General features: G+C 45.9%; 1 protein-coding gene across 5 annotated transcripts; it reads left to right on the top strand.

The window, feature by feature from the left end:
* The first annotated feature begins 45955 nt into the window (after positions 1 to 45955).
* HRH2 (histamine receptor H2) lies at positions 45956 to 94898 on the top strand. 5 transcript variants are annotated; one of them, XM_053567333.1, is made up of 4 exons: positions 45956 to 46082; positions 46163 to 46379; positions 68577 to 70153; positions 92330 to 94898. In XM_053567333.1, the coding sequence occupies exons 3-4, from the start codon at positions 69078 to 69080 to the stop codon at positions 92520 to 92522; spliced, it is 1269 nt and encodes a 422-aa protein (XP_053423308.1). In that variant the 5' UTR covers positions 45956 to 46082; positions 46163 to 46379; positions 68577 to 69077; the 3' UTR covers positions 92523 to 94898. The 5 variants fall into 5 exon arrangements, 2 of the variants coding, with proteins under 2 accessions (XP_053423308.1, XP_053423307.1); XR_008375283.1 differs by lacking the exon at positions 45956 to 46082 and adding an exon at positions 76364 to 76499 and having other exon boundaries at positions 46119 to 46379; positions 92330 to 92454; XR_008375284.1 differs by lacking the exons at positions 45956 to 46082; positions 92330 to 94898 and adding exons at positions 76364 to 76499; positions 80309 to 80400 and having other exon boundaries at positions 46119 to 46379.
* The last annotated feature ends 49281 nt before the right edge of the window (positions 94899 to 144179 follow it).

Genomic DNA, 144179 nt, shown 5'->3' on the forward strand with positions numbered 1-144179 from the left:
GTGTGAGAGTCCAGGCCCTGGTGCTGAGGATGGTGCTGTGGACACTGGTAAGGTTACCAGGAAGCCGCCTTGATCCCCCGAGGGCAGATGGGTGTATTTGCGTCCTTGCTTGCTCTTGCTTGTTCAAAGGACTTTTTAACAATTGAGTGAAAGAGGCATCTAAGGGATCCTGTGCTTTGGGCCAGGCAGCCTGACAGCTTCCTGATCATGGAAGATGATGCTTTGGGGCCCCAATTGGCAAACTCCCAGGGCGAGACTCCAAGTGCTTGGCACCGCAGAAGACAAAGCACCGGGAGGACAAGTCTCTATCCCTATTTTAGATTTTGGAAACTAAAACAGAGACGCAGTATGATTTGCCTGAGGTCACGAATCCCAAAAGTGACAGCATCAGGCCTGGAACACCCTTCCGTGTGACTGCACTGCCGGTGACATTTCCGCAGCATGTGGCTGCCCCAAGGGTGGCATAAAGTACCAGGGTCTGAGTGCCTTCCTCTGAAGCCACAGCCTCTTTGATCTCTCACTGCAAGAAGCTCCTGCAGGAGTGACGATTCTGCAGCCTCTGCCTACGACTTTTTCTATTCTGGGTGCGGGGTGTGCAATTAGCATACATCTGAATACATTTTCCATTTTTAACAGGAAATAGAAATACATGAGAAAAAGAGATAAAAATCTCCTGTTAACTGGCAAAGCTGTGCATCACCCCTCTTTAGATTCTGCCTCACGTTCCTTGCTCTGCCTCAGAAGCCTTCCTCCCAGTTGCCGCCTCATAAACTCCTCTCCACCCTTCAGAAGCCCAGAGAAAAGGTCATGTCTGCTGGGCAGCCTTTCTGGGGCTTCCAGGGTAGAGTTGAAGACTTCTCCCTCCAGCCTCCTTGGACTGCATACATCCTTCCTCCCTACCCCATCATGCTGTGTTCTACCACACCCGGAAGGGAGCTTCCTGGGCTTCTGTCTCCAATCCATGAGCCTCAGGGGACTTGCTTGGCTGAAAAGTTTTAGAAAGTTTTTTTCAACACTGCAGGTGCCTTGACAGTCTGCATAGAGCATCCAGAGGAGGGAGGGGAATCACCCCCAAAGACTTTAGGGCTAATTTCAGATGTTGTAACAACTCCATTCTGGCTTTCGAGTATATTCTAATGATCCCCCCAGCCCTGGACTGATTACCCCAACACTGTGAGGACAGCATTTTGTCTCACCACTAGGTTGATGGTTAACCTAAGCTGCACAGAATTCTCCATGGAGTACGAAGCTACCCCCAAATGTAAGTCAGATGGCCGTCACCTGGAGGCCCCAGGTCCCTCCAGTCAGCCTGGCTACGCCTATTCTTTGATAGTTAAACAAAAATAGCTCGCACCCCCATTCTAGATGTTCACCTTTTCCCCAGCTAGGCTTGGCTTTCTTCTCCCACTTCCTCTGAGTTCTCACATCCACCTGCATTTGCTTCCCACATCTTTCTCCCACGCTGGACACTGGACTGATCATTTCCCTCCCCCAAATTGCCAAAAACACAAGCTCTGTTTGTAACAGAACTTAACTAAAGTTTTAGGGAGGTGGAGGATGGCTGTTGTACATCACACAGCACAGGCATCAGCTTCAAATTGAATATTATCCTAAAATCCATTAATATCCTAAATCCATCTGCCACTTGCCTACCATGGGGATTCTCTCTCTGGCTATCCTCACCCTTATGTACCAGTTCATTGCCACATCCTGAACAAATCCAAACTCAAACCCAGCTGAGCCACAGCTGCCTAGAAGATCAATAAGTAACTGCTGTAAGCCCTTGAGATCTGGTGGATGGAGGGGGATTTTTACTTAGTACAAGCTAATACAATCATCAGATCCAACCTCCACCCAAGGCATAAAGCCCCTCCTCACCATCTCTGTCAAGTTGAAATGACATCTCAGCTTGCATGCCTCCAGTGATGGGTAGCTCACTACTTTGCAGGGCTGCCCAATCCTATCTCTGGACAGTTTGATACTAACCTATCTCCCACCCAAGTATGACCACTAGACCCAGCTCCCTCCATCTGTCTCTTTTCCTTGGCTTCGCTCTAGTAAAGCCTGGCAGAGATTGAAACAGCAACTGTGTTGTGGCCCCCACCCCTGCCTCCTCAGATCCCCAGCTGTTCCTATACAACATGGTCCCCTGTGCCTGCGCCTGTCTTCTTACTCTTTGTCTACTGTCCTCTACAAGTATAGAATCTGGAACAAAGCACCACAGCCAATGAGGGTAGTCAATAAACAGCAGCCATACTTTTCTTTGTCTTGGTTAAAAGACCCTGGAACAGACAGGCCTGGGGGACAATCCTGGCCCTGCATCACCTGTTGTGTCTCCTTTATTTTTCAAATCCTTAATTTTCCCATCTGTAGGATGGGGGTAGTAAATGCCTTCACTCCACCTCCTGTGTACTGAGCTGCAGTGCCTGCCACATGGACAGCACGGTGCATGGCCAAGCAACCCAGTTATAACCTAAGAATATGGGGAAGAGGGAGAGGGAGGGGAGGAGGGGGGAGGATGGGCGGAGGGAGGGTGATTGGTGGGATCACACCTGCGGTGCATCTTACAAGGGTACATGTGAAACTCAGTAAATGTAGAATATAATTGTCTTAACACAATAACTAAGAAAACGCCAGGAAGGCTTTGTCAACCAGTGTGATGAAAATGTGTCAAACTGTGTATAAAACCAGTGTATGGTGCCCCATGATAGCATTAATGTACACAGCTATGATTTAATAAATAAATAAAAAAGGATCCTGTGACTTAAAAAAAAAAAGTGATTGTTGACCCTTGACACCCATTGGATTTATTGTTACCTATGTTCCTTGAGTAATGCATTCTTTTTAAAATGGCTTTCTTAAAAAAATTATATTGTACTCAAACAATACTTGAAAAAACAAGGAAGAAAGCAAACCTGATCACCCAGAGAAAATACTGCTAAAACATTAGCTAACACCCCTTAGTGTTTAGAGAGGGAATACCACCTGTGCCTCCTACCTTGTCCTTGGAGGTGGCAGCACAGTGGAGAGGAATAGAACGGCCTCTGGGAGAATGTAGACAAGTCTCATTCCCAGCTTTGTCACTTGCAGGTGGTGACCCTGGATCTGTGACTTCACCTCTAGGAGTGGGCTGTGTCTTTGGTATTTGAAGGGATATTTTTCACAGCTTACAGAGATTAATTTAAATGCCATGCAATTTACCCAACTCAAGTACACCATTCCATGGCTGGGAGTGCATTCAGAGTTGGGCATCCGTCACCACAATCATGTTTGGATCATTTTCATGGCTCCAAGAAGAAACCCTGCACCCCTTAGCCCATCTACTTTCTGTCTCTCTAGAGTCACCTGTTCTGGACTTTCATCTAACATGTGGGCTTTTATGACCGGCTTCTTTTCTTGGCCCAGTGTTTCAAGGTTCACTCATTCTGTGTGGAGGGATTTTTGAGAAGCTCATTAACCTGGGTTCTTTATACCGCCCACCACTGGCATAGCGAGCATTGGTTTTGCCTTCTCAGCTTCTCCTTGTCTCGCGAGAGCTTCATGTGATTCAGGCTCAGGAAAAAGGGCAAAGAAAAGAGCACATCAGAAAAGAAAGGCTCAGTCTGTGGTCTGTGCCAGGAGGAGCGGGGAAGGTGGGAGAGAGCGGGCGTGCTGAGCGTCTGGGCAGAGGAGGGAGATGTGTCGCGGGAGGAGCCCAAGCCCTGTGGGCTGCAGGGAATGGAGGGAAATGGCACCAGCAGGTGTCTGATGGATTATGAGTCCCAGCCTCTTTAGCTTTTTTCTAGTGTTGCATGTAAAGTTTAGAACTTTTTAAAATCTTCTAGTATTGGGCTGCACTTCTCTGGAAGCAATTGCTTGCAGAGACTGGGTCCGTCTGGAGTCCCTGAGGTTTCTCCTGGTGACCTGGCAATCGAGGCTCTGAGCTGTGCGGGCGGGCCCTCAGGCCCTAGGTTAGTTCTCACAAAAATCCATGAAGCAGGTGCATTTTCCTGATGGGAAACCAAGGATGCAGGGTGATCCTGGGAGGATGCTCGCTGCCTAACTTCTTTGCCCACAGACTAGACATGGTCTGCCTCCCAGTCACCAGACTCTTGGCTCTGGACATCTGAGTCAGAGGGCACCTGGATGAGCTGACATCATTTTATATTTTCACATGTTTCTTTGGCTTTTAAAATAGTCTAGAACTATAAAACTCTTAGAAGAAAACACAGGGGAAAAGCTTTATGACATTGGATTTGGCAGTGATTTCTTGGCTATCACCCCAAAACCACAGGCAACAAAAGTAAAAATAGATAATTTGGACTACATCAAGATTTAAAAGGTCTGCCCACCAAAGAACACAAGCAACAGAGTGAAAAAGACACCCTATGGAATGAGAAAATGTATTTGCTTTATCTTACATCTGGTAAGGAGCTAATATCCAGAACATATAAAGAATGCCTACAATTCAACACCACCACCCTGCTTTGAAAAAGAACAAAGGATTCGAATACACTTTACTCCAAAGAAGATACCCAAATATCTCACAAGCACATGAAAAGAGACTCAACAATACTACTTATAAAGGAAAATGCAAATAAAAACATAAAAACAACGTCCATTAGGATAGCTACTATCAATTCCACGGCCCCCCTCCGACCCCCGGAAATGTTATACTTGCAACAAGTATTCACATGGATAGAGACAAACTGGAACTCATGTGCACCATTTGTGGGGTCAGAAAATAGTGTCGCCATTGGGGAAAACAGTATGGCAGTTCCTCAAAAAATTAAAAAGAGAACTGCCATATGACCCAGAAATTCCACTTGTGGGTATTTATTCAAAAGAACTGAAAGCGGGAGCTCAAAGTAATCCATGCTCCTAACAGTATTATTTACACCCATGAAAAGGTGGAAGCAAGGCAAGTATCCATTATAGATAAATGGTAAAACAAGATGTGATATACGTATGCAATGGAATATTCTCCAGCCTTAAAAAGAAAGGAAATTATGACACGTGCTACAACATAGATGGACTTTGAGGACGTTATGCTATGAAATAAGCCAGTTACAAAAGGCTTAGGGTGGGCGAGGTTCCTCATGGATGTGGGGTTCCCCTTATATGAGGGACGTAATGTCATCAAATTCATAGACAAAAAATAGAATGGAGGTTGCAGAGGGCTGGGGGAGGCACAATGGGAAGTTATTGTTTTATGGGTACAGAGTTTCAGTCGTGCGAGATAAAAAGAGTTCTGGAGATGGATGGTGGTGATGGTTACACAATAATGCAAATCCACTTAATGCCGCTGAACTGTACACTTTAAAAATAGATGAGATGGTAAATGTTATATATATTTTACTGAAACTAAAAATGCAGATAAATAAAGTAGAGCCCAGAGCCCTTTATGTTTTCTTAGAGGCCATGGTCTCAAACTCTAAGAAGATCCTATGTGGAGCTGTACAGGACTTTTTAGGCAGCTGTGGCACCTGCAACCCCGGATGACCTTTTGACCCAGCCCTCTGGGAAGGCAGCACAAGGTCTGGGACAAACAAGAACACTACTATCTCCACGCCCTCATCAGCACCTTGATCACTCACAGTCACTCACCAGAGTCTCTTAGAATACTGCCCACTTGAGTAATGATTTCACTGATAAAGAAGAGGCTCAGAGAGTTTGAGTCACTTGCTCAAGGTTGCGCAGCTAGTAAAGCATAGCGCGAGGCCTGAAAACTGGGCACCTGTTTCAAAAGCATGCAGACATCCCTCATACCCTCGGCACCTGGCTGGAGCCTGAGACACACTGCCAGCTCCCTCAAAAACGCTCTCAACATTACTTCTCCTCTCAGGCCTCAGCCTCCCCTTGTAGAAAATGAAGCTCCAGTTCTGAGATGTCTGTAAATACCACTCATTCAGTCCCTCAGCAGGGTTCACTGACACCTCCTACCAGGCTCTGCCCTGGCCTTGCAGCTGGAGCTGACAGGATGGACAAGGCCCTGGCCTCATCAAACTACACTGGGGTGGAGGGATAGACGATAAATAAACACGCAAATTGCAGACTTCCAGTAAAGTCTCAAAGAATATGAAATGAGGTCAAGGGTATCTGGGGAATGCTGATCCCAGAGCGGGTAACATTCCAACTGAGAGTTACAGAATGAAAAGGAGCCAGTCATTACAACAGCGGTGAAGATCATTCTGGGAGGAATAACAGGGGAAGTGGTGCAAATAAACTTGACTTCTCAGGAAAACAGACAGTGTGGCTGGCACATGGTAAGTGAGGGAGGGGGCAGGTGGCAGGTTTTGCCAGCTAGAAGCCAGGGAGCAGGTTCACACCCTGTTCCTGCTGAAAAGGAGGGTCCCTAAAGAGTTTTGAGAAAGGAAGTAACATGAAAGAGCAGGCGTCCTGGCTATGAATGTCCTTTGGAAACCGTAGAGCACTGTGCACCTATGGGCTATAATGTACTTGCTCTTCTGGGGTCCCCTTTGTGTCAAGTGGAGGGTTAATCTCCAAATTTATACAGGGTTCTGCTTTCTCCTCCGGACAAATGGACATACCTTAGTGGTGAGTAAACAACTTCATGTTCTTCTCATTTCCTTTCCTACTTACCTTCCCGGCTCTGCTAGGCTCTGCCCCTGGACTCTGGCCTTTCCCAGGAGCTTCCTGTCTGGGCCACCTGCAGGCAGAACATGGGGAATTCACCAGGTGTGGGCAGCGGGGCCACAACACAGCCTAGAAGCGAAAGAATTGTCTCAGCTCCAAAAAAGGGAAAATTCACCTTGGGTGGAGATTCATTAAGGATTGGGTGGGGAAACTGAGGCTGGGAGAGAGGAAGGGTTTGTCTACGGTCACATGGCTAGCCATAAATGGTTGGGACTTGGTTCCAAGTCTTTAGCAGACCTCACTGTAAGTGCAGCCTTCTCCCCAAGCTCAGTAATCTGAGCAAGCCTGGTGCATGTTAATAATGACAGCAACAGTAGCTAATAATCATTAAGCTTTCACTCAGTGCAGACTCCGTTCTAAGGCATTTTCCTGTTTAGCACTCCTGCTTCTCAGAGCTCTAGGAGGTAGGAGCTATTAGCATCTCCATTTTATAGACTAGACACAGACAAAGTTACACAGCAGGATACAAACTCCGATCTTTTGCCTCCGGAGCCCACTCTTAATAACCAGGTTAGTTGTGTTATTAGACGGGCAAACTGAAGCCTAGAGAGAGGGAACAGGGTTCGGGGTCACCCCAGCCAGCACTAGCTCCCCTGCTATAGTCACTGCTTTGTGTTAGTCCTCAAGGATGTCTTGCTTATCTTTATATTGAGAGTCCCAAGCGCAAGAACGGGGTAGGCACACGGAGTACTGTTGCAGCTGAAATTTATCATGGTAACCAAATTTCCTTAAATGTTGCAGATTCATTTAGCGTATTTACTAAGATAAAACAGCCTCTTCAGGAAAGAGGCAAAACAAACAAATAAATACCCTGGTTGGTCCTGGTTGTGGTAGGAAGAATATGAGCTTTCTGTAAAGTCAAAGCTTCCTCGTTGCACATGTGTGGGATCTGTAGCAAGTCACTTAGCTTTGAACTGCCTCAGTTTTCGTGTCTAGAAAAATGAGGATAGAACACCCAGCCTCCCAGGGCATGGATTAGCTCAACTAATGGATGGAAATCAGCAGTTGGCATTTTTTTTTTTTCTGCAAAGGGCCAGATAGTAAATGTTTGCAGCTCCGTAGGCCGTGTAATCTCTGCCACACTTTCTCAGCTCTGTCTCTGCAGCACAAAAGCAGCCACCAGCAATGTGTATTTACAAAACCTGGATTTGGCCTGCCAGACAGGGTGTGCTGACGCCCGGCAAAAATTACCTGGTCTGAACCAGGCACGCACAGGACTTTGTCATGACCTTCATGGGCACTAGGTGCTTTTCATTCATGGGTCCCCCTCACCATAACGGATGTTTGTGGGCCCTAGAAGTTTCATCTTATGAATGTGAAAAGAATTAACTGTTTATCTTATGATTCTTTAAAAGAAATTAAAACATTTTTGTGGGTCCCTGAAAGTTTTGTGGGTCCTAGACGCTGTGCCCATGTGCCTGATGGATGGGTCAGCAGTTGGCTCGTGGTAAATAGGTACCCAGGAAATGAGTCTTCCCTCTCGCTCCCCTGCCCTTTGCTGGGTGTACATGTGTCTAAGTCTGCTTGGGCAGCTATAACCAAATACCGCAGACTGGGTGGCTTTAATAATAGATATTTGTGTTTTCACAGTCTGGAGGCTGGAAGTCTGCAATCAGGGTGTCAGCATGGCCACCTGACTGTGAGATCTTCTGGTGAGACCTCTCTTCCTGGCTTGTAGGTAGCTTCTGTGCACACCTATCCTCTTCTTTGTGTGTATGGAGACAGGGTAGGGAGGAAGCACACTGAAGTATCACCTCTTATAAGGACATTGATCTGATAGGATAGGGGATTAATGATCAAGACCTCATTTAACCTTAATCACTTCCTTTTAGAGGCCCCATTTCCAAATACAGCCACACCGGGAGTTAGGGCTTCAACAGATGAATTTGGGGGAGACAAAAACAGTCCACAACAGCCTGGAATTGGACAGGGGAGGGCAGGATGACCTCTGCATGGCAGCTTATAAGACAGTGCCTATGAGCTCTGTAGTGAGGCAGCCTGGGTTTTATATCCTGCAAGGCTCTTGCTGGCATTTACTAGAAAAGTCGTGTCACTTTTCCTATCCTCGTGGTCCTCAGGTAAAATGGGGGTAAGGATAGCTTCTGTCTCACTAGGCTGCCACAAGAATTCAGGGCAGGACCTAACACATGGTGAGCATGAGGTCAATGATAGTGATACTGATGGTGGTGATGGTGATGGTGATGGTGATGGTGATGGTGGTGATGGTGATGGTGATACTGATGGTGGTGATGGTGATGGTGATGGTGATACTGATGGTGGTGATGGTGATGGTGATGGTGATACTGATGGTGGTGATGGTGATGGTGATACTGATGGTGGTGATGGTGATGGTGATGGTGATACTGATGGTGGTGATGGTGATGGTGAGGATAATGGCAATGAAAAGGACCGTGCTGGTGGTGGTGATCACTATGTTTTGAATATTTTACTCTCTCCAAAATTCATGTTGAAACTTAACTCTCAATGCAATAGTATTGGGAGATGTGACCTTTAAAGTGATTTAGTCATGTAATATAAATGGTAGGTGCTCTTATAAAAAGACCTGATGGAGGCTTTGCCCCTTTCTACTCTGGAGGATTCAGCAACAGGTGCCGTCTTGGAAGCAGAGACCAGAACCTCACCAAACACTGAACTACTGGCACTTTGATGTTGGACTCCTCAGGCTGCAGAACTGCTAGAGGTAAATTTCCATTGTTATAAATTACCCAGATTGTGAGAGTTTGTGACAGTAACACAAACAGATGATGGTGATATGATGGTAAGGATGATCTTACGAGGAATGCACAGAGAGTGACTGGATGGCCCCATCGGCTCGGGTCTTCCAGCTGACATAAGTCTTTCCCATTGACAATGCAAGCAAGACCAACCAAAAGGAGCAGATCGTGGCTTCTCTGGGTGAAAATACTGACACCTAATCCCTTTTTCTTTTTTTCTTTCTTTCTTTCTTTTTTTCTTTTTTTTTTGTAGAGACAGAGTCTTACTTTATCACCCTTGGTAGAGTGCCGTGGCATCACACAGCTCACAGCAACCTCCAACTCCTGGGCTTAGGTGATTCTCTTGCCTCAGCTTCCTGAGTAGCTGGGTCTACAGGCGCCCACCACAGCGCCCAGCTATTTTTTTGTTGCAGTTTGGCCAGGGCCGGGTTTGAACCCACCACCCTCGGTATATGGGGCCAGCACCCTACCTACTGAGCCACAGGCGTCACCCTTAATCCCTTTTTCTGGGCTCTTTGTACACATCTTTCTATTCAGATTCTTCTTCCAGGTGGACATGTGGCTCTATTTACTTCCAATGCTTTGATACCAATTCTGACACCAGCTAAATGTCTTAAAGTTAGCTTCAGACTTCACAGGCATTAAGAGCTCAAGACTCCACTTCTGATACCAGCCATAACTTTCTGACCAGCCAACTATAAACCCATGGGTTCACATGACCCCCTCAGGTCTGCTAATTCTCTAAATGACCCACAGAACTCGCTGAAAGTACACTTACAATGACAGTTTTATTAAAAGGATATAGATAAGGACCAGCCAAGTGAAGAGGCACACAAAGTAAGTTCTGAAGAGGGGGATGCAGAGCTTCTGTGACCTCTCCCTGTGAAATCTAAACACATTCTCCTGGCACAGAAGTATGTTCATCAACCAGGATGATCCACCAAGTCTTGGTGAGTTTCTATTGGGATTAATTTTGTAGGCATAAATCACTAAATCATTGGCCATGTGATTGAACTCAATCTCCAAACCCCTTCCTTCTCTAGAGGTGAGGTTGGTCTCAAATACCAACCCTCTAATCCCATGGTTAGTCTTTATGGTAACCAGGCCCTATCCTGAAGCTATCTAGGGACCACCATGGGTCACCTAATTAGCATAACAAAGACATGTTTATAACTTAAGAAATTCCAAAGGGTTTGGAGCTCTGTGCTAGGAAGGGGTGGGGAGTGGGGGGTGGTGGGGGAAGGAAGACCAGATATATTCTTATTATAGCACACCTCCCTTGGGCAGCTCCCCCTCTTCTCCCTCCTCAAAGCTTTGTTGAACTTCCAGGCTCTGAAGTTTTTGTTTTCAACCTGGAAGACATCTTGTCCCAGGAAATGACCTCAACAAGAGTTAATCTTATCTCTTAGCCATATGGGGACTCATTTCTGCTCACATTTAGATAACCACAGATCATCTCTAAACCTCCCTCTGACCTGGATCTTGAACTTCAAGTTTGAACCCCACTTCTTGGGCTGAGGCTGGGGCCCTTCACTTATTATATCATCTAATGTATTTGTCCTTATTCCCCTGGGTGTGCTTTGATAACTCATCCTACTTCAGATCCTGAGCCAGAGAAGCCTTAAAAAAAAAAAAAAATGCAAGTCCAACTGCCAATAACACATGCCCAGCTCTGCCATTTGCCATTTGGATGACCTCAAGGAATCACTTTCAGTCCAGAAGATAGACTTTTCCTCATCTAGAAACAATAAAAATAACCTTGTATCAGTCAGGATTACTCTAGGCTTTGCTGGAGTAACAGATAGCTCCTAACATCATAGAAGTTCATTACCCCTCACTTCCTCACTCACCGTGAAGCTCTGTCTTATAACTGGTCACCTAGAGGATATGTTCTCACCAGAGAAGGGGAAGAAAAAGGATGAAGAAAAAAAGTATATTGATTGGCTTTCAGTTGTCTTGGCCCAGAAGTGACCCATGTCACTCCCATTCATGCACTACTGGCCAAAAGTAGTCATGTGGCTCCCACATACCTGCAAGGATTGCTGGAGACATCTATGTGCTATCTGGGGAGCCCCAATTCTTCTTCTCCACGGGTCCTTTGATTCAGTGGGTGGTTGAGAAAACAGAGAGAGCTTGTGTATAACAAAACTCTGGCTATGGAGAAGGTGACTGCTAAACCAGAGATTTCTGTTTTCACAATGAACCTCTGTTTTGTTTGATAAGCCCTTTGGTTTTGATAAGAGGGGTGGTTGTCCCTGGAAATGACCTGGGAATGTCACATTTATTGACACTTGTGCGATTTCACGATGGGGCTTCTTTGCTAAGTGGTTCTCAGGGTAGGACAGGACCCAGTGGTCTGGGTGCTGTGGCAGTTTGGGCTAAGTTGACATAAAGCAGGCAGACACAGCGTCATTATGTCTCCCAACTCCTCCCCAAAGTCAGAGATCACCATCTACATCAGGATCCTAACTGACTAGCCCTCAAATCGAAGCCATGGATAGGGCTTATCTCAAATGTCACTGACCTTTCCCTTCCCAGCCAAAGGTCAAAAACAGTCTGACTTAAGGCAGTTGCTTTCTATCTTCTGGCAAAGTTTACTTGATATAGCTGTCACTGAGTTGGTTACTGGTGCAGCACGCGAGATACAGAATCAAGATAACAGCAGCAGACATTCATCAAGCACTTGATAGTAACACCCACCAGACTTTTTGCTATGTGTTTTATGAGAATTCTCTCACTTAACTTTCTTAACAACCCCATGAGAAAGACCTATTATTAACCCCATTTTACAAGTGGAAAAACAGAGGCAAAGAGTGGTGGGAGACCTGTCCTGGGATCACAGTTGGCACATGGCAGGCCCAAGATTCAAACCCAGGACTGCTGGACACCAGAGCCTCAGCTCTGGATGTCCACTGGAGGCCACATCTGGGATCAAACGGCACTTTCGCTGCTCACCCACAGTAATCACAGCTCCCGAACAGAAGAATCTCTGATTTTTAATTGATTAAATCAATTCACCTGGAAGAGTGAATCTGCAAGTGTTTACTCAGCCAGGCCCTGCTATGTCCAAGGACCTGGCAAAATTCTGGGATTTGAAAGACTAATAACACACGGGGTTCCTGAGGAGCTCAGGATTGAGGGTAACGGTGATTCCCAAAACAGTGTGATAGAGGCCAGAGGAGAATGGAGGGAGGAACTGGAAATTGGGGCAGGCAGAGCAAAGAAACGTCAAGAAAGAGCTGAGGCTGGACCGACGGATAGAAGAAAGTTTGCAAGACGGGCGGCGCCTGTGGCTCAGTCGGTAAGGCGCCGGCCCCATATACCGAGGGTGGAGGGGTCAAACCCGGCCCCGGCTGAATTGCAACAACAACGAAAAAAAAATAGCCGGGCGTTGTGGCGGGCGCCTGTGGTCCCAGCTGCTGGGGAGGCTGAGGCAAGAGAATCGCTGAAGCCCAGGAGTTGGAGGTTGCTGTGAGCTGTGTGAGGCCACGGCACTCTACTGAGGGCCATAAAGTGAGACTCTGTCTCTACAAAAAAAAAAAGAAAGTTTGCAAGTCAGGAAAAGGAGTTGGTTCTAGGCAGAGAATAGTTCTAGAAACCCATCAAAAAAAAAAAAATTCAATGACCCCTGTTTAATCTCCTTTAACGAACTAATTGAACTGTGAGTTCTTTCCCAGAAATGGTGGAATTTCTCCACAAAAAGGTGCTAAGATTCTGAAGGACCCTGACTCCTCATCCCCTACAATCAAACCCCAAGACTCTTTTTTTTTTTTCTTAAACTCTTTTTTTTTTTTTTTTTATTGTTGGGGATTCATTGAGGGTACAATAAGCCAGGTTACACTGATTACAATTGTTAGGTAAAGTCCCTCTTGCAATCATGTCTTGCCCCCATAAAGTGTGACACACACCAAGGCCCCACCCCCCTCCCTCTGTCCCTCTTTCTGCTCCCCCCCCATAACCTTAATTGTCATTAATTGTCCTCATATCAAAATTGAGTACATAGGATTCATGCTTCTCCATTCTTCTCTTCCACTTCCATCCAGGTTAATACGAAGGATGTAAAGTCTCCATTTTTTTTAATGGCTGAATAGTATTCCATGGTATACATATACCACAGCTTGTTAATCCATTCCTGGGTTGGTGGGCATTTAGGCTGTTTCTACATTTTAGAGAATGTAAATTGAGCTGCAATAAACAGTCTAGTACAAGTGTCCTTATGATAAAAGGATGTTTTTCCTTCTGGGTAGATGCCCAGTAATGGAATTGCAGGATCAAATGGGAGGTCTAGCTTGAGTGCTTTGAGGTTTCTCCATACTTCCTTCCAGAAAGGTTGTACTAGTTTGCAGTCCCACCAGCAGTGTAAAAGTGTTCCCTTCTCTCCACATCCATGCCAGCATCTGCAGTTTTGAGATTTTGTGATGTGGGCCATTCTCACTGGGGTTAGATGATATCTCAGGGTTGTTTTGATTTGCATTTCTCTAATATATAGAGATGATGAACATTTTTTCATGTGTTTGTTAGCCATTCGTCTGTCGTCTTTAGAGAAAGTTCTATTCATGTCTCTTGCCCATTGATATATGGGATTGTTGGCTTTTTTCATGTGGATTAATTTGAGTTCTCTATAGATCCTAGTTATCAAGCTTTTGTCTGATTGAAAATATGCAAATATCCTTTCCCATTGTGTAGGTTGTCTCTTTGCTTTGGTTATTGTCTCCTTAGCTGTACAGAAGCTTTTCAGTTTAATGAAGTCCCATTTGTTTATTTTTGTTGTTATTGCAATTGCAATGGCAGTCTTCTTCATGAAGTCTTTCCCCAGGCCAATATCTTCCAGTGCTTTTTCCTATGCTTTCTTTGAGGGTTTTTATTGTTTCATGCCTTAAATTTAAGTCCTTTATCCATCTTGAATCAATTTTTGTGAGTGGGGAAAGGTGTGGGTCCAATTTCAGTCTTTTACATGTAGACTTCCAGTTCTCCCAACACCATTTATTGAATAGGGAGTCTTTCCCCCAAGGTATGTTCTTCTTTGGTTTATCGAAGATTAGGTGGTTGTAAGATGTTAGTTTCATTTCTTGGTTTTCAATTCGATTCCAAGTGTCTATGTCTCTGTTTTTGTGCCAGTACCATGCTGTCTTGAGCACTATGGCTTTGTAGTACAGACTAAAATCTGGTATGCTGATGCCCCCAGCTTTATTTTTATTACTAAGAACTGCCTTAGCTATACGGGTTTTTTTCCGGTTCCATACAAAACGCAGAATCATTTTTTCAAAATTTTGAAAGTATGATGTTGGTATTTTGACAGGAATGGCATTGAATAGGTAGATTGCTTTGGGAAGTATAGACATTTTAACAATGTTGATCCTTCCCATCCATGAGCATGGTATGTTCTTCCATTTGTTAATATCCTCTGCTATTTCCTTTCTGAGGATTTCATAGTTTTCTTTATAGAGGTCCTTCACCTCCTTCGTTAGGTATATTCCTAAGGTATTTCATTTTCTTTGACACTATGATGAAGGGAGATGTGTCCTTAATTAGCTTCTCATCTTGACTGTTATTGGTGTATACAAAGGCTACTGACTTGTGGACATTGATTTTATATCCTGAAACATTACTGTATTTTTTGATGACTTCTAGGAGTCTTGTGGTTGAGTCTTTGGGGTTCTCTAAGTATAAGATCATGTCGTCAGCAAAGAGGGAGAGTTTGACCTCCTCTGCTCCCATTTGGATTCCCTTTATTTCCTTGTCTTGCCTAATTGTATTGGCTAGAACTTCCAGCACTATGTTGAATAGTAAAGGTGACAGAGGACAACCTTGTCTGGTTCCAGTTCCAAGAGGAAAAGCTTTCGGTTTTACTCGATTCAGTAAAACATTGGCTGTGGGTTTGTCATAGATAGCTTCAATCAGTTTTAGAAATGTGCCACCTATGCCTATACTCTTCAGTGTTCTAATTAGAAAAGGATGCTGGATTTTATCAAATGCTTTTTCTACATCTATTGAGAGGATCATGTGCTCTTTATTTTTGCCTCTGTTAATATGGTGGATAACGTTTATGGACTTGCGTATGTTAAACCAGCCTTGCATCCCTGGGATGAAGCCTACTTGATCATGATGAATGACTTTTTTGATGATAAGCTGTAATCTATTGGCTAGGATTTTGCTGAGAATTTTTCCATCTATATTCATGAGTGAGATTGGTCTGAAATTCTCCTTTTTGTTTGGGTCTTTTCCTGGTTTTGGTATCAGGGTGATGTTTGCTTCATAGAATGTGCTGGGGAAGATTCCTTCTTCCTCAATTTTTTGGAATAATTTCTGCAGTACAGGAATAAGCTCTTCCTTGAAGCTTTGATAGAATTCTGGTGTGAAGCCACCTGGACCAGGGCATTTTTTTGTTGGAAGATTTTTTATTGTTTCTTTGATCTCAGTGCTTGAAATTGGTCTGTTCAGGAGCTCTATTTCTTCCTGGCTGAGTCTAGGGAGAGGCTGTGATTCCAACTATTGATCCATTTCCTTCACATTGTCAAATTTCTGGGCATAGAGTTTCTGGTAGTATTCAGAGATGATCTCTTGTATCTCTGTGGGATCAGTTGTTATTTCTCCTTTATCATTTCTGATTGAGGTTCTTAGAGATTTTACTTTTCTATTCCTCGTTAGACTGGCCAATGGTTTGTCTATTTTATTTATTTTTTCAAAAAACCAACTCCTTGTTTCATTAATTTTCTGAATGATTCTTTTGTTTTCAATTTCATTGATCTCTGATTTGATTTTGGATATTTCTATTCTTCTACTGAGTTTAGGCTCAGATTGTTCTTCTTTTTCCAATTCCATAAGATCTCTTGTGACATTGTTGATGTGCTCTCTTTCTGTTTTTCGAATGTAGGCATCTAAAGCGATGAATTTTCCTCTCAAAACTGCTTTTGCAGTATCCCACAGGTTTTGGTAGCTTGTGTCTTCATGGTTGTTATGCTCAAGGAAGTTAATGATTCCCTGTTTTATTTCTTCCTGCACCCATCTGTTATTCAACAGAAGATTGTTTAATTTCCATGCCTTTGTGTGGGGTAGAGCGTTTTTGTTACAGTTGAGTTCCACTTTAGTGCCTTATGGTCTGAGAAGATACAAGGTAAAATTTCAATTCTTTTGATTCTGTTGATATTTGTTTTGTGTCCCAGGATATGATCAATTTTGGTTAATGTTCCATGGGGTGATGAGAAGAATGTATGTTCTTTATCTTTGGGGTGTAGTGTTCTATATGCATCTATCAAGCACAGTTGTTCTAGGGTCTCATTTAAATCTCTTATATCTTTGTTTAATTTCTGTTTAGAGGATCTGTCCAGCTCTGTAAGAGGAGTGTTAAAGTCCCCTGTTATTATGGTATTATCAGATATCATATTGCTCAGACTGAGTAAGGTCTGTTTCAAGAATTTGGGAGCATTTAAATTGGGTGCATAAATATTTAGAATTGAAACGTCTTCTTGTTGTATTTTTCCCTTGACCAATATAAAGTGACCATCTTTGCCTTTTTAGACTTCAGTTGCTTTAAATCCACATGTATCTGAAAATAAGATTGCAACTCCTCTTTTCTTCTGAATTCCATTTCCCTGAAAAATTGTCTTCCAACCCTTGACTTGGAGCTTTAATTTGTCTTTTGAAGCCAGGTGTGTTTCTTGCAGACAGCAAATGGATGGCTTGTGTTTTTTAATCCAGTCAGCCAATCTATGTCTCTTCAGTGGGGAATTCAAGCCATTAACATTTATTGAGATAATTGATAAGTGTGGTACTATTCTATTCGTCTTATTTTGTGAGAGGCCATTGCTTAGTTTTATCTTTTGCATCAGTGTGGAGGTTAGGTTCTGTCCTTTAATTTCTGAGTTCTTACTTTGCTGCTGATCCATTGTGATGGTCAGTGTGTAGAACAGGTTGAAGTATTTCCTGTAGAGCTGGTCTTGTTGTGGTGAATTTCCTCAATGTTTGTATATTCATAAATGATTTGATTTCTCCATCAATTTTGAAGCTTAGCTTAGCAGGGTACAGTATTCTGGGCTGGAAATTGTTCTGTTTAAGTAGATTAAAGGTAGATGACCATTGTCTTCTTGCTTGGAAAGTTTCATTAGAGAAGTCTGCGGTCACTCTGATGGATTTGCCCCTGTAGGTCAACTGGTGCTTACTCCTGGCAGCTTGCAGAATCTTTTCTCTTTTCTTGACTTTAGACAGGTTCATCACAATGTGTCTTGGAGAAGCTCAGTTAGAGTTGAGGCGACCTGGGGTCCGAAATCCCTCTGAAAGCAGTGTGTCAGAATCTTTGGTGATACTTCGGAAATTTTCTTTTATAATATTCTCTAGTATGGCTTCCATTCCTCTGGGGGCATTCTTCTTCCCCTTCTGGAATTCCTGTAACTCGTATGTTGGAACGCTTCATAAAGTCCCATAATTCTGACAGTGAACGTTCTGCTTTCTCTCTCTTCTTTTCTGCCTCTTTTACTGTCTGAGTTATCTCAAGAACTTTGTCTTCTACCTCTGAAATTCTTTCTTCTGCATGGTCTAACCTGTTGCTGATACTTTCCATTGCATCTTTAAGTTCCCTACTTGACTGTTTCAGTTCCTTCAGCTCTGCTATATCCTTTTTATATTCTTCATATCATTCATCTCTTATTTGATTCTGTTTTTGGATTTCCTTTTGGTTATTTTCCATTTTTTTAGCAGTTTCTTTCATTGTTTCCATCATTTCTTTCATTGTTTTCATCATGTGTATTCTAAATTCCCTTCTGTCATTCCTAACATTTCTGTATAGGTGGAATCCTCTGCAGTAGCTACCTCATGGTCCCTTGGCAGGCTTGTTCTGGACTGGTTCTTCATGTTGCCTGGAGTTTTCTGCTGATTCTTCCTCATGGGTGATTTCTTTTATCTGTTTTCTTGCCCTAATTTTCCTTTCACTTCCTCTTGCTCTTTAAGTTCTTGTGCCTGTGGACTAAGGGTTACAGGACCAGAAGGGTGAGAAGGTTGAAGAGCAAACAAGGGATGAAAGAAAGGAGGACCGAGTGATAAGAAAAAAAAAAGAAAAATAGAGAAAGGAGAGGGGGTGGGTAAAAGGAATATTGACAAAAAGAAGAGAGGCACAGAAAGAGGGATACAGAGCAATATAGTTGTACAGTAGGGTACTTTGACACAACCTTAAAAAAAACCCACCTTCTGGGGGTGCCCAGTTGGGTGGTTCCCTTGAGGTCAGCAGCTCTTTACTAACCTGATGAGACACAGTACCCCACCTCCACCAAGTAGAGAAGAAAGACAAAAATGCTATAAATCAAACCAAAACAAGCAAACAGAAAACTTTATGGGATAAAATTGGGTGAAAAACCAAATGATAGCGGTAGAAACACTAGCAAAAATGAAGTTCTAGTTATTGAAAAAGGCAGCAATGGGAAATTATAATTAAACTAGAAAAATTGAGAAAGAAAAAGGATCTGTATGGAAAGGGTTGAAATTAAAAAACAAAACAACATCAACAACTTCAAAATAAACAAAAAAACACAACCAAACCAAAAAAAACACACACACAACCAAAAACAAAGCAGTATGTATGTGTTATTGAATATTGTCTGGGCAACACGTGGTCTTCTGGGGTATGAGATGTTAATCACAGTTCTGATACGACTGGAGGCTGCTGATTTCTCAAACCCCAGCAGGTAGACACCCTAAATCTCTCTTCAGCACACTTAAAAGGCACTTTGAACTTGTAAACTTGCTGAGCAGAAGCTTTCCCAGGGAAGTGCTTGTCGCTGGAATCACTGCTGAAGTAGCTATCCACTTACCCAGTGTGCCAAAACCGGTCTCACTCTGCCACTGAGGGTTAGGGCTGCAAGGCGGCTCAGACCCCACCCTTAGGCTACTTGGTCGCTGGGTTACCAGCTCCCACCCGATTCTAGCTCTGCGACCCTGAGGGCAGAGCTTGCCGGGGCAGATCACTCACAATGGCTCCCTGTGACCCACAGCCAAACACTATTAGCTCCGTCTGGCTCAGTGACTCAGACTGGGGCCCTAGACAACAGCCAAAGTTCTCCACACTCCCGCTCAGGCTCTCCCCAAGGCAGTTCAACTGAGTGCCAAGTCCAAAGACACCAAAACAGTTCACAGGCAAGGCCTTTCTGGTTTGCAGTCTCGCTGCTACTGAACTTACAGTTGCGGGCGGGTTTAGACTGATTGAACACACGCGAGCACTTGCCGTTTTTCCACTGTTTTAGTCCTCTTGGGGTCCAGAAGTCTCTTGCTGACTCCTTGTATCCTCACAGGGGTGATGATAGGCAGATCCCACCAGCCAGAGATGCCTGGAGTCCTATTTCCCCAGACTCACGGTGCCCAGATGCAAGGAAGCTGTTACTCAGCCACCATCTTGCTCCGCCTCCAAACCCCAAGACTCTTATACTCTTGTTAGTTACACCACAACTGCCCCAAAGCACATGGCCCCTCTTTAAAATTCCTTGATCTCCCTTGCCTGAGAGAGATGGATTTGAGGCAGTTCCCCTGTTGTAATAAGGTGTCTGTTGTATTAAAAATTCCTTTCTTCTTGACAATCCTTGTTGCATCAATAATTGCATCTTTGTCCAATCAGTAACTGGATCTTGACCAAAAGCCCCTTGCAGTTTTGACAATAGTGTGGGCAAAGGCAAGGATTGGTATGGCTGGACCATAGAACCCAGGACAGGCAAGGTAGGGGCAATTTTAGAAGATGTTCTTAGAGAGGTATTCAGAGGACAAATGTTTCATTCATTCATTTATTCAATGAATATCCATTGAGCATCGAAAGACTCCAAGCATTGCTCTAAGCACTATGGATCCAGCAGGGAACAAGGCCCAGAGCTTAGAGTATGGAGGAGGCAGATGACAACAAACAAGGACACTGGTGGACAGGTAAAGAAGAGAGTTTCGTAGGACAATGAATGCCAGGCCTCGGGATCTGAGGAGGTGCTAAGCCCAGAAGAGTTGTGGACAGAGGAGAGATGGTATTTTAGAGCCTTCTCCTGTGCCAGGAAGGTGGAGGCCAGAGGGAGCTGGTGCCATGGGCTGGGCAGGTATTCTCAGCGCACTACTGGGCACACCATGGGTACTCAGATAGTGCTATGGAGTCTGGATCTCAGTATGGTGTTCCTCCTGATCAGCCTGCAGCCTCCCTGTTACAGTCACTTTGTCCCTAAGGACATCTGCAGACAGGGCTAGACGCCTCCTAATCATGGCTGGCTCCATGCCCAGGGAGAACTGGAGGAAAGGGACATCTTGATAAGCTGAAAGCTCTGGCATTGACCCGCAACTGACACTCTGCTGCTGGCTGGCTGAGGATGGCTGAGGACTCTACAGAGTTTCCCCAGGGCCTCATCCATCCCTAAGTGATGGACAGCTCTGGCTAGGAGTCAAGAGCCATGAGCAGGATGCCCGCTGCTGCCCAACTTGCTATGTCCCCACAGGCAGGCTGCTGCCCCACTCTGGGTCCTGCTTCCTTCTCAGAAAAATGGGGGGCAATGATCCCACCTTCCTACCACACAAGGCCATTGTGAGCAATGATCCTACCTTCCTATACACAGGGCCATCGTGAGCAGCAAGAGACATTATCCATTTGTTCCTCACCCAGCAAATTCTTTCTGAGAACCCACCACACTGGGCACTTGGTGAGAGGTGGGAAGGATGGAACAGCCTGCAGAACAAGAGAAGTCGGTTGTTCACCATTATTGAGAACTGCCTGTGGTCCAGGCTCTGCTCCAATAATAGCACATGGATTTTCTTCATTTAATTTACATAACAACACAATGAGATAGATTCTCTCATCATCCTCTTCCCACATACTAGGACAGGCCCATTCCCATGGGATGGGCCTCCAGTGAGTAGTAAACAGGGATGTGAACTTGGTCTGAGTCCAGCCCCCATCCTTTCACCCACTAAGCTACACCACTTCCCTATCCACACAAATCCTAGCCCAGGAGGGGGAGAATGTGGACTTAACAACACCCCCCAAAATCAATGGATAGTTACAGACAGAAAAGTTCTGTGGCATGAAGTTACAGGGACCAGAGATGGAGTAGTTGGCAGAAGCAACAATCTAGCATGACCAGGAGACAGTAGCTAGCCCACAGAGAAAGAGAGGAGTGCTGGCACGTGGGGAGAGGCTTTGACTGCACTGGGAGGGTCACCAAGTGCAGCAGGGCCCAGGCTGCAGGCCTGGGAGGTGTGGGCAGGGAAATTATACTTTACTCCAAGAGTGATGAGAAACCATTGGAGGGATGTCAGCTTGTTTATGTTCTAGAAAGAATCTTCTGAACTCTGGGAACCCCAATTGGATCCAAGGAGGCCATTCAAGAGACACTGTAGTGACCTAGTGAGAGAGGATGGTGGCCTAGACAGAGTGGTGGCCATTGGGATGGGGAAAAGTCAGCTTTGGCACGATGTAGGAGAGCAGAATTGACAGAAGTGCACAGATGAGAAAGGATGGCCTTGGGAAGAGTGTGCGTGGTAAAAAGCATGGATCTCAGAGAGAGCTTCACAGGCTCATTGTTTCCATTCTCAATGGAAACAAGGTAAGAATCAGCATAACCTAAGGCTGAAAAGGCACAAGTGGACTCAGCCAGACCTGGAAACCCTAGCTGCAAACCCTGCCAGCCATGTGACCTCTGGAAAATAAGTTCACTTTCCTCTTACTTTCCTCTCAAAAACAGACATAAATGCCCACATCTCACAGAATTGTTGAGATCATAAAGGTGATAGCTCTTGTCATTTGGATCATGGCATGCTGTTAGCTAGAATTTACTGAGCATGTACTACGTGTCAGGTTCTGTCTCATTGTTCTATACAGAACATGTTACCCCATGAGGTAGGCACAGTTTTTTTTTTCATTATTCAATGAGGCTCAGAGAAGTGTAGTGGTTTGCCCAAGGCCACACAATGATTAAATGTGGAGCTAGAATTTAAACACGGAAGGGTCTTGTTCAAAAGTCTGTGCTTTTAATCACATACTAGTCAGAATTAGAATGCAGTCAGCTGCCAGTAACAGCAGGCAGAGGTGCTTATATAGCAGGGGTTTATTATTCTCACACATCAAGAAGTCTGGTCTCAAATGATTGCAGAGTAAAGGCTCAACCACATTATCAAGGACTCAGGTGCTTCCCAGTTTCCCACTCTGTTCTCTCATTCTATCAGCAACATCTTCTCTCATACTTGCAATGTGGCTGCCACAGCTCCAAGCATCCTGAATGTATCCTGAGAGAGAAGAAAGGGAGATAGTAGAAAAGGAGTATCCTCTTATTGTTCAGGGAAAATTTGCCTGGAAACCTCCAATAGACTTTCCATTATGTCTCATTGGCCAGAAATAGGTCACATGACAAAATCTTGACCAATCACTGGCAAAAGAGACTAAGGTTGGCAGGTGTGGTAGTTTTCAAGCATATCCTTATATTTTTATCACTCTTATCAAGAGGTGAACTCCTCTTGAATTCGAGCCAACTTAGCTCAATAAATCCCATCAGAAGTGACACCAAGTGATTTCTGAGGCCAAGTCATAAAAAAAGATAAATGTTCCACCTGGTTCAAGGAAACACACGTGCTTGAGCCGCATGCTGTGATGAGGCCCCCTCAGAAAAGCCCTACATGTTGAGGGGGAGAGATGTTTGTTTGATCAGCCCCAAGTGCCCCCAGGTTCCCTGTTCCATCTCAAGCCATGTCTCACTAAAACTGCCAGGACAGCCCATCCAAGGTGATTATTGCTGTTTCAAGCCACCATGGTTTGGGATAATTTGTTACTCAGCTGTAGTTAAGCAGACCACTAGTGCCATGACCATGGGACAGGCAGCTGCAACATCTACCACCTGCCAGAAGTTTCTGAGTTGGGAGATTTTAGCACCAAACTCTGAGAAACCAGAGAATAGCAGGAGATTTTTCACAATCTATACATAGCCTGTTTTTCTGTTTTAAGTAAGAGTTGGAAACACTAGGGCTTTTTTGATGCAGATTCCTACATTATTAACATGCTCTGCCCCTTCTGTGGGCAGCCGATTAAATCATTCAATTGACCCTGAGAACTTTCCTGTGCGAGCAGTCTCCAGCCCCAGAGAAAAAGAGATGAAAACGCAACCCTGTCCTTGGCCAGGGTCGAGTGCATAAATAACCAGCAGATCAGGCAAAAGGTATGTGGGGTTCATGAGAGAGTGCAACTCAGATGCAGAGAGAATTTAGAACCTAACGGTCTTCTGAATTTGAGGAGGTGGGAGATGGGAAGGGAAGATCTTTATGGCCGCCACCTGCTATACCAGCTGCAGTATTGCAAAGCCAGACAAGATGGCTCCCTGTAGACCTTTCCTCCTGGTCTCTCCCTCGCTCACTGCACTCCTACCACATGGTCTTCTTTCTGTTCCTGGAACTCCTCAAGCTCATTCCTGCCCCAAGGCCTTTCCATTTGCTGTTCCTTTAGTCTGGAATGCTTCCCCCCTGCCCTGCAACTTTTATGCGACTGCTTCCTTATCATTTAGGTATCAGGGCAGATTATCGCCTCTTCAGACATGTATCATTTCTTGGCCACTCAGTGTCAGGCCAGCCTTTATGTCAGGGAGGCCAAAGAAGGGTGTATATCCTCCCTCATTTACCCTAGGAGTTTGGGGGTAGGCCTGTGACACAGCCTCAGCTTCTCTAATAGGACAGTCAGCCAGAGGTGAGAGCACTGAGGGCAGCAGTGAGGGTGCCAGGGGGAACTGGCAGCCAGCTAAACTATGGCTGGTCTGGCTGAGTATCCCTGGGTCCAACCATCTTTCTGAGTCTAATTCTCCATTCCTGGAGGAGATTCAGCCAGATACCCAGTGGCCTCCACTCACTCCTATTCTGCATTCCTAGCCAGAACTGGCTTCTGTGGTTTGAGACCATCCCTCTCCTCTCTTCCCAAAGCAGGTGACCGCACCCCTCTGCACCTGTTACACTCTCCAATCACCAGGGTGCTTCCGCCGGTATAGTCACCTTCTGTTAATGTCTTCATTTCTCTCCCCTTTCAAATAGAAGCTGCATGAAAACCATCTTGTTCACAGTTGTATTCACAGCATGGTGAACAGAGCCCCACACAAAATCAGGGTCAGAAGGTCAGCAAATGATTGCTGAATGGGCATGTGAAGAAATATGGGGGGAAAGATGTGCTAGTGGAGGGAACACAATCAGCAAAGGAAGGAGATGTTGGAGAACAACAAACCCAAACCTGAGGAATATGGAAACGAGGGAGAGAGGGGTGTGGGCACTCAAGTCCTCTTCCCAGTGGAGCCATAGGCTTCCTGTTCATCCACACGTGTCTCTGGGACAACAGCAGGTCTACTGGTGGCGCAAATGGCAGAGGAACAAGTCCAGTGTATTTGACCGGCGCTGCACTAGAAGTTTACAAACCTCCTCTCATCTCCTCCTAATCTACCCTGTGAAATGATGTTGACATTCCCTTTGGTACAAATGAGGGGATGGTGGCCTGGGGTGATCCGTGAGTGCCTTGTCCACAATCCACAACTTTCTCTACAGGGCTTACTGATATCAGCAATGTGGGGGCCCCAGAACTGCAGGCCCAGAGTCACAAAGCGAGCCCCCTCCAGCCTCTGCTTAAACATCAGCAATGCCAGGTATTTAGCTCACACCATTCCCAAATGCTCCCATCCGGTAGGTTTGGGGAAAAGAAGGAGCAGCCAGTCCTGGGAAAAGGTGGTAGCAAAAAGCTGAAAGACCTTGGAATGGCTCTAACAGGGATCCAGGGACCAGATACAATTTGGGCTGTGGGGAAATTCCCAGGTGCAAGAGCAAAGGCTGCACTTGGGGGCCTGGAGGATCATAGGCTAGAGTGTGGGGCACCCGCTGCTGGGAGGTGATGGGGATTTGGTCAAGGTCAGGGAAGACAGGGACTGTGGCTGTGTTGGCCCACTAGGACTGTGTTCTGTGTGTGTCCCAAAGGAAATACAACTGCACAGTGGGTACCTCCTGCTGCCAAGTAAGGTCACAGGGAAACCTGGCAGTCTAGGGTTCTGGCAGCTACACCAGTTGCTAGCTGGCAACAAGAGGCCTTCAGAAGCTGTGCCCTCTTGGCAGAACCACCTGTGCCCAGTGACTTCTTATGCTGGCTGACAGTCTGACAAGTCTGCCCAAGCACCACCGAACCTCCCCTCAGGAATCTTGGGCCTGTGGAGGCTTCCAGCTGTGGGTTTGGAACAGCTGTCTCTCTACCTTCCTTGGGGCACCACAGAAGATCATTTGAGTTGCCGCCAGTGAATCTGATCCTGTTACATAGCGCTGGGGAGTAATGGTTTATTATTGCCCCTGGGGTGCCTTAACACAGGGAAGTGTCTAGCTCTGGTTCTCTTGGACCTGCGTTCAAATCCTGACTCCCCTACCTCTTGGAGCTTCAGTTGCCCTCTCTATCAACCAGAGAAAGAGTGTGCTAATAAGATATGCCCTAATATATGAGATAATATATGTCAACATAGGAGCTTCATAGATGATGACCTCCATAGGATGTGTGTGAGAAGGAAAATCCCACCAAGTCATCTTTATTCTTTTTTCATCACTCAGTTGGGTGTCCATTCAAAGTGCTAGGAGCTGGGGACACAAAGATGAAATATATGACCATTGCCCTCCAGGTCAACAGAGGCACTCATGTGAATAAATAATCCAATTACCCAGACAATCACTGTCACTGATGTGTGAGCCATATTCAGTGGGAGCCCTGGAGGAGTCCTGCCTAATTCTACCTGGAGTTATAAACTGAGAAATCACCATTGCTATGCTCCAAGTTTAGAAGGGAAGCAAACATGTGAATAATATAAATATAGTTGACCCTTCAACAATGGAGGAGTTAATGGGCACCAGTAAAAATTCTGACTATAACTTTTGACTCTCCCCAAACTTAACCCCTAATGCCTACTATTGACCATAGAGGCCTTACTGTAACATAAACAGTCAATTAACACATACTTATTTTGTCCCTATATTATATAGTGTATTCTTAAGGTCTTCATCCTCGTCTTCACAGTGAGTAGGATGAGGAAGAGGAGAGGTTAGTCTTGCTGTCTCAGGGGTAGTAGAAGCAGAGAAAATCCGTGTGTAGGTGCTCAGTTCAAACCCATGTTGTTTAAGGCTCAACTGTATACCCAGTTCATAGCACTTACAGACATGTGAGAAAAGTTTAGCAGGAGCTCCAAGAAGAACCAGCTAAGGACTGTGCCTGTGGCTCAAGGAGTAGGGCACCAGCCCCATATACCAGAGGTGGTGGGTTCAAACCCGGCCCTGGCCAAAAACTGCAAAAAAAAAAAAAGGAAGAAGAAGAACCAGCTAGTTCTGCCTGGGAGAGTTAAACCAGGCATCTCAAAACAAAATCTAGAATAGCAGGGGTCATCTAAGCCCTCTGAATGCCCGTGACCTCTCTCTTGACATGCAGGGTTTCTGACACAGGCTTTAGCTCAGGCTGCTCTGACTATCCTCACCCTCACCCATGCACGCCCCCACTCTCAGCACTAGAGCCTTCCCCTCTCTGTTCCTTGGGAACCTCCAATGCTGTCCTCCACAATGTTCCCTAAGGTATCCATTGGCACTAAGCCACCCCAGCCTTCCAAGAAATGGGGTCAGGTCCAAAAAACCTTTTGGTTCTGTGCCCATGGTTCATGTGGCTATTTTTGTTTTTGGGGTTTTGCTTTTTGGCTTTCCCCCCTCTGTTTCTGGGAGCTGCTAGGTCATGCACCACACCTACTTCAAATTTCACAAATACAGAAGACATCAACTTCCTCTCCCCCAAGAGTGGGTCAGCATCTCCTATGGTTAGTTCATTTCTCACCTTTTAGAGAAGAGGTAACTGAGGCACAAAACCATCAGTCAAAGAAAGAGCTCCAAGTTTAGGTCTTCTCAACTGGGCACAGCATAGTTGCTATCCCTCTACCTCTGAAAGGTCAATTAGGGTCATGGGTCTCTGTGAACTGGCCTTTAGGGAAAGGGTTAAAGGAACTCATTCAATGAACAGTCCCTGAGCTCCTGCCATGCACAAGGCATGGCTTTACACACTGGAGATTCAGCAACGAACAAGACAGACAAACAAGGAGATCGGATTCTAGTGAAAAGAGATAAACAGTAGATGAACAGCAAATAAGGGAATGAGCCAGGACATTTCTCAGAGTGGTATGTGTCAGGAAGACAATAAAACAGGGAGTCAGGCCAGAGAGCCACTGGAGTGTAAGTGGTTACTCCTTTAGATAGGTGGTCAGGGAAGACCAAAACTATGAAAAGGATTGAGCCATATTCGAGCTGTGGGAAGAGTGTCTCAAGTGCAAAGGCTCTGAGGTAGGAATGAGCTCAGCATGTTCATGAAGCAGCAAGAAGACCAGCGTGGTTAGAACAGAGTGAGGAAGAAGCAAACATTGCAAGATACAGTCAGGGAGGTGGAGGAGAGTTTGTGGAGGATCTTGCACATCTGGGAAAGAGGCCAAGGCTGACCACACCAGAGAGAGTTTAGTTGGGTACTCATCATGAGACCTAGATTGGTCATTCATTTGCTGGGGCAAATGAAATATAGAAAACCCCAGGAGAAAACCCCAGAAGGCTACCTGGCTTGAAGCCCTGGCTATCAGCTTAGTGGCACCATTGGGTCTGCTTGCCGGAAGCTTCCTGGCCTTCTGATCCACTTGTCTACTGTTAGGCCTGGTACTACTTGTTTCACCAGCTTAAAACATCTCTCTTTTACTTTTCCACTATGCATGTGAACACTAGCTTGCCTTTAGAAGACTTTTTATACTCCTTGAGCTGCCCAAAGACTGCGAAGTCTTGCTTAGTCCAAAGGCAGGTGACAATTTCCTTCAAAACACCTTGGGAAGAAAGAAATGGGAAGATTTAATCATCCACAAATGCTTCTTCTTCTGTTAGTGCCACAAGGTGCACTGTTGAACACTGGCCATGCACAGTCCTGTGGAAAGGTCTACTGTAATGATGCACCCTGGCTGGTCCGAATCTCCTTGTTGATGCTGCCCCTATACTCCATTCTAGGCACCAAATTTCAGCATTCTTGGTTCATATTTCTATCCTCAGCTCTTCTTTCTCAAGCACCACCCCAAGTCAGGGTGGCTGGTCTAGAGGGACTCTAAGCCACACAAGCTCAGCCCAAGAACTCAGATTCCCTTTTCCTTGCTGATGAATTCTTCTTTGGGGATTACTAGTAGATCCAGGTCAGAAGCATCCCATTGAGATTTTCTAATTTTAAATAGTAGAGAGCATGAATTGGGAGGTTCCAATGCTTCCTTTTATAGAAAACCCCAGTATATGTTGTTTCAGAAAATAAATTGGTTTAAGCCCAATGTTGCTAAATCTTCTCATTTTTTTAGTAGAAGCCAGAAGTACTTATTTTTGTGTGAAGTATCCAGATCTTAAAAATACCACAACTCTGTCAACTACAAAAAACCCCCACCTAATAAATCATTGATTTAATTTCTGTCATACACATATACTTATATACTTGTGTGTGTGTATTTTTACATTTCCCAAAATTTGAAATCATTGTTTTTTCTTTTAACAATGAAAAAGTATAAAATGGTTCTTCTGCTGGCAGCCAGACAGTGATGTTCCCACATGAACATAACCAATGCTCAACGCTTACAGAATATAAACTGAGCCCCATTAATATGGGGCTTAGACTGGGCAATGCTGCATTGAATAAAACAGAGAGAAAGCTATTCTGTGGCCACAAAAACTACCAAACATCCGTCTTTTCACTACTGTGGACCATTGCTTACAATGCCCAATCGTTGAATTGCCCCTGTTCTTTGACAACATCTATTCAGAATCTGGTTCCTTATTCTCACCTTAGAATCATCCAAGTCAAACTCAAATTCTCTAAGCCCCATTACTAGAACACTCCTATGGGTCCTCTGGCCATTCTTCCTTATTGCAGCAAACTAAATGAATCTGCTTCTGACCACAGCTGTGCTCCTGGTAGCCTTTGGCAGCAGCATATCTCAAGCGTGTTTCCATACCAGTCACAGAGCTATCAACACTTTTGAGGGTGAGTGGGGAAAAAGATCATGCTATGTTGCCCAAGCTGGTCTCAAATTCCTGGACCCAAGTGACCCTTCCACCTAAGCTTTCTAAGTAGCTCGGGTTAAAATTGTGTGCCACCACACCCACCTCCACACCCTTTTTAGTGGCTGTACAACAGGGCATTGCTTGCATGGCAACATCTATGTTACTCCCATTTATTCACTATTCTCATTCGTGTATTTTCTCATCATAATATCTCACACAATCTGTAACTCTTACGCTTTATTGTGTTTATTTGTATTATTTATTTGCCTTATAGTAACTATTGACTTGTATCCTGTCTTCTTCCCTGGACCATAGGTGTGTGGGGGTAGAGACTCTCCAACTCCCAATATCTAAATACCCCAATATCTTTCTCAGGGTAAGAGCTTGGTGGATGATAAATCAACTCAGATAGGGACCAGAAAATTGGTCATCACCAAAGGAAAGGGAACAAGAGGCATGCAACCACAATCTGGAGTATCTTCTGAGCATTAAGCACTCAGGAGGGAAGTTGCAGCCTTCTTAAGAAGAGAGTGAGTGGCGCAGGCCTTGGCTAGCTGCCTAGGTCCTCCCTGAGGGGTCTATGAATAGCCTTCACAGAGGGGAGCCAAGCAGTGCTGGAAGTCCTGGGACCAAAACCAGTGGTATACTTATAAGGACAGCAATATGATTGAGCCAGGAGTAACATTTAACCCCAGGACTGGGCGTTTCCTTAGCACTTTGATCAGAAATTCTAAAATAGATTGAATTAACATTCCATCTGTCAGTTCAGGGAGGGAAAAGAATCAAATAATGCCAGGAGTCTCCACCCTTCATGCTTTCTCGATCCAGTTGTGCCATTAGACATTCTGGGAAGCTAGAGAAACCCTCTGACTCTGCCAGGAAAGGAATCCAGGAAGAAGGCTACTCACAGATTATCAGGCACTGACCCCCATGTGGAGTTGAATCTGCGGGCAGAGGGATTTTTGATGCTGGGAGAATTTTGGGTGAGAATAAGAAGGGAAGACCCCACTTTTTGGATGCTGTGATGAGGGTAGAATCAGATAGGGAAGCTCATGCTTTTCCTCTGGGAAAGACATGAGCCAGAATTGGAAAGAGATTTTGAGATACCTGGGCACAAGGTTCAGATTCTGAGAGATTTTGTAAAGAATACTAAGAGAATCAATTTGGAATGTATTTGGAAGTCTGTTAGTTTTTAAAAGCCTCTTATTCACCAAGGGAAAAGGAAGCACCTTCTCAAATGCCTGAGGAGTTTGAGGCCAGTGAACTTGGATAATAAATGCAAATAGATTCATCAAGGGCTTGTTTATACAGGATTTAGAACAGGGCCCTGAGAACAGCCAGAACTGCTCCCAGCCACCCTGACACTGCTTCCACTCTCTCCCCTGCCTTCTCCTTGGATCCCTTCCCTTTTGTTAGCTATTTATGGATTGGCCACTCTAGGCTGTGAGCTATTTGATGCCAGGGAACCAGACTTTCCTATATTCACTTTTCCAGCATCCAGAGCATGGTTCACATTAGATGCTTGATAGATGCAGAGGAAGTAAAAACATGTCTAAGCTCTTAAGGTGGCTCTTAAGTGCCCTCCTCCCTACCACAAAAAGAGATGTAGAGATCCTAGCCTCTAATGCTGGTGAATGTGACCTTGTTTGGAAGTAGGGTCTTTGTAGCTGATCAAGAGAAGATCATTAAGGAGTGCCCTAACCCAGTATGGCAGTGTCCTTGTAAGGATGTGTATGGCTACCAGAAGCTAGGAGTGAAGCACACAACACAGTCTCCCTCACCACTCTCAGAAGGAACCAACTCTGCAGGCACCTTGACCTTGGACTTCCAGTGTCTGGGATGGTGAGACAATAAATTTCTGTTGTTTAAGCCATCCAGCTTGTGGTACTTTGTTACACAACACTCAGAAATGAATATAAACAGAACACACAAATCTCCAGTTATGAATGGAGTGCTTTAAAGGGCACATGTGTGCCTTCATTCATTCCTCCATTAAGCAAATATTTACTGAGTGCTATCCACATGCCTAGACCTGTCTGAGACAGTGGTTGTGGCACTTATCATGTGTGTTCTGCTTTCCTGTTGTTCCATCAACTGTTTCCCTGCCTCTTCTCCATACTGTAAAATGTGTCCTCAGACCTTTCCAAAGTCATTCCCCTTCCCTCATGAAATATACCCTTGGTCTCAATACTCCTTACCATGGTCCACAGTCAAATCTTCCTCTTGCCCTTGCCTGGACCCCCACCCCAGAGATTGTGATTGAGTGTTCTGGCACGGGTATCCCTAAAACATCCCAGTAGCTCCTAATACGCAGCCAGGGTTGGGAAGCCTTGGACTGGAGGCCAAAGATTAGAGGGCCAATCTCTGTCTAATAATAGTAATAATCATAAATACCAGCAACTAGTTAACACAGAGGACCTACAAAGTGCTGAGATCTGTTCTAATTACTCTTATTTATTCTTTTAACCTCACAACAATCCTGTGAAATGGGAACTATTATTTTTCCCCTTTGTAAGGGGGAAGAGTGAGGTGAATAATAGCCAGAACAGGATGGAGCTGGGATTCAAGGCAGGGGGTCTGGTCTGGTTGCCTGTCTCACCCTGGTGTACAGGACCGGGGCTGAGACCTGAGATCGTTGCTGAGACTAAGAGCTGGAAGGCTGCTTCGACATGTGAGACCTCCACACCAGCTGACACAGCTAACTGATTATCCTTTTCATTTGCCGTTGGTTTGATACTTCTCTATCTGCTCATCACCCACTCCCCCCATGACATTCTCAAGCTGGACCTTATCCTTCTTGGGGTCCTGCCTTAACACTTGGGTGCATCTCAGCCTTAGCACATTTCACAGAAGTGCTTCATGGGAAGGCATCAACCATGTGAGTCACAGGAGGTGCTCCCCTGGGGCTCCCAGTGTGTGGCCAGGATGGTGCAGGGCAGAGCTAGGCAGCCTAGATCCAGGTCCCCATTCTACCTCTCCCTAGGTGGGCAACTTGGACAGGTGCCTACCCTCTCTGGGTCTCAATTTCCCTGTGAGCAAGATAGGAATATTCCTAGTAAAGGCACTTACCTCAAAGGGTTGTGGTGGGGATTACACAAGTTAATACAAATAAAGTGCTTTCTACAGAACTGGCACGTGTTAGGTGCATCTGCCGTTCTCCCCTGGAGATGGGTGCAGCTTCCCCAGCATCCCTGCAGTGGCATGTGAATTCCACCTGTCCCACCATGCCCTCACTCTGCATGCTATAGAAAGAGCTCCCTTGTCCACTGGCTTCCAGCCACATTCAGCCCATGGGGAATGCTGCAAGGAGGGCTCAGAGAGTGTGGGTAGGAGCAGTTTCCCCACTTGCCCCCCACCCCCGGTTGGAGTTGGCTGATGCTCCTGCTAAGCCTCCTCTGTGGAGTTGCTGAAACCTGCTCTCTCCCCTCCCACTTTAGCCCTAGGGATAAAGATGCAGGGCTGTGGCCTCCAAGGGTACTGTCTTCTGTGACTCCTTTCAGCTGGCCTGCCGCTTTGCAGAAAGCCCCTTTCCAAAATTGCTCAAATGGCCTCCACCGATGGACTACAGGTAGCTGCTGCTCAGAGGGCATCCTCTAGCTGCTCTGCCTTGAGGATCAATAGCTTCATGGAGAGACTGAGACTGAGGTCTAGGGTAACGGGGGTGGTGGTGGTGGTGCTCAGAACTTCCTTACTTGGCCTTAAAAGTCAGTAGAGGTGGTGGGAAGGGGTGGGGATCTCCCTCCCAAATCCTCATCACATGCACACATCTCTGCTTCTTCCCCCCACCCCACACTCTCTCTTTCCCTCTCCAAGAAGCTTTCACTTCCCCTCTCCCCTACGCTCCCCCTCTAGGATTTCCTATCCCTATCCCCAGTTCCCACCCGGTCTTAGGCAGAGGAATTTCACTCTCTCTCAGCATCTCCACATCCAACATGAACATTGCCTTTCAGAATCTGAGCATACAACACGTGATTAGAAAACAGTGTAGCCCCTTAGCTACCAGAGAGATGGGGTGAGGGGTGTGATGTCAGAAATACTTTTTGTATATATTTATTAGTAATAAAACACCCAGATAGTACATTCTTAGAGTTATAAAATATTGACATCAGTAACACTCAATAACCAGAGTAGCAGACATGTCTTGCATATTTGTACCTAGTCTGGTACCAGCTTAAATGTTTTACCCACGATATCATATACAATTTAATATTCACAGCAAGGTTGTGGAGGAGATATCACTTCTTCTCTGTCACAGACTAGGAAACAGACACACAGGGTGGTAAGGGGATTTCTCAAGGTCACACTTATTAAGTAGGTTCACGGGCTGGTCATGATGGGTGGCTCATGCCTATAATCCCAGTACTTTGAGAGGTCCAGGTGGGAGAGTCTCTTGAGGTCAGGAGTTTGAGACCAACCCGAGCAACACGATGAGACCTGTTTCTACAAAAAATTAAAAAATTAGCTAGGCATGGTGGCACATGCCTGTAGTCCCAGCTACTCATGAGGCTGAGGCAGGAGGATCCTGTGAACTCAAGAGTCTGAGGTTGCTGTGAGCTATGATGATGCCACTGCACTCTAGTCTGAGCAACAGAGTAAGATCTTGTCTCTAAAATAAAATAAAAAAGATAATGATAATAATAAGTAGGTTCACACACAGATCTGCTGGGCTCTAAAGCCAAGTGCTTATAACCACCGATGCTGGCGAGGGAGAATGCAACCCAAGTTCCTAAGTGCTCAGTCTCAACAACGGAGAAGAGACATCTTTCAAAGGAGCAAGAGAGACAGCAAAGTACCTGGGCATAAACATGGGGCCAACAGGCAAGGCCAATAACAAAAACAATGTTGCTTTTTCAAAGCTCACAAAGGAAGGGCTGGGTAAATACTGTGCAGATCATGTTCCTGGGGCTGTAAGGCCAATTCTCCTCAAATCATCCCCATTAATTTGTTGTAATGCCAATAAAATCCCATTAGTGCATGGAACAAGATACTGACAAATTAATTAAAATTAATTTGGGAGAAAAAAATGCTCAAGAGTAGCTGAGAAAATGTCCAAGTACAACGAGCAGTGAGCTCATCTTACTCATTCATCTTTCAGTGGATAGACACTGAGGATCATGTGGTACATACCAGGTACTGAGAATATAGACTCAATCCTTGTCCTCAAGAAGCTTATAGTCTGGAGGTTACTGGAATATGCTGTACAACTGGGGGATGTAAATGGGTTGGTTCTGGGGCAGAGTAGGCAGAAAAGGAAACAATGAGAGCCAAGCACAGGTTCTTAAAATAGAGAGAGAGGAGAATTAGGAAATAATAATCCTGAGGATGTTTCTTGGCAAGGGTTGCATCATTCCAGTCCACAGCAATACCATGAATCAGGAATCCTGATGATCCTCATTTTACAAAAAAGAAAACAAGCCCAGAGACATTAAGTAACCTAATCAAGGTCACACAACCAGTCAGTGGCAGAGAAGGGTCTACCCAGGTCTGTCCAGCTCAAATGCCCCTCCTGTCCTCATCAGGGCACCTCAGGGCAGTGGGGAGAGGATGGCCTAGTCAAGTAATTATGTTGGGTTGATTATTGGACCAATGACCAATTTGACTGTAAAAACAAATTTGAAATTGATATTGGTAAAACAAAAATCATAGAAGTCACAGGAAAATTTTTTTTTTTTAGTTTAAACAATAGGGAAAAAAAATTTTTTAAAGGTTCTATAATGTTGAGTTGAGAAAAGTCTTTCACAGAACGTTGCAAAGGTCAGTAATGACAAACAAAAGGGCCAATAGATCTAACCACATTGAAATTTAAAACTTTCGTGTAGTAAAAGGCATAGAGGTAATAAGAAAATACAATTTGCAAAATAAATGAGAGAGAGACCTTGACATTCAAGGAGTTTTTATAAGTTATTAAGAAAAGAGGAAACTCAAATAGAAAAAGAATGGCAAAGGGTAGGAACAGGCAATATTAGAAAGAGAACTCAAAGAGAGTGTTGGAAAAGCTCTTGTTCTACTCACTGTTCCTTGGAAGGACCTGCCTTCCCTGTGGCTTCTGGAAGGAGCAGTCAGACATGCTCATTTGCCAGCCTGGGATCCATCAGTTCCTCTCTTGTGAAGACCTGAATGACAGGCTGTCAGCTGTTAGGCAGTCAAACTGAAATCCATTTGGATAAGGACAGAGTCACTGCCATTAAGTCAGACATACTTCATGAAGGATGCTGTGAAATGGCAAATCAGGAACTAAAGTATCCATCAATAGAGGACTGGCTAAAGCAAATTGTAGGTCATCCTATAAAGGAACACCATTCAATGATTACAAGCAATGAGGTAAATCTTTGTATAGGGAAAAAAATGCAGAAAATTAACAGTAAGATATTATTTTTTAAAACTACATTTTGGGGGCAGTGCCTGTGGCTCAGTTGGTAAAGCGCTGGCCCCATATACCGAGGGTGGCAGGTTCAAACCCGGCCTCGGCTGAACTGCAACCAAAAAATAGCCGGGCGTTGTGGTGGGTGCCTGTAGTCCCAGCTACTCGGGAGGCTGAGGCAGGAGAATCGCTTAAGCCCGGGAGTTGGAGGTTGCTGTGAGCTGTGTGATGCCAGAGCACTCTACCGAGGGCCATAAAGTGAGACTCTGTCTCTACAAAAAAAAAATAAATAAAATAAAAAAACTGCATTTTGGTACCCTCAATGATCACACATTCTATTCCTATAAAAAGCATTCACGAATACTCCAGAAACATGTAAAATGCTATGTATAAGTAAATGAAAAATGTATTTTTGAAAATGTATATTTATGGTGTGTGTGTGTGTGTTTAGGATTCACTCTGCTTGGGCTTGAATTCTCACATTATTATCTGTATTACTTTGGGCAAACTACTGTATGGCTCAATTCTATCATCTATGAAATGAAGATTAATTGTATCTTCTTCAAATGGCTATTTTAAGGAGTATTAAAGCATGTGATACCCTCAATACAATGCTGGAAATGTACTAAATACTGAGTAACTTGTAACTACCATCGTCCCCATCACTATCATCATCTCAGTCTTCACCATTGTGACCTTCATTGCCACCATCACAATCGTCATCACCATCAGCATTAGCTGGAGGGAAAAAAAGACCTGGATGGCACATGATGAGTTCTCAGGTCAATGCCTCTGAGAACAGAGGTGGGGGTGAGGATTACACGTTTACAATTGACTTCATGTACATCTACATTAATGAAAAGTCATAGAGTGGGTATGTTTTGTATGGAAACTAAAAGAAAGCCATGAGGAAACTTATTCCTCTGAGTAAACGGAAGAGATGATCAGTAAGGAAGGAGAGGAAAGTAGATGGGCCAAGTGAAACAGAGATGAGGCTTCCTACATCCATGAAGGGAGTGGCTTCCAGGAGCTCGGAGGGATGCTGTTCTGTGCCCAATGAGGCAAGGCAGTGACTTGTTCCATAAAGGTGCTCTGTGTCCTTCAAAATGCATTCTCTTCCATGGTTTTTATACTTAAGCTAGTTCAAATGGCTTTATGGGACCTGGTAACCAAAAAATACTGACCAAAACAAACTGTCGTTAACCTAAATAAATATACTCATCTTTACCAGGAAATAAAGAATTGCAAACTGAAGCACAAAGTTAACAATTTTTGTCTGTCATATTGAAAAATATTTAACAGATTGTTAAATGTTCAATATTCGTGAAGGGAATGGGTAAGAGCCTCCATTCATATGCTGCTATTGAGCATACACATTTGGTCAACCTTTGGGAGACCGCTCATGAATTCCCTTAGAATGAGAAATTCCACCTTGAATAATTTTCTGGAAAAAAGAATCGTGAACCAGTTCACAAAGACACAAGTTGAAGGATAATGACACTTTTTGTATTGGTGAGAAAACTAGAAACAACCTAGATGTTCATCAATCAGCAGGAGAATGGCAGAGCAGGTGTGACGACATGGCAGACAGTGGCTCCTGGAATGTAGGACTTTGTGTAACGCCTTCCTCTAAGTGGAGGTGGATCCTACAACTCCCTTCCAGCCAACAGAATACCTCAGTGTTGAGCAGATTACAAAAGGATCTGACTTCCATGCTGCTAGTGGATTCTTTGCCTTTGCTGATCGATGAAGCAGGGGAGGGCCGAGTGGAGAGAAACTGAGGGAAGCTGTTTCCAGTCAGCAGCCACTGAGGATCTTAGGCCCTAGCCCAACAACCCTAAAGGAACTAAATTCTGTCCACGATGAAAGTACGCTTGGAAGCAGATATGTCACCACAGACAGCGTATTTTATAAAGAAAAAAAAACTTACTTCTCCTAGTTCTGGAGGCTGAGAAGTCCAATATTAAGGTGCCAGCGTCTTGCAAGTGCCTTCTTAATACATCATCCTGTGACGGAAGGTGGGAGGGTAAAAGAGAGGGAGTGAGCAAGAGAGGCCCCAACTTGATTTTGTAACAACCCACTCCCACAATAACAATCCCACTCTCACAAAAACAACCTTAATCCATTTATAAGAGCAGAGCCTTCATGGCCTAATTATCTCTTAATAGTACGTCTGAATACCATCACAATGGCAACTAAATTTCAACAAGCGTTTTGGAGGGGACATTCAAACTATAGCAAGATCCTTTCCCAACTCAATCCTGGCCAGGTGTGGTGGCTTGCATCTGTAATCCTAGCACTCTAGAAGGCTGAGGGGGTGAATTGCTTGAGCTCAGACCAGCCTAAGTGAGAGTAAGACCCTGTTTGTACTAAAAATGGAAAAAATTACCTGGGCATTGTGGCAGGCCCCTATAATCCCAGATCCTCAAAGGCTAAGGCAAGAGGATTGCTCAACTCTAAGAGACTGAGGTTGCTGTGAGCAATGGTGCCAGGACATTCTATCCAGGGCGACAGAATAAAACTCTGTCTTTAAAAAAAGAGAGAGAGAGAGAGAACTCAATCCTGGCAGATACTTGCAATCCAGTGAGAGATTCTGAAACAGAGGACCCAGTTAGCAATGCCCAGATTCTTGGCCCATAAAAATTGTGAGATAATAAATGCGTGCTGTTTTAAGCCACTAAGATTATGGTAATTTATTATACAGCAATAGTTAACTAATACAGAATTATTTCACTGTTAAAAAGGGTTAAGTCCTACCTATTTGTACAAGGGAAGATATCCACGTTAGTCATGTAAAAAAAGTAGATGACAGAGAGTATGTGTGATATGTCCCATTTCTACAACTAAGTCCCTAAAAATATATGTATGCTTAGAAAAAAGTCTGGAATACTATATAGATCAAATTGTTCATAAGATTATCTCTAAGGAAAAAGACTTCAGGAAACTCAATCTGTGACCCATATGGCTTGAATTCTTACAACACGCACGGTCTGTTGCTTGTAGAATAAAAAATATATATTTCCATTTAGAAAAAGGTAAAAATAATATTATTGTTATGACATCAAAAATTTTAAAATATTTCACAATTTGTGGTAGATGCTATTTGTGGCCAACTTGGGCCTCCATTCCCAGCCCTTTTATTCTTTGCCTGCCTTCTCCTACAGATGCTGGAGGGGTGAAATTATCACTTCCTAAGTCTTCCTTGCAGCTGCGGGTAGCCATGTGGTAAGTCTGGGCAATGAGATGTAAGTGGAAGTCAAATGAGGGGAGTAAATTACTGGCTCCCCTTCTTCCTCCTTCCTTCCTGCCTTCACACAGCTCACGTCTTGTGAGGAAGTTGCCATGATGAGACCATGTGACATATGCTGTGAAAGCAAATGTACATAGGGTTAAAGAGGTGCAGAGGCGGGTGTGTGATCCAGCCTAGGAAACTGAAGTTGATCTCCCAGAGAAGACAGTATGTAAGTTTGGCAGGGAGGCAGGTGGCGAATAGAGAGAAAGAATAACCTAACAGAGGGAAATGGGGTTACTGTACTCTCAAAGGGCAGTGAATTGGAGATGGGGTCATATTTTCTGAGCACTCACATATTTTCTCCTTGAATCAAAATGTGTTTAGCTGTAAATAACACACAGTCTGAATCACAGTATCTTAACCATAGGGTGTTTCATTAGTTCGCAAGTAAGATAGCTGGAAAGTAGGTGTTTCCAGAATTGCTACAGAAGACCTACAATGTCTAGGTTCTGAATCCATTTCTCTTCAGTTCTCATGGTCACAACATGGCTGCTTCAACTGTACAACTGAAGGAAGGAAGTCACAGCACAAGCAATGAGGGAAGTGGGAGATGGTGGGCCTTGTGTTTGGTCTTTCCTATTACTAAAGGGAATTTCCCAGCCCTTCATTTCATTGGCCAACCTAAGTCACATGACAACCCCTACCTACAATGGAGGCTCCGAAAGCTAGTATCTTACTTTCCAACCATTAAGGATAGAAAGGGTTGGAAACTGTTATGGTAGCCAATATCAGTGTTCTCTACATCTGTCTTGACCAGTGACAAGCTGCCCAAGTCTTTGTTGGCTGGGCCCGGGGTGTACTTCCTGAGCCTCATTTCTTATTTTCTTGCCTCATGGGACTCTAATTAATGACCCAGCCAGGGTCCCGGGGGCTTGACTTTCCCTTCATCTGTGTCCATTACTCTCTTATTTGAGCCCCTAGTCCTGAGATGCCTGTGCCAGTCAACATGTTCCCCAGCTGCCCAAAATATTTATCTATCATCCTTGCTTTAGGACATGGCTAACAGTGACTAATTTGTTTGTTAGTGTGGGTTCTCCAGAAAAATAGAACCAACAGAAGACTCTGTGTGTGTGTGTGTGTACTTTTTTAAAGGGATTAGCTCATTCAATGATACAGGCTGGCAAACCCCAAACCTGCAGGGTGGGCTGACAGAATGGGAAGAGTTAATGCTGTAGAATAAGTCCAAATTCTGCTGGCAGAAATTCATCTTGCTTGGGGGAGGTCAGTCTTTTTGTTCTATTCAAGTCTTCAGCTGATTGGATAAAGTACACTCACAATATGGAGGGCAATCTGCTTTACTCAAAATCCACCAATTCAAATGCAAATCTCATCCAAAAACATCCTCACAGAAACATCCAGGATAATGTCTGACCGAATATCTGGGCACCATGGCCCCAACCAAGTTGACACGTAAAATACCCCCCATGTTTTGCTACTTCCTTGCTGTCTGACTCTGGTCAAGGCACTCCTGTCTTGTAAAAGGAGGATGGCACTGGTTGCCCTGAGAGGCTATTATAAAGTTAAGACGCCAGATAGCAAGCACTGCAGAAGGGCTGCTTCCCTTTCTTCCCTTTCTCTTATGTGCTTTCCGACTCACTTTCTTCAGATTGTTCTTTCCTGGAAGTTGAATTAAGAGACTAGAAAAGTATAGTCAACTAATGCTGGGCCCTGGATCATATACCTCACATAGCTCTGAGGCCCAAGCAGGGGGACAGCAGCCGTAGCAAGGAAGTGAAAATTATGGGGGATCAGGAATTAGGGACACATATCTGCTCAAGAAGGAACGAAAAGATGATCAGCTGGGAGAAGCAAAAGAGGGACAGAAGTTGCCTGAAATTGTCCAGGTCCCATGAGGCCAAACCGTGTGTCTTGTCAGTTGTTTCATGGACCTTCCCACTTTCATTTCCAGGAAGTCCTAATGCTTAAGCCAGTTTGGGGCATTTCTGTTCCTTTGCCTATCTGTCACTAGGGAGAATGTTTTCCTACTTACTATCTCTTGCTGACCACTCTCTATTGCCACTAGGATGCGGTCCAGGCTCCTTAGGATGATAATCTTCAAGAGCTTTTATGTCTTACCGCAGCCCTCCTCTGTATCTCCATCCTTCAACAATACCCCATCCTTCATTTCTGCAGCCCCCTCTCCAGCCCCACCCAGCTGCCTTCTGCCCTATTAACAACTCATACTTAACATCTTTCTATGCTTTGTCTATGCTTGAAATATCCCTTCCCGCCCTTCCTATCAACAACATCCTATTTATGCTTCCAGACCCGCTATAAAAGTCGCCTCCTGGCTCCCTCTCCACCCCCGGCTGAATCATCCCCTACTGTGGGATCCCACAGAACAATCTATTTAGCTACCAGAGTGGACTGGGAGAGTGGAGTGGTGAGATGTAGGGACCTGGGGAAGTGAATCTCACAGCTAGTTGTGGAATCTTGGAGAAATCTCTGACTTTCTGAGTCTCAGTTACCTCCTCTGTAACATAGGGGAAATAAAAGTATCTACCTCCCAGGGCTGTGGGGAGAATTATTTGAAATGATGTATGCAAAGAACCTACCAGAGTATTCACAGTAGGCAGAAGATAGTAGACATTCAACAAATGATGTTCCTTCCCATCTTGTGAGGCAGAACTGGTCACCGTGGAAGTTCAGAGAGACTAGGGAAACAGCCAAGTCTAGGGTCCTGGCGACAGGACTGGTGGTGCAGGAATCAGCAGCATCTGTCTGGGGATTCCCAGCCCCGAGACCTTCCCAGTGCCTCTCTCAAGACTCATAGCACATGCCGGCCAGGAAATCTGCTCTGTGCCCGAACAGCTTAACCACAAAACCTAGAGCTACCACAGAGCCTGGAACGAAGATAAGAAATAATTGATGACAAAAACCACCAGGGGATATTTGAGTTTTTGTCAGAATTTTCCACAGATCATTTGGGTAAATGGTATCACCACACAGTGTCAGTCTTCATCTTAATTGTCAGTTTTCATGGTTTTCTTAATTTTACCCTCCAATATCAGGCAATCGGGCTCTGCAGAGATTATTCATTCCAAAGAAAGTACGTTTTCTTCTATTCTGGCCAAATAGTGGTTTCTGGTTTCTCAGAATGAGAATCTTCCTCCAGAAAGATTTGAAAGATGTTCTTATTTCATTTGTAGAGCCAGGTGGGATTTAGGGCCATCAGACCCCAAAACCATCTTGTCTGGTGGGGAGATACAATTCTGGTTTTTAGTAGCAATGAGGACTTCTTATACAATGATGGTGATTAATAGTTTCCAAAGATCTTCAGATCTAGTACAGATTGGAAAGTTTGAGAGCTAGGAGATGCAAGTGCCATCCTGATCAGATGAGTGGCCAGTAGGGAACTGCTTCCAGCAATAATCCACTCCCTCTACAGTGTGTGATGGATGTCACCACCTTATCAAGGGGTTCCATTGCATTTTGGATGAAATCTGCACACCTTACCACGGCCTCTGAGGCCCTGCAGCAGCCCCTCTCTGGCATTTGCCCCTCATCTTCCTACAGCCACCATGCTGACCTCACCTGTGTTCCTTGTCCCTCCCTCCCTCAGGGCATTGGCACCACTGCTCCTTCACACGGATGCGCTCCCCCTGATCCATCTATGCCTGGCTCAGCTCAAATGTCACAGGGCTCAAAGTATCTTAAACAAGCTCCATCCCCAGTCACTGTCAATGATATGCCCTCATCTGGCTTTCCCCAGGGTCATTTTCTTTAGCTGCAGTTCTCTCTCTTGTCTTGTTTCCCTCTAGCATGGCAGCCTCTCATCCACCTTGCTCATTGCTACATCCCGGAGAAGACCCTGTGCTTGACACATAAACAGTCCATGCTTGATACATGTTTTTTGAGTGAATAAATAGATTTTATTATTTACTTATTTACTTTAAGACAGTCTCACTATGTCACCCTCGGTAGAGTGCTGTGGCATCACAGCTCACAGCCACCTCAAACTCTTGGGCTTAAGTGATTCTCTTGCCTCAGCTTCCTGAGTAGCTGGGACTACGAGTGCTTGTCACAATGCCCAGCTATTCTTTGGTTGCAGTTGTCATTGTTGTTTAGAAGGCCCGGGCCAGGCTTGGACCCTCCAGCCTCGGTGTATGTGGCCGGTACAGCCCTACTCACTGGGCTATGGCCACTGAGCCAATAAATAGATTTTATATCCTTCTTTAAAACATCTGAGCCTCATTCAAACTCTTTGCAGCAGACATTACTATTGTGCTTATGATATAGTCAAGGAAATAGGCTCTGAGACAGGAACTGATTCCCTCGAGGCCACTTACCTAGTTATTCATTGCTGTGTAATAAACTGTGCCAAAACACACTGGCATAAAACAAGGCTGCATCGTTCTCTCTGTTTTCTGGCTCAGCCGGGCAGTTCTTGTGCTGGTCCTGCAGAGCTCACACCTGTGACTGCATTCAGCTGGCAGGTCTGCGTTAAGGCCAGAGGGACCACTCAGCATCTCCGCCCATGCAGCCCTTCAGGCCAGACATCTTCACAACATGGTGGGCTTGAGGGTGACAGCTGAAGCTGCCAGTCTCTGCAGGCCTCACCCCAAATTTGCACAGAGTTACTTCCACTGGTTTCCATTGGTCAAAGGAAGCCACAAGGCCAGCCTGAAATTCAAGGAGCAGGGAAATACACTCTATCTCCTGATAGGAGGTGCTGTCCCATTGCAAAGGAGCAAAATTGTCATGTCCATCTTTGAAAATTCTATCATAGCAGGTGACTGTCAGAACCAGCCTGACTGAAATTCTGACTCACTAAGGCAGGCCGAGAGACTGTGACTATCCAGCAATATCTGATGACTCCAGAAGCTGCGATGGCCGACAACAAATTTCTCTCTCACCCACATCATGTGTTCCCTGGATGTTCGGTGGGATTCTGGGCCTCTACTCTCAGGCCTTGGTGATTGAGCAGCCTCTCTGTGACCAGTATCAGTGCTGTGGTAGAGAGGAAGGGAATGTGGCTGACACTCACTGCCTCTAAAGCCTCTGCTTGAAAGGGACACATATGATTTCCACCAGTACGTGAGTAGCTGAACAAGTCACAGATGCATCATCCTCTTTCTGGGAGGGCCGTGAAAGTGCATAGATGGTAATCCCACCACCAGGGAGCCTGTTTTCCTCTGCAGCTCCTTTATGAAGAATTCTTCACAAACCCCAAAGCCTGCTCATTCTATTTTTTACAAATGGTCCAAGCGCTGGTCTCTCATCTGTTCCGTCTGCCAAGAGGTTCTTCATAGAGACAAAGGTCACTGGGGCTTTCTTTTCTCTAGAACATTCCACCCCCACCCCACCCCCGCCTAAAAACCCGCTGCAATGCCCTGCTGACAACAGGGTAATGTCCACTCTGCCATCCACGCTCCCCACCCCTGACTTGCAGCCCTGCCCAACCTCACACCATGAGGCCTTCCTCTGTGCCGTCTCCTCTGCCTGCACAGCCCTTCTCTTCTCCACCTTGTGAAACGTTGCTTTCCTTTTGTGATTAGGCTCTACAGTCATCTTCTTTTTGAATCCTCTCTTTCCCTTGTCAGTGTTAATCAAATTTTCCTTTTTCTAAACCTATTCATTATAGCATTGTTTCATTCACTCAGCAAACATTTATTGAACATCTATTATGTTCCAGTTGTTGCAGGCTCTGGGGAGGCACAGGAACCAGACAGCCAAGGTCTCTCTCCCTCCCTGGTTATATACTAGTGAGGGAAAGCAGGTAATTAGCATATAAACAAGTGAACAGACAAAATAGCTTTAGACAGTGATGTTCGTTACAATGAAAAGATACTGTGAAAATCACTAAGGCAAAGTGGTGACTGCTTGCAATAAGATAGTCAGGGTGGCTGCACGGAGGTGGTGCCATTTGAGTAGGCATGGGGAAAGGGAAGAGCTTTCCTGGCAGAGGAAACACTTGGTGCAAATGGCCTGTAATACGTTCCTGTTCTTAGTAACAGGGAGGAAGCCACTGTGGTTGAGGCACACAGAGAGCAGTGAAGAGTGATGAGAGATGAGATCAGAGAGGTGCGTCTTGCAAACCACATGAGGTCCCTTGGCCACAAGGAGGCTGGGTTTTATTTTAACTACAAGAGGAAGTCATTGGGAAGGCTGGAAGCAGGGCAGTAGAAAGGCATGATTTGATTTACACTTTTTAGAGATCACACGAATTGTTTTATGAATTGCAGGTAAGCAAGAGAGGAGGCTCTTGTCATTCCAAGGTGATGGTGGCTTGGACACGTGGCACAGCAATGGCTTCCCCAGAAGCTGGGAACTCAGAGTGCTAGGGGACCACGGCCCCTTAGTTTGTACATCTCAACCCCTAGCACCTAGCTGGGTCATGGTGACGGAACGACTTAAGATGGCGTATCAACCAGCAGTAGCACACGTCTGAAATCTGTGCCTGGCTGAACCGTCTCACCTTTGCTTTCCTTGGCCAAGCTCTGTGGAAATCCGCTCCCACACTTCAGGTTCCCAGAGAGATTAGGACAGTGCATCCCCCTCCACTCAATGTCCCCACTAGTGGACCCTGGGGCTCCGGCCAGGATGCCCAGTCAAGAGTGGGTTTACGATGAGGGGGGAGTGGGAAGGAGTCAGGGAAAATGGAAAGAGGGGGCAGTGACAGAAAGAGGAGGGGGAAGTATCAGAGTCAGAGAGAGAAGGGAAGGAGGTTTAGGAGAAAGGGGAAGAAAAGAGAAAGTGGGTGAGTGTGGGAGAGGGAGTGAGACAGAAAAGGTGAGTGTGTTTTACAGCAAAGAGGAGAAAGAGAGACAGAGAGAGAGAAGGGGGACAAGGGAGAGAGAGAGGAGAGGAGAGGAGAGGAGAGGAGGGGAGGGGAGAGAGGAGAGGAGGAGAGAGAGAGAGAAGGGGGACAAGAGAGAGAGAAGGGAGAGAGAGAGGAGAGGAGAGGAGGAGAGAGACAGAGAGAGATTGGAGGTGGGGAGAGAGGAGAGGAGGAGAGAGAGAGAAGAGGAGAGGAGGGGAGAGAGGAGAGGAGGAGAGGGAGAGAGAGAGATTGGAGGTGGGGAGAGAGGGGAGGAGGAGAGAGAGAGGAGAGGAGGGGAGAGAAGAGAGGAGGAGAGGGAGAGCGAGAGATTGGAGGTGGGGAGAGGGAGAGACTGACTTGGAGAGAGAAGGAGGGAAGGAGGGCTGAGAGCAAGGAGGAGCGAGTCGGGGGCGGAGACGAGGAAGTGGGTGCGAGGCGTGGGGCGCAGGCCGTGCGCGCCGCCCGCTCCATCGCTGCCCGGAGCGCAGCCGGCGCGGGCGCGGGACCGAGGCGAGCCGGGTGCGGAGCCAGTGCCCGCAGCAGCTGCACCAGGTAACGGCGGCCGCCGCCTCCCCGCGGGGCCTCGGCTAGGGGTGGGGTCCCAGGCGGGTGCGGGGACCGGGCGGGCGCTGGCAGGGCTGCTCCGGATCCCCGGCGGTCTTCGTGGCCCTGACCCCCAGTTCGAGCCCCGACCCCGCTGGTCGCGGGCTGTGCCTGACCTTGGGCAAGAACCTCCGCCTCTGAGGCTCGGTTTGGTTCCCCGCGACCCGCGGGGGTGGTGCCCACCCCATGGTGGCGCCTGGAGCGCTGGACGCCGCCGGGTCCGCAGCAGTAACCTAGAGGCGGGCTAGGTCAGCTTTATGTCCCCTCTGCTCATGTAGGGGAGACTTGAAAAGTCTACTTGCACAGACAGAGCCCCTGTCTTGTCCCTGGGTTTGGGTGGTGGCATTTCCTCGGGGCGATGAGTCTGTGGGAGCATGGAGCAACTTTCTGTTAAAGAAAACCAGGAGAGGGCCCGGGGCTGGGGTGGGCGCAGGAGAGGGGCTTCCAGTTTCTCAGGGAACCAGAGCCACTGGCCTTCATCCTCCTGGGCTGCTTGCCCCGTGGCTGGAACGAGGACCCGGCAGCCCTCTCCCGGGGGGTTGTCCTTTCTGGGGGCATTTGGAGACGGATTCGCCTGCGGAATGAGCCAGGCAATTGGCTTGGGTTCGGAGTCCTAGTTTGGGCAGTGACCTTGAGCATGTAAGCCTCAGTTTCCTTCCCCCATAGAAAATGGCATATTAAAGCTCTCCTTGAGATGGTTGTGACGCTTAGGAGGTTGGGCAGGAAAGTGGGCTGTGGTGCCATACCCCATCAGGTGGGCCAGAGTCCTGACCCTGGCTGCCTCCAGGGAGGTCAGTTGTATGCGAGGACTCCCCAGCTCCTTTCTTAGAGACAGTCAGTGGCCAGAGCTGGGTGGTGGCCCACATGGGCAGAAGCAGGGCCTAAGGAATCTGGTGGACTAGATGCTTCCCTCACACACAGCCTAAGCCTGGTGCTTCTCTAAAACATGACGTCTCTCAGCTGACAATTTTTGTTCTGTGATGACTCCTGGCTTAATTTCTCAGAGCCTCAGTTTCCTTATTTATAATAGGACTTTGCGAATTCCTACTTCCTAAGGAGTTCCCTGTCACTAGGTGTATCAAAGGCTATTGGATAGATCACATTCCTTAACATCTCTGATCCTGGATATCAGGAGAATTGAATATCATGAGAAAGTAACGTATCTCAAGCACTTGGTCTGTCCATACGTCACATGCACCACACTGGCTATCATCACCACAATCCTGGGAGGCCGGTGCCATTAAACCCTAATTGGTGAGGAAACTAAGGCTCACAGAGGTAAGTGATGTCTCTGTGGTTGCACTCATAGAAAGTACCTGTGCTGGGATTGGACCCAGCTCTGCCTGACTCTAGGCTACTTTCAACAGTACCAGGCAGGCCCCAGAATACAACTGTACAAGGTTCCTAGCCCAGGGCACAGCACCTGACACATGCTGGAACACCGCTGGTTTCTTATTTTGTGTGTAATAAGAAGAGCGGCAGAGAACATAATAATATGTTCTGGAGAAAGTGGAGAAAGTGAGCCTGAAGTCTGGCAGTGGGGTTGGGGTGCTTTTAAGTGACTTCTCTAGGGGTCTGGTAGGAAGATAGTCACTACTCAGGACCACAAAGGAAGCAAATATGAGGCTGACTCATCCCACCCTGCCGACTTTTTTCCTCCTCCATCACCTTGTCCTTTTCACCTTGTCTCCATTTATCTCAGCCTAGACTGATCCCCTGTGTTCACAGACACTTCCCACTCTCCATCCCAGGCTGATGACTAAATATTGACCCTCCCAGCCGACACATCCATGAGGAAAACATGGCCAGCTGTGGTCCATCTCCACTGATGTCCCAAAGAAGGGGAAACAGGATTAAGTTCCAATCCTAAGGATTTAATTCATCCATGGGGAAGAAATCCCTGATTCTAGGGAAAAGGGCATCCCAGCAGGATACAGAGATTTCTTTGCCAAAAATGTTTTAAAAGAAGAAGAGCACATCCAAAGGAAATGATGGGGATGTGAACAAAAGCTCTTTCAAATGCAAAGATATTCATCAACAATCAGAAAGTACCTGAATGTCCAACAGTAGGGAATCAATTAAGTAATGGGACAGCCATGTGACTATTGAAAATGGAGAGTTTTTAACTAATTGGAACGTGTTTATGTATCCGACTATCTGTGGCATGATGCCAAATTTAAGGAAAGAGCTTAGAAAAAAGACTGGAAGGAAATAGGCTAAAGAATGTTAATGTTTGGCGGTGCCCGTAGCTCAGTGGGTAGGGCGCCAGCCACATAACACCCAGGCTGGCCGGTTTGAACCTGGCCCAGGCCAGCTAAACAACAATGACAACTGCAACAACAACAACAACAACAAAAAAGCTAGGCATTATGGTGGGAGCCTGTGGTCCCAGCTATTTGGGAGACTGAGGCAAGAGAATCGCTTAAGCCCAAAGTTGCTGTGAGCTGTGACGCTATAGCAATCTAACGAGGACGACATAATGAGATTCTGTCTCTCAAAAAAAAAAAAGTTAATGTTTGTCCATGGGTGGTGGGATTACGGGAGATTTGTTCCTTGAGGCTACATTTTCTGGACTGTCCAGCTTTTATGCAATGAGCATATACTTTAATAATTAGTATAAATGGAACTGCCTGGCTTCTAGTGCTGAGAGCAGGAAGAGGAGTGCCTGATTCAAAGATAGCACTTTATCGTTTGTTAAATCTAGTGTCCAGTCTCCGAGGGCCTGCAGGCATACGAGATAAAGACTGAATTGTCTCTGTAAGGGCACAGCAGGGTTGCCAGATTGAATTTTTCACCATCTTCTTGTCTCCTATCTGATACATCCTTTATTCCTTTATCAATTTGATACTACCAATGTTTCTCCCCTGCTCAAAAATACTCCAAGGCTCCCCATTCCCAAAAGGACCATGTTCAGAGTCCTTAGACCGGCCTATATAGCTTATCACGGTCTAGTCTCTGGCCAGTTTGTTTGCCTCCAGTACCCACACCCAACCCACCTTCTGCTAGTCCACCCACGACACTCTACATCCAGCTGGCTGAATTAACTATGTTCTTGCCCACTTCCAAGATTTGCATTTGGAATTTCTCTTGCCTGCAATAACCTCCTTTGCTTAGCAACCTCATCCTACTTATCCTTTAAGATTCTATTCAAACCAGATCATCTGGGACCCCACAGTTTACAGGGAGGGTCCTCCCCCATGGTTCCTTGAACATGGGAACAATATAATCTACTCACCCCTACTTCTTCCTGGCCAGCACCTGGGACAGGGATGGTATATGCAAGCTTGTCAGTGATAGGGGCACCTCTGCATTGAGGCCTAGCAGGAACCTTAAAAGAAAGAAGGAATACAAAATTATGAATGCCAGTAATATCAGACATGTGTTGTGTTCTTACTATGTGCTCATGATAACCCTATGAGACTCCTTTTCAAAGTGGAAACCAAGAGTGAGATGCATTCAGCCACTTGCCCAGTGTCACACAAGATTCAGCCTCGGTCACTTAAACCCTACACTCCTAGCCAGAGTCCCAGAAGTTGACAGATTCAGTGAGCCAACATGTAAGCAGCTGTCACAGAGACCCTGTGAGAAGCCGTGTAACCCTGCAGGGTGCCAGTGAAGAGATGGCTCAACAAGGTCCTCCAAAGTGCGAGGGCTTGCGCTGGAGCCATAGGGAGCTCACAGTTGGGAGAGTGGGGAGAGAGCACTGTGTCAGCATTGTTCTCAAGGCTTCAATGGAGAGGTGTTTAGGAAACTGGGACCTCAGAGCATACAGTATACCCAAAGGAGATGATGTTTGATGAAATGGATCAGGAAGGATAAGCTGGAATTCACCAGCTGAGCAAGGGCAGTGACAACAGTGGATTGCACCTGGGGACAATTTCCCCCCCAGAAAACGTTTGTCAGTGGCTGGAGACATTTTTGTCACAACTTGAGCAGAGTGTGTTGGTACATAATGGGTAGAGAATAGTGATGCTGCTGGACATCCCACCCTTCACAGCACAGCCCCACACAGTGAAGAATTATCCTGTCTGAAACATTCATGGTGCTGAGGTTGAGAGCCTCTTGATGAGAGGAGAAGGGCCTTCCTCAGCAGGGATCAGCTGTGCACAGCACCACAGCTATGCACTAAATGCCTCCTGTGCGCTGGGGACTTGGAGCCTGTGCTTGCGTTATTGGCCACCTGGCCTCTCTGTTTTCCCTCAGCCCCCAGCCTCCAGGAACCAGGGAGTAATTTTTTTAAAACATAAAAGCTTTATTCTTGGGCGGCGCCTGTGGCTCAGTCGGTAAGGTGCCGGCCCCATATACCGAGGGTGGCGGGTTCAAACCCGGCCTCGGCTGAACTGCAACCAAAAAATAGCTGGGCGTTGTGGCGGGCGCCTGTAGTCCCTGCTACTCGGGAGGCTGAGGTAAGAGAATCGCTTAAGCCCAGGAGTTGGAGGTTGCTGTGAGGTGTGTGATGCCAGAGCACTCTACCGAGGGCCATAAAGTGAGACTCTGTCTCTACAAAAATAAAAAAAAAAACATAAAAGCTTTATTCTTGGGCAGCGCCTGTGGCTCATTGAGTATGGCGCCGGCCGCATATACCGAAGGTTCAAATCCAGCCCCAGCCAAACTGCAGCAAAAAAATAGCCAGGTGTTGTGGCGGGCACCTGTAGTCCCAGCTACTCAGGAAGCTGAGGCAAGGGAATCGCCTAAGCCCAGAAGTTGGAGGTTGCTGTGAACTGTGATGCCACAGCACTCTACCGAGAGCGATAAAAGTAGAACTCTGTGTTTACAAAAAAAAAAGCTTTATTCTTTTTATTTCTTTAAATTCATTTTTTAAAACATAAAGCCTTTATAAAGACATAATTCCCATCCTGTAAAAACTGTACAAGTCAATGGTTTTTAGTACAGCCACACAGAGTTGGGCAGCCATCACCATGCTCTAATTTCATAATACTTTAATCATCCCAGAGAGTAACTTGTGTACATTAGCAGTTACCCCCATTTTGCCCCAGGCTTGGCAACCACAAATCTACTTTTGTCTCCATAGATTTGCCTGTTCTAGACATGGCAATCATGCAATACTATTCCATAAATGGAATCATACAGTATGTTTCGTGTCTGTCTTCTTACACCTGGCATGTCTTTACAGTTTATCCATGTTATTGTATGTGTTAGTACTTCATGGCTATCATAGTATTTTTATGGCTGCATAATATTCCATTTTGTGGATATATCACATTTATTTATCCATTCATCAGTTGATAGGCATCATTTCTTTATTTTGTAAACATTTGTGTGTAGTATTTTGTGCGGACATGTGTTTTCATTTCTCCTGGATATATATCTTGAAGTAGAATTAGCAGGCTGTCTGGAAATGCTATACCTTTTGAGGAACTGCTAGATTATTTTCTAAAGAGGTTGCACCATTTTCCATTTCTGACAACAGTGTATGAGGGTTCCAGTTTCTCCACATCCTCACCAAAGCTTTTGTATGTCTTCTGGATTCTAGCTGTGGGTGTGGAGTGGTATCACAGTGGTTTTGATTTGCATTTCCCTGATGGCTTATGAATTTGAACATCCTCCCTTATGCTTGTTGGCCATTCGTGTCCCTTCTTTGGAGAGTTATCTATTCAGATCAAAGTCCTCTTTTAAACTTCCTGTATCATTCCCTTACTTGGACCAAAATGCAAACTCCACAGAACCTTTGACTACATCACTCCTCACTTGCTCTGCTCTGGCCAAAGCCTCAAAGAGGCAAGTTCATCCCCATCTTTTGCACCTGGAGTTTCCTGTCTCACCTCACCATTTGCATAGCAGCTGGGGGATCAGTAGAAAAGCCTTCTGTACTCTCTCAGTCTCAAGGACCTCCCCCAGGTCCTAGCTAGTGTACCTTGTGGTTTCCTGTAATCATTTCTTCCCTGTCTGATAAGATCCTGAAGATCTCGCAGGTATGATTACACCTTCTCTCACTGTGGGACTCTGGGCAAGCCACGTCCCCTCTCTGGGCCTCAGGGCCTTATCTGAAAACTGGAGGAAGTGGAACTGGATGATCTCAAAAGGCCTTTCCAAATCTACCCTCTTCTGATTCCATGTGATGGCACTATCAGGAGGGCACAGACCTGGCACTATTACAGTCAGAGAAGGGTGGCTGGAGCCAAGTTGGTCATGAACCGATGCGGGCAGCATGGCTGACTGTCACCAGCCCCATGGGGACAGTCTCCAGGAGCTTGTGGCAGCTTTGACTCAGTGCCCAGCCTCTAGGAATAGGAGGAAGGATTGTAAACACCTCCAGCTCCAGAAAGTACTGGACACCTTGGACGTTTTCCACTCCAGAATTATCTATTTCTCCTGGGAGGATAATCTAATTGCCAAACCTTCTCTGAGCATCAGAACTATTGCATTTGCAATAATTGCAACAATTCTTGACACCCCTTCTTCTGCCTAGCCCTCAACAATGGGGTAAAGATACAGAGATGGATAAACTCGATGCTGCCAAAGGATTCCAGTGGAGTGAGGAAGGCAGATGTGTGACCTACAAATGATACTGCTGTGGGACAGGCTGACCCTCAGCTGTGTGTGGACCTCAGTGACTCAAGTACCCTCATGCCCTGAGAGATCAGGGAAGGGTTTTCAGCTGGGTTTGGAGGTGAATAGGGATGCAGCAGGTGGATGGTGTTTGGGTTTTCCAGGTGGAGAATGAGCCTGGGCAGAGACATTCAGCTGCAAACCCTCCAGGTGTGCTCGGGGCATTCAGAATGATTACATTTTACCCGAGGCCCTGGGGCAGTGGGAGGAGGTAAGAGAGGAGTTAATACAGTGGCACAGACTTTGAAAAGCCCAAGTACCCTTTGGGCTTTGTCCTGTAGGCTGCAGGAGCCACAGAAGGATTTTAAGTGGATAGAGGCGAGCAGGTCTGCATTTGGTAAAATGCCTTTTCTGCAGACAGTGCAGAGGAGGGTGAGGCTGAGGAGAGAGCAGGAGACCAGGAACCTAATCAGGATTCCGTGGTGCTTGTCATTATCCTGAGCAGGGATGAAGTCAGAATAGTGAAGAAGAGAGAAGGAAACAGCTTCAGAAGCTGTTTGGAGGTAAGATCATCCCAAAGGGGAACGGCTGGAAGGAGAGGAAGGAGGCTAAGCAGTGAATGGCAGAGAACAGCAGATGTCAGCCTCCTGGGGCTCCAGTGGCGGCCGAGGAGGCACGAGGGATGTAGGGGTTGGCATTTGAGCATGGCATTTTCCAGGTGGCTGGAGACAGGGATAGAGGTGGCAGGAAAGCCAGGTCCTGACCCAGGGATCTGGATGTGCAGTGGCACAGAAGTGTGAGCATTAAAGACAGCTAAAGAAACAGTGAGCCTCTCCAGATGTCTGGAGCACAGAGGGTGTGATGTGAAGGGAAACTGAGGCTGGAGGGGGTAGCCATGCTTGGGGTTGGAGGGCCATGAGAGCCCAGCAAAGGGGTTCCAGCTGCAAGCAGACCACTGAGTGAGGCTTCCAGACCCAGGTGCTCACTCCTTTCTCCATGGTGGGTGTCAGCCCAATTTTCAAACAAGAGGAAGGTGGACTACCCCCAAGCAATTAGCCAATGAGTGTGATGCCAATCAGGACAAAGTTCTCAAAGCAAATCGGGGGAGAGTAGTGAGAAAGGGAAGAAGGGAATCCTTTCCTGGGAGCTGACCTAGCTCTCCAAGAACACCAGAACCAACTGGCAGAGGATTTCTGCAGAGCCCATAAAGTGTTTTGTTTTTGTTTTTAAAAAATGAGCCAACATTTTAAAATAAGGAATTTCCTTGAGAAGTTAGGACATTTTATTTTAAAAGCCAGAAGATTACACTTAACTTCCAGATTTCCATCTTCTCTTGGAGAATGTGGAGATCTGACTCGTGGTGGCTACAGCTATGTCATGGCTGCCCCCACTCTGAGCACTACATCCCCCTATAGCAGGTATAGAGATGGCCGGTGCATGCACAACTTACCACTTTTCAACTATCTGCCTGGGCCCTGAGGTCCTGGAACGTGGGGTCCTTCCCGTGCCCTGGTGCCTGGAGGCTAGGCAAGAGGGACCCCTTATCCTGCAGTACCCAGTGATGTGTTCCTGGGAGTATCAGTCTCAAAGGAGGCTCTGTGGGGGAGGGAGAGGGATCTGGGGCCTTCTTCGGCTCCTGGGAAGCCCTGCCCTCCATGGCCCCTCTTGGTCACAGTAGAGACATCAACTGACATGACTTAGCCCTGAACTCCAGTACAGATTCCTTTTCTTGAAGGAATAGCTACAGCTTTAACAAATAGCTGCAGAGTCCATTTCGGACAATACTGTCTTCTAAAGACTGATGGGGGGGGTAATGTTTTTTTTTTTCTATTACTTTTTGATCAGATAAGAGTTTCTTGTGGTTCAAAAGCACAGTCTACAAAGAGAAGGGCCTTATTCCACCCAGCCCCCACCCACGCTGCGGCCACCCCCACCCAAAAAGGAGGTCACTCATGTTAGTTTGTTGTGGCGTATCCTCCCAGATTTGCTTTATGCCCTTAGGGGAGTTTAGCACGCATACCATTCCAGACCTTCCATGTTGCTTTTTAGTCACTGTAGAATTAACTCTCAATGTAAAACCCTTCGAACAAAGAAATATGCAAAAAAGTAATAACAGGTACCACTATCCAAAGAAAATCACTAGTACCATCCAGCCTTTCCTGCTAGGTGTAAATTTTATTGTTATTTTCCCCTCTGTGTAGGTTAATAGGGTAAGGGTTCATAGTTACAATCATTCTCTCTTTACCTACTATTTGGATCCTGAAATTTTTTCTGACTTAAATATAAGCAATTCCCCTTGTTAGTTCCTAGTTTCCAAAATATGATGGTAACAGCTATAATAATTCCATTATAATTTAACCATTCTTCTAGTTTTGAACATACGTGTATAAAGGTCATTTGTGACATCTGGCTATTGTCAAGAGCACAGTTACACCCACAGCTTTTTTTTCATATTTGGAATTGGGCTGAATGAGGTCTCCAGTAAATGAGGCCTCTAGATCAGGAGCTGAAAAGCTACAGTTTGGTCCCCTGGAGCTGGGGGAGCTGCTGTAGACATAGCTGGGGATGCTCAGTGAAGACCTGGAAGGCAAAGGGACAGGGCAGACAGAGGCATGTGGGGAGCTGGAGGAAGACAGGTGCCCCACGTGGGCCAGTCATTGTGCCAATGCTTGTGTGTCATGAGCGTGCAGCGCTCACACTCACTGGGTCTGGACGAAGTCTTTAAGTGTTGGGCCTGACACACATTTGCTGCTGGCCCCTCATGGCCACCAGAAAATGGGGGACTATTGTAATTTCCATTCCTGCAGTTAATGAGCCTGAGGCAGGGAGAGGTGGAGCATCCAGAATGTAACCAAATAGTTGGTTCTAGAAGGGCTTCCACTCCCTAAGCCTCTCAATACCCTTGTGAGGTTGGAATTATTATTCCTGTTTTACAGGAGGGGAAATTGGGGCTCCGACAAAGTCATCTGGGAAAAATTGCCTGACTGGGATTAGAACCTACTGTAGCTTTTCCCATCCAGGTCCTGCAGATGGAGACTAGGGGCAGGTGAAGGACAGGTAAGAGGAAGGCCAGGAAGCCAGGCCAGGAGAGTTCCAGGACACCATTCTGAGGGGTGACAAGGCTAAAGCGTGTGCTCCAGTGGAAGTAAAAGGCATTCACAGAAGCTTAGGGAGAAGGCCTCAAGGTTGGTGGGAGAGAAGGAGGAGAAGGATCCCCCAGGGCAGAAGGGATATGGAGGGGAGGGCTCACCTGGTGCTGAATCGTGGGGCGAAGTGGGGCAATGTTCCTGTGGCCGTTCGTATAGCATTTCCCAGGGAGCTCCCTGCTCTGTCAAACCTGTTCTCAGAGATATTCCAAAGAGGCACAGCAGTAGAGAAGAGAGAATATGGCAGAGAGGGAGTTGGGCTGTGAGTCAGGATCCTGCGTTTGCATCTCTGGAGAGCCTCTGATTCTGAAAGAGCATCCCCCTTTCCCAGCCTCACAAGTTTCAGCATTTTGCCAATCATCTCTCATCCCTACCTCCACATAGACTTTTTTGTTTGTTCACATGAGCATTTTAAAGGAAATCCAAGACGTCATGGCACCAAGCTTGTGACAATTTCCGTGTTTGTTGCTAACTGATGAGCCCATGTTACCTTTCCATGGCTACAAGCTAACAGAACTCCAGGACAAACTCTAGTGCCTTAATGCAATCTAATATCTAACCAAAATTCAAGTTTTCTGGAGTATTTCATGATGCCTTTGTACCATGACTGTGCTCAAATTAGGATCCAAACAAGGTTTACATGTTATATTTGGATGCACTATTCCTTTTAATACTTTCAAAAAGCATTAAAGCTCTGCTAAAGGAATCACTGATTATCTATTCAGGGACTAAGCAGAACCTCAAAGACCAGATACTTCTGTACCTTGGTATTACTTTTTCAAGCAGCCTGAGTTTTACTAACCACAGGGGAAGCTCCCTCAAGAAGACAAACTCGGATGCCTTCCAGGCCAGGCGGGTGGCATCGCTGCCCATTGTCACTGCCTGATGGGCCTATGCCTGGCTGGATAAGCTCTTAGCACCAGGCCCCAACCCAAAGGGGGCAGGTGGGAATGTGAGTCAGGGCAGTTTTTCAAGAGTGAATGGAAATCTAGATTTTTATTTTTACATGCAATCTCTAATTATTAAATGTTGATACTTTATAAAAACACATCATTTGAACCCAGCAACACTCTTCAGTAGACTGAATTCAGCCTGTGGACATTAGTTTCTTCTTTGCTGTCCAAAAATTTGAGGCACGTTATTGAATGGAAATGACCTCTCCGTCTTTGGAGGTAATCAAAGAGAAGCAGCCTGGCCATCCATCTGCAATCCTGGACAGGTCCTGCACACTCAGTGAATACTGCGTTATATTTTGTCTCCAGTCTTACTAGTAGATGATTCAGAGATCCTACAACCCTTTCTCCTACTCCCCTTCCACCCCCATTTTCTCTCTGGGCCCACAATGTGCCTAAGAGCACTGCAACAGCCAGGCAGAAAATGCAGCCACCTGCCTGGAGTAGAACCCCCAAGATCCATGACCCACATGAGACCCTTAGAGAATCTGCACAACTAAGATTTTAGCCTAAACCCCATACCTACCATTGGCCAAAGACTGGTTATGTCAGGTTGGCAAAAACCACTTCTAGGCAGCTGTCTGAGTTGGCCTATGATTTGCTATGTCAAGCCCTATCTGGACTTAGGCCTATAATAATGCTTACGGGGCCTCATCTGGATGCAGTGGTGGCCAAACAGACGTGGGTCTGCCCCCATAGACCTTATACTTACCTATTAGGGGCCAACAGAAAAAAGAAAGAATAGCACATGTGATGTTAATGACAGAAATGGTAAATCCTATGCCAGAAGCACAGAATGACAAGACTGTATAGCCAGGGTCCAACTTCTGCTGAGAGGCCTGGGAGAGGACAGGACAATGCTTTAGGGAACTGAAGGGCTGATCTGGTGAGTGGAAGAGAAGTTTGGATTCATATTAGAAAGTTCTCCAGCAGCTGGATGGAATTACCCGCAGCTTTGAGGGGCACTGCATGGGCTTGGATTTTCTCAGCAGGCAGAGGTGACATAAGATAACCAACAGGTATAAATGTTCCTGGCATATGTTAGTTGTTTACTGCTGTTATCTTTAAGGTGACCCAGCTGGCTGCAGAACTTTTACCTGTAAGAGCAAGTTGGACCTTGCTGGAAGGGCAAAACCATCAAGGACTAGGTTGGGGGGACAGAACAGAGAGGAAGAAAGAAATAATGTATTCAGAAGCAGCTCTGATGCCCAGTTCATGTGGCTGCAGCTGCCACTGATGGTGGTGGTAGGGATGATGGTTCTGGTGATTAGGATGGTGGTGGTAGTGATGATGCTGGAGATGGGTTCAGTTTGAGGACTGAAGGACCATTTAGTGTAGAAAAGTAAAGACTCAGGAGGACAAGCAGCTCTGGAGGGCTACCTGCCTGGAAAAAGTTCCTTAGACTTGTTCTCTGGGTCTTACAACTTTTTGGAAGCCCTACAAAAATGTTTGCAAACTCACACACACACACAGAGTGCTAGACCTAATGTGTAAAAAGAAATCCACAAAATTCCAAGTAATAAATGTTCAATTGAACATCCATCAGCTGATCAGTGGCAGCTCATTATATTTAAATAGACATATACAAATTATATTTTCTCTGAAATGTACATAAATTGCAACGTGTTTATTAGTCAGTGGGGCATGGCCTCCAAAAGAAAGAGTGTGCAGGGCTCTATAAATGTCTTTAAATGGCCATGACTGAGTGGAAAATGCTCTGTGAGCTGGTAAGTCCCTGTCAGTGGAGGGATGCAGGGACGGCTGTGAGGCCTGCCTCCCTAGATGCTAGATGCTGCAGCAGAGGCTCCTGGACGCGAGGTGGCCGCTAGCCAGAGTGCTCCTAGTTTCTTATGATGATTCCCTCCTCCCCTTCCATGCACAGACATGTAGTTAGTTCCTGGAAGAAATCTTTGAAATATTCTAAGTCTGTCTCCTCACCTTTCTTCTGAGGAACCTTAGGGTATGAGATTTGTTGGAGGTAACAGCAAGTCAGAGGCTCTCCAGAGATGCAAACCCAGAATCCTGACTCACAGCCCAACACCCTGTCTGCCCCAGATCCTTCACCTGGGCCATTTTGCCCACTCATGTTAGAAATGTGCTCTTCTCTGCAAACATTGGCAATGCAGAGGCTTACTTCTCTCAGAAGCCACACAGACTTTTCAGTTGGCCCATCTAAACAATACCCTTTAAACTCCTTCCCTGGGACTTTCCCACTATTGCCAAGTCATAGTAGGCAGCGGGCTTTGACTAAGTAGCAAAACACCATGAACTTCAATTTCCTATTCTATAAAGCAGAGATGAGTATTGGTATCTGTGTAATAGGGGTGTTGAAGAGATTAAATGGGATAATGTGCGTAAAGTACTTTGCACATGGCCTGACACTTTCAAAGTGCTCAATGAATCGGATATTATATTACGATGATTATTTTCAATATGCATTTAGCCAATCAAGTATTAAGTGATCTCCTATTAAGTGCCTATTAGGGGCTAAGACAGGGTGGTTCCTGGGTCCTGGCCCTCACAAAGCTCACATTCCAGCCAGGGAAGAAAAATAACAAATAGCGAAATAAGCAAAATCCCAGAGGAAAAATTCTGCTACTCAAAAGGCCAAGTGGAAGGGTTTCACAGAAGGTGAAATGAGCAGTCTTGAAGAGGTGCAGGAAGACCCTGCTGCAGAGCTGACACGGGAATGTCCACATCAACCGCAGATCACAAGCAGAGCTCCAAGAAGGAGACACATAGCAAACCTGAGGGGCAAGAGGAAGGTCAGTATCACTGAGGTATACCCAGAGGTATACCCACCTCAGTGAGAGAGATCAGGCGGGTTGGGAGACGCAGATCCCGTGGGGCCTTCTGAACCAAGGGCAAGGGTCAAGCAGGACTCATTGGCGAGTTCGAAGCCTGTATGTGTGTGTGTTCCAGAGGCAGAATCCACAGGAGTGGCAGGTGCGCTGGATGCTGGAGGTGAAGGAAGACAGGAATCAAGGTCATGCCTAAAGGTTTAGCCTGAGCACCTAGGTGTTTGGAGGCTGGGGAAGGGCAGGGTAGAAAAGCTGGTCTCCCTCCAGGCCCCTACTTCACACCTGTATGTACTTGGTGCCAACAGTATGCAGAGCAGACAAGCCTATAGAGATGGAAGGCAGGTCGGGGATAAGGATAGGGTTTGTGGGGCAGGGGAATGGGAGTAACTGCTTAATGGGGACAGGGCCTCTCTTTGGAGAGATACAAATGATTTGGAAACAGATAGAGGTGGTGTTTGCGCGATATTTTGAAGGTAGCAAATGCTACTGAATAGTAGACTTTAAAATGGTTCATTTTGGCTGGGCACAGTGGCTGTAATCCCAGCACTTGGAGGCCAAGGCTGGTGAATTGCTTGAGCTCAGGAGTTTGAGACCAGCCTGAACAAAAGCAAGACCCTGTCTCTACTAAAAATAGAAAAACTAGCCGGGTGACATGGCAGGCACCTATAGTCCCAGTTACTTGGGAGGCTGAGGCAAGTGGAACTCTTGAGCCCAAGAGTTTGAGATTGTTATGAGCTATGACAGCACTCTAGCCCGGGCAGCAGAATGAGACTCTATCTCAATTAAAAAAAAAAATGGTTCATTTTATGTTATGTGGATTTCACCTCAAAAAAGTGAAGCAGAAAGAAATCAAGCCTTTTTCAGACAAACCAAAACTAGGGAACTTTGTCACCAGATGCAATTTCAGGTTCCCACATCCATGCCTGGCAGGGACTGGGCAAATAGTGTGATTCTCTCACTGGTGAGAAAACAACACAGCAAGAAATGGACATGTAAATAGTCAGTGACTGAACTGTACTAATTTCAAGTCTTCTGGGGCTCTATGGGTGGTTAGAGACTCTGGAACCAGTCCTGGTTCCAAGCCCTGCCTGTTTCTTTACCAGTGATACGGCCTTAGACAAACGCCTTAACCTCTCTGACCCTCAGTTTCACCATCTGTCAAATGGGAGTAATGCTAGTCTGTGCCACCCTGACTAGTAAGGTGCCTGGCACCTAGTAGATGCTGTCAAATGAAAGTGGTCAGTGGACCACTGGCTTTGGGTCCAGGGCCCCTTCTTTATCACTGTGATGTTGAAGCTATAGCATTCATCATAATAAAGTGCCCACTTTGATCCCACCATCCAGCTCTGGCCTGAAGGCTATGCATCTCAGTGGTAGTGAGGCTCTTCCTGATCCGGACAAAAGCAGCAGTTACAGAACCTGCCCCAACTTCCAGACATTTGGATCCATCGCCATTCAGCCTGGGGCTGCCACCGGGGGTGGGGGTGGGGGGGGGTGCAGTGCTCAGAACAAGATGTGCTCAGGGACAGAAACATAAACAAGCCCTGCCTTCGGGTTCCTCATGCCCCAGGAGAAATGAAACGGTGAGACCAACCCTACTAGTGAAGCCCAGGACTTTCTGGGCTGAAATAAACATCCTCAGCCAGAAGTCTTTTCCTGCCATATGGGCTTTGACCAGATGTCCAGCCTACAGCAAGGAAGGAATTAGACATCTGCGAGCACAAAGATGGAAAGATGCGCTCGAAGGTAGTTGCAAGAGAGGAAGTGTCATGTGCCACAGACACACTGGCAGTCACACCATCTCTTTATGTGCAAAGCCAAACATGCAGTGGCCAAGAACAGGGAGTCTAGAGGCCTGGGTTCAAATCCTAACTTTTTTACGTACTGGTTTTGAGACTTTGGGCAAGTTCTTTTAACTTTTCTGGGCCTCAGTTTTTGCATTTACAAAAGGAAGAAATAAAAATTCCTTGCCTCAGGTGGCGCCTGTGGCTCTTTGAGTAGGGCACCTTTGAGTAGGGCACCGGCCCCATATACCAGAGGTAGTGGGTTCAAACCCAGCCCCGGCCAAAAACTACAAAAAAAAAAAAAAAAAAAAAAATCTCTTGCCTCTTAATGTTTAAAGATTAAAAGAAATGATGTGTGTAGAGCTGTCATCAAGCGAATATTCTGTACCAGCTAATCTGCAAAGTATTGTTGTTAGATGTCCAAAGGTGGAGAAGTGCCACAAAGAACCAGAGATTCATTAATAGCAGAGTTAATAGCAGAGATGTATTAAAGAGCATCTGCAAAGCCCACATATGAAGAAAAACACAATTAAATTCAAGTAGGGGAGAAGAGGGGGAAGGGGGCCAGTAAGCACCCACCCAATGGGTACAATGTGGGGGTATTTGGCACACCTCCTGAGTGAAGGAATCGAATACAACTGGGACCTTTCCTAACAAACACAATGTAACCTAATCGTATGCACCCTTATTTAACTCAAAAAAAGGTTTTTTTTTTTAAAAAAGAACACCTACAAGCAGACGGGCTGCCACTGAAAATGGAAAGTGGTGGCAGCTCTAGGTTAGGGTAAGGGGCCTGTTTTAAAGCAATTCAGGGTGTTGTGTATGTGTAGCTCAGGAGGTGGAGGGCATGGCGTGACAGAGATCAAGTCATCTGCTGGAGGCCTTGTAAAAGATTGGAGAGTTACCAGCTGTGAATATTCTACAACTAGGAAGAAGTTTAACAGAATGAGGAAATGCTCTTTGCTTCATCAATGTCCAGACCCGCTGGAGCCAGAGAAAAACTAACAAGTCCTATTTGCTTGGGAATGGTTAGGCTGGTTGAGGGTAGATAAAGACTAACAGTTATCTTTACTGATTGTTAACCTACTGGGTTTACATGATATGAGTTCTCACATCTGCAACCTATTCCCTGGATGATCTTGGGTCTGTTGATTAACTTTCAATGGCTCCCTGTTACCTTTGGAACTAAGTCCAAACTCCTGAGCTCTTCTTCCCTGACTATATTGTCCTCCTCAGAACCATCTGGAGAGGTTGGCACAAGCCAGATCATGCAGGGCATGGTAGATGTTCCCGTTTTCATCCTAATGACAGAGAAAGTATTGAAGGGGCAAACCATGCTCAGAGACCAGGTTAGTCGACTGCAAAACCTGTGCAGTGATTGGGGGAGAGGTGTGGTCCCTAAGAGTTTTGAGCTTGGAGGTAGAGGACTTCTTATAAAGAGGCTCCTGAAGTGAGCAGACCAAGCACCAGCCCCAATCTGAAGCCCATCCCAACTGTGTAGCTTTGTGCTACTCTGAACATGACCTGGTCACTGGCTTCCAATCCTTTCGGTGTCATTCCCTCTGCCCAGCATACCCTTGCTCTTCCCTTTCCGGTCAAACTATGTGACTATTAGGTTTTCAGTAAACCATATGTACATAAGGTATAAAGATTGAAAAGGGCCAGAGGGCCAGTGGTAAAAAGCAAGTCTCCCTTTGGCCCTGTCCCAGTGTCATTCCCTCTGCAGAGGTGGTCCTTGCTACTCTTTCACCAGGCCCCTTCTGAGCTGGTCTTCAACCATGCTAACATGTGTAGAAGCGAGGGCACTCCTATGTGTGTTCCCTGTGTGAATATCACACTCAGCAGCACACATTTGGAAACCACCACCCCCATGGCCCGGACTAAGTCAGCATCTTTGATGGCTTCACTGCATTCTGTTGCGGGCACATTTGCACTTGTTCTAGACTTTGCCAATGCAGGCAGTACTATGAGGAATCCCAGGACAGGTTCCTAGAAGGCAACTGCTGGGTCAGTAGTTGGAGTGTTTGTAATGTTGTCGGGGCTTTCCAGACCCCACAGAATGCTGCCTTCTGCAGATACCATGGGCGAGCCTGGGTACACAGCATGCATGTAGCCCACCACTACCCATGGAGCTGAAGAACCTCACGTGTTCCTATAGCCTCTGTGTTCCTATAGCCCTTTGCAGCTCCCACCTAGTGCTCTCGTTACGCCTTGGCTGTGTCTGAACTTCAGGGTCTGGGACTACCACGTCATTTTCATTTGCATCCTCAGTGCCTGCCCTGGAGCTTATCTCCTGAGTCAAAGTCAGAAGGAGCACCACGCTCCTAGCACATACCAGGCCATCAGGATTTCTTAGAAAGAGCTGTCTCAGCTTCTGTAAGTTGGGAGAAAGGCTGGGGTCATTTCCACTCTGATCATCTGGACCTATGTCCGGTTGGTTGGCCCTGTGTAGGTGTGGCCACCCTGGGCTTGGAAAGGGCTTGTTTCCCTCCTTAAAGAATGAAGGTTGTGACATAGAAGTAACACTCTGTTTCTTGGACCCATTTAGGGCTGTTCCTTAGGGGCTAATCCTGGGGCTGCTTTCTGACACCTGGAACCTTCGAAGTGGTTAATTATAGGGGGAACATTCTGAGAATTTATGTCTCACTGAAATGAGGAACTCGGTTCCATGAACCCATTGACATCTGTGTCTCTCTACTTACCCCTGGCTGCCACACCCCATCTCCTGATGGGCAGCAGGCGAGCAGGGGCAGAGAAGGGACCATGCCCCTTTCTTGCCTTCTAGTCCTGTCACCCTCTTCCCATGGCTTTTATGTTTAAATCCACCCTCTCCCACCACCACGCTTTCTCAGGGGCTGTTCCCTCTATCTGGAATCTGTTGCTCTCCCGTTTGTACTCATAACCCTCGTTCCTATCTGTGCAGATCCATCTCCTTGGGGAAGCATCGGTATCTCCCATGGCTGCAGTCCCCAACCCCCGGGTCATAGACTAATACCAGTCCATGGTCTGTTAGGAGCCAGGCCTCACAGAGGCGTGTGAGTGAGCGAAGCTTCGTCTGTATTTACAACCATTCCCCATCGACTGCATCACCACCTGAGCTCAGCCACCATCAGGTCAGGGGCAGCATTAAGTTCTCACAGAAGCCGGAACCCTATGTGAATTACATGAAGAGATCCAGGTTGCCTGATCACTCAGAAGGTGGTTGTCCTTTGAATGCCATTTTCTTTTCCTGTTCTACCCTTTTGCCCAGAAAATCAGATTTACCTTTCAGACCAAGTAAGAAACCCAATCAAATACGCCTTAATGAATTCCCCCAGTTTACTGGCTGCTTGTGTACAATTGCCAGTCTCCCACGTGGCTGCGCCTGAGGTTTCAGTACTTAAACTAAAAAAGGAGAACTTCACTTCCCTGCCCACTGACAGGGGGAAAGGAAGCATTGAACTCAATTTGGTAAAATTGGAAGAGAAGGACACCCAGGCTGGTTGTTGGCTACATGGCCTCGTCCCTTTGATTAGCAAAGGGAATGCACCACCAGCAGCATTTCTTTGTGGGTTCCCTGGGTGAGAGGCAGCTAGAGAGGCCGTGCCATGAGGCAAAGGACCCACTAAGAGTAGAGTTCTCCTGGGGCCCTGAAAACCCAGAACTCTACCCAGTGGAGCTAAAGAGACATCCCCTTTCCTGTCCACCCCAGAAGGCATAAACTTCTGCCAGAATTGGATACAAGTAGGAGGCGGAAGTGAGAGAGGATTGAGAAAATACCTCTGGAAGGCTTCCTGGAGGAGGTGACAGAAAAGGCCAGGGCTTGAAAGAAGCGTAAGACTGCCCCAGGTAAGGAAGGGCATTCCAGAAAGTAGGTACAGCACAGGCACAGGGTCATAGCCAGGAGGAACCAAGAGCCGTAGTAACACCATGAGGCAGCAGGTACTGCAAAGTCCAACCCAGTACAAAGTGCAGGAGAGATCACCCCTGCCTCCAGGCACATGAGAAGGCTCCAGGAGACAACCTACCTGAGCTGGGCGATGAAAGGAAAGTAGTTAAAGAGTGGAACGGCAGTGGCCAAGGCAGGGGTGAGGAGGCATGCTGCATCTGGGGACATGTGTGGTTGCCTTGATGTTCCTGAAATTGGGAGACAAATGCTGGAGTGTTTAGCAAGACCAAGTTGGAAAGATGGGTTGAAGTCTGATTAAAGAATAGACATACTAAAGATGAGCTAGAAGAGTTTGAACTGAGTTTTAATCCAGGCTGTGCCACTTCCTAGGGGTATGATGTCGCCTGGCATCTTTGAGCCTCCATCTCCTCAACTGTTAAATGAAGACAGTGATTGCCTCACTTGTGGGGTGGTTGTGCAGATTCAGTGATATGTAATATGTATAATGCAATCTTACAGCACGGATGTGCCAGAGTTCATTGAACCACCATCCCCCTGCTGATGGACGCTCATGTTGTCTTCCAATTTTTTGCCACTTGCAGACTTGCCAACACAGACGTCCTGTCCATATAGCTTTGTATGATAGCAGTTGCATTGCCACAACTAGGCCCCCCAAAGAGTAATCTAGGCTAGGCCCCCCAAAGAGTAATCTAGGTCTAAGTGATCTAGAGGAGCTTCCATTATACATCAGGAATTTTAAGAGAAATGAAGGAGCGGCAGTTTCTGGATAATGTGTAGGGTGTGTATGGAGAATGTCCCCTGTGTGGCTGCACCACACCAACCAGCAGTAGTCACCTCCCAGTGGCGATGGCTTGGGTATGTGATGGACGAGGTAGTTGGCCCTTCCTGTGTGCCTGGGGGATACTGTAAGCAGTATGCCATCACTTTGGAAATTTGAGAAGAAAGTTCAAGAGTGTTTTTTGTATGTTATCTGCGATGGTGACTGATGGTGACAGTGATGACATAGGTCTTTCTTATAGGCATTGGAGCCATTGAAAGCTGGTCCATAAGGGGATAACGTGGCCCTCTAGGACAATCCTGCTCACAGGGAGCAGGAGGAAAGGGAGGGAATGAGCTCCACACAAAGCCCCTGCTTTCACAAAAGGTTACAAGAAACGTATAGGAGCTGGGCTTTAAATAGAAATACAACAGAAGGGGTTCTTTGAAAACTCCTTGAGGAAAGAAACCACAGCTGTTTTGTTCATCCCTCTAGCACCTGGAACAGCATTTGGCACATTGCAGTTCTCAAAGAAATATTGGTTGGATGGAACAGAGCAAGGCAAGGGAGAGAAGGGGAGGAGAAGGAGAAAGCAAAGGATTTCTAGTTATAAGAGAGACTGGTTTGCTCAGATTTGAAAGACCCCCCTCCCAAAACAAACAAACAAACATTAACTAAAATGTCAGCCTAATGATAAAGTACCTATGCCCAGCTGTTAAGGAAACTCAGAGAAAATTTTGATTAGAAATAGGGATTCTCAAAAAGCAATCCTATTGTTACTCCATCCAGAATGAATCATGTGTAACAGTAAGACCCATACTGTTTGGTCTATACATGTAATGAAAAGATCTGCTAAAAATTATACCCAGAGGCTCTGCTGGAGAGGACATGTGGTTGAGCTGGGGGAGCCCTGATCCCTGCACCAACACAGTCATTATGATTAAATGATGCTTCTCATAATCAGGTTGCAAAACTGCTCCAGGCAAGAGCCTGGGAGAGGCTTAATTTATGTCCTTTGGAGATTACCTCGCTTCTGAGAGGGGGTTCCGCTGTCAACTTGATTTCTGCCTACTCTCAGACCTCAGGAGATTGCCTGTTGGCTGCTGTCTGAAAACCCAGGATGAGGCTGTGTGGCAGGACGCAAGATGGAGCAGGCCCTTAGCCTGTTTCTCACTAGTTGGAATCACAGACTGTCACCACCAGGAGTGAGCCTTGGAGATTATCTGGTGGCCGGGGCTCTTATTTAACCAAGAGGCATTGTGTATGCAGCTGTCATGTTGAGTTTGCAGTGGGAAAGGGACTGGGAGGAGGAACCACCTGAAATCCTGCAAGAGGGCGATACAGGGATGATAGAATAAACTATTGTGAGTCACCCCATGGACTGTTATGTAACCATTAGAAGGGTTGCCTGAGTTCTGTACCAATTGACCTGGATGTGGGATCATGTGTGTTGCTAAGTAAGACCAGTAAGATTTAAAGATGTGTTCAGAACAGAGATGGCATTGACGAGCCAGAGAGATGACGGGTGACAGATGAACAGCAGGCTAATGTGGCCCTCTGCCTGGCTTTGTACAGCCCATTTGCTAGGGATGGGTTTTACATTTTTAAATCATTGGGAGGGGAAAAAAAGTGGGGGAGATTTTTGTGACATGTGAAAATTATATGAAATTCAAATTGAGGTGTCCATTACTCAAGTTTTATTGGAGTACAGCCACACACGTATGCTGGTACATCATCTGCATAGCTGCTTTCACGCCTGCAAAGGCAGAGTTGAGTCACTGCAAAAGAGACCAGGCAGGCTTCAAAGCAGAAAATAATTATTACCTGACCCTTTTCTGAGGAAGTTTGTCAGCCCTTGGTTTAGAGTATCGTGACATTTTGCAAAATGACAGCACCAGATACTGGGCTCAGCACTTTGTGAGAGCAGATTCATTACATTTGTTTACCTGTTCATTCATTTTATCATTTATTCATCAGGTGCTTAATGCCTACCCACCAGGCCAGTCACCAGGAACCAGCAGTGAACAAACAGATACAGCCCCTGTTCTCACAGAGCTGAGTCTGTGTCTAGATCTTTCCTTTTTCAGCCTAAACATTCCTAGCCCTTCCAACTGCTTCTCATAAGTCTTGGGGTCCAGCCACTTGCATCTTGCATGCTGTCCCCTTCCCATGGAGGGAAAGACCCAGAATGGCCCCATGCTTCCTCGCATCTTCCAGAAAGTCAATGTCTAGAAGGACTCATCTTGAATCAGGTCACACGTTGGATCTGGTTTCAAAATATTCAATATTCAACTTTGCCTTTTCAGCTCCCATTCTCCAGAGACCCCAGAGAGGGAGATCCCCAGACCCTGACCCCATCACGTGGATGGGAGTAGGCACCAGCTATGGAGAACAACACAGCTGTGTCTCCACGTGATCCCTCCTGCATGACACCAAAGCCACCTCCAGACACACACCCCAGTGCCTCAATCTCTATGCAGAACCTGGAGAGCAGAGACCTGCCTCAGACCCAGGAGGAAGTTAGCTCTTCAGGGGGACATCTGAGGACTGGAGTTTGAACCACAAACCTGGCTTCAGGGCCTGCCTTTCCCTCTTTTTCATTTATGCTCATGCCCAACACATTAGAGGACACTGCTTTATTTATTTTTAGAGAAACAGCACTGGATCAGTCATTGGAGCCCCTGAAATTTGGACACATATTTTGGCTCCTTTGGAAGCCTGGAGGACTCAGTGGTTGGCATAATTAACACATCAGGAACTGGGAGAGAAGCGGCTGGGGTCCCCTGTCGGGGGTCAGAACTATAGGGATGGCGTGCAATGGCACAGCTGCTTCCTTCTGCTTGGACTCTACCGCGTGCAAGATCACCATCAGCGTGGTCCTCATGGTCCTCATCCTCATCACCATTGCTGGCAATGTGGTTGTCTGCCTGGCCGTGGGCCTGAACCGCCGGCTCCGCAATTTGACCAACTGCTTCATCGTGTCCTTGGCTATCACTGACCTGCTCCTTGGCATCCTGGTGCTGCCCTTCTCTGCCATCTACCAGCTGTCCTGCCAGTGGAGCTTTGGCAAGATCTTCTGCAACATCTACACCAGCTTGGATGTGATGCTGTGCACGGCCTCCATTCTCAACCTCTTCATGATCAGCCTGGACCGGTACTGTGCCGTCATGGACCCACTGCGGTACCCCGTGCTGGTCACCCCCGTTCGGGTCGCTATCTCTCTGGTCTTAATTTGGGTCATCTCCATTACCCTGTCATTCCTGTCTATCCACCTGGGGTGGAATAGCAGGAATGAGGCCAGCAAGGTCAATCATACCATCCCCAAGTGCAAAGTCCAGGTCAACGAAGTGTATGGGTTGGTGGATGGGCTGGTCACCTTCTATCTGCCTCTGCTGATCATGTGTGTCACTTACTACCGCATCTTCAAGGTGGCCCGGGATCAGGCCAAGAGGATCAATCACATCAGCTCCTGGAAGGCAGCCACCATCAGGGAGCACAAAGCCACAGTGACACTGGCTGCCGTAATGGGGGCCTTTATCATCTGCTGGTTCCCCTACTTCACCGTGTTTGTGTACCGTGGGCTGAAAGGGGATGATGCCATCAATGAGGTGTTTGAAGCCATTGTTCTGTGGCTGGGCTATGCCAACTCAGCCCTGAACCCCATCCTGTATGCTGCCCTGAACAGGGACTTCCGCACCGGGTACCAGCAGCTCTTCTGCTGCAGGCTGGCCAGCCGCAACTCCCACAAAACCTCTCTGAGGTCCAACAACTCTCAGCTGTCCAGGAGCCAAAGCCGAGAACCCAGGCAGCAGGAAGAGAAACCCCTGAAGCTCCAGGTGTGGAGTGGGACAGAAGCCACAGTCCCACAAGGAGCCACAGACAGGTAACAGCTCTAGCCCTTGGTGCAGAAGGGATCACATGGAGGGCATCCTACTATTGATAACGGTTAAGGTAGTGGCTATTCAGGAGGTGCTAGTTCATGTTCTGGGAAGTCTTCATGAGCACTTTGCAAATGTTATGTTGTTAGAATCCCAACAGCCTGCAAAGGTAGAACTGCTTAGCTGTGTTCTAACACGAGCACATTAAAGTTCTCAGACTGCTGGGACTTAGATGAAGGTCTCATGATTCTAGAACTAGGTGCCTTTGTTCCAGCTACTTACTACTAGGAGTCCTAAGTTTGAGGCTTCACTCTGCCACTTTCAACTCTGCCAGGTTAGCACTTAATAGCCATGTGCTAATGCCGCCACCTGACGGGGCTCTTGCAGAGTTAAATGGGAAACCCAGCACAGTGCAGTGTTACTGAGCAGCTTCTGTGCATGAGCTTTTACCATGGGGGTGTGCAGGTCACTGGGGGAAGAGGATGGCTGAGTTGGAAAGATGGCTATGCATGCCTAGCTCAGGGCTTGGGCATGGTACTGTTGATCCTAGGAGAGAGGAAGCGTTAGCAGCAAGGCTGGGCGGTAACCTAAGCAGGTCTGTGCTGTGAAAATAGGGCTCTGGTTGCCCCCTAAGGTGTGGGCAAGAGGTGAGGGGCAATGGCATGGGTCCATGAGAGAGGAAGAGAAGAAAGCAAAATCTAGGCGGCTTTGTTTTTAGAAGGGTTGCAGACTATTGGTTGTGCAGAATGAGAGAGATGCAAGACAAAGGACACAAGGATTCCACCTGCTGAAAGATAAACAGAATCTGCAGATTTGGATAAATTCACTGGTAACAAAGCCAGTGGGGGCATTAAGGGAAGCCCCACCAAAGCCCTGAGTGACATTGAGGAGGCTTCCTGCAGGGAGGGGCAGCTTACTTCTGGTCTGAACTTTAGCTGTTGAGAGGAGTAAGTTGAAAGGACGCTCATAGGACACCTGGCACCTAGCAGGTGCTCAGTAAATGCTGCTTTCTTTCTCTTCCCACAGACCATGCCTTTGTCCCCCAGAATGACAGTCTTTGGAATGGACCCATTCATTCATTTGTTCATTCATATGCAAACATTTACCCAATCTCCACCACATGCCAGGAGCTATGCTGAATGTTAGGGGTGTCAAAATGACATTTTTTTATGGTTGTGCTGATGGGCAGTTATGGAAAGTTCTGATCTCAGCTCTGCCCTCACACACCCTGTGGCTTGCACGTCCAGTTTTCTCATCTCCTAGAGTGCTAGATCTAGCCGTATGCAGCCTGCCTGCTCACCCCCGAGTCACCTGAAGCTTATGTGAGCTGTGGTATGAGAACAGGCTCCATGATCCCTAGGCGCACAGAGCATCAGACTCAAGAAAGGCTCGGATGGATGCTGCAGACCCACCCACGAGGGCTCTGGGTTCTGGTCTGTGTGGAGAGTTGCGGAGGCAAAACTGTTTAAGGAGAATCCTCGGCCTCATATCTTCTCTGGCCTTGCATCTGCCACCCCCATCCCCAGGTGTGGCATGCCCCCTCCCATAGACTTGAGTCCTGTACCCTCTGCTCCTCCACAGCTGTCCCTCTGGGGCAAGCCCAGGGTCTCCTGCACAGCCTCCTCCCTGGTATTCTGGCCTCTGGACTCTGCTTCTCAGATCTACCCACTAACTTGGCACTTCTGGAGACTTCCATGTCTGGTCCTGATGGGTGAATGCCCATTTAGCCATGTGCTTCCACAATACCTCATTCAGGCTGGAATGCAGAGCATCAAAAAAAGAAGGATTATAGACCAGACAGAAGGTAGCGGATGCTCTTGAGCTTAGAGGCATGTATCACTTTGCTGCCCATACCTATTTGAGCCCTGGGTTAATAAGCTGCCTTTTAACCCTAGTCGTTAACAGAAACTTCAATAAGACTTAGCAATAGCTAACATTCATTCAGCACCCTCTACTTGTCCACTGTACATGCCTGACATTGTTTCTAGGCACTAATCATTTGGTGAGGCATCCTACTTCCACTCCTGGGCCAAGTGCTGAGGGCATGAGAGGAGATCGTACAGCCCCACTCCACTCCACCCACTTGGCCCCCGTCCTTTCTTGTGGTCTAGTTAAGGAGCAGACCTCAATGGTTCAAAGCAGCGTGTGCCCCTGGAACCAGGATGCAGCTGGTGCATGGCCATGGTCCCGGAGCCTGTCCCATGCGGTAGGCTTCTGAGCTGAGCCTTTAAATGCAAATGAGGAAGATCCATTTATCCAGGGCAGGGCAGGACCCTTGAGACCAGGGACCTCATTTCATTCTCAGCGCAATCCTGTGATATAGTCATTTGTGTTTGATCTCCACTCTATAGATGGGAAAATGGAGGGTCCCAGAAGCCAAGTCAGTTATTGCCCGGAAAAGTGGCACAAGCTAGCAAGTCAGCCAATGCTGCCCCCTGAGCAATAGAATAAGAGGCAGCTCCTGCCACTGCTGTCCTTTGGATGCTGGACATACTGCAGGGTATGAACATCCACCTTCTCCTCTAACCCTGGTGGGCACCTGGAGTGGGAGGCTATGAAAAAGCCAAGGCCTGCCTGGGTCACACATAGCAGCCATGGAGCTGGGGCCAGAGCTCCTGGAGATCACAGGTTCATGGCCAGGCTCCGTCCTCCAGAGAATAGAAAAGCCAGTCAGAGGGCCTCACACTGGGACAGAGGGCATGGAGGGTGGAGAAAGCCAGGCACAGCCCTGAATGAGGTGGGCTTCTAGCTTCCCTGCTGACAGACAGATAGAATGTCCTTCTTGCTGTCCATCTAGAGATGAGACCCAGTGTTGACCCAGAGTCCTTATCACTACCCATGTGGTGTGAGCCTGAGACAAGAATTCCAAGGAATGGAGCCAGCCTGGTCTGGCTGGGCTGAGGTGGGGGGCACGGCCAGCCAGGGCAGAGAGTGCTGAGCTGGCCACCCATAGTGAACTCTCTAGAACAGGAATCTCACTCCTGCTCATTGACCGCCACGGTTCCTCATCACCTGTTGGACATGGATAACCCTGTGTCAGTCTCCCATGGCTGCTGTAACAAATGACCACCAGTTTAGTGGCTGAAGACAACACACCTATATTCTGTTGCAGCTCAGGAAGTCAGATATCTGAAATCAAGGTATTGGCAGGACAGGTTCCTTCTGGAGTCTTCCAAGGGGTATCCCTTTCTTTTTCCCACTTGTCATTGCCATCTGCATTCTTTAGCACATAGCCCCTTTCTCATCTCTCTCCAGCCTCTGGCTTCCCTGATCATTGCCTTCTCCTCTCCTGGAGCCAGACCTCCTTTCCCTCCCTCTTATAAAGACCACTTGTTACGATGAGGACCCATCTGGATAATCCATGATACTCTCCTCATCTCAGAGTGCTTAATCACATTTGCAAAGTTCCTTTGCACATAACGTAACATTCTCAGCTGGTAGAACATGCTCGAATTTGGGAGCCAGCATCTAGCCTCGTACAAGTTCCGGGTCCCTGGCTTGGCATTTGAGGACCTGCATGATTTGGCCCTGGCCCACCTTCTCATCCCACTTCCTGCTACCACCCCCAGGCCTAGGCCCACCCTCAGCACTGTCTCCCACATCCAAAGCAAACCACTCAGAGTCCATTCATTCAAAAGCATCCACCAAGGACTTGCTTTCTGCCAGCATAGGTTGGGGAATGCCAGTGAGCAAAGCAGAGGCTGCCCTCTCATAGGAACGTTATCCTAGATCAGTGGTTCTCAAAGTGTGGTCCCCAACCAGCAGAGGACTCCCAGAAACAAAGAAGCTGGTCCAGACCTCACAGCCTCATGCGGGACAGAGCTGGAATTTGTGACCCAGTCTGACCACAAAGCCTGGGCTCTTTCCAAGATGAAATGCACCTGGACTTGAACTTGGTCCTTTTTTTGAGCATCGGCTCTATGCTAGTCCTGTAGATGCCAGATGGGGAAACTAAGGCATAGGGAGGCAAGTGAGCTGCCTTAAATATGAAGCAAGCTTAGGAGAGGCTGGGAGAAGAACCCTGCTTCTCTGGATCCCTGCCCAGAACTTACTGGGTACTTTTCCCACCCACTCACATGTTCTTGGTAACCTCTCAGGGTAGGGAGATAATATTCATAAGCACCTGGAGTATCACTGGCCCCTCCCAGGGTGTGGCACTTCCTCATTCCCCAGAGCTCTGCACCAGTACCAGCGCCTTCCATACTCTGCCATGCCTGGCACGTTAGAGGGTGGCACCCCTCCTTCAGCTCTCCTGACAGCAGACCAGGTCTCCACTGGCCCCTGTCTGGGTCCTCAAATCCATTCTCCTTCCCTCTACAGCCAGAGAGATGTCTTCAAATGTAAATTTGGATTATACTCTACTCCTCTTGTTACTCTTAAAGTGAAAAGTTCTTGTCCTAGCCTCCAAGCCCAGCACTGCTGGGCTTCTCAAACTGCCTAGACTCTTCCTGGAACCCTCCTCCCAGGCCGCACAGCGTCCCACCCTGTGCTGCCTCCTCCCAGCCCAGACCCTCTTCTGACCCTCTGTGGTGCTCTGTTGGTTTAACATCTGCTGTGCAGACCTGCCATGGGCAGGCCCATGTCTGTGCTGGTCGCTGCTAGGCCCCAACACTTGGCACCACCCAGCACAGAACAGGCCCAGGAGTCTTGTTGAATGAATTAACAAGGAATGAGTGAATGTCTTGTTCTAAGTCCCCAAGAACCCTGAGAAGAGAATACCACCCTTGCTGTAGAGATCAGGAAACCAAGTCTCAAAGAGGGAAGTTCCAGGAACCTTGTAAGAGCTTAGAAATCCTGGGTTCCCTTTCCTAATGATCACCTTCCAATGGCCCTCCCTCCAAATACTGGCATCAGGGGCAGCCCTTCCAGCAGAACCCAGGGCTCCCTCTGAGTCCCAGACTCACAGGGTGGGAATAGCCCAGCTGCGCTCACCCCCACCAGGAATGGGGGGCAACTTGTACCAACCGCACAGAAAGTGAGCCTCAGAGTCAGGACTGGAGTCCAGGACACCCACAATCTGGACAATGTCCACTGAGTCACTGTGGCACACCCTGATTTGGCCAGAGGATGGGGGACAGGGCAGAAGGAGGGCTGACGCTGTCTTCTAACCCAAGCCCAGTCACAGAAGATGAGGTTACAACATCTGTAGGCAGGAAAGAGCCGAGTGTCTGACATACTTCTCAAGAAAAGCTGTTGCTCAGGAAGGAAGTTCCCTTAAAGGCCCAAACTTGTTGATTTATACTTTTGGCTCTCTTTTTGGCACATTAATCTCAGCATTTCTTCACGGCCTTTACCAGTGCTCTTTGCTCACTCGGAGGCTGGCTGGGCAGTACACCCAGGTAGGCCTGGCGTGTGGCTGGTTAACTTCTGTCATCCGAATCTGGCTGTCCCCCCTCACAGCTGCTGGGTGTTCTCCGGGGGTGCTGGGGAGTAGGTCGACCTGGTATAAGCCATGGCCCCGCCACTGCCTGGTGGGTGATGTTAGGCAAGTCACTGGACCATCTGAGCCACAGTCTCCTTACCTGTGAAATGGGGATATTTAGCAGACTGGCATTGTAAAGAGTAAGAGCAAAGTAGCAGTACTTAGCATAATTCCTGGCATGTGAGGGGTGCTCCCACCAACGTGAATTTCTGTTCTCCACCGTCCGTCTCTTTCCCTCGTCGCAGTCTGTCTCTGTCTTTTGTCCATATAATGGTTTTACTGAGATGCACTTCGTGTACTGTACATTTCAGCGGTCTCTAAGTATATTAACGGAATTGTGTTGCCATTATCGTGATCAATTTTAGAACATTTCATCACCCCCCAAAGCAACCCTGCACCCTTTGGCCATCACCTCACACTCCCTGCACCCCTCACTCGGAGACGAACACTCAACTGCTCGGTGTTGCTCTAGACTTGACTTTTTGTAAAATACGTGGTCTTTTGAACCTGGCTTCTTTCACTTAGTGTAGTATTTCCCAAGTTCTGTCTTTGTTTTTCTCCCATTCTCTGTGTGCGTGTGTGTGGGTTTTATCTCCCCTCTGTTTTTTCTTCCTTCACCAAGCACGCAGGCTGTAGGGCGGCTCTCAGCTGTCCTGGGGCTCTGGGTTGGAGAGCACCGGGCTGAGACTGCACAGTGGACCCCTCTGTCTGAGGGCCCGCACTTCTGCACAGCAGCCTGGCAGAGGGATGGTGCCAGCGAGGAGTTAATCCTTTTCCTCTTCTGTCTCTTCAGAGAGTTTGGGGAGTGACAGACCCTCCCACTCCCAGAAAGGAAGTCAGGGGAAGCAGAGCAGAGAGGAGATGGAAAGCCCTGTACAGCCTCAGAAGTCAAGGAGGATAAATCGTGGCCCCCAGGAGTCACTTGAAAGGTAGAGCACTTGTCATGTTCTGGTCTGGGGATTGTGCCTTTGAAGCCAGCTGGGACCCTGGCTGGCACCTGAGTGAACCCTCCCCCCTCTGCCTGAGCCCTCCCCTCGTCCCCACTTCCTGGCTCCTGACACACATCTGGAAGCGCTGCCTGCTGACACCTTTGTACCCTTAAGAAAAAGGAGCATAGGAGGAAAAGGCTCTCCTCCAGGAGACTTGGATTGATAAGCAGAGGGAGGGCTGGATTTCTGCCCACTTCACTTGCAACTGTTATCCAGATAGCATTCAGCATAACCTAATGGGGCGAGGGATGCACACCTTCCAGACCCCAGCAGATAGCCTGGCACAGGGCAGGGGAAGACAACCTTCTGCAAAAGGCTGGGCAGTAAATATCCCAGGCTTTGCAGCCCACGGATTCTCCTTTGCAACTGCTCAACTCTGCCCTTGTCATAGATAGCACATAAATGATTGGAGGTAGCTGTGTTCTGACAAAAATTAATTTATGAACACAGAAGTTTGAGCTCCATATCATTTTCATGAATCACAAAACATTATTCTACTATTATTTTTTCAATCATTTTAACAAAAACAGGTAGAGGGCTAGATTTGGCCAACCCTGGTATAGGGGAAAGAAATTGGTGCCAATTCCAGCCCCTGACACTGGGACCTTGGGCAGGTGGCTTGTCCTTTTTGAGCCTTAGCTTGTCCTTCTGCAAACTGGGGATAAAAATACCTTTTTGCTGGGTGGCGCCTGTGGCTCAAGGAGTAGGGCGCTGGCCCCATATACCTGGGGTGGTGGGTTCAAGCCCGGCCCCGGCCAAAAACTGCAAAAAAAAGAAAATGCTTCCTTGCTAGGATTAAGATGATATTTGGCACTATTTTATGCACAGCTCCCAGCACAGAGTAAATGCTTAGCAAGTGGTAGTTGTTATGATTTTATTCCTCTGGCCCCTTTGCCAAGGAGCAGCTGAAGAGTTCAGGGCAGGCTTTGTGGATTTATGCCTAAGGTCTGCTACTTAGGTCCTGACCCTGAGCCTCATGTCCCTTTTCTGAAAAAGGGGACTTGGGTCAGTCTCAAGGGACCATTCTAACACCAACTACATATGCAAGATGCTTAACAAGGGAGATAAATCATGCCAAACCCCTAACTGTGTTGTGTCAAGAATCTTCTGGCAAGGGTGGTGAGGAACATGTTTTTCATACTAATGAATTGCTCAAAGTGTGGAAGTAAATTCAGTAAAATGTGTCCTTGTCACAACTTTTGTGGCTGCAAGCACCAGGGGCAGACTGGCCAGAGGGCAGGTCTGCAGGGAGAGCCCCAGCCTGGGGTGTAGGGGACCTAGAGCTGTCTCCCGCCCCTGCCACAGTTCAGCCCATGTGACCTTGAAAAGATGGCATCCCTCTCTGAGTCCTAATTTTCTCATTTGTAAAAGAGCTGAGAATTCTGGCAACTGTCCCTGCATCTGAAGAAACAGCAGTGAGTCACAGGGCTCTCTGCTTTGAGGCGACACTGGTGTTCATTAAACTAACCGTGACTGTGGCAGTGTTGGAGGATATTACAGGGTGCCTACCGCCCTTGAGGTGCTCCTGGGGTTTAAGGACCACTCCCTCCCTGCCTGAAGATAAGAAGGCTGGGGTTGTCCCAACTCCAGAAAAGTGGCAGGTGTTTCAAAGCCATCAGTTTGCCTCTCCTGTGTCTGATCCTGCAGAAAGCTGCGGGTGCAGTGAGGACCCAGACTGGATGTCCCAGTCCACAGAGCACACTCAATTCTTCCTCGGAGGACCGACCACATGCTATCGTCAGCCAGGGAAAGATATTCTGGGTAGGTGACAGGGGTATCTCCAAGGCCCAGAGGATTCAGGGAACTTCCTCTTCCCATGATGAATCAGGAGACACAAGGTTTATAAAACACATTGTTAAAATGGAACATGAAATTGAAAGTCACAGAGAACCCCCATTCCTGTGCCTTCCTACCCAGTGCCGGCAGTCACGTCTCTGCACTTCCTTCCTGCCCTGTCCACCTGCAGATGTGGTCTTCAGACAGGCGATAGGCGGGTCCACACAATCTTGCGTTCCGCCTTCTTTTGTTCTGTTAGTCTTAGTTCCTGAGCAGCCGCAGGTCTTTCCTTTCTGTAGCTGCTAAATCTTCGGCTGACTCACCCTCTCACTCATCCTTTACCAGATGCTCTCGCTGGGGAGGGGAAGCCCTTCCTTACCGTGCTCTGCCGCAGGTGCTCTGAAGATTGACCTCCCCAGCTTGCTGGCTGGCTGACTTGGGGAAAGGACTTCCTTTCTCTAAAACTCTGTGTCTCTTCCTCCGAAAAGTGGGATTGATCATCACAGCACCTCCTCCCAGAGTTGGGCCAGGACCAGTTGCATTAAAGTAGTGACCTAGAGGGGAATGAGACTTAGCACACCCTAGAACGCCCAGGTATGAGATACTGTTTTATTCTGCTCAGGGACCTTGCGAGCCATCACTTCACAGATGGTGGAAAAACTTAAATTTTTCAGGTTAGAGGAGCTCAGTCACTTCCAGTAGTAAATATGGGGACTTTAGAAGTTGAACACAGTCAGACAGGATTTACTCCACTCCCCGCCCACCCGCTCCCCCATCCCTCTGGAGTACATTCTCAGAGGCTGCCTGGCCCCGGCGTCATTCTCTGGGCCACTCCAGGCCTGTCTTGTTGGCTTCTCTGTCCACAGCAGCTGTGCAGACACAGCTGTGCAGACCACAGCTCCTGGGTTCTCCCTGGCACTATCACAAAACAGCTACATCCACTCACTGCCTTTGGCCTCTGCTACAGCCACTCCTCACCGCCACCCCCGTGTCTTGCCTCTGGGGATACCCCTAGCAGGCAGGTGCCCATGCTTGGCCATGTGCTAGGGCTAACTGTAGGTTCATGGAGATTTTAGGGCTTTCCTGCACACCCCGTGGGAGCAGCGCTAGTGGGGCACAGGGGTGTAGCAAGAGGCTCCCAACTGCCATTTCTGTCCTCTTTCTGGGCTTCTAGACCCTGAGCTTTCAGAGCCCCAAACTCATCTTTTGGTGGCTCCACCCTACCTCCAACCAGGGTTTTGGTCCCCCAGGAAGTGGCCAAGTACTACTCTGGCATCTAAGACCCCAGGGGGTGTTGCCCCTCTGGGTGGTGGGGAACTACTCTCCTGGGCTCTCGAAAACCTCTTGCACTTGGACTCTCTCAGCACCGTCAGTCTGTTTGAGGCTTAAGTAACAGCCTCTCCCCTGGTCTGCAGGTGCAGCCTGAGGGATGGGGCCAGCACTGGGGATACAGACAAAGGCAGGAGGCAGGCAGCCCTGCCACTGGTCCTGGCCCCCCTGAAGAGCACTCACACCACTGTCTGGTCCGCTTGTTGGCACTCCACAGCCATCTAGTGATGGTAGCCAGTGCCCAGCCCAGGCCAGCATTCCACAGCCACCTGGTGATGCTAACTAGTACTGTTCCAGTAAGGATAAGCCTTGTGAACTGCCTGGGAGCTGACTGATCATGGGCACAATACTGAACTTTTCCATGCCTCAGTTTCCTCATCTGTAAAATGGAATGTGGTAAAGATGAAAGGAGGGAATAAACGCAGAGGCCCAGAAACTGTGTCCGGCACGTGGTGAGGCCCAGTGGTCACCAGTGTGTGTGGGTGCTGGGGTGGGAGTTGGGGGCAGTCCCTAGGAGTGATTGAAGTTTTGCCCTGCTGTTGCACCTTGCCATTGTGTCTGCATTTGTTTTGCTATTTTAAGCAAGCGCATGGTGAACATCTTCCCACAAAGAACGTTTTATTTCTTTCTGATTATTTCCCTAGAAATGGAATGTCTAAAAGCAGAATCACTGGCCAAAGGGGAGGGATATTGGAAGCCCTTTGCCCTTTGCCTAACTGCCAGCCACATCTGAAGGTACTACTTCCTCAAAGCCACGTCAGCGTTAGGGCCCTGGGAGCATTGCAAGGGTGGCTGACTGAGGCAGAGGGTATTGACCACAAGGAGAAGGGGCCACTGGCCACTGGGCAGAAGGAAGAGGGGGAGGAACCTTTGCAGGGGTTGAGAAGGAGCCATCTGAAGGAGAAACCCTGCTCCTTCAGTTTTAAAAAAAGATTTCACAGGCCAGGCACGGTGGCTCATGCCTGTAATTCTAGTACTCTGGGAGTCTGAGGTAGGAGGATCACTTGAGCTCAGGAGTGCAAGACCAGCCTGAGCAAGAGTGAGACCCCCCCATCTCTACTATAAATAGAAAAAATAGCCAGGTGTCATGGCAAGTGCCTGTAGTTCTAGTTACTGAGGAGGCTGAGGCAGAAGGATTCCTTGAGTCCAAAAGTTTGAGGTTACTGTGAGCTATGATGATGGCACTGCACTCTACCCAAGGATAGAGTAAGACTCTCTCTCAAAAAAAATTAAATAAAAATAAATAAATAAACATTTTGCAGTTTCCAGGAGAGCACCAGTCAAGCCAACCAATCTCAAAGTAGTGGCTATTAGAGAGCTCAAGCAGCTGGGCAGGGTGGGTGGACACAAGGCCCGGACGTGGGGGTTGTGAGTGGGACCCCAATCCAGGGCAGTGTGGGACAATGGTGGCCCCCTGATCTCTGCTTTGCATGTTATAAGAGAGCAGGAAGCCTCCAGCTCTGCATTTGGGTCAACCTGCATCCTCTGGAAGCTCCTGACTTATTATGAGTCCCTGAGTTAGTGGCTGAAGTTCTTTAGGCCGGAGTTCCTCACCTGTTAGAAATAAGAATAAGAGAAATGTCTCATACCATCACATGAACATCATAAGAGCCAAATGGGTTGCATCTGTCACGTGCCTGATCCCTGAGCATGCTCATCGTTTTGTTATCAGTAATCCCAGGTCAGCAGCAGGAAGCAGATGGCAGGGAGGCAGGGGAGGGCTTGGCAGGAGTGGGCTCCCCACACCTTCCCTTCTTCAAGTGACATGCCTGACCTGCTATGACATGCCCAGCACTTACTGACTGTGTGACCTCAGACAAGTTTCCCTACCTCCTTGTTTCTCCTCTGTGAAATGGAAAGAATCATAGCACCTACCCAAGAATAGGTATGAAAATTAACTGAGTTAATACACACAAAATACTCCGAGCTGGGCCTGGCGTATTGTATTGGGGCCCAGCACAGGTTTTGAAGCTAGTAGACATGGCTTGGAGGACTGCTGCTGCCTCCACCAGCTATGTGACCTTGGTCAGGGCAGTCAACCCCATGGCAGGTTAGTCTCCTGCTCTGCAAAGATGCAGGTGGTGGTGCCAGGCAAGGCTGCTGTGGTCCCAGGACCAACGCAAACTGTCCCAGGATGGTGCCAGGCCAAACAGAGAGCAAGTACTCAATGACCATGTTGAATCACAACATTTCACCTAAAGTTTTATCTTTGAAGAGAACACCCATGAACATCACCCAGACCCACTCCTCCCCAGCATCCTCTCTCCCAGGGGTAGATGAATACTCCCCGTAGGCTCCCTTCCCCACTCCACCTCCACCCCGACACCCTATACTTACTGTAGTCTCCTGATTAAAGGAAGGCCAATCAAGGCTAAAAACTGACCCCATTCCTCTGTCAATGCCTGACATTCCCCTGCTGTACAGCCTTCAATAGCTCCCCAGTACCTGCCAGATCATATCATCCTGCTCTGGCTACAGAATCCCTTTCTTCCTTCCTCATCCTCTTTATCCTCATGCTTTTTCCTCTTCAGCTCAGCCAGACCATCCTTTGTTCTTAGAGTACACCCCACAGCTCATGCTGTTTTGGCTGCCTAAAGATTCTTGCCCACCTGCCCGAATGCTCCTTGTAGTGCCAGGCCCAACTCAAATGCCACCTGCTTCTTGGAGCCTCCCCTGAACCTCAGAGCCAGAAATGATGCACACTCACACTCAGAGGCACACACCCACACACACTCAGGTGCTGGCCCCCCCACACCCACTCTTGTGTGCGTACAGCCCTACCCCTGTGTGTATGTTCACACACATGCACACACTCACATACCTATTGCCTGTGCCCGCTTACGGGCTCACATCTGTGCCCCATGTAGCCCTGTCTTTACACTGCAGTGATTAACCCAAACGCATTATATCACTCATTAGTTCCTGTAGCCAAGAACCCTGCACAGACCACCTCTGAATCTCTTACATTACCCCTCAGTGCCATTCTGACAAGTCCATTTTGACAAGGGTGCCCCAGAGGAAGCAGTGGGCCATAGGGGAAGGAAATGTGCTCTGAAGTCACATAGCCATGGCTCAAATTGGAGTGACCTGGGGCAGTTCCCACCCACTTGGAGAAGCAGTGGGCCATAGGGGAAGGAAATGTGCTCTGAAGTCACATAGCCATGGCTCAAATTGGAGTGACCTGGGGCAGTTCCCACCCACTTGGAGCCTCAGTTTCATTACAGACACCTGTACTTACTTTCAAGTGCCATTGTGACTGTTAAACAGAAAAAGGATGCAAAGCACTTGGCTCAGGATGTTTAAGCTCTCAGTGGGCTACTTCTTACTACTATTTATTCATTGGCACCATTCTCTTGTGCCTGCTAGAGTCACAGTCAATCCTTCCCTCCACCACCAGCCCTTTGTCTGGTCCCAGGCTATGACTCACAAGTGTTTAGGGATAGGGGCTCTGGGAGGTCCCTCGTCAAAATCCCCTTTGTGGACCTAAAGCTCCTAGACCTTCACTTTTTTTGTTTGTCATGGGTTAAAAATTAAAAAGAGATTAATGTGGCTGGGTGTGGTGGCTCACACTTAAAATCCCAGCACTTAGGGAGGCTGAGATTAAGGACTGCTTGAGGCTAGGAATCCTCCCACCCCCCACAACTTTCAAATGTTTTGTTTGTAGTGGTTTTAAATGTTTTAATACAACAAAGATATAAAATAATACATTTGCAATCGGCCGGGGTAACATAGTGAGACACCATCTCTACAAAAAGAAAGAAAAATTACAGAAAAGGAGATTAATGGTTTGTGATTGTCGGCTGTCAGTCTCCGAAGTAAAGTCCTGAGGGGTTCTGGGGATATCTTTCTTGAATAAATTTCACCTTATTTGGTTCCAAAATGAACCCAGGCTATTTGCAAAGCTCTTTCAGGAAGGAAAGCTTTGCCAGAGCTGTAACACCATCTTCTCACTACCTGTTAGGGAAAGACAGGGAGTAAGCTCCTACCCAAGAGGTGGCATCCTTGCTGGTCACACCTGCCCCTGAGTCTTTTCCACTTCAAAGCAGACCTTGGGGACAAGCAAACCTTCTGTGTTTACTTCCAAAAAATTGGGAGTGAGTCATGAGAAAAATATTCCTTTCATGAGCAGAGGGCTGAAGTTTGGTCATTTTGGCATATTGGGTAGTAACAGTTTGTGGTAGAAAACAAAGGGAATACTCTGGCTGGTCTCTAGGTAAGTTAGAGTCCTGAAATTTCCCCCTCACAGTATTTTAAAACAGTAAAAATTGTGGCTTGAAGAAGAGGGTCATCCCAATTTTAGCAAAAGCTTAAGGCAATGAGAAAGCCCTGGTGGGTTGTGCAGGGTGTCAAGGGCATGGGTGGGCCACATCTCCTCTTCACCCTCCTCTGCTTTCCTCTCTTCTTAAAGAAGAGAAGACATCCTGGTGACACCAAGTTTCTGGTGAGTAGGTGAAGCTGACCTCTCATGGGGCTCTCTCCGTGTTGTTGAGTGACAAGATCCTGAGGATTGATCGGCCTGGAGCCTCCGCATGCAGTCCCTTCATTGTCAGTTTTTGATGATCCTCAGGGACAAAGCGTCCCATTGGCAGTACCAACTGCAAGAAACAGAGGAAGAAGAAGGAGAGAATTCCTTAAAATTTCAAACTGTTTCACTTAGCCCATCTCATCTCATGGTTGCAACAGGCCTTTCTTTGGGATTTTCCCCTACAGATGAGGAGGGGTCTGAGAAGATGGGGTTGTCTGAGACCCAACAGCAGGGTTATGAGGGAGGCTCAGACTGTTTCCAAATCTCACACTGTCCCCTTTCGCCCCTAGGGCATAGCTGCTCCTCAGATGTTTGCTGAAAGGGTAAAGTCATTCACTCTTCCTGCACAAGGCAGGTGATGAGAAAGTTTGTATAGAAATAAAGGCAGCTTAGAGGTAAGGGCTACCAGAGACAGTCAGAGCAAGCTCTCTGATTCTGACCGTGAATTTGGGGTCAGAAGACAAAAGAATGACTATTAAAACTGAGATTTATTGGGGATTTCACTCATTAGTGAAATCACACACATGAACACTGGCTATAAACTTGGACAAGGGAGAAGATGAAAGATACAATCCCTGCCTTTATGATAATCTGGTTTAGTCCAAGAGACAGACAAGTAAACCTCCACTCAGCCCAGGGAGATAAATACCTCAACAAAGGGGTTGCAGGAGACCTCAGAGACAGCTTCCCAGAGGAGGTGATGGATGCCTGAACAGAGTTTTGAAACAGGAGTAGAAGTTAACCAAAAGAATGAAGTAAAGAAATTTTGAACAGTGGGAATAACACATTCAAGGCACAGATGTGAGAGAGAGCAGGGTAACATGCACAGGTGGTGGTTCTGCCTGATTCTTTGTACTGTAAGCAGTGGAGGACAATGGAAAGGGTGTTGACATTCATTTCCCGCAGTTCTTATAATAGTCCTGTGAGTTTGCTGTTATGCATATTAACTCATTTGGCAGATAAGAACTCTGAGGCTCTGAGGAGACCTGAATAAGGCTTCCTTTCTGAGTAACTGTTAAACTGGGTCTCGACCCCTGGTAGCTGAACATAGTGTAACACCCTCCAAGTGAAAAGATGAGCATTATATTCAAATAATGTTTATTTAGGAATATTGTTGGTCAAGATCCTGTTAACTGCAAGTAACAGAAAGCCAGTTAAAAGGGATAGGTTGTACAGGCCACATACACCGGGGCTGGCAGGTTTGAACGTGGCCCAGGCCTGCTAAACAATGACAACTACAACAAAAAATAGCGGGGCGTTGGGTAGCACCTGTGACTCAGTGGGTAGGGCACTGATCCCATATACCGAGGGTGGCCCTGGCCACCTAAAACAGCATTGACAACTGCAGCAAAAATAGCCGGGCGTTGTGATGGGTGCCTGTAGTCCCAGCTACTTGGGAGGCTGAGGCAAGAGAATTGCTTAAGCCCAAGAGTTTGAGGTTGCTGAGAGCTGTGACACCACGGCATTCTACTGAAGGCAACATAGTGAGACTCTGTCTCAAAAAAAACAGGGGGGGATGGGTTGGTGGGGATAGGTAATTGGCTCATGTATCTGAAGAGACTAAGTATCACATGGCTGGATCCAGATATTCAAATGTCATCAGGAATTTATCTTTCTCCAACTTCTAACTCATCTTCCCACCTGCTGACTTCATTCTCAGCCAGATTCTCCTCATGGGGCTGCCAGCAGGTCTGAGTTTATATCTTACCACCTTTTCAGACCCAAGGGCAAAGTACGTCCCTTTCCTATTGTTCCAGCAAAAAGTTTCAGGCTTAAGTTTCCTTGTTGGGACTGGGTCATGTGTCTACCTCTGCATCAGCTGTCACAAACCCAATACTAAATCCAGGGAGAAGGGAAAGAGGTCAACTCCACCTCATCCACATGGACAAAATGTAGGGAAGATTGAATGTCAAAGAAGAATTAAGGTGCTGCTATAGAAGGGAAGGGTACTTGGTTATGGGAAGGCAAAAATGACAAGTGTTATCTTAAGCACTTAACTGAGTGGCAGACCCTGTATTATGTTCTCTCCCAGATTTAACATCTCCTTGCTTCAACTATTAGGGCTTAAGACAAAGATGGACATGGAACCAAGAAGGGGGCTGAAGAATATTAAACCTACTAGTATCTTTGCAAATAGACTCATGAGTCTATACAGTGTGGGGATCGCAGCTTGGTGTCATATGATACAGAAGGCAACCTAAGGAAAGGAGGGAAGGGTCCCTGACAATAGACTTTTTAAAATTAAATGTGCATGTTAAAATGTCTTTATAAAAAAAAATAGTAGAAATTCCATATGGTACAGAGGAAAGAGAATGAGACAAAAAAAGTCCAGGTAACACAAAGCAAGAAGAGAGGGGGAAATTTTAGAAAAGGATAAATGTAAAACACAAAAACAGATGGAAGAAATGAATGAAAATAAATCAGTAATTACAGTGAATATAAATGAAATAAATTGGCCAATTAAAAAATATGAAGAGCATCAGATTTGACTTAAAATCCAAACAAATGAAATAAAAATATTGAAATATAAGGGAGAAAAAAAAGATATGCTAGGCAAATACTTAACAAAAGAAATCTGGATGACTATATTAATATCTAAGTGAACATTAAGCAAAAATATATTAAAGATAAAGATAGTCAACATATTTTGGTAAAAGACTCAATTCACCAGAAAGATAATAATTCTAAATTTGTATTAAATAATTTAGCTTTAAAAATATGTAAAGTTGACAGAAATACAAAGAGAAATTAACAAATAGTTATAGTAGAAAATGTGTAATATGCCTCTATTATCCTCTATAGCATCAAGCATATAAAAAAATCAGTAAGGACATATAATGTTTGTAAAATGCAAATAAAAGCCCTAATTTAATGAAAAAAATAAAACACTGCTTCCAGCAACTCGGGAATAGGAATATTCATATTCCTTTCAAACATTCATGAGACACTTAACCATGTACTAGATTAAGAATCAAGTATCACCATATTTCCAAGAATCACATTCATACAAAACGGTTCTCTGACTACAACAAAATTTAATAATGACAAAACCTTTACATATGTAGAAACACATTTCTTAGTAGATCATGGAATAAAGAAAAATCGTTATGGATCTTAAAAAACATTTTAAAGTAAACAACAATGAAAATACTGCACATCAAAACTTACAAGATGCCACTAATCTATTCAAAAGGAAATATATAGCTGTAAGTGCTCATGTTTTAAAAAATAAACTTAAAATTTGATGTTCTAAATGCCCAATTTAGAAGTTGAAAATAACTAAGTAAACTCAAAGATAATTAAAGAAAGTTAACAGTAGAGACAAAGGCAGAAATTAATGAAACTAGAAGATGAAGATTTAATAAAGAGAAATGTAGCATAACCAAAATTTGTTAAAATAAAAGAATAAACAACATAAGTAAAGAATATGAAGGATGAAAGGGGATATTTTTATAGATATTGTAGAGATTAAGAAAGATGAGGACATTATGATTAACTTTATATTCAAAACTAAGGTAAGGTGAACAAATTCTTAGGAAAACAAAACATGATAAAACTGACTTGGGAAGAAATAGAAAACCTGAATGGTCCTATAAACATTAAAAATAAATTAAACACCAATAGTGCTTGGTGTTGCAAATGAGTTCTACCAAATATCAAAGAAAAAAGTCATAGCAGTCTTATACAAGCAAGAAAAAGAGAGGAAACTGCCCTATTTGTTGTGCAAGGGGAGAATAATGTAGATTCAAAAATGAGTATGAAAAAGGAAATTGCAATCTAATCAGAAACATAAACATAGTTACAAAAACTGAAAAGTGTCCCAGAAATATTTTCAAAAGAAAACTATAAACTTTCATGGTTAAGTTAGATTGATAAAGAAATAGAAAATAACTTTAGTATTAGGAATGTTATTAATATAACTTAGCTCATCAACAGATTAAAGAAGAAAGAACCTTATTATTATATCAACGGAAGAAGAAAAAACATTAGATAAGTTTTAGTAGCCATTTACAATCTGAAGCACAAAACTAAAAAATCCTCTTAACACATTATGAGTAGAAGGAAACTTTCTTAACCTGAGGAAATATTAATAAAACTATTCTGAAACAGGGAACAGGGATGGCCTTCTCACCCCTTTTCGACATTTTACTAAAGCTCAATACCTTAACACAAGAAAAATTAAAAACTAAAGGTAGAATAGGAGAAGAACAAAACAACTATTATTCACAGGTGATAACCATCATCCATGTAGACACTAAAAAGTATCTATAGACAAATTATTATCATGAATAAGAGGTGAGCAGCATTGCCAGACATAAACTCAATATACATTGTCACCTATTGAAAAGTATCACTTATAATAACAATCAGAAAATTAGACATCAAAAAAGACCTAATAAATATCTTTTAATCATTATATACTTTCTTTATAAAAATGAGGTGTATCTTTCTTTAGATTAGTATCTAGGTGCCTCATGATTTTTTTTTTTTTTGAGACAGAATCTCAAGCTGTCACCTTGGGTAGAGTGCCGTGGTGTCACAGCTCACAGCAACCTCAAACTCTTGGGCTTAAGCGATTCTCTTGCCTCAGCCTCTCAAGTAGCTGGGATTACAGGTACCCGCCATAATGCCCAGCTATTTTTTTGTTGCAGTTGTCATTGTTGTCTAGCTGGCCCAGGCCAGATTCAAACCTGTCAGCCTCAGGTGCCCTACCTCACTGAGCAGGTGCCCTACCCACTGAGCTATGGGTACCACCACCTTCTGATTTTTTTTTTGTTGTTGTTGTATCTTTTTGTAGATTATGTTTTCACACTTACATATGTGCAAATGAATTTTATATATTGATCTTATGTTCAATAAGCTTGTTATACCTTCATATTGATTCAAATGACTTACAGGATCTAGACGGAAAGATTCAATATTATAAAGATGTTTGGGCCAGGTACAGTTGCTCACACCTGTAATCCCAGCAATTTGGGAGGCTGAGGTGGAAAAATCACTTGAGCTCAAGAGACCTTGTCTCTAACAAATATAAAATTAAATTAAAAATGAGTAAAATGAAATAAACTTTCAAACAAATTTTTTTTATAAAAAAGGTGTTTGACCTTCCTACAATTAATCTGTACCTTTGAAACAATTTCTATTGAAAGCGAAACAGTATTTTCATGGCAATGGACAAGCTGATTCTAATTCCAAAATTTATGTGATTGAAAATAGGCTCAGGAATAGCCAAGACATTTCTAAAATATAAGACATAGCAATAAAGTCCATAGGGTAACACTACAAGAATAGACGAATAGGGTAGTGGAAAAGAATGGAGCTCAGCTAGCACTGTAGATCAGTTAGTGACATTGAAATTCAGGAGTGCTGTGGGGGGAAAGGAATGGAAAAATAAAATACAACTCGATCTTAGTTGATACACTAAAATCAATTCCAGATAGGTTAATAGGCAAAACTTTAACTTTTAAAAGAAAATATAGAATACCTTTATGAACTTGGGGTGGGAAAGGATGTATTAAATAAGGGCCAAGAAACCAAACCACAAAGGAAAAATAGATAAACTTAACTATTAGAATTAAGAAATTCTTTTCCAAAAGACACCAGAAAAATAGTGAAAAGTTGAGTCCTGCACTGGGAGATCAGTAACACAAATCAAAGTGTTATGTTAGTATTCAGGCATATATAAAGACATCTATGCATCAGTAAGAAAGAGGAGGAGAGAAAAGGAGGAAGGAAGAGGGAGAAAGGAGAGGAGGAGGCAGAAGGGAAAGAAGACAAATGAATAAAAGACCTGAATAGGCTTTTTAAAGAGGAGAAATGGGAATGGCCAGTAAAAATAAAAAGGACTCCAACCTCATTAGTAATCAAGGAAACAAATTTAAAGAACAGTAAGATTCCATTTACACCCACCAGATTGAGAAAATTGTTAGAAGTCAGATAAGACCAGATACTGGTGAGGATGCAGAGCCATGGGGCATTCTCCTGCCCCACCAGTGGGAGTGGAACTGGTGCTGCCCATTTGGAAAGCAGTACTTGAAACTCCTAAACTTGAAACCATCTACACTCATGACTTAGCACTTAAACTTCAGACTTCTACTCAAAAGAAACTTCTACTTGTGCGCACCAGGAGACAGGTTCAGGGATGTCCTGAACAGCACTTGTAAAAAACTGGCAACAATCTGGATGTCAGCCAACAAGTGAATGAATAAATAAGCTGAAGTATATTGTAGAAGGAAATATTATACAACGGTGAAAATGAGCTAAGGTACACCCATCAATATGCTTTAATCTCAAAAAAATAGAATGTTAAACAACCACAAAAGAATAGCTACAGAAAAAAACCCATAAAACATGATTCCAGGCCAGGCACTATGGTAGTTCACACCTCTGTAATCCTAGCATTCCGGGAGGCCAAGGAGGGAGGATTGCTTGAGCTAAGGAGTTTGAGACCAGCCTGAGCAAAAGCAAAACCCTGTCTCTACTAAAAATAGAAAAATTAGTTGGATGTTGTGGTGGGTGTCTATAGTCTTAGCTACTCAGGAGGCTGAGGCAGAAGGATCATTCAAACCCAGGAGTTTGAGGTTATTGTGAGCTAGGCTGACACTAGGGCACTCTAGCTGGGGGCAACAGAGTGAGACTCTGTCTTAAAAACAAAACAAAACAAACAAAAAACCAAGAAACCATGATTCCATTTATATAAAAGTAAAATATAGGCAGAACAATACAATCAGTTATTTAGGGATGTAGAAATATTTGCTGAAACAAGTCAGATACTGATAAAGTTCTGTTCCTTAACCTGAGAGGTAGTTGCACTGGTATTCTTTTCAATGTTCTTTAAATTGTGTGTATGGCTGTATTACCTATACAGGCCTTGTGGATGCTAAATGCACTCCATTTAAAATATTTGATGGCTGAATTGGCACATAACAAAGAGATATGCCTGAACAGAGGAATTGCTTGAGATGTTTATTTTCTTCTTCTTTTTGTTAATCTTTATGTTCTGGATTTTTTACTATGAACATGTGACATTTCCAAAATAGTATTATTTTAAGTGGTATTTAAGCCCCTTAAAAGAAGGAAGTAGTTATTTTGTAGGCCAGAGCCGGCACAATTTTTCCATAATTTCACTGATTTCAGTGAGAGTCACTTTCTCAGAGCCACTTTCAGTGAGAGTCACTTTCTCAGAGTCACTTTCTCTGGCTCTGTCTGGAATGTTAATCCAAGTGCAAATACCTGCCCTCTTGGTCAAATATGTACACTGCTAACATAGCACGGGACACCGGCAGCTTCTGAACTGCCAGAGAGATGACCTTGAGGTGCAGATGGGGTGTCCTGGGGAGGAGAAGACTGACCACCCTACAGGGAGCAGGTGGGCCATACTGGGGCCTCCGGCAGTGGCTTGGCTAGAACGTGCCCAGGCATCAAAGGTAGCAGCTGTGGGCATGGGTGTCAGCTGTGCCCTTGTTCACAAAGCCTTACAAAGTCAGGCCTCCAAATCTATAGCTACCCTCAGATGAACTCCAAAGGCAGCAGGATGCTCTTCCCTCTCTGGAAAGAAGGGAGAGGGAGCAGTGAGCTGGACTCCCCCAGTGACCAGTGTATTTTAAAGTGAGGCAGAATAACATAGACTTCTCTCTACCTTCCCAACTTGGGTAAGGTAAGCTGTAGATATTCAGAAATTGCCTCTGCGTGTTAAAAGCTGAATTGGGATTTGAAAGCAAGTCTCCTGAACGTGCCTCCTTATGTAGCATTCCTTTAGAGTCCCTATTGCCCGTGGACTGTTCTGGGTAGCAAAAGGAGGTCCCCTGACCCTCCCCACCCCACCCTTCCCTTAGTGCAGTGGTTCTCAACCTTCCTAATACCTCCTAATGTCGCGACCTTTTAATACAGTTCATGTTGTGGTGACCCCCAACCATAAAATTATTTTCGTTACAGTTACTTCATAACTGTAATTTTGCTACTGTTATGAATCATAACTTAAATATCCGATATGCAGGATGTATTTTCATTGTTACAAAGGGGTTGTGACCCACAGGTTGAGAACTGCTGCCTTAGTGGAAACAAAGTCGAGAGGCCAAGCCTGGCCCCCGGCCTTGCTCTGTGGCTGCCTCAGCCCTGGCCTGTGCTTGTGTCTCCTCAGGAAGCCAGCGCTGGCCTGCACCATGTGCCCCAGCAACCTCCTGAGCTGCTGCAAGAGACTGTGGGGACTGAGGTTCCTTCAGAGACACACAGGAGGCCCCTTGGAGGAGCCTTCGGAGGAGCTGCTGTCCGAGCAGCCACTGAGGACACCACTCCAGGAAGTAATGAGGACGCTACCCTCCAAGACTGTCTAGACCCAGCTCCAGGACACTGAAGAGACTGCTCCCAGTTCCCCAAATGTGACTCCTGGAGACCCCAAAGTCACCAAGAACCACCCCCTGGCCTGAGTCTGCAGGCTCCCAGAACACACAGCTGGGCACCGGGGTCTTTGGGCCTAGGGAAGAGCAGCCTGTGCTGTGCTCAGCATTCCCAGACAGGTGCTCGGAGCTCCTCTGGACCCGGTGGGCTGAATCTCATAGGATCAAAGCTCATGTTGGTGCTGGCCCCAGGAATCATGAGCAGAGATGACGGGAAGGATGGGGATGTGCGCATATGTGTGTGCATGGATGTGTACGTGTAGGAATATGCATGTCCCTGAGCAAGGCAGAGAGTATCGCTATAAAGCACTGACCTCTCACTCCCTCAGGGGTTCTGCAGGAGGAAGGAAAGGAAAGGAAAACACAGGGAAGGGAAAGGAAGCAAAGCCAGGGACTTTGCCTGCGTGAGCTCTTGTAATCTTTATAACAAAGTGTGCTTATAGTAAGGATCAGGATCCACCTTTAAAGAGGTGGAAACTGAGGTTCAGAGAAGTATAGGACCTGCCCAAGGCCACTCTACTAAAAAGAGTGCCTGGCACATGGGAGGCACCAAATATATATATATATATTAAATGGATGAAAAGTAGGATGATGGTTGAAAAGCCAGGCGTTGGCCCATGCTGCTGACACTACGCTACACTGCCTCTCAGGAGAGAGGGCAAACAATCCCTCGACTCAGTCTGTCCTCCTCCAAGCAAGACTTAGACCCAAGGAGATAGGGAGGAGCCAGCCCCTAGAGATGCGGGTGTGGACAGGCTTCTGTCCAAAGGGCTCCACAGCAGCATCTCTGTTGGCCAACCCCGCCCCCCCACCACCCAGTCTTCCTTGGTTTCCAAGAACCCTCCTGGTCTTCCCCCATCTGTCTATCCTAGCTTTTTCATCCCTTTTGTAACTCGTGGTCCTCTACCTGGCCATTTAATGAGGCCATTCCCCAAGGCTCCATCCTCAGTCTTCCCTTCTTGCTGCATTGTCTGCACAGCTGTGACCTCAGTTAGGAGATACCAGGAGGTTGCTCACAGGTTTGTAGCTGCAGGCCAGGCTCCTTCAGGGAGGCTTAGACACATTGCTACCTATGCAACAGCTCCACCTGGATGTTTCATGCACAGCCACACTCAACCTCTCCCAGCCCTGCTGTGCCCCTGGGTTCCCCGGGCTTTCCCTTGCTCCTCGCAGTCAGCCCTCTCAGTGTCCTGGTCCCCACGGGTACCGCTGTCTTCTTGGTTCTCTCCATCTGCCCTGGTTTCCCTTGATCTGACTGCCATTGTCTCCCTCACAACAGCTTCTGACACCTCTTCGGGCATCTCCCTCACCCCTTCATCCAGTCCATTCTGCACTGGAAAGTCACAGTGGGCTGTGCCGAATGCAAGCCCGAGTGTGCCACATGCACAGAGAAGGCAGTCTTCAGTGTGGCCAGTGGGCCTCCTCCTGCACCATGTCCCCATCACTCCACTCGGCCCTTCTGACTCTTCCTTTTTGTGCATTTAACTCGCTGTGTTCTGTCCAGCCGTCAGGCTGCACACAGTGCAGTTTCCACCACTTGAAATGTTCTTAGCTGTGCTTTGGGCCAGTTAAATCCATGAGATTTCAGCTCACATGTCACTTCCTTGAGAATATCTTCCTTGACCCTCCATACTAGGTCAGACCACTGCCATACCCCTTCCAAACTTTCCTTAGAAGGCATTGGTGTAGTTGTCATGTGGCAGTCATTGTGTGGCATTCCTTGAATTGTGTCTGTCTCCTACTCACAAGGCCGTGGGTCCTGCCTATTTCTGTTGGCCATTGTTTGTCTAGCCCCTAGAAGAGTGTTTGTCACATAGTAGGAGTTTAAGAAATGCCTATTGGGTGAATGAGCAGAGAAAGAGTGCGGACAGTGGACGAAGCAGAGCCTTTAAGCATCTTATCTGCTAATAAACCGGAAGGCGTGATTTGCCCTGGCGACTCCCAGAGATGCTTAGTCTCTTAGCTGAATTCTTTCCAGACTCCCTAGAAATCTCTCCTTGGGAGTTTTCCCAGGAATCTGAGGCAAGAGGGTCTCTCAGTCACAGCTACATAGTTGGAGGCATAAGACCTTGAGTGGAGACAAAGCAGCCTGGCTCATCCCAGACCTGCTGGTCAGTACTTCAACCAAGGTGCCACACCCTGTCGCTGCAGAGGGCTCCTGCAACGGTGTCTCCAGGCTGCCGTTGCTCCCCCCGGGAGGCCTCCTAAAGACACTACTGGCTGCAGAAGTGGGGTGCATACTGCTTGGTGGAGGAACATCTGTGGTGGGACCCCGAATCTATGTTTGAGTTACCATCCCGTTCCAATAAAACTATTGAAACAGATGCTGCCTCGCGGTTTTATTTTTTAACTTCCTAGTGAGGAAATGCTTCCCAAACTTCATCATACAGTGTCTTGATTTAGAAAAGAAGTCATGACAAAATACTGGGGTAAAGGCCAAATTGAAAGTTGCCTAAAAAAGAAGACAGTTTAGATGTTTTCCAGAAGCTAGGTTTCATGCTAGAAGGTCACACTGGAAATGAGGGAAGGGCCGATCAGGTACATGGGTGGAGCTCTGCAAGGGCTTAACAGATGGAGTATTTCTGAAACTGCCAGATCCAGAGACACTTAGTTACATGGGAGGAAAAGGTATCTTTAAAATGGAAAACTTGCCAATCAAGGAAGCCCACAATAGGGAGTGGGTGGGTGAGGTGCAAGTGAGAAACCAGGTCAAGAGAAAATTCATGGTTTTTGCGCAAGGAGTGAATTCTCAGGACACCAATGAAAGGTTTTAAGAGGAGGAAGGAAGGGGGCTGTCCAAAGCCCAGGACACTGATTGCCAAGGTGTCAGATGAAAGGGAGGAGGTTGGTGCTTGTGGAAATCTGAACTCCCGACCCTCCAGAAGAAGCTATCAGGCCATACCTTGATTCGTTTTCATAGGAAGCAGAGAAGAGGTCATGTGTAAATCAAAGCTGATAGGAACCACTATGTTCAAAATGAGCCTTCATGTATTTCAGGGGAGAAAAGACAAAGCTGTGAAGGGAAATTTGGGAACTGGGAAGGTAGAGTGGGTTGGGCCCACCAATGACACCAAGCTGTCCTGCTGAAGGGGGACAGCTTGAACTGAACTGCTATGCCCTTAACTATGGCTGCATGTGATGATCTGGGCACTTGATAGGCACCCGGCCAAGGCTGGGGCCTGGGAACCATGATGTCCAGAACCCTGTTCTAGCAGGTTCCCATTCCTCCATTGGGAATCAGAAGAGAAGCATGATTGTCAACTAGGCAGAGGGGTCCGGGTGGGAGGGGCCCAGCCAGAACTACCACAGCTGGTGCTGTCCCAAACAGGGCTGCGCTGGGACTTATGTCTTATTCCACAAATCATAGGGAGCCTTTGAAAGGTTTTCAGTAGAGGGGCCTAAAATGGTGAGGCCCATGTTACAGAAGGGCATTCAGACTCCATTTGAGAAAATAGGTTGCGGGGAGCAGGGTACAGAGGCAGAGAGAATGGGAGGTGCCTATGGCAGGGGCTCAGCAGTCACATCCAAGAGCATCTGCTCACTGTAGACCCTCAGGCTGTACCTGGGAACCTGTGGGAATTGGGTGCTGTGCCCTCCAGCGAGACAGCTTGTACGTAAACATGACCAGGGAATTAGGGAAGGAATGGGTCCACAGTGGGGAGGTTATGGGGGTCAGCAGGCCAGGAGGGAGGTGCAGTGTATGGGCATGAGAGGAAGCAGACCTAGCAACTGTGATGTTCTAAATGGAACCTCTCCTGGGTGCACAGAGCCAGGCTGTGTTCACACCCAGTTCAGAAGCATGGGGATGCCATGGAGCTGCTCAGAAGTCAGACTGAGCGACTCTTATTTAGAATCTCATCTCGGGAGAGCTGGGTAAGGGGGAAAATAAATTCTGCTCACCATGACTGAGACTTTGCAAAATACTGAGACTTTGCAAAATACCGAGGAAAATAAATTCTGCTCACAATGACTGAGACTTGCAAAATACTGAGGAGTTCGACCTAGCTCACTCACCTTCATGAGGTCCTCTGGACTAACTACCTCTCAAGGAAGAGTTTATCATCCTTGTTCAAAGGAAGAAACTAGAGCTCAGCAAGTTCAAGGGTCGCTTCCCACAAGCAGGAAAAGATAGCCACAGACACACATCTCCTACCAGAATTTCAAAGTCCCACAAAATTCCAAGCATTCCAGTGAGAATTCAGCCAACTTGGGGAATGGGAGGAGGCCCCATTCACCTTGTCAACAGCCCCAAAGAGCTCTTATCTCATTATGTGAGAGTTCACTACAGAAGTTGTCACCATGTTCCCGACCTCCCTGCTCCAGGTCATAGAGCACAGCTTGTTTCTCATGACCTGAGATGCCATGTGTGAGCTGGTGCACTGGCCTGGCTGAGCCACAGACCTCATCCCCTAGGTATTGCCGAAGTTCTTATGTGCCCAGTGGCCCTGGCAGAATTCCCAAGAAATAGGGCCCCCAAATGACATGCAGTCTGTGCTGTGTGACTCCCAAATAAACCTCTCCATCCCTTTCAACTGACATTTATGAGCCCCTTCTATGCCCAGACATTATGTCAACCCCCTACAAGTACCATCTCACTTCTTTTGAAAGCCAGCTGTTCCTGGTAGAGGTTAGAAATCCCGTAAGCTGGGACCCAAAATTAACAACCCAGGTGTCACAGCTAAGATTCCAACCATATCTGCTTGTCCAGGTCTTTTCTTTATTATTCATTATTTTGAAATTAACTTTCAAGGACATAAATTATTGTAGAGATAGTCTCTTTTTAAATTTCAACATACAGAGAAAGCTAGAATTCATTTGACCACCACCACCCCCAATCCTGTTTCCTTAGCACTTACCTCCAAGCAACCACTGTTATTCAAGTTTGCTGTATGGTATTTGGTTTGGTTTTCTTTGTTTTGTTTTGTTTTTTTAAGTTATACTGCACCTAAGGAACTGAACTCAATAGTATGTCTTCGTATTTCAACTGTGGCAGCAAATAAAGACCTTCTTTATTATTTTTAGTTGCTGGAGAGGTATTGGCAGGTACCCCATAGTTAGGCAGCCCCCATAGCCACAGACATTTAAGTCATTTCTATGTTTTTGCTGTTTAAACAATGTCATTCTGATCATCTGACAATGTTTCTTTGTGCACATATACAAGTATGGTTATATTTTGGTGAAGGTATGTATGTGTGTACACATGTATGTTTAGCATAAATATACCTACAAGAGTAGCTCTGGGTATGGCATATACATGCTGCCAAATAACACTTTGGAGAGGCAGGGCACATTCAAGCTCCCAACAGCAACACTGGACAGTGCTTGCTGTTTCCACACAGTCTCCCACCTATGTCTTCTTCTTTCATCCCCTACAAGTATGAACAGCCCTCTAGAGATGCCCTACTTCCAGTGCAGGACAGAAAACATAGGTAGAAGAAATAGCTGGACCCACACTTGCTCCAGGCTCTCCATGAACTCTACCAAGTCCTGCCTTTCTCCCTGGATCTCTGTAGAGGAGGCCAGCCCTGCTCAAGTTACACATACATTAGAGGCTGTATCAACTAACCATGGCCAGAGCTGTGTGAGAGCCACAAAAGTCTCTCGGCATCCAAGAGTAAATATTCATTCTGCTCATTCATCTGTAGGAAACTAATCTAGGATGAGCTCTGCTAGGATGGTTCAGCATTGCTTCAGGCATCTACATCCTCTTGTGTAAGCAGCAGGCCCATGCAAGCATGTTCTTCTCATGGAAATAGCAGGGATATAAGAGAGTAAGTCGAATATGCACAGCAGAATATGTGCATTTCAAATTTCTGGACATCTCACCTGTGAACACAGGTAACCAAACCAAGTCCCGTGACCATGCCATGAATGGAGCAGGTAAATCCACCCCTTCCATGAAGTTGAGCTGTGACGATAAATAATCATCTAATCTACCACAGAGGCAGGGGCTGGATATGACCTAAATCTGCTTGACTCCAGATCTCTATAAGGTGGGGGGCCCTCAGGATGAAGGAGACAGGGTCTCCCGGGTGACAGGAACTGATTTCTTTAAGACTCTGACACCCCAATATTTCAGTTACCTCCAGTCTCCTACAAACCACACATTCGTTCTTTACTATGCCCCAAAGCAAGTCTCTAACATCTAGCCCTACTCCCTAGGGCTGCCCCTCCCTAACACTTTGCTCCCTTAAACTGTAATCATCTGAGCAGTCATTCAGCTCTTTACCTCCAACATGGTCTGGCTCAACTTCCAGCCCTTTGCTCTACCTTGCCTTCGAGAGCCCAGTCTCTCTTGTAATCTCACTCCATGGCCATGTGCCAGAGTTCCCTTCCCTGTCACCTTCAGATCCCAACTTGAGCCTCCCCTCCATCTCAAAGTGGTCCCTGTCCCTTTTCCCAGAATAGTTCATTTCTCCCTCCCCTGGAGCACTCCTATGTCCCAGAGACCCACCACATGCATCCCGGGGGGCCTCCCAACTCATATGCTTGTGGTGACACAGAAGTTTGCTGGCATAAAACAAGTAGAAGGACACACTGGTGGGATACAACCAATATTCCTATCATTGACCTACACCCCAGCCATACTAAATATACACATGCTGAGTGTTACCTTGGCCAAAAGGGGCTACAGTAACTCTGCTGAACAGCAATGTTGCCATGTGGCCCCAAATTCTATTTTTTAGGAGAAGACATAAATCTAGATATTTATTACTAAGACTAGATGAGGTAATATTTGCAAAGCTTAGGCCAAGCATGGGGGCTCACACTTGTAATCCAAGCACTTTGGGAGACTGAGGTGGGAGAATCACTTACACCCCAGAATTTGGAGCTGTGATGAGCTAAGACTCTGTCATTGCACTGCAGCCTGGGAGACAGAGAGAGATCCCCCATCTCTTAAGAAATTAAAAAATATATATTTATAAAGCTCTAAGAAGAATGCCAGGTGCATAGTAAATGCTATTATAAGGGTTAAAGTAAATGGATAGATGGAAGGAAGGAAGGATAAATTAGATAGAACTCTCTTTGAGAAGTTGGCAATTAAAAAAAAACCACTGTACAGGAAAAATCAAGCCTTTCCACAGGCTGCATTTGACCAGAGGGCTGCCAGTTCTTGGCTTCAGATGCAGAGCCACCCTGTTATTCTAGGAGCCCTTAGAGGAGAAAGTGGGGATGAATAGTGTGGCCCCCACCCAGAGCAGATAACCACAAGGATGCATGCCCCCTGCCCTACCAGCAGCCCCACCCTGCTTCCCTCAGCCCCTGTGTATGAGTTGGACACAATGGGAAACCTCAGAGGAGAAGAACCACAGAGAGAATGCAAATTAATTACCTCTGTCTTGGCATGAGATTCCCTGCAGTGCTCAAGAGAGATCCAAAGAGCCACCCCGACTTCAGAGAGAGCCTTTGATGACCCATGAGCATTGCTGTAGGTCTAACCTGGCTATGCTTTTCTTGGGCCGTCTAGTCCCCATTCTCTTCTCTTCCAACATAAACAGCCACTTTCCTGCACCCCCAGAGGCATCCCAAAGTGAGAGGTTTCACAGTGTCTGCTGGCTTTGCATTCCAGCTGTGTGAACAAGTTACTCCACCTCCTTGCACACCACACCTCTCGTCCGTAAAATGGGGATAACTGCTATATCTCACAGGCCTATTGGAAGAATTCAAATGAGATCCTGCTGCAAAGTACTTTGGACAATGCATCTAAAGAACTTAGATGGTGGTTTATTCTCAATAAATGTGAACTGTTATTGATGCTAAAATGCAAGTCATTTGAAGTGATCTTTTGCTTAACCACCTGTGAGCCTTTCATCACCTGTGGGTACAGAGCAGCCTCTTTGGCCTGGCATTCACAGCCCTGCCTGAGGTAGCCCACGTTATCTCTCCATGCTCCCATATGGAAATAGGTTCCAGCCATCGGATGGGCAAATCTGATTGAATTGTGCCTTCTTATTTTGTCAATTCTAAGCCTTCCAAATGCCAACATCTTATAGGCTGTCCCTTACCCCACCAGTCTTGGAGCTCAGTTCAAACTGTGAGAACCAAGTCAGGGCTGCTCTGAGCATTCAATGTCTTTTCCAGATTCAGGGACAGGGTAGAGCTCATTCTGAGCTGACTCCAAGCTCTTTTCCCAGGTACCCAGTGTTCATCTGATCTAGAGATAGAGCTAGGGAGAAAAATCTAGGTGACAGACATAGCACAGACCCCCTCCGAATCTCATTTTCTCATCCATAAAATGATGGTACTGGGGACATTTTTCTTCACTTGTAACTCCAACTGCTTTTTAAAAGAAAGCCCCTTTATTGTTAGCTAGGTCCCCTTTGTTTTGTTGAACACCTGGGTGAATCTTAAAAGGCATTTATCTGCATAATGGTGGGAGAAGAATTTGGAGTTTGTGAGGTACAGTCTGGGATGGCAGGTGGTGAGGAGGAGGGATGAGAAAAGAGGAAAGAGATCAGAGCTGGTAAGATAGGGACAGAATGAAGTTAAACTACATATAGACCTAAAATGATGCTTGAGAAATGAGTGCCTACTGTTCACTTTATAGCTGTATGTACTCCAGGATAGTCCAGGAGAGTCCATTGCACTCGTGAGTATTTTGGCTTTGAGAAGAACCTGTGAAGGATGTAGAGTTTGACTTCTGGCTCCACATACATCACAGCAGAAGGGGCACCAGAAGAGGCAGGTGCCCAGAGGCAGAGAAGACCATGAGATTCTGAGCCCTTGAAGAAGTCACTGGAGTCTCAGCAAGGCTATGGTCTTCCTAGAGAGTAGTGAATGGGTGGGATCAAACCAACCTTGTCCAGATCCCAAGGAAACAGAAAGCCATGGGTGTCATTCTGGTTACACAGAGTTAATAAAATCTACTTTACAGGTTATGGTGACGATTAAAAGGGATGATGAATAAAAGTACCTGATGGATGCCGAGTAACCATTTGAGATGAATTCTCCTTATGGTTATGTCCTCCTGAAAATGGCTCCTTCACAATGCCAGAAACAACATGCTAGAAATATCCAATTTGAAGTTGCATATCTCACACAACATGTAAGACTACATTGCTGAGTGGATCTAGGTCAGTGTTTCAAATGATTTTAAATCATTTAGATTCATTTTGCTTGTGAGAGGTGGAGGGAGAGGACCCTCTCAATTCTTGGAACCTATCTCCACTGAAACATGTCATTAAAGACAGGCCTGGCTCAAGCTGAATTATGGTGCAGGCCAGCCAGGCAGGGTGGGGAGCCCTGAAACATCAGAGAAGTAAACCACTGATGTGCTGATGGGTTTTCACAGCCATTCTTCTCTCATAGCTGGAAAAATGATGCCCTCTTAGAGAATGTCTTCAAAATCTCTCATGCCGATCCTTCTCTAGAGTGCTTTCTTTTTTAAAAAAAATGAAATATAATTCACACCATATAAAATTCACTCTTTGAAAGTATACAGTTCAGTATATTTAGTATATGCACAAAGTTGTACAACTAATTTCAGAATGTCTTTCATGATTTCAAAAGGAAACCCCGTACTCACCACTTTCACTCTCCTTGTCCCTGATGACCAGTAATTTTGTCTCTGTGGATGTTCCTGTTCTGGACATTTTGCCACACACATGAACAGTCAGCGCAAACTTGGAGACCACAGTATCAATTTACTGGAATTCAGAAACCCCGTAATTCATGCTATTGTGCTGCTTACCAATAAAAAATAATGTATTGTCTAAAATTAAGACTCTTTCCTATGCTTCCCACTAAGTTCTTTGATTTGGACACTCCCCAAAGATAACTTAGGAAGGAACAATAGCCACAAAAAACTGGGAAATGTCTTGCTGAGTATATTCATCACATAGACTTTGCTGGGAACCATGGAAGTGAATGACCAAGTGACTTTGTTTCTGTATGTGGTTTTTCTCTGATCCTACTAAATTGACACTGAACACAAACTGAAAGGCATAGATCTGACAAGGTGCCAAACCATTTACCTGCCTGGGACTTGCATTCAGATTCAACCCTGACCCAACAAGACTTACCCCAGGAAAGAAGCCCTTTTCTCCTCCTTTCTATTAAGAAAATGTATCCAAAACTTGGGAATAAGGCTAAAGGGCATATCCTTTGAGTGTCACATAGGGGCATATCTAGCAGTCCCATCCAGGCTTATCTGATTCTCCAGGAGAATGTCCCTTTGTTTGACTTATTATTTACTATTGATTAGGGCTCAGACTCTGCAAAGTTACATGTTAACTTTTAGAAGATTGATAAGTTGCAAATATTTTTCTTTGGACCCATTAAAAAGGCAAATGATTTCTGTCCAGTAGGAAAGATAACACCAAAGGTTATGATTTATTGTCCTGAAGGACATTGAACAGTTTGTGTCTACTTTAGTGATCCCATCCCAAGATATTCTTTCAGTGATGGTCTACATCTGTCTCTCACACACTTCCTTGACCAACCCTGCCATCCTACTTTTTCCCTCATTAATGAGTTAATCTGTGTCATGTGTTGACTAAACATTTGTATGAGGCATGTTTAATTTTTTTTTTTTTTTTTATTGTTGGGGATTCATTGAGGGTACAATAAGCCAGGTTACACTGATTGCAATTGTTAGGTAAAGTCCCTCTTGCAATCATGTCTTGCCCCCATAAAGTGTGACACACACCAAGGCCCCACCCACCTCCCTCCTTCCCTCTTTCTGTTCCCCCCCATAATCATAATTGTCATTAATTGTCCTCATATCAAAATTGAGTACATAGGATTCATGCTTCTCCATTCTTGTGATGCTTTACTAAGAATAATGTCTTCTACGTCCATCCAGGTCAATACAAAGGATGTAAAGTCTCCATTTTTTTTTAATGGCTGAATAGTATTCCATGGTATACATATACCACAGCTTGTTAATCCATTCCTGGGTTGGTGGGCATTTAGGCTGTTTCCACATTTTGGCGATTGTAAATTGAGCTGCAATAAACAGTCTAGTACAAGTGTCCTTATGATAAAAGGATTTCTTTCCTTCTGGGTAGATGCTCAGTAATGGGATTGCAGGATCAAATGGGAGGTCTAGCTTGAGTGCTTTGAGGTTTCTCCATACTTCCTTCCAGAAAGGTTGTACTAGTTTGCAGTCCCACCAGCAGTGTAAAAGTGTTCCCTTCTCTCCACATCCATGCCAGCATCTGCAGTTTTGAGATTTTGTGATGTGGGCCATTCTCACTGGGGTTACATGACATCTCCGGGTTGTTTTGATTTGCATTTCTCTAATATATAGAGATGATGAACATTTTTTCATGTGTTTGTTAGCCATTCGTCTGTCGTCTTTAGAGAAAGTTCTATTCATGTCTCTTGCCCATTGATATAAGGGATTGTTGGCTTTTTTCATGTGGATTAATTTGAGTTCTCTATAGATCCTAGTTATCAAGCTTTTGTCTGATTGAAAATATGCAAATATCCTTTCCCAGTGTGTAGGTTGTCTCTTTGCTTTGGTTATTGTCTCCTTAGCTGTACAGAAGCTTTTCAGTTTAATGAAGTCCCATTTGTTTATTTTTGTTGTTGTTGCAATTGCCATGGCAGTCTTCTTCATGAAGTCTTTCCCCAGGCCAATATCTTCCAGTGTTTTTCCTATGCTTTCTTGGAGGATTTTTATTGTTTCATGCCTTAAATTTAAGTCCTTTATCCATCTTGAATCAATTTTTGTGAGTGGGGAAAGGTGTGGGTCCAGTTTCAGTCTTTTACATGTAGACATCCAGTTCTCCCAACACCATTTATTGAATAGGGAGTCTTTCCCCCAAGGTATGTTCTTGTTTGGTTTATCAAAGATCAGGTGGTTGTAAAATGTTAGTTTCATTTCTTGGTTTTCAATTCGATTCCAAGTGTCTATGTCTCTGTTTTTGTGCCAGTACCATGCTGTCTTGAGCACTATGGCTTTGTAGTACAGACTAAAATCTGGTATGCTGATGCCTCCAGCTTTATTTTTGTTACAGAGAACTGCCTTAGCTATACGGGGTTTTTTCCCGTTCCATACAAAATGCAGAATCATTTTTTCCAAATCTTGAAAGTACGATGTTGGTATTTTGATAGGAATGGCATTGAATAGGTAGATTGCTTTGGGAAGTATAGACATTTTAACAATGTTGATCCTTCCCATCCATGAGCATGGTATGTTCTTCCATTTGTTAATATCGTCTGCTATTTCCTTTCTGAGGATTTCATAGTTTTCTTTATAGAGGTCCTTCACCTCCTTCGTTAGGTATACTCCTAGGTATTTCATTTTCTTTGAAACTATGGTGAAGGGAGTTGTGTCCTTAATTAGCTTCTCATCTTGACTGTTATTGGTGTACACAAAGGCTACTGACTTGTGGACATTGATTTTATATCCTGAAACATTACTGTATTTTTTGATGACTTCTAGGAGTCTTGTGGTTGAGTCTTTGGGGTTCTCTAAGTATAAGATCATGTCGTCAGCAAAGAGGGAGAGTTTGACCTCCTCTGCTCCTATTTGGATTCCCTTTATTTCCTTGTCTTGCCTAATTGTATTGGCTAGAACTTCCAGCACTACGTTGAATAGTAAAGGTGAGAGAGGACAACCTTGTATGGTTCCAGTTCTAAGAGGAAAAGCTTTGAGTTTTACTCCATTCAGTAAAATATTGGCTGTGGGTTTGTCATAGATAGCTTCAATCAGTTTTAGAAATGTGCCACCTATGCCTATTCTCTTCAGTGTTCTAATTAGAAAAGGATGCTGGATTTTATCAAATGCTTTTTCTGCATCTATTGAGAGGATCATGTGATCTTTATTTTTGCCTCTATTAATATGGTGGATAATGTTTATGGACTTGCGTATGTTAAACCAGCCTTGCATCCCTGGGACGAAGCCTACTTGATCATGATGAATGACTTTTTTGATGATAAGCTGTAATCTATTGGCCAGGATTTTGTTGAGAATTTTTGCGTCTATATTCATGAGTGAGATTGGTCTGAAATTCTCCTTTTTGTTTGGGTCTTTTCCTGGTTTTGGTATCAGGGTGATGTTTGCTTCATAGAATGTGTTGGGGAAGATTCCTTCTTCCTCAATTTTTTGGAATAATTTCTGCAGTACAAGAATAAGCTCTTCCTTGAAGGTTTGATAGAATTCTGGAGTGAAGCCATCTGGACCAGGGCATTTTTTGGTTGGAAGATTTTTTATTGTTTCTTTGATCTCAGTGCTTGAAATTGGTCTGTTCAGGAGCTCTATTTCTTCCTGGCTGAGTCTAGGGAGAGGTTGTGATTCCAAATATTGATCCATTTCTTTCACATTGTCAAATTTCTGGGCATAGAGTTTCTGGTAGTATTCAGAGATGATCTCTTGTATCTCTGTGGGATCAGTTGTTATTTCCCCTTTATCATTTCTGATTGAGGTTATTAGAGATTTTACTTTTCTATTCCTCGTTAGTCTGGCCAATGGTTTATCTATTTTATTTATTTTTTAAAAAAACCAACTCCTTGTTTCATTAATTTTCTGAATGATTCTTTTGTTTTCAATTTCATTGATCTCTGATTTGATTTTGGATATTTCTTTTCTTCTACTGAGTTTAGGCTTAGATTGTTCTTCTTTTTCCAATTCCATAAGATCTCTTGTGAGATTGTTGATGTGCTCTCTTTCTGTTTTTCGAATGTAGGCATCTAAAGTGATGAATTTTCCTCTCAAAACTGCTTTTGCAGTATCCCACAGGTTTTGGTAGCTTGTGTCTTCATTGTTGTTATGCTCAAGGAAGTTAATGATTTCCTGTTTTATTTCTTCCTGCACCCATCTGTTATTCAACAGAAGATTGTTTAATTTCCATGCCTTTGGGTGGGGTCGAGCATTTTTGTTAGAGTTGAGTTCCACCTTTAGTGCCTTATGGTCTGAGAAGATACAAGGTAAAGTTTCAATTCTTTTGATTCTGTTGATATTTGTTTTGTGTCCCAGGATATGAGCAATTTTGGAGAATGTTCCATGGGGTGATGAGAAGAATGTATATTCTTTATCTTTGGGATGGAGTGTTCTATATGCGTCTATCAAGCACAGTTGTTCTAGGGTCTCATTTAAATCTCTTATATCTTTGTTTAATTTCTGTTTAGAGGATCTGTCCAGCTGTGTAAGAGGAGTGTTAAGGTCCCCTGTTATTATGGTATTATCAGATATCATATTGCTCAGACTGAGTAAGGTCTGTTTCAAGAATCTGGGAGCATTTAAATTGGGTGCATAGATATTTAGAATTGAAATGTCTTCTTGTTGTATTTTTCCCTTGACCAATATAAAGTGACCATCTTTGTCTTTTTTGACTTTAGTTGCTTTAAATCCACATGTATCTGAAAATAAGATTGCAACTCCTCTTTTCTTCTGAATTCCATTTGCCTGAAAAATTGTCTTCCAACCTTTGACTCGGAGCTTTAATTTGTCTTTTGAAGCCAGGTGTGTTTCTTGCAGACAGCAGATGGATGGCTTATGTTTTTTAATCCAGTCAACCAATCTCTGTCTCTTCAGTGGGGAATTCAAGCCATTAACATTTATTGAGATAATTGATAAGTGTGGTAGTATTCTATTCATCTTATTTTGTGAGAGTCCATTGCTTAGTTTTATCTTTTGCATCAGTGTGGAGGTTAGGTTCTGTCCTTTAATTTCTGAGTTCTTACTTTGCTGCTGATCCATTGTGGTGGTCATTGTGCAGAACAGGTTGAAGTATTTCCTGTAGAGCTGGTCTTGTTGTGGCAAATTTCCTCAATGTTTGTATATCCGTAAATGATTTGATTTCTCCTTCAATTTTGAAGCTTAGCTTAGCAGGGTACAGAATTCTGGGCTGGAAATTATTCTGTTTAAGTAGATTAAAGGTAGATGACCATTGTCTCCTTGCTTGGAAAGTTTCATTAGAGAAGTCTGCGATCACTCTGATGGATTTGCCCCTGTAGGTCAACTGGCGCTTACTCCTGGCAGTTTGCAGAATCTTTTCTTTTGTCTTGACTTTGGACAGGTTCATCACAATGTGTCTTGGAGAAGCTCGGTTAGAGTTGAGGCGACCTGGGGTCCGCTATCCCTCTGAAAGCAGTGTGTCAGAATCTTTGGTGATATTTGGGAAATTTTCTTTTATAATATTCTCTAGTATGGCTTCCATTCCTCTGGGGCATTCTTCTTCCCCTTCTGGAATTCCTATAACTCGTATGTTGGAACGCTTCATAAAGTCCCATAATTCTGACAGTGAACGTTCTGCTTTCTCTCTCTTCTTTTCTGCCTCTTTTACTGTCTGAGTTATCTCAAGAACTTTGTCTTCTACCTCTGAAATTCTTTCTTCTGCATGGTCTAACCTGTTGCTGATACTTTCCATTGTATCTTTAAGTTCCCTGATTGTTTCATTTCCTTCAGCTCTGCTATGTCCTTTTTATATTCTTCATATCGTTCATCTCTTATTTGATTCTGTTTTTGGATTTCCTTTTGGTTATTTTCCACTTTATTAGCAGTTTCCTTCATTGTTTCCATCATTTCTTTCATTGTTTGCAACATGTGTATTCTAAATTCCCTTTCTGTCATTCCTAACATTTCTTTATAGGTGGAATCCTCTGCAGTAGCTACCTCATGGTCCCTTGGTGGGGTTGTTCTGGACTGGTTCTTCATGTTGCCTGGAGTTTTCTGCTTATTCTTCCTCATAAGTGATTTCTTTTATCTGTTTCCTTGCCCTAATTTTCCTTTCACTACCTCTTGCTCTTTAAGTTCTCATGCCTGTGGACTAAGGGTTACAGGACCAGAAGGGTGAAAAGGTTGAAGAGCAAAAAAGGGATGAAAGAAAGGAGGACCGAGTGATAAGAAAAAAAAAAGAAAAATAGAGAAAGGAGAGGGGGTGGGTAAAAGGAATATTGAAAAAAAGAAGAGAGGCACAGAAAGAGGGAGACAGAGCAATATAGGTGTACAGTAGGGTACTTTGATACAACCTTAAAAAACAAACCACCTTCTGGGGGTGCCCTGTTGGGTGGTTCCCTTGAGGTCAGCAGCTCTTTGCTAACCTGATCAGACACAGTACCCCACCTCCACCAAGTAGAGAGGAAAGACAAAAATGCTATAAATCAAACCAAAACAAGCAAACAGAAAACTTTACAGGATAAAATTGGCTGGAGAAACCAAATAATAGCGGTAGAAACACTAACAAAAATGAAGTTCTAATTATTGAAATAGGCAGCAATGGGAAATTATAATTAAACTAGAAAAATTGAGAAAGAAAAAGGATCTGTATGGAAAAGGTTGAACTTAAAAAACAAAACAACAATCAACAACATCAAAATAAACAAAAAAAACAACCAAACCAAAAAAAAAAAAAAAAACACAACCAAAAACGAAGCAGTATGTATATGTTATTGAATATTGTCTGGGCAACACGTGGTCTTCTGGGGTATGAGATGTTAATCACAGTTCTGATACGATTGGAGGCTGCTAGTTTCTCAAACCCCAGCAGGTAGACACCCTAAATCTCTCTTCAGCCCACTTAAAAGGCACTTTGAGCTTGTTCACTTGCTGAGCACAAGCTTTCCCAGGGAAGTGCTTGTCGCTGGAATCACTGCTGAAGTGGCTATCCACTTACCCTGTGTGCCAAAACTGGTCTCCCTCTGCCCCCGAGGGTTAGGGCTGCAAGGCAGCTCAGACCCCGCCCTGAGGCTACCTGGTCGCTGGGTTACCAGCTTCCACCCAATTCCAGCTCTGCGACCCTGAGGGCGGAGCTTGCCGGGGCAGATCACTCACAATGGCTGCCTGTGACCCGGAGCCAAACACTATTAGCTCCGTCTGGCTCAGCAGCTCAGACTGGGGCCCCAGACAAAGGCCAAAGTTCTCCGCACTCCCGCTCAGGCTCTCCCCAAGGCAGTTCAACTGAGTGCCAAGTCCAAAGACACCAAAACAGTTCACAGGTAAGGCCTTTCTGGTTTGCAGTCTCGCTGCTACTGAACTTACAGTTGCAGGCGGGTTTAGACGGATTGAACACACGCGACCACTTGCCGGTTTTCCACTGTTTTAGTCCTCCTCTTGGGGTCCAGAAGTCTCTCGCTGACTCCCTGTATCCTCTTAGGGGTGATGATAGGCAGATCCCACCAGCCAGAGATGCCTGGTGTCCTATCTCCCCAGACTCACGGTGCCCAGATGCAAGGAAGCTGTTTCTTGGCTGCCATCTTGCTCCGCCTCCGGCATGCTTAATTTTTTTAACTTTACACTTTGATGAAATCTCAAGTTCTAACCACAGTCAGTGGACAGGGATGCCCCCTGCTGGTTGGGCCATTATATCTATTAGCCATGATAAGCACATACTTTTCAGAAGCCTAAAGATATTTGGGACCTGAGAAAATAAAACTTCAGATCCCCCAAAGTATGAGAAGAAAAATAAGAATTTAAAAATGAACAAATACTTAAATCTATGGAAAATGCAATATTTTAGCTGTTCACAAAGTATAACTTGTCAACCATGGTTCAGTTCAATTCATAATTCTACGTATATAAAAATTGTTTATAACATGAGGTATTTTCGGTGGTTACAACTTTTGCTGTTGGGAATCTCTCAAAACAAAGAGGAAGGCATGTTAAGTGCATTATTTTTACATAATGAAGAATGAAGATGAAAAATAGCCATGTGCTTGGTTGGGGGCATTCTCCTGGGGGACAGAGTCAACTGTTCCTACCTGCCCTGTTACCAAGATGAGGTCAATTCTAGGCTACAGAAGCCCAGTCCACCTGCAAGGCCATGTCAGCTCTCCAGTATCTGGTGGGATAGAGTGGTCACATTTCATGCCCTCTCTTGACTCCTTGTGCCACCAAGATACTTTGCCGTGTCTGTGGTCTCTTGCCTGTGCTCAGGGTCCCCGAGAGATCTTGATGCTAATCACTTCTCCATCTGTGACCCAGCTCCCCTTCTACATGACCCACCAAACTTAACAGGAAACTACACTTGTAAGAGTCCCTTTCTACTATCCTAGGGACAATAGCCTTCTAATCGGTTTGGCTTCATTAAATGCTTGCTGCAGTCTGTGAATACCTGATACTAAAAATATTTAGGAGCTGAAGAACGGCTCTCTTTTGTTCTGGTTTTGAGCTGTCTTCTGAGCCCTTCACCATTGGTATCATTGGTCACCCCAAAGGGCAAGGAAAAGATTTCAACAATGCTTTTGTATCTCTCCACGAGGTCACGAAGTATTTCTTTTAAGACTCTAATTCTGGAAATACCAATTTTATTTATTTATTTATTTATTTTGAGACAGTCTCACTATGTCACCCTGGGTAGAGTGCCGTGGTGTCACAACTCACAGCAACCTCAAACTCCCAGGCTTAAGCCATTCTCTTGCCTTAGCCTCCCAAGTAGCTGGGACTACAGGCACCCACCACAACGCCTGCCCATTTTTTGTTTTGCTGTTGTTGTTTAGCTGGCCTGGGCCGGGTTTGAACCCGCCAGCCTCACTGTATGTGGCTGGCACCATAACCACTGTGCTATAGACCGTGGAAATATCAATTTTAGCCAGCCATGGAAACTCTGAACCAAACCAAAGTCGCTGTTAAAGCCATGAGATGGTGATTACGACTACTGTCCTCACTGCTCTAAAACCATAGTCAGGCCAGTACATCAGTGGGCCGAATTCCATTCTGACCCAAGATAAGAGGAGAGTACTGATATAAAAACTGTAGGTCTTGGAGTCTTTGCCAAGGAGAACCCTTGCTTCTCTTTGGGTCTCAAAACCCTGAGATCTGAATTCTGGCTTCAGGTCAAGTTCTAAGAGAACCGTTGTGGGGTGCGACTATCACTTATTCATTTGCACCTCATTTTCCCTGTCTGTAAAATGGGAGTGACCATCTGTCCAGGATCAAGTCAGGATTGAACGAAAGAGTGTACATGAAGCACCAGCACCTGTTTGCACCTAGGAAATGAATGTTTTAAAAGTCATATAATTTTGGAGTAAATAACTATGTTACCTGTCACTAAAAATAGCAGATATTTCTAGATTAAAAAAAAAAAGAATCTTGTGGTTTGATGTTCGATGCAGGTCCTTCCCATGCAGACACCGTGGTTTGGGAGGACTTCCTCTCCCATTTAACCAGCTCAGTAAAGAGTCTCCAGATCTCACCTGCAATGACTCTGTGTTGAATTCAATTGCAGTTCACCAGCTGGCATAATGTTACTGCTTGCAGAATATGTTTAAATATAAACATTGATTAGGTTTGATTGTGCAGTCTTTAAAAAAAAATAAAAACCAAAAAAATAAGCTTGGGGAGTGGAAGATGACAAAGCAATGAGAAGGGGGTGGGAGTCCTAGGCTGGAAGTTATAAACAGCAACAGCTGCTGTGGGATCCTTCTGGGGATTGTTTAAATATTTACCTTGCATTTAAATAGAATGTGACTTTAAAAAATTGAAACAGATTAAAAAATCCTTTATTTGGCAAGATCAGATCCATCCTTCGTCCTCCAAACTAGTAGTCTCAGGAAACAAAAGTGACATGTTATTAGAAGGAAATATAAATGTTTCATTTTCGTGCATTGCTGCATTGAGACTGCCGGATTTATTTATTCCTGCTAGCCTTGTTATTCCATGTATTTATTGCCATGGCAGGCAGCCACTAATCAGGGGAGCAACCTCCCACATTTTAGTCATTTTCTTTATTGTGAAGCCCTCCTGACCAGTGTGGAATGCAAACCTTGCACCACCTGGCCGCCTTGGCGTGCAGACACGTGACTGAGTATCTCCTGATCAAAGGCACCCAGCAACTCTGACTTAGAAATAAGCTCCTCCCTGCAGTGGAATTGCTGGATCATACAGTTAGTCCTATTTTTAGGTTTTTGAGGAACCTCCATAACCATTTCCCACTGTGGCTGTAGCTAATTTACATTCTCACCAACAGTGCACCACTGTTCCCCTTCCTCCACATCCCTGCCAGCTTTCATTATTTTTGGTCTTTTTGATGAAAGCCATTTTTAACTGAGATGAGATGATTCTCCTTCGTGGTTTTGATTTGCATCTGGCCAATGATTAGTGATAGCAAGTGTCTTTTTGCATACCTGCTGGTTATTTGTATGTCTTCTTTTGAGAAATGTCTATTCAAATCTTTTGCCTATTTTAATCAAATTATTATTATTATTCTTCATTTTGCTGTTGAGTTGTTTGAGTTCATTAACAGATGAATGGATAAAGGAAATGTGGTGGAATGGCCAGATTCAGTGGCTCATGCCTGTAATCCCAGGAGGCTGAGGCTGGAGGATCACTTGTAATCACTTGCAACCTGTACAACATAGCTGTCACTGCAAAAAAAAAAAAAAATAGCCAGGTGTGGTGGTACACATCTGCAGTCTCAGCTTAGGAGGCTGAGGCAGGATTGCTTGAGCCCAGGAGTTCGAGGCTACAGTGAGCTATGATTTTGCCACTGCACTCCAGCCTGGGTGATAGAGTAAGAACCTATCTCTAAAAAACTGGGTGGGGGGCTGTACTTACATAATAGAATATTATTCAGTCATACAAAGAGTGAAAATCCCATCATTTACAGCAACATAGATAGAATTGGAGGTCCTTATGTCAAATGAAATAAGCCAGGCACAGAAAGACAAATGCTCATGTTCTTTACTTATGCGTGAGAGCTGAAAAAGTGGATCCTGTGGGGGTGGAGAATAGCGTGGTGGTTACCAGAGACTGGGCAGGGTGGGGGAGAGGGGGTGAGGAGAGTTTTATTAATGGGTACAAAAGTACCATCTGACAGAAGGAGTGAGATCTAGCAGTGTCCAATAACATAGCAGGGTGACTATAGTTAATAATAACTTATTTTATATCTCAAAATAACTGGAAGAGAAGAATTTGAATGTTCCCAACATAAAGAAAAGATAAATGTTGAGGGTGATGATATCCAAATTACCCTAATTTGGTCATTACACATTGTATCATTGTATGCGTGTATCAAAATACCACAGGAACTCCAAAAATATGTACAACTATTATGTATCATTTAGAGAGAGAGAGAGGCTCCCCCGTGCAGAGCAGGGTGGACTGTGGCAGCAGTTGCCAGGCATGAGCTCCCAAGGGCAGCCCCCACTCTGAGGCAGGCCAGTTCTGCTGTCAATCTGTGAGCAATGCTAATGACCCCTATGCTAATGAATTCCTCCCTGCTTAATACCCAGTGCTGACCTGTAATAAGTGTGCAATAAATCCTCATTAAACGAATTTGCTTGAGAAGAACTGGCTCTGCTATGAGGTCTGTCTTCCTTACTGGGAGGCCAGTGGCTGTGCCATTCAAATGCTTAGCTGCGATTGCTTGTGTAGAGTGGGCCTGGTGCAGGCTGAGGACAGGGAGCAAGAAGCAGCGTGGGGTCCTAGCCGTGGGCCTGAGTATGCTGTCCTCCCCTGGACTTCTTCCTATTTCTCTGGAGTTGCTTTTGTTCTGGCATATCCCTGGGAGAGAGCACCTCATCCCCACCCATGAAGCTTAGAACAAGGGCTCTTTTTTTTTTTTTTAATTGTTGGGGATTCATTAAGGGTACAAGAAACTAGGTTACACTGATTGCATTTGTTAGGTTAAGTCCCTCTTATAATTGTGTCTTGCCCCCAAGAGGTGTATCATACACTGAGACCGCATCTCCCTCCCTCCTTCCCTCTCTCAGCTCTTCCTCCTCCCTCCCCTTCACTCCCCATACCGTGTATTAGGTCATTAATTGTCCTCATATCAAAATTGAATACATAGGATTCATGCTTCTCCATTCTTGTGATGCTATACTAAGAATAATGTGTTTCACTTCCATCCAGGTTAATACAAAAGATGTAAAGTCTCCATCTTTTTAATGGCTGAATAGTATTCCACGGTATACATATATCACAGCTTGTTAATCCATTCCTGGGTTGGTGGGCATTTAGGTTGTTTCCACATTTTGGTGATTGTAAATTGAGCTGAGATAAATAGTCTAATGCAAGTATCCTTATGATAAAAGAAATTTTCTTTTTGGTAGAGTACCATGGTGTCTTAGCTCACAGCAATCTCAAACTTTTGGGGTCATGCGATCCTCTTGCCTCAGCCTCCACAGTAGCTGGGACTACAGGTGCCTGCCACAATGTCCAGCTATTTTTAGAGACAAGGTCTTGCTCTTGCTCAGGAACTGCTGAGCTCAAGTGATCCACCTTCCTCAGCCTCCCAGAGTGCTAGGATTACAGGTGTGAGCTATTGGGCCTGGCCTAGAACAAGGGCTCTTGACCACCCTCAGACCCAGGCAAGAGAGACCCAGCTTAGGAATATCCTGTCTAGTATCTTGCAGGATCAGGAGCCTACCTCTGCACCCTGCTACATCACACTTCCAGGAACTGGGACCCTGAATTTGCGTTGCCAAGTGGTGCTATAAACCAACTCTGGAGACTCCACTTAACTTTCCAAAGGTCCAACCTCTCAAAGGTAGACTCTGCTAGGCCCAAGGGGAATTTGTGGAGGGATGTTAATGGTTTTTAACTCTTGGGCATGTATAAGACCTGGGGTGGATGGGATGAAGCCAGGGTAGGAAAAGACAGTGGGGGTTGCCTCCTGCCATGGCCCAGCCCTTGTCCTTCCCACGCCTTGTTCTGCAGGAATCCAAGGAGTCCAAAGAGCCTCGATGTGAACCTGACCTTTCAGGTAGTTTTTCAAGTAAACTTTGTCAAGGTCAAAGGGTAGAAGGTATTTAATTTCATAGTTTGTGTATCAGTTCCTATTGCTGCACAACAAATTACTCTCAACTTAGCAGCTTAAAACAATGCACATTTATTATCTCATAATTTTTGTGGTCAGGAATCTGGAAACTTCTTAGCTGGGTTTTCTGCTTCATGGTGTCTCAGGAGACGACGATCAAGTCTGAGCCCAGGATCTACACCTCATCTACAGGCTCACGTATGGAAGGTCGCTTCATCAAAGCGTGTACCCAGAGTCACATGAGAGTCTGCTGGAAAGCCCAAGTTACGATCTTGGGAACCTACTGATGGAGGTCATTTCTGTTGGTGAGAGGCAAGTCCTCAGGTCAGTCCACACTCCAGGGGCAGCAATCACAAAAGGCTATGAACACCAAGAGGTTGCCTGCCGTGCTTGCTTGATTTTTGAGTCCTAGGCATTTAGATATGTGGGATGTGGTCCTTTCAACCATACCCTTTCCTGTGAAGCCCACAAAGCACCTTCTTGCCCTGCCCAAAGTGTCCCGCCTCAGGGGCTTCAGGAAAGTCCAAATGCCTCACCTTGAGCCACATCCAGGCCCATGTCTGCAGAGCTCCACCTGACGTCCCAGTGCTCTCCAGAGTGTGACCTTGCACCCTGGACAGATACAGAAACCCGACTCAGAGGGAGCTTCCATGAAGGACAGAAATTACCACTTCCAGTTCCAATTACCAGCTGAGCTAATTGCAAAAGTAATTGCAATTGGTGAGTCTAATTACTAGGCTGGGCCAGAGAGGCACTTCCTCCCTGCCTTTGGGGAGCTTCCTGCTCCCTCCTGAGGCCTGCAGACAGGGTGGCAATCCCATGTTTGAGAAAAGAAGAGACCTGGCCTATGTTCCAGAGGCCAGATTGCTAGGGATAGGCCAGTCTGCCTTTCTCAATAAGGCTCCCAGGGCGCTAAGGTGGCTTCTCCCACTGGGTTTTTGCCCCAGGCCTGGGCTCCCCAACACCTGACCTGCTTCTGCACCACTAAGAGCCAGCAGGCATAACCAGTGGGTTCCTTGGCCCCAGTGTCCGCGCTTGACCATCCCTTGCCCTCTCCCATCCCACATGTCTCTCCTGTCCTCCCACGGCTGTTTGCCCCATCTGGCCAGTTCCCCTCCCAGCCTTCAATCCCACACCCCACTTGCAGGACCAGCCCATTCCCATCTCTATCTTCCAGCAGCACCCTGATATTCCCAGTAGCTCTGGCCCAGGAGGCTCAGGCTGGACAGGCCCTGAGTGCACCGTGTAGGTGCTTGTCAGGAACTGTGGAAAGGATGAGGGCAGAGAAAAGGAAGCCATGGGACAGCCATCCCACTGCGTGACCACAGGTGCCTTGTGCTCTCCACGAGGCTCCCCAAACTACTCCTCCTCAGCCCTATACCATCAGTACCCCTGCCTCCCTGCTAGAGGCTGGGTCTGGTACAATGCCTGGGCAGATCCAGGAATCAGACTTTAAGACTATTTGGCTGAGGAAGGCCAGTTTCCCAGACTCTCTCAGTATACCTGGAAATGGGGTGGGTGGGTTCCACATGGCCACATCCTCATAGACCCCTTGCCTCTTGGGGAGTTGCAAAGCTGGATGGTCTGGGCAGGGTCTTGCCACAATTATGATGGGGCTCCCTCTCACTTTGATCTGAGGGTCCCACTGGGAGAGCTCCTGTTCTCTAGAGAGCATGCTCACTCAGAGTGGCCTAGCTACTCCCCACCTCAGAACCTTCCAGTGGGACCCATGGCCCTGAGACCCACCTCTGGACCCATCTGCCACTGGGCCTTTAACACCTTATCCCCTGTGATACTTGTGCAGAGGCTCCCACCACACACACATACACCCTCACCCCTGGTAGCTTTGTGTGTCCAGGTCCTCAGGCACCTCTGTCTGTCTCTGCTTCACCTCTGTCTAGGGCAGAGCCAGACTTGGGGTAGAGCCCTGAAGCTTACATGATCTGGGATTTTTTGTATCTTGAAGGAAAAAAATACAAAATGAAAAATGCAACAGTGAAGTCCAGAGCCCTGGAAATGGAGGGTCCCTGGAGCTTTGGGGCCATGGGCTTCATAGCAGACTTGCCTCTCTCCAGCTGCCCTCAGAGGCTCGCTGCCCCCTTCACTGGACATCACTTCCCAGGCCCTCCTGCCGCTGCCCACGCTTTCCTGGGTCAGGCCCTCCATGATGCCCTAGGCTTGGCTTAGGATAGTCCATTCTCCCTGAATGGTGGATGTCTCTCTGTGAGGGTCAGATGACCTTTGTGAGGCTGGAGATGAGGGCCATGCCAAGTCATCAGCATTTCAGCCTGGTGAGTACAGGTGTCTCTCAAGACACAGTAAATGAATTAATTAATAAGCACTTTATCCACAAGTAAGCAAACACAGGAACATCTGTTCCATGCTCTAGCAGGCATGCACACTCAGCATGTCCTCACAGGGAAGGCCTCCAGCCCACCCAGAGCCACCAGCCTGGAACTCGCAGCTCAGAGTTCCAACCCCAGGAGTCCAGGCATGGGAAGTCCACCAGGGGGCAGTGCAGGACCATAAATGCCATCCACCTGGGTCCTGTGAGCTGTGGCCCTCCCTAAGCCATGCAAAAATCTGTGTCAGCGCCAACATCCCAAGGCTCACAGGAGTTCCTGCTACTCATTCACAGGACAGTTGAGCAAGGGAGTCAGGCACATCCACCCCAACTCCACCATGCCCATGCTGGGCTGGCTGTTTGGATTTAGGCAAGTTCCTTCTCTCGGAGCCATTATTTTCTAAACTGCAGGGTAGTTAGGATGCCCCAGAAGGTTCTCTGGAATGATAACACCAAGCACAGATCAGTTATTGGTTAATTCAGTCCACTGTCTGATTCTAAATGATGCCACATTAAGCTAACATTAGCTTTAGGGGGATCATGTTGAAGATGTCAACCCCATAACAAGGTTATGGAAACCAATTCCAATTTTGAAGACATACTGAACTGTTTATTAATTTTATTTTTAAGAGAAATGAGAGGAAACAGAAGCTAACCTTTTTAGATGCCAATTGAATTAGCAGTTGGGAATTTATCAATGGGAGACAGCAGGCGCAGCAGAACCCTGACTCCGGCTGCGGGGTGCTGTCGCTCCTCTGCCTTTCCCCTGCCCACAGGCTGTGAGCTCCTCCAGACTGCAAAGGAGACTGATGCTTCCCTGGATCCCCAGTGCCTGGCACAGTGGCTACACACAGTCAATGTTCAATAAATGCCCACTGCATTGCTTTGGGGAAAGCTTTAGGAAATACTTTCTTTCCCACTATCCACTTGGGTTTCTGTCTGCATCAACTGGAGTCTTTGGCTACAAGCCCTGAACATTGACTTGAGAAAACTTTATTGGAAAGATGTCAGGTTGTTCAGAAAAATGATGGGAAGCTGGAGGTCTGAGCTCAGCAAATGCTGGGCAGCTCTTGGAGCCCAGATGGGGTAAGCATGCTACTTCCTGCCAAGTTGCCACCATGATGATAAATGACCTCTGGGGGTCTCTCTGTGATGCAAAACCCCTGAATGGCACAGAGCTCTTGATGAACAACCCCAGGACAATGCCACAAAGGAGGAGAAAGTCCCCCAGCAAAGTGGGCAGAGAGGCTGGCTGGCCAAAGAGCAGCCGAGTTTCATGACACAATCCAGTACAGCAAATCCTTTGTTCACTCTCCAGTCCCTGGGTCCACCCTGCAGCCAGAGCATGGAACAGTGAGGATGTGGTGAGGCTTAAGGAAGATTTTGCTGTTAGAATACAAGAGCTGCTGTGAAAGCCAGGCTCAGGAGCTGCATGAAGAAGAGAAAGAAGGAGGGAGAGAGGGTGTCCTCGGTGCAGACAGGTGCAGTACCGGCTGTTCCTCGCAGCTTCCAAGGCAGTTGCTATGCAAACTCTGGCAGGCCCTTGGCTTCTCTGAGCCCCACCTGGGAGAGAGCACCTGCCCTCTGCAGTCCCTCCATCTAGCAGTGCTTCACCTGAGACCCCGGGTTGCCTTCAGTTGCCATCCCCCACCACACACAACATACAGAGCACACATGCACGCATGCACATGCACACGCACTCACACTGACACACCAGACCCAGTGAAAAGGATACCTCTACACATCTCAGGTCACTGCACAGCAAGTTTCTAGAGCCAGGGAAACCTGCTGGGAGTTGACTCCCCTACCCATTAGCTGTGCTACCCTGGGCTAGTCACTATTGCTGAAGCTTATTGGGAAGCCTACAGCACTCTGGCTCCAGCCTTCTGCATGCAGATGTGTGCGGTGGACTCCAGGCCGAGCCACCCAGGGAGAGGGTATCTCAGCATGGCCCACCCTTGCCCCAGGAAATTCAGCTGAAGCATATGCCAGGAGTCCCACCCAAAGGTGGTACTTACCAAAGCCATCACATTGGTATGGACATGCTAGCTGCTGCACACACAGATCCCGAGGCATACAGGCATTCACACTCCACAGAAGCTTATTACTTGCTCATGCCATAGTCAACATTCAGAAAATCTGAGCAACCCAGACAGGCCCTGCATTTCTGACTCTATTTCCTATCATTTTTGCTTGCAGACTGGACTATTCTTGGCTAAGCTCACATCTTTCTTATAATACCTCACTACAGGCAGCACAAAAGCACAAACGCATGCTAGCTTCTGGGATTTTTACCTCTTCCCCTGGAGCTGCCGGTTCCTGCCCTTTGTCTTCCTTCCAAATGATCAGATGCTCTGCAGCTGCAGCACACGAGTCCCCCACTTCCTAGCTGTGACCTCTACATCTTCTGTGCCCACTGCCCAATCCCGGGGGCCAGGCCAGCTACTGTAGGTTTGTTGTTATGGCAACACCCTCACATCAAGATACAAATTCTATATTGTTCAGAGTTGTAGAAGCTGCTGAAACAAGTAGACCCCAAATAAATAAGGGCTCAGCACATCAGAAGTTGGTTTCTTCTTCACACAATGGCATGGAGCCTGCAGTCTAAGCCAGTGGAGCATTGCCCTTCATGGTGAACTGGGGACCAGGCTTCCACCCCTTGTAGCCACCCCCCGTCCACACACAAACACCAGGGCCTGTTTTCATCTCTTCGAGCCTCTGGAAGGGAAGAAATGAGGAGGAATACATTGGTCTCTCAAAGCTCAGCTCCAAAAGAGAGCCCATCACTCTGCCCACATTCCCTGGGCCAGAGCTCAGCGCTCAGCCCACAGCCACAGCTAACTCACTCCAAGGGAGGCATGAACCAGGAAGAAGAAAAAACAGATTCAGCAGACAGAGCCAGCAGTTAAGAGGGTGGCCCTACACTCATCTTCAGGAGTTTCATGGTCTGTCTGTGGTCATTCATGAATATTTACTCAGCTTCTACTTTGCACAAGCCCTGCACAAGGAACCAGTGGTAGAGATAAATCAGATACCATCTGTGTTTAATGAGTCCATCACCTAAAAAACAAACAAAAAAACCCATGCAATTCCTCCCCCGGGGGGAATTGGAGTTGATGGTGAGTTGACTCATACAACCACATGAGCCCTCCCTTGATACTTGATACTTGATACTCTCACATGAGTGAGAGAAGGCGGCTGAGAAAGCATGGAAAGATTTCTCGGGGAGTTGACATTTAAGCTGAGACCTGCCAGATGTCCTGGAGTTGCCGGGAAGCAGGAGGAACATTGAGGGTACATCCTAGGCAGTGTCAAATCATCCCGTCAGGTAGAGTGGAGCTGGAAGAGGGAAGAAGACCTGTGTCCAGCTGTGTGCCCCTGGGAGGTGGCTCCCTCTTTGGGTGATGAGGGTGAGACAAGCTATCCCAAGAAGCAAGATGCCAGGTACTAAGGGGAGCATCCCTTCCTACCGCTGCTGTAATAGATCACCACAAACTTAGCAGCTTCAAACAAAACAATTGATGACCTGAAAGTTCTGATCAGAAGTCCAAAGTGGGTTTCACAGGCTAAAATCAAGGTTTCAAGAGGGCTATGCCCTTCTGCAGGCTTGAGGAGACAATCCATCGCCTTGGCTCCTCAGCCTGTGCAGGCCCCTGCATGCCTTGTCTCCGGGCCCCAGCCGGCAATTGCATCCTACAACTTCCACTGGTATCAATTCCATCTCTGACTCTACCTCTGCCTATTTGACTTATAAGGGAGGGCTCATGTGATTGTATCAAGTCAACCAGACAACCCAGGACAACCTTCCCATCTCAAGATCTTCATCTCATTTACATCTGCAAAGCCCCTTTTGCCTTGTAAGAAAACATATTCACAGGTTCCAAGGATTAGGATGTGAACATCTTTGGGGGCCGCTCTTCAGCCTACACAGCTGGTCATTCATGTTAGTGGTCACCAAGAGGGTACTGAAACCAGAAAAGGAGCATCAGTGCAGAGGGTTGGAGCACAGTGATGGAAGCCAAAGTGCTCAGGAGTCAGAAGGAAAGCTGGCTTCAGGGCAGTGGGATGCAGGGCATCAGGGTCCCAGCCCTGCCACAGACATCTGGTTTTGCCTGCCCTAAATCCACTCCCCCTCTTTTGCAGGCCAGTTTTCCTTATGGGACTACTGCTATCCCTTCCTAAGTCAAGGGTTGGTTCATGACCCAGCTGAAGCCAACCAGAGCTTTGCACCCCCTGGTTCAGGGGTAAGTATGACTCAAGCCAGAGCAAGGAGACCTTTCTGGGAACTTACCCTGATAGTAGTGGAGAAGAAGCTGCTGGAGGTCACTTTGGGAGGTAATACAGGGGGAACACAGGCTTGATTAGTAGAAAGAAATGACATCGCTTGAGAATCTGCATTAGCTATGCATGAAGCCAACTCAAGCAAAACCTCAATCCCATTTCTGTCTGTCACAACTGAGCAAGTGCTGGAGAATCCAGCCCCTGGAATGGGTCTCCTGTTCAGGGTTGTTTCCTGTGTCCCTTATCTTTTCCCTGGTCTTTGCCATCCTTCAAGGAAGACTGTGCTCAATGCCACCTCTAGGAAGCTGTCCCTGATGATTCTCCTGCTCCTGGTGTCACCTGGCCCTGCCTTAGTATCCCAACCTCCTGGGGTGGCCATCTCACCGTGTGCGCCTTCTCACAGTCCCCTCTCCTCTCCCTGTCATTGTGTCTCTCAGGTAAATAGCTGTCTGTCTTCTCTGGTCACTGCCCCAGGAACGTGATCTTTCACGAGTCTGTTAGAAGCAGATGCTAAGCTGCAGGAGAGTCAACAGCTGCCATCTGAGATCAGGGGAAGGGAAGCATGATTGGCCCCTTGCCAAAGCTGTTCTTGACAGGGCCCCAAAGCCAGCATGGGGCTTCTCACCCTGGAATCTTCTCTTCACGGCCAAGGTCACCCACAACAGAAGAGCAATCCTATCATTAGTTATGGCCCCGGACAGAGAATCAAGAAGGGTCTTTGAGGGACCCAAGAAGGCCCTGGTGCCAGCCTTTCCGTGTCTCTGCCTGATGGTTGTGATTGCCTACTGGATTGCTTCCAGAGACAGGGCGCTCAGCACCTCTTTTGCAAATCATTCTCTTGCAGGATGGTAGGCTCATGTCTTACCCCCTCAACACACCTTCCCTCTATCCTTCTGAGAAATTCTGACTGGGTACCCCCAGCTCTGCTCCCAACCCTGACATTTCCTGACTGTGCAGAGGGATGGTCCATCCTGCTGCTCCCCTCTTTCTTACTCTAAGTATTTCTCATTGCTCCCTGAGGAGTCCCTGACAAGGTCACCAGCTCTGAGGACAGAAAACCAGGTTCCAGAGCCCCCCAACTTCCCAGTTCCACCCAGCTAAGCACATGACCTCAGCCTCACCCCAAGAGGGAGGTGCCCCCACCCTCAACTCCCCACCTGGAGCTCCGTGAGCTTGGCCCAGGCTGAAGTGGTAAGCAGAGAGGTGCACACGGACCTGTGGATAGGCAGGTGCCCACTCCTCCCCCACAGGCCACTCACCCTGGGAAGACTACACTTAGGGACTTACTTTTATGCCCAGACAGGGACACTAAAGGTGGGGAGGTGGTGACCTCCTCTTGGAATCAGCACTGACCCTTGTATCCAAGTTCAATAGCTTGGCTCTTCAGGGCTTCCAGACAACCTTCCATCTTTGCTACCCTGGTCCCCAACAGACTCTCAGTGAGTGTCCAAGGAAGAGAAGGAGAAAGCATTTCTGACCTTCCTATGCAGGGTCAGGCCTTTTACTGTTACCTCGTCCCCTCTGCCTCTCAAGATGGGGATGGCTGTTCACATTTTCAGAGAGGGAACATGATATGGACAAGGTCCCCTGGCCAGTTAGTGTCCAAGTGGGGATTTGGTGCCAGTCTCTGCTCTCCCTTCCTCAGTGGGAGAGCACAGTATGACGGCCCAGTCCCATCAGAGGCTGCTCCTGGAGCGAACGGTGCTAAATGCTGCAACTACTTCCCACAGGGGGGAGAGTTGCTGCTGAGAACCTGGGTCAAGGAGGGAGGCAGCAATTTCTTCAGATCAGAGCATAGGACTGTAGAAGCCCATTGTCCTCAGCACTGTCTCCTCAATGCCTTCCAGAAACCCCCAGACCTGGCATGCGGACTCCTTCCCAGCCCAGCAGCCACCAGAACACAGCCCTGCTGCTTAACAAGGGGCAGTGTTAGGTGCACCCCCATTCATTTATCCCCCAAACACATGTTACTATTACAGAGGCCACTACCAAGTTCTCACCATGCAGGTTGCAGGCTCCAGCCAACAACTTTGGGCAAATCAGTTCTCCGCTCCCAGTGTCAGTTTCTTCTCTGTAAAGTGTGGATGATTTGAGTGTCTTTTCTGACAGATGGCTGGAGAGGATAAATAACTGAGTAAGGCCTCACATAATGTTAGCTCCTATCACACTCCTTCTGATTCTGACAATGACACAGCTAAGATAGCACTGCCACTCCAATTTTACAGGTGAGATGTCAGCGGTTCAAGGTCCAGTGGGGAGGGCTTGGGGTGATGCCGAGCACTCTCTTTTTGTCCTGCCATTGTCCGTACATCATCTTCACTCCTATTGGCATGTCAGCGGCCAGGACTCTAAAGCACATCAGGCCTGACCCCCCACCCAGTCGGGGAGGCAGACACATAAATAGACAATGACAACTCCATGAAGGAAGGCCTATGTCAGAGGGGCCCTAACTCAGCATAGGGGTCCTGGGGGAGGCCTCATGAGAAAAAAACTCTTGGCCGGGCCCTGAGAAATAAGGTAAAAACCAGCCTGCCCAGTTCCTAGGGAAGCACCTGGAACTGTGGTGAGGATGTGAGCCCAAAGCCTGGCCTTGCCCCTCAGCTGTGTAGTCCTGGAGGAGTGAGTCTCCCTCTCTGAGCATCCATTCCTCACCTGCAGTGGGAGCCTCAGTCACAGTGAGCACCAGAGGAGATGGCGTTGGTGACAGAGCCTGGCACATGGTAGGTATTTGTAGCTCACAAGGTTTTCTCTCAGTGCCTAGAAGCTTATTGAGCACATCCCACATGTCCCACCCTGAACACAGGATTATCACTATCCCACTTTACAGGTGAAGATGCATACGCTCAAAGAGCTGACATGACCTGCTCAAGGTCACACAGGCTCAGAGCCAACTCTGCATTCGTCCAGCACTCACTGGGGGCCTATAGCCTCACCGGATCTTCTGTACGTCTCTGGGAGGACATAGTTCTTTGCTTGCATCCCACAGATGAAGGAATGACGATCTAGACCTACACAAGATGGTCAAGGACCTCCTTGTTAAACCCTGCCAAGAACAACCTCAGCCTTCCCTGACACTCCTGCACACTCCCACCCAGGCACCAGTGCTGCCGGGCCCCAGGGAGACCTCCACAGTCTCAGAAGTCAACACGAGCAACCTGACTCCAATAGGGCTTTAGGAGTTGACTGTTAGATGCCCAGGTCCAATTTTTCATAGAAGATAAGCTTATGAGAGGGATCGAGTTAGCTACCAATAGAACAATAGTGAACCCAAGTTATTTTGTTACCTGTAAAATAGAAATAATACTAACCCTCCCTTCTGTTCTCATGACTGGGACGGCAGAATCCCACACTGATTCCATTCTGGGACCTGTCCCTCGCCTCTCTCAGCTCAGGGGGTGTGGCCAGCACCCAGCAGGCTGGCCAGTGTGATGCAGTCCCTCAGCCACAGGACATGGATCCAATCCCAGGACTCTTCGCATTGATAATAGGAAGGAAGAGCTCTTTCAGTGGAGCTGCTCAGAAAGGAGGATGGAAACCGAAGATTGCTGTGCCCATGAGCGAGGGTGACGCAGAGGAGAGCAAGTGTGAAAACAAACCCAGATCCTGGCCGTCTTTTGTCTGAGTACAGCCTTGTCTTTGGCTAATTCAGCCCCCTAGAATATTACATTCTAGTAAGCCAGTTTGAATCAGGTTTCTGATACTTGCAACAGCCAGAGTCTTGACAAATACAGTAACCTAAAATGGAGCTAAAATATCACATCTGCCATGAGAAAATTAAAAAACCCATTAACAGTTTAATGGTAGTAATTAAACAAACAGGAAAACAATCAAATTAAATAAGAGCATTTTATTTATCTAGAAGGCAGTATTTACAGACAAAATTATTTATTTAGGGAAGAACAGATAGACTCCTAGAAGCAGAGAGCAGAATGGTGGTTGCTAGGGGCTGGGAGGTGGGGCTGGGGAGCTGCTATTCAGTGAGTGTAAAATTTCAGTTATGCAAGATGACTAAATTCTAGAGATCTACTGTATGGCACTGTGCCTGCAAATAACAATACCGTATCATACACTCAAAAATCTGCTAAGATGGTGGATTCATGTGTTCTTACCACAATAATTAAAAAAAAACTGAAAAGAATTCACTAAACTGGGGGAGGCAGTCAGGGGGAGAATAAGGAAGAGAATAGAGGCTTGTGAAAATCTGAAGAAGGTGGCTCAGAGGGAGAAACCACCATGGACTGAGTGCTAACCATGTGCTAGGTGCTTTCCTAACTGTAAGTGTTTAATCTTCAAACATGCGGCACCATTCGTGGTGTTACACCCACTGTCACAAATGAAGAAATGGATGTTCAGAGAGAAGGGACACTTAGCCAAGCACACATAAGATTTGCTTCTATCTCCATCTCACTCCAAGGGCAAGGCCATTTCCTCATCACATCATTCATTCAACAGTCACCTTTAAGCATCTGTGGACTACCAGACCCTGGAATCTCCCTGTGGTCATCGTGTGAACTTCACAGAAGTATCAAAAGAAGAACGCAAGGACAGCACCCTCAGACACCAGGCCACAGAGGCTGTCTCCATCCCCAATTACTTCTGGGGTCTCCAAGCACAAGGTAAAAGTTAAGACTATCTGACTATAAAGCCTGTGTTGTCTTACTGAACCAGCACACTCTGTGTACACAGGGTCAACACATCCTCTGTCCCCAACCACTGTACAGCCTCTGTCCCTAAGATCAATACACACCCTAGCCCTAGGACCAGCAGCATCCTCTGGCCCTGGGAAAAGCACATCAGCCACTGTCCCTGGCACCAGCACAACCCCTGTCCTGGGCAGTGACGCAGATTGTGCTCTTTAGAAAAGCACTAACAGTCTTGCCTGAAAACCCTTCAACTCTTCCTCACGTAAACAAGAAGAAATCCCTTGCAGATAATTATACAACCTCTATTCACTGGTTCAAGTGAGAAGCAAATCCTTTGTAAATATTCTTTAACATTTCATTCAAAAACCCTGCACTTGATGGGAGATTGAAAGAACTCAGGATGTGGGAGTGCCACTGTGTGGGTACCTACTGTGAGCACCTAGTGTTGGACTGTGTGCCCACATAGGTTTCTGCTCCCCTGAATGCCCAGGAGTTTCCTGTCACAGCCACACTGATGGTCTCCATCAATCAGGTGAGAAAATGGTGGCCCTGACTCAGAGGAAAGAAGGATTTGAACTCAGACCCCTCTGTCTCCAGAGGCCATCCTATGTCATCTTGCCATGGTTGCCACTACACTGAGAAACAGTCACCAGGTAGGAGCAGTATAAGCTCCAAAACAGACAGTTCTTCATTGCTTTGAAAAGAAGCTAAAAGCCCTCTTGCCCAGTATGTGCGGAGTAGGGCTGCAAGGACTCCAAGGAACAGAGTCGCATTCTGCCCTGACAGCCTCAGAATATATTGCAGCGCTCTGGGAGCAGGCTCCGTAGGCCCATAAATAATTGAGAGCCCATACATCCTATGGCATTTCTGCTGAAATCATCACTCACCCACACTCTCTTATGCTCCCTGCAGAGCCAAAGAAACTCTTGCTGATTTTTTTTTAATGCAGCGTTTTGTTGAAACTTGTTTTTGAATTCAGCATCCACCAAGCACCTATTCAGTGCCATGCCCAGTCTTATACAGCAGAGATGCAGAGGTGACCTGCATGCAGCTCCACCCTTAAGGAGCCCAGACCCTTCTGAGAGTGGAGAGAGACTCAATAGACCCTTAGAATAGCCACATGTAAATTATTCACCAGAATTAAGAGAAGAGGAACAGGGAAGGAAGGAAGGTAGGTAAGTGCACGTTTGCCTGGCAGGACAGTGCCTTGCGGGGGGGAGGGGAGCAGGGCAGGAGGAGCCAAGAAGGGAGAGAGCTGAACCCCACTTCCCCCGAGACTGGGCCACACAGGGAGAAGAGTGTCCTTAGAAGGAGGTGGGAGCAAGTGGGGAGTCTGCTTCATTGAAGAAGGCTCTGCTTTGATTCTGCTGTTCCACTGGGTCTTCAGTAAAGCTATTAAACTGACAGTCACAGCATGATAGGGATTTTTTGTGGAGATGGTAGTAGGGTAGCCAGGTGTGCACAGCAGAAGTCAAGAGGCCAGCCCAAGAGGACACACAGAGACATGGGTGCTGAGGACCACCAGGAAGGCAAACCTGGGGCATGTGCAGCTCAAGAGAAGCCGTAAACTGGCACAGGATCTGGAACTAGGGCATTTAGCCATGTTCATCAGCACCTTCCAGAGCCGAGTGGCCCAAGAGACAACTAGCAGGGGAGCATAGTGTGGACACACACAGAAAGAAATAGCTTACTCTAAGATGGGGTGTGGGGGCTTGGAAGAGGGGGTGATGCTGCAGATGGAGCTAGGATTATGAGAAGAGGGAGGCATTTCAGACAGATCATCCTAAGGGTGGGGGACGTCTGTTGTCTTGGTTTCCCAGCTTCTGTGTCTTGCTTTCTTGGGTAACCATACTTGATTTTCCTCTGAAGCATTCTCATTCTTGGTATCTGTGGTGCTAACCCCACCCTCCTAGATATAGGAGTAGTTTTATGATCCAGGCTTGGCCAATCAGAACACTCCATCCTCTATAGTCAGTGGTGTAATGATGGGCACATGACGCAAATTAGCCAATGAGAGTCTGCTCTGAAATCTTTGTTGGAATGCCTAGGAAAGAAGCATTCCTATTCCCTTGGAGTGGCTGGTGGCCACCATGAGAGATTGCCTGCCTGAAAATGGAGCCAACATTTATTCTGAAAGCATATTATTATAGGCAATCTTTAAGTACCTCTGTACCTCCCTCCACCACTGGAAATTCAGCTATATAAGCCAGGGTTTTCCTTTTTTAAAGTTATTTGAGCTGGCTCATTACACTTGTGACCTCCAGGGCTTGGACAACAGGTGCAGAGACCTATACGTGGAAGATGGCCAATGTGTCTGGGAAGGGGTGAGATGTTCATACAGAGCAGGCTGTGTCAGGAAATAAATTTGTGTCAGCAGGCTGTGGCTGGGTCATCCAAGTCCACATGTGGCCTGCAAGGGCCACGGGAACCAGGAAAGATTTTCAGCAGTGGCATGGTACACTTAGATATATGTGTGTGGACTCACTCTGTTTATTCAAATGTGTTTAAAACCTAGAAAGAATCCCCAAGTAGAGCATGAGCCAGACAATTTTCTTTTCCAGTTTTGCAGCACGAAGGTGCTATCCAAGGTACTGAGATCCCCCAGAGGGCTCTTCCAGGAAAGGGAACAGACTGAATGCTGTGGGAGGAGATTGGCATGCTGGCTCATACATTTGAAATGCCACTTATTTCCATTCCCTTACATCTGCACAAATGGAATTGTTCCTGTGTTTTCTCCCTGTTTCCATAGAGGGGGAAGAAAGACTATTTGTGCACTAGTCCTCCCTGACGCCAACCTCAGGATACACAGAAGTGTTTTGTCCTTGCCACTGTCTGGCCTGATGGAAGAAGGGACTGATAAGGTTTATGGACAAGAACATCAGATCATGAGTTATTTGACACTGGAAGTGTCCAAACAGCCAGAACGATTAACTAACTCTTACAGAGTTGGTGGTAGGTTGCTTTATCAGCCCCAATTTTTCATTTCTCCCACTATTCCAACCCTTTGTCACATGACTTTGGAGCCCTTCTCATTAAAAGAGCAGGGTTTATTTCGCCTTTCCTTGACATTAGCATGGCCCTGTGATTTATTGTGTCCAAAAGAATGTGTTTAGAAGTGACAGTGAACATCTTTTGGTCCTAGACATTAAAAGGCACAGGTGTTGGCACTTGCCTTCTTCATCTCTGCATCATCATGAGGGGAGCGTGCACCAGTAAGACCCATGTTGGACCATCATTCTCCCTCTCTCTACATATTTTGTGAGCACAGGCCAAGACATACTTTGCAGGCCCCTCTGCAAAATGAAAATACAGGTTCCCTTGTTCAAAAAGTATCAAAAATTTCAAAACAACTACAGCACAACATTCAACAAAGTGTGGGCCCTGTGTGACTACAAGGGTCCCACACTCATGATGCCAGGCCTGGAAGAGGTAGCATTTTGTTTTAGACCAGGGATCAATGAACTATGATCCTCAAGTCCAATCTAGCATGCTGCCCATTTTTGTATGACCCTAGAGCAAAGAACACTTTTACATTTTTAAATGGTTAACAACAGTCAGAAGACAAATACTATGTATATTTTGTGACATGTGAAAATTATATTTAATTTAAATTTCAGAGTTTGTGAATAAAATTTTACTGAACTATAGCCATGCTTATTCATTTATGTCTGGTCTGTCTGTGGCTGCTTTCCCACTAAAATAGCAGGTGCAGAGACTGTATGGTCTACAGCGCCTAAGATGTTTACTTTCTGAACTTCTGCAGAAAAGGTTATCAGTGCTATTCTAAACCAGACAGCAGAATCCCCCAATCAATCCCAGCCTACATCACTGGAGCATCTGCTGGCCTACAGACCTCTGAGAATGACTGATTATTGCTATAGGAGGTCAAACAATTAAATTTATGAACTCATCCTAGAAAAAGTGCTATATACCTCATTGCTGAATATCACTATGATCACCTTTGAGGTACTCCCCTTGGGAAGCTTTGCACCAATGCCAGAGCCTAGTCCACCCTTCAAAGCAATTTTGGAACTCTTTCCCTGAAATGACCATCAGAGCTGTCATATGATCCTGAGATCATGACATGGTGTGTAACATGGCTATCACTAACTGATTAAGTGTGCAATGTAAGTAACGTTTGTCAAAGAATGGCATGAGGAATGATTGCAGATGTACATGGAGGAGCCCTAAGTGAAACTGAATAGCACGGTCAGAGAACAGGGCATTTCCCCACTCTCTTTAATCCCTTTCATTGTATCAAGGAGGAAGTCTCCTTTTGGTGCTGGTGAATCTCTAATGCTCTCCTCATTCCCTCAGAATGGTCCCTCATCAGACTTTGAGCTCAATGGGGAATAGTATTTTTCTAGAATAAAATGAGTGTTTGTTTTCATTGTATTTATTTTTATGATTACCTTCTAATTCTGGCAAGCAATACTAGTTTTCTATTTATGCCAGTGTTTTATTTTCCTTTTAAAATGTGATTGTTTCCATAAGAATAGTGAGTTTATCTTAGCAAAAATAAAATGATGATATTATCTTTAATAAGAACATCGAGTGAGTCATTGTGCAGATGTAAGTAATGTGGGGGTGGGGAATTACAAAGATGGTGGGAAAACGGCTGAAGTTTGGAAAACATTGACAGAAATGATGATTGAGACTATTTCTTCTACGACTGCAGAATGCAATGCTAAGTATGTCAGATCTGGGATGGCATTCCCTAATTCAGACTCTGTCTCTGCCACGTACTGTCTGTATAGCCTTGAACAAATTACTTTACCTCTCTAAGCCTCAATTCCCTTGCTGCAAAATGGAAGTGATAACACTTGTGCTCTCAGCTGTGAGGAACACAGCTGGCTGTCTTCCATCACTCTTTGGTCCATACTCACAGAACCCCAATTTTGTCCAGGTATATACTACTCACCTATGTAGCCACAAGCTTCAGGGAAGCTTATCCCGCCTCCAGATGTAGTCTAACTGCCTTCACCCCTTTCCAGTGGCTTCTCCAGGAGTAGATGTCTAATCCAATCATGGCCACCAAGAAGGCATGAGAAACATTTAAGAAAATTTTGTAGCTCCTTAGAGTCACTGGAAATCACATTCTCATTTCTCCAACTGGATATTATTGGGTCTGAATGTGAATCCTAGAAACAGTGTAGCCATTTACTTCCAGCTTGGGGAAGAAGCCAATGTCAAGTATAAGAAAACAGATAATGGCTGGGCACAGTGGCTCATGTCTGTAATCCTGGCATGCTTGGAGACCAAGGAAGGAGGATCCCTTGAGCTCAGGAGTTCAAGACCAGCCTGAGCAAGAGCAAGACTTTGTCTTTACTAAAAATAGAAAAATTAGCGAAGCATGGTAGTGGTGCTGATAGTCCCAGCTATTGGGGAGGCTGAGGCTGGAGGATCGTTTGAACCTAGGACTTTGAAGTTGCTGTGAGCTAGGCTGACACTGTGGCACTCTAGCCTGGGCAACAGAATGAGACTCTGTTTCTGAAAAGAGAGAGAACAGATAGGTAGACAGACCTCAAGATTATCTGGAAGTGAAATATTCAGGTTGATAAATGTCATCATTTAAGCCAGTTGGAGATGGGTCTTTTGGTACTTTATGTTGTAGTTCAAACAGCAACATTAATGCTCCTACAAAATGGTCTACTTGGTCTGCCTGTTATTGTACAGATAGTCCTGTGCACATAGCAGGGAGGACTCCCATGTGCTAGCCAGTATGTCTTCTCTTCTTCTTCCTTAGGAACAGAGCCCAGATGTTATTCAGGGTGGCAATGTGCCCAGTTAAAAGATGACATTTGCCATTCTCCCTTGCAGCTAGGTATGACTACATGACTGAGTTCCAGCCAAGGATGTGAACGTGGAGGAAGACTGATTAAAGGGAACAGACTCAGTCAGAAGTACACCCCCTCCTCTCTTCCACTTCTTCTGGATTTTCTTCTGGCTTCTGGCTTCTTCTTCCACTATCAGGTGGAACTGTGATGGCTGGAGTCCCAGAAGTTTTCTTGGAGCATGTGGTGACCTTGAGCATGGAAGTTCTGAGCAGCAGAGCATAAAGATGGAAGGAGCCTGGGTCCTTGTTGAGGCCCTGGAACTGCCATACTGACTGCACTGCTAACTGTTAAACTACTTTTATGCAATAAAATAAATCTTATGTGTTTAAGGCATTGCTACTTTGGGATCTCTATTACATACAGCAAAACCTAATCCTAACTGATACTGTATCTAATTGGAAACTCCTTGTTCTTTATCAAGAGTCTGATGTCTGCAAATATGTAAAAGTGTGGCTTGGATAACATTCAGATACACAAAAGACCTAAGATTTAATATGCTCTTTATTTCCAAAGAACCTTAGAGTTGTTAGGAGAGTTAAAACAGACGATTTATGGCTCAGTGCCTGTGGCTCAACTGGCTAAGGCTCCAGCCACATACACCAGAGCTGGCAGGTTCGAATCCAGGCCAGGCCTGCCAAACAACAATGACAACTACAACCAAAAAATAGCCAGGCATTGTGGCGGGTGCCTGTAGTCCCAGCTACTTGGGAGGCTGATGCAAAAGAATTGCTTAAGCCTAGGAGTTGGAGGTTGCTGTGAGCTGTGATACCATGGCACTCTACCCAGGATGACAGCTTGAGGCTCTGTCTCAAATAAAACAAACAAACAAACAAAGACGATTTATGTGTCACACTTAACTCAGAATCTAAGTGTAAAAGGCACCTGAGTAGCAGTGACTTCTAGATAATCACTATCAGCAGGGCTACCCTCCTATTTGACATGTGAGGACGTGGAGGGCCAGAGAAGGGAAGCACCTTGCCCAAAGTCACATCGGCACTTTGCACCAAAGCAAGACTAGAATCCAGATTTCTTCACCTTTGCCTCACTGGCCTTCCCCCTATCCCGAGCTGTTTTGCAAGGTAATGAGCTCAACCATCAAGGAAGTGTTCAGGGTCCCTGGGTGACTGGTTTCCCTTCAGAGACCCACTCTAGCAGTGACCCTCTCCTGAACAATCTCTCCGTTTACTTCTGAGTTCAGGATTCTAGGACTTATTCAGGACCAGAATAAAAAGGAAGGACCATCTAATAATGAAGGATGGAAATGAGGACAAAAGTGAGGAAAGTAAATAGTCCAAGCCCCCAAATTTTATCCAGAACTTAGAACACAAGTAGGGTGGGTTTCTGGCCTACCTCCTTCTTTCTTCAGGCTCCTCACTTGCCCTCTTTTCAATTTCTCCTTCTCCCACAGGGAAGATGGGAACCATCTGTGTGGCTGATACAGCCATGCAACAGGTGTCTGATGTGGCTGGAAAACCAAAGCAAGAGACTGATTGGAAGTCTCCAGAAACTGTTCTGATTCTGCTTCCTTGCCAGAGAACTATCTGTTACTGGAAGAACCTTAGCAATATTTTCTTAGTGCTGTTATTAAGGCAGCCTGTTTGCCCCAGGCTGATGAATTTTAAAAGAAGCATAAACAATTTTTTTTAAACCTTGAAGCCTAAAGAGTAATGAATGTTTAAAAGCTTAGCTTATTTGAAGCTTCCCTGTGCAGCAGATTAGCCCATTTACTGATTTTAATTTTAAAAAAAGAAAAGTTTATTAACAGGTTCCAGGAACCAGGTTAGACATTAAAGCATCTCTGATAATTTAATTCTTAGAAGAACCCTGCAAGGCAGGAATTATTGCCATACCTCTCACCCTCACCCCTGCCCCAACCTTCAGCCATAACTGGGAGAGCTGGACTCAGACCTGGGCCTGTAAGAGCACATGGCTCACACTATGGCCTCCACCCTGGGACCAATAATGTCCTGGTCCTCCACGATGGACACAGCCCTGGGAGTTAGCCAAGACAGATGGCCCATTTAGCCTGCCCACCGACAATCTCTTATGCCTGCCTGCCAGCTCTCAAACCTTCCAGCCTGGCCAACAAGGTCAAGAGCTCTTCGGGAATCAGGGGAATGGGGTATCACAGGATAGCTGCTTGGGTCACCTACTCCATTCTGGTTCGGCTGGGCTCAGAAGAGTGGACTAGAGACAGAGGGAAATCTGGTCCTCATGGCCCCGAGGGCAGAGATCTTAGGGAAAAGCAGCATGGAAACAAGTGAACTCCATAGACAGTTACTACCAAAAAAGCTGCCCATCCAGACAGGAATGAGTTTCCTGTCGCTAGAGGCAAGCAAGCCGAGGCTAAACTGCCATCCTCCAGGAATTCAGTATGAGAAATCCCTGCCTCAGGTGATACTAGTCTTTAATAGAATTGAAATAAGCCTTGTTCCCAGAGAACTTCTCACAGGCAACATCAAGTTATATACTGAGCACCTGTTTGGCCAGGCCCTGCTCTAGAGCTCCAGGGCCCCATTCGGTCCTCACAACTCTGCAAAGGGGGACAATTAGCCCCATTTTACAGGTACTCAGAGAAGGTAAGGGTCTTGTCCAAAATCACACACTTTGCCCCATGTTCAGCCATCTCTATGGCTGTGACATGTCAGTCTGTATCTTGCTTGAAGTTAATCCTATTTGTGGATAGCAAGGTGGAAGGTTTCTCTTATTAATAATAACAAACATAGCATCCCTTATATTGAAGCTTTGCTGCATGCCAGGCACCCTTCTGTGCATTTTGCAGATGTAAACTACTTAATCCATCCAAATGATCTTTCCCATTTGACCTGTGAAGGAACTGACCTCCAAAGCAGAAGTGGCTTGCCTCAGGCCACAGCGGTCAGTCAGTGGCAGTCAGCCTGGCTTTGCTTCATGTCTTTGCCACATTCCTTACTCAGGCAGAGGCAAACCCAGCCAGAAGGCAAGTGGGACAACAGAGGAAGATCCAAGCTCATGGGGCTGTAGAGGTTGGGGAGGGTCTTCCAGCCATGGAGCCTGGCTGCAGAGTGGGGGAGGCCAAGCCAGGAGCAGGTGGCTTATATGGTTGGCTATGTGGCCTTAGTCAAAGCATTGGCCCTCTCTGGGCTTGCAATGGTTTAAAGTAGAGCTTCAATCTCAGTAAGGATGAAAGAAAGAATAATTTAGGAAACTGAGGCATGAGTAGAATTAGGAAAAAAACTGATTCCATAAGCCCACGCTCACTCACCATTTTCCCAGCTAAGAATGCTAATTTACCCTCACTGCTCTAGAGGAACTTGGAGGTTCCCACCACTTGCAAAACATTAGCTTCTATTACGAGAATGAGCTGGGATGGCTCTCAGGAGCTGCCATCTCAGCCCCCTGTCCTCTCAGATCCCACATGCATGTTTGCCTTCTTCCAACCAGGACCTGCGAGGGGTCCAGTTTCCAAGCAGTTTCCAGAGAGTTGATCCCCAAGGTCCCCTTCATCCATTTTCTTATTAATTGTTCAAACTCTTGTTGGGCAGCAGTGTAACCATCTTCAATGGAGGCACTCATCCAAAATCCTTGTTACACTTGCTGCACATGGGCAATTGCCCCCATGAGCACAGAGAGAAAGCACTCTGCCATGATTACACAAGTAGGAAGGGGCAGGGTCTGCACTCAAGCCCATGCCCTCTCCATGTCGCCAGCCAGCCCTGGCTCATTGTGTCTGAGATGAACCCACAGCCCGGGGCCTGCCGCCCAAGCCATGTGCATGTGTGTCTGAAGGTCCTGGATTTCCCACCGTCCTGGCACCTGTCACAGTTTAGCAGGTTACCATGGTATCGCTCCCCAGCACCCGGGCAGCGGGGACCACCATCTGTTTACACGGCTGTCAGAGGAATTGATGTCATGCAAAATTGTCAGCTCAGCAGGGTGGGAGGAGGAAGAGTGGGCGGTTCTGGAAGCATCCAAGCCATCAAAACTCATTTCGATCAAAACCCTGAGTGAGTCTCTGCTCCTCTAGGAGGGACAGAGAAGAAGGGGGAGCTGAGAAAAAGCATTTCCTGAGAGGAAGAAGCAGGTAGCAATAGTAATGGTTAGTGTTACTCTTTCCATTTTTACCATCATTTACAATTCACATACCCATGCCTGCTTTTCACAGCCTCGGGAGGTAAGCATTGCCAAAAGCTCCATTGTACAGATGTTTCAAAGTATAAAACTTAGGTTCAGAGATGTGAAGAGTATGCTCAAGGTTGTAAGAAAATCTGAAGTTGGGTCCAGTAGAAAAAGCTCTTTGATCCAGGGGATCATTTTGGCCAAGATGAGAAATAGGCCTGCCCCGGGGCAGACGTGCCCAGGTAAGAACAGGACAGTTTGCTGCTGACCACACCTGCAGAAAGAAGGAAAGGAGGATACGAAAAAGGTGGGGCTGGCACTGAGAATCCCGGGTTCTAATTACAGATCTGACATGGCCAACGCTGCAGTAAGGGACAGGGCAGCTGGCAGCTGCCCAGGGCACAAATCTCTAAGACAGACACTTAAATATCCCTGGAAACATAATCAGAGGGACAGTCTGTCGCTTTCCTGCCTAGAATCCTACTGATTCTCCTCTGGACAACCAAAATTCCTCCAGTCTCATTCCATTGGGGCTTGGAAAAGGCTGACCCACAATGAAATGATCCAGACCAAATCCAGTTCCTCAGATGACCCAGATCTAATCTGACCAGCATGCCTCAACACCTAGCCCTGGTGATTAGCTTGGGCCTAGGCACATGAACCAAGACAAACCAGTGGGAGTCAGGAAAGAGAATCTCTCCCTTCTGCTGGGTTACTAGCAAGAGAGAATACCAGCCAGACTTACGCAGCAACTTGCCACTATGAGGGTGGAGTCTGCCCTTTGTCCTCTGGACCTAAGCAATCCTGAGGCAGAATCTTCTGAATGTAAATCAACCAATACATTTTCCTTTTTCCTGAGGTAACTGAGCTGCGTTTTCTGTCACTTGTGCTTGAAATAGTCCTGGTTTGTTCATCCCAATTTATTTCAAGGAGACAACTTGTGGATTTGGGAAGAATCAATGAAGAAGCTGCTTGAGGTAAAGGTAAGACCCACAAGGCAAGTTGAATAACAATAGATGGCTTCTAAGCGGCCTTCACAGGAGAAGGTTAACTGTAGGATTGGGGTTTTGCTGGGTGGATTATGCAAGTTGAGACCACAACAGAATTGTGAGAATAAAGGAAGCCCTTTCTCCACCCTGTCTAGGCAGTGCTTGGCCCCACCTCTAGAGAGATGTTGACCAAATGTTTAGAAAATGTTGTTTGGAAGAAACCTAAAGTAGTCTGTTTTAGTGACCCACTGGTCTCCAGTTAGTCTAAAGACTATAAAATCTTGGGACCTTGGGTAAATCATGTTCCCTCTCTGGTCCTCAGTTTCCTCATCTATAAAGTAAGGACTATTAAAAAAATAAATAAAGTAGGGACTATTGTTTGCATTTTGCTGGTGAGGAAAGAGAAGCAGCGAGGAGACAGGATTTGAAGGACATTACTGCGGCAGAGTCAGGCAGTCCTTAGACTCTCTTTGCCGTCGCCGGGGGATCACAGTCTTCCATTTTCACGTTGGGGAGAGTACCAGGTGGGAAGATCGCCTTCCTTTAAAAATATACCCATCTTTACTTCTTATAGATACAGACTGAAATATGTATGGCTGAAATGATATGATGTCTGGGATTTTCTTCAAAATAAGTTGGAAGAGGGAGAGTAGGTAGGGGTATAAATTAAACAAAATTGGCTGGGAACTGTAGAAAGTTAGGTGATGGACACATGAGAGTTTCTTATCCTATTTCTCTACTTCTGTATAAGTTTAAAACTTCCATAATGGAAAGTTAAAAAATAAAAATAAAAACTCTATCCTATCAGTGTGGGCTGCTGTGACGTATGTCAACAGGCCATACCAAGAACTTGGGATAACTATAGCACAAGACTATGGGGAAAGGGCCAAGGAAGGGGAAGGGAGGCGGGAGGTTTTGGTGGAGGGAGGGTAATGGGTGGGGCCACATCTACGGTGCATCTTAGAATGGGTACAGGCGAAACTTACTAAATGCAGAATACAAATGTCTACATACAGTAACTAAGAAAATGCCACGAAGGCTGTGTTCAACAGTTTGATGAGAATATTTCAGATTGTATATGAAACCCGCACATTGTACCCCTTGATTGCACTAATGTACACAGCTATGATTTAACAATAAAAAAATTAATAATAAAAAAATAAAAATAAAAAGAACTTGGGATAGGCTCTGCCAGAAGGAAACAAAACAAGCATGCCAGACTAATCGATGGAGATAATCATTTGAGTCTGTGCTTCTTGCATTTTCTCTTCCTCTGCCTCAGACAAGTTGACTGACCCTTGCTTCTTGACTTCCTGGGAGGAAGAGACAGGAAAGAAAGAAAATGCTCCTTGTGACTTCATTGAAGAGAAAGGAGAATTTGATTGAGGTTGGCAGGAAAGGAGTGGAAGCAAGCTTGGAAGGGGGTCCCACATTGGCAAAGCCCCTTAATCTCAACAGCAGCATAAGCCAGAAAATCAGCAGTTCTATGGCATAAGAGGGCCATGGGAACCAGGCATGGAAACATCTCTATGGGAATTAGTGGGCACCATTTTTCAGTGACAAAGGGGATCTCTTGGGGGTCTAAGAATGCATGACCCTCGCCTGAAGCCAGGGTGTAGGCTGCTCCCATAAATGGCTGACACTGACCTGTGGTCTGTCAGGTGGGAAGAGGGTTTGGGTTTTAAGTGGATTTAAAGAAAATATAGACAGCAGAAGGCTCTAGGGTCCAACGAGCAGGACACTGATCCTGACTCTGATGCTTAAGAGTTGTGAAACTCTGGAAAAGTCCCTTTACCTCCCTGAAACTCAGTTTCTTCATCTGTAAAATGAGGATAACCAGACCTATGTAAGGGTGTGTTGGAAGGGTGAAAATGAGGGGACACCCCACACTGGGCATGGTCCAGGGCAGCCTTCACTTCCATATCTTGTCCCTATCATCCCAACCCCCTGAATTTAGGAAGAAGCCATTTAAATGGATCTTTAATTAATATGCAGTAAGCAGAGACTAATTAAGAATTTATTTTTGCTCCTTGATTAAATGACAGTTTAAAATCTGCTTTCTCGTTTTCTTGGTTGGATACACAGAGTTCCCTAGAGTCTTCCACACACAGCCAGGAGGCCCCAGCTAAATCTTCAAACAGGAATAAGTCCTCTTTAGAGCTGAGGGCCCAATTCAGTATCATCTTGCCCACCGCCCTGCAGAGAGGCTGGAACTCGCACAAACAACTTTCCATTTCCTCCAGACTTATTCTTCCCGGGGTCTTCTCCAACTCAGGAAATGGAATCATCACCCCTATCATCCCTCATTATCTCCATTCCTCGAATCTCCCCACCCAGCCCTCACCAAGGCTGCTGGCTCCATCCCACCCCTGCCATCTGCCTGCTTCTCTCCATCTCCTCGCTTCCTCCCATTTCAAGCTGCCATCTCCTTTCCTCTCCTTTCCTCCAGTGCTTCTCACTGGTCTCTCTGCTTCCTTCTGGCCCCCTTCCTCCTATTTTGAGTTTTTCCAAATATGAAGTGAAATATTTAAAATATTAATTGAAACCCTCTAATGGCTTTGCATTGGGCTAGGAATAGAAATCCACTCCTTTTCCTGGCATACACATCATCTAGCTCCCGCCTGTACTCCCATCTCGCCTCATCCGTCACTGTCTTTGCTCAGGCAGCCCCAGCCCTCTGGCCACCTTTCTGTCTCTTGAACACACATATCTAGCCTTTTCCTACTTCCAACATCTTTGTATCTTCTTGCAGCTGCCTCCTTCTCATTTGTCAGGTGTCAGCTTAAATGTCACTTCTTCAGAGAAGATCTCCCTGACCACCTGCCCCTTTGTTACATGAATGAATCAAAGACACCCCTACCAATCCATATATTGGCCTCTTAGTTATTCTTTCCAACAGGCTGAGACCAATTAGCTCAAAAACTTGCTGGTGCCAAACTCAAATTTCACACATATCTTTACTTTAAAAATAGCCCAAATGCAGACTTTTTTAGTCACTTAGGGCCTGTCGGCTTTGTACACTCCACAAAACTACTCCCCACATCTGATCACTGTTGGTAAAATAGCATGTCCTGGTTGTAAGACCAGAGTGTGCTCTATCTGACCTAGAGAGTCCCCTGTTGTGATGCTGAGTGACGTCACATAGACATATATGCCCTGTTTTCATCCCCCTCTCCTGGGGGAGTCCCCTTCCCCTCTACCTCTTTTTTTTTACACTTTACCTCTTCTAGATCGTGGTTCCTGGCCATAGCCTCAAGACAGTCTCATGCTGTGTGGGGTTTGCTCTTTCATGCAATCCTGTCTAAGCAGCACTCACTAAAAATCACTGTGTATTCCTGCCTCTCATGGTCATGTCTTTTTCCTTGATCCAATCCCAAGTCCTTGAGATCCTTTACACTCTTTATTCACTATCTTGTTTTATTTTCTTCATAGAAAATGAAGAAATTGCCTGGTTAATTTTCTCCCTTGCCTTTTGTGTCTCTCCTCCATTAGAAATAGAATTCTTGTAATCAGTCAAGAAGTCTACGAAAAACATGCTTGCCTACACAAGCAGTCAAAGAAATCTGAAAGTAAAACTAGAGATGTCATTTTTTATCCAAGGTGGTAAACTTTTAAAAGTCTGACAATGACACATATTGCAAGAGTATGTGAGGAAAAGGAGTATGCTCACACCCTGCTAGTGGAATATAAGCTGGTGCAACATCTCAGAGGGTAATCCAAAACTTAAAATACACACAGCCTATGAGCAAGCAATGCTGTGCATCAGTACCTACCCTGGAGTAGTACCCCTGCACATGCACAAGGAGGAAAGTTGAAAAATAAGTCAATAAATGAGGACTTGCTTTGCCAGGAAAATAGGTAGCTGTGTGTTCCCTTATTCTTCTTGTGAGATCAACTGAAAACAATGGACTGGGTAAAGACCTTGGGATCCAAGAAATAACATGGTGTTAAGTTCCCTGGGTTTTCTTTTTGCCTTGGATATCACAGACTTGGAGCTGAAGAAGCCAGCAACCAAGAAATTCCAATGGACACAGACAAAAACATGTTCAGAAAAATCCTGCTCCCTCCTGGTGGAGGACCAGGAAGTGTGCAACCTAGAAAGACAGAAACTATTAGATAATACTGCTCTAATCCAAAAAATCTATAGTCTCACTCTTAGCCACACTAGCAAATACCAAGCCGGAAACAGAGATCTCCATCCTTACCAGGCTACAACAAAGTGCCCCACTTGCTGGAGTCAAAGAAGATCAAATAGGGAAAAGTCATGAGCATCCCCTGTTATGGTGTCAGTGGAGGCTACAGGGGAGCTGGAACTCCCACACCCACCCAGCAGTAGCAAAGAATTTCTCCTCACCTTTGGTGTCAAGGAAGCCAGGTGGGAAATCTGGCAATAACACACGAGCATCCATCCTCTCTTGCCAGAGGAGTTTAAAAAAGAAGCCTATTAACAGAGAAGGTTTAAATAATATGCAGTCTCATAACATAATGCCCAAAATGTTCAGTTTTCAATCAAATTTCTTGTTATACCAAAAACTAAGAAGATCTGAAACTGAATGAAAAAAGACAATGAACAGACATCAACACTAACAAGACACAGATGTTAGAATTATTTGACAAGAATTTTAAAGCAGCCATCATAAAAATGCTTCAACAAACAATCATGAACATGCTTAAAGCAAATGAAAAACTAGAAAGTTAAGCAAAAAGTAGCTTTGGCAAAGACAGAGGAAAATCTTTATCAGGGAGAATCTAATGGAAGTTTTAGAATTAGAAAAAGAACACTAACTGAAATTAAAATTCAGTGGATGGGCTCGACAGTAGAATGTCAAAGACAGAGAAAAGAATCTGAGAACTTGAAAATAGGACAATAGAAATTACTCAATCTGAACAACAGAAAGAAAATAGAAAAAAATAATTAATGGAACCTCAGGAACATATGAAACTATAAAAAACATCCACCATTATGTCACTGCAGTCCCTGAAGAAGAGGTGAAAGGGAGCATAACTAAAAAAAAAAAAAAAAAAAAAATCAATAGTTGAAAGCTGCCCAGATTCGAGAAGAAACATAAATTTACATAGAAAGTAGAAACTGACCAAATCTCAAACACAAAGAAATCCACATCAAGACACATTATTGTTGGCAGGGAGCGGTGGCTCACACCTATAATCCTAGCACTCTAGGAGTCTAAAAGCAGGTGGATTGCCTGAGCTCATCGATTTGAGACCAGCCTGAGCAAGAGCAAGACCCTGTCTCTAAAAAGAGCTGGGCATTGTGGCAGGAGCCTGTAGTTCCACCTACTTGGGAGGCTGAGACAAGAGACTCGAGGCAGCCCAATAGTTTGAGATTGCTGTGAGCTGTGACGCCATAGGACTCTACCGAGGGCGACAAAGTAAGACTCTGTCTCGAAAAAAAGAAAGACATATTATTGTAGAATTTCTAAAAACTAAACATAAAGAAACAAATCTTGAAAGCAGAGAGAAATGACATTTTTACCTTTAGAGGAAAAACAATTTGAATGACAACAAATTTCTTGTCAGAAATCATAAGTGCCAGAAGAAAGTGCCACAACAGTTTTCAAGTCCTGAAAGATAAGATAGATAGGTAGACAGACAGACAGACAGACAGATAGATAGATAGACAGATACACACATACATACATATATATATACACACACATATATAATTTATATGTTCCTAAGGAAAAAAAATATATAATATTCTTCAGGAATGAAGAGGAATCAAGATATTCGCAGATAAAGAAAAGTAAGAAAAATTGCCACTAGTAGAACTACCTTGGAAAAATAACTATTCTGCCTAAAAGAAACTCACTCGAAATGAAATGATATATGAATATTGAAAGTAATAATATAGAAAATGGTATGTAAGGCCAATATTAATCATAAAAGGCAGGAATGCTGATATTAATATCAGATAAAGTGACTTTAGACCAGTGAAATTACCAGAAACAGATAAACACATTATATATTGATGAGAGGGTCAATCCACCAGGAAAATATAGCAATTTTAAATGTTTACATACCAAATAAAAATAAAAACAGAAAAATCCAGAACTGCAAAATACATGAGGAAAAAACTGAAAAGGAGGAGAAACAAATCTCCAATTATGTTTGCAGATTTTAAGACACTTTCAAAACTAGAAGAACTAGACAGAAATTGAGCAAGTATATTGGAGAACTTAACACCATAAGCTAATAGCATCTAATCAACATTTATAGAACACTTTACCTAATACACACTCTTCAATTGTTCACACAACACATACTATGGTAGACCATATCCTGGGATGCGAAAAAAAGAAAACCAACAGATTTAAATCATACAGAGTATATTTTTCAAGCACAATGCAACAAAACCAGAACTCAATAAGAGAATGATAATAGGAAAATCTCCAAACACTTGGAAATTAAAAGACACTCTTCTAAGTAATCAATGAGTGAAAGAGGTAGACTTTGAGTTATAAAAGGACATAAAGGATATAACAAAATACGCTAAGCTGGATGAAAATGGAAATATATCAAAATTTGGGGCACAACTAAAACGGGACTAAGAGAGAAATTTATAGCACAGAATGCATACATTAGAAAGAAAGAAAAATTTCAAAGCAGTAATTGAAGGTCACACCTCAAGAACCTAGAAAAAGAAGAGCAAAATAAATCCAAAACAAGCAGAAAAAGGAAACCATAAAAATAGCAGAAATCAATACATTTAGAAACAGTATAATAATAATAGAGAAA

Source organism: Nycticebus coucang, chromosome 17 (genome assembly GCF_027406575.1).
Source record: "Nycticebus coucang isolate mNycCou1 chromosome 17, mNycCou1.pri, whole genome shotgun sequence".
Classification (NCBI taxonomy): Eukaryota; Metazoa; Chordata; class Mammalia; order Primates; family Lorisidae; genus Nycticebus; species Nycticebus coucang.

Bases quoted from the DNA above. Each gene is read 5' to 3' on its own strand.
- HRH2 (XM_053567333.1), top strand. From the start codon at position 69,078: ATGGCGTGCAATGGCACAGCTGCTTCCTTCTGCTTGGACTCTACCGCG. The intron at 70,154-92,329 runs GTAACAGCTCTA...GTGTCTCCTCAG, and splicing joins CCACAAGGAGCCACAGACAG to GAAGCCAGCGCTGGCCTGCA.